At 37.4% G+C, this 144,179-nt stretch overlaps 2 protein-coding genes and 1 long non-coding RNA gene across 3 annotated transcripts; all 3 read right to left on the bottom strand.

The window, feature by feature from the left end:
- Positions 1–25,336: 25,336 nt before the first annotated feature.
- On the bottom strand, positions 25,337–118,980 carry LOC149559425 (F-box family protein). The gene is made up of 2 exons (XM_089833321.1): positions 117,533–118,980; positions 25,337–26,184 (listed from the first exon to the last, which is right to left on the bottom strand). Exons 1-2 carry the CDS (start codon positions 118,694–118,696, stop codon positions 25,729–25,731), a joined length of 1,620 nt encoding a protein of 539 aa, XP_089689447.1. The 5' UTR covers positions 118,697–118,980; the 3' UTR covers positions 25,337–25,728.
- Positions 28,671–31,490, bottom strand: LOC149559427 (uncharacterized). The gene is made up of 2 exons (XM_089833322.1): positions 31,417–31,490; positions 28,671–29,443 (listed from the first exon to the last, which is right to left on the bottom strand). The coding sequence occupies exon 2, from the start codon at positions 29,418–29,420 to the stop codon at positions 28,899–28,901; it is 522 nt and encodes a 173-aa protein (XP_089689448.1). The 5' UTR covers positions 29,421–29,443; positions 31,417–31,490; the 3' UTR covers positions 28,671–28,898.
- LOC149559426 (uncharacterized) lies at positions 43,923–45,359 on the bottom strand. Its single transcript, XR_016365149.1, has 2 exons — positions 44,560–45,359; positions 43,923–44,433 (listed from the first exon to the last, which is right to left on the bottom strand). It is a non-coding gene; the product is annotated as an uncharacterized LOC149559426 (long non-coding RNA).
- Positions 118,981–144,179: the final 25,199 nt, after the last annotated feature.

Here is a 144,179-nt window from a genome sequence, read left to right as displayed (position 1 = left end):
AAAAATATGAGGATGACACGTTGTAGGTCATAGGTGTTAAGCGAGAAAGCAAGATGATCAAGAAACCTAAGATCAACAAGGTATAGCCATGGGTAGAAAGATAAAGAAAACATGCCTTGAAGTCTATGACATCCTCAAGAGACTATTAGGGAGAGAACACTCAGCCAAGAAATCATCATAGACAACACACAAAGTAAAATAAGTCAATAAGTCTTAGCCAATTTTTGTTTATGTCTGTGTGTGTGGAAGCCAAATGATTGTCTCTTTAGGGCTTGAGTATGCCAATAAGAATTATCATGAAATCCTAGACTGTATTTAAAGTATTAGATAAGTTTTGAGAAACACTTTGTCAACAAAAAAAATTCAAAAACTATTTGAGAATTTCCAAAGAAACACCAACGTAAAAAGGAGACCCATGATAAGTCAAGTAGTTTGTGCCCCCTACACCTAAAAGCGAGGGTCAGTTCCAAGATAGGAAAGGTAAAACCAATATGAGATGAATGGATCATGGGCACAAAGTGAAATACTAATAGACATAAGTGTGAGGGTCTCAAGTAGTGCCCATTTCCAAGTTTTCTCCACTTTGAAAGTTTTACTAGATATCAAGAAAGATCACATTGTTTTGTCCCAATGTCTTGCAAGGTGTAGAATATGATGGAGTAGAAACCAAGTGGATAATATGGATAAGAAAGAAAGAATGAAGCAAGTGAAAGTGATCCTCAAGGAATGACTTCTCAAGAGTACCCAAGCTAGGGAAAGAGATGAAATAGCCACATGAAGCATGTTTTCGATAAGCCAAGAAAGAGAAGAGAGGAGATAGCATGTAGGTTAAGAAGTTAAAGCCAATAAGTGAGATAGCATATAGGATAAGAAGCCAAAGCTAATAAGAAAGATAGTGTATAGAATGAGCAGTGAGAGCCATTAAGAGAGATAGCATATGGGATAAGTAGTAGAAGCCAATCATTGAGATAGCATGAAAGCACGTAATTTGAAAGAGTAGACAGGTCAAGAGGCCTATAAGATCCATTTTTTTCTTTGTGTGATCAAGACCAAGAGGTCAACTAGGTAGGATATCAATAAGATGGAGAAATAAAAATGAAGCTAGATGTGAAGGCTATGAATGAATGAGAAAGAGAAATAAGGGATTTGATGGATAAGATAGCCAATATTCAAGGATAGATCAACATTGTCAAGATCAAAGATGAAAGATGTAATAGAAGGATCATGGAAGAATTATGCATGACACATGTTTACCAGGTTTTCATCATGGTACTTCCCCAAGGTGCCACAAGAAGTGGTTTTCAGCATAGGATGAGTTTATTTCTCTTTACTTTTTCTACCAAGAAGCCTATTTACTAGATTTTCACCATGGCACATTTCTTTTTTTCTTTTTTTTCTTGATTTTTTCTTTTTTGAATTTATTGAATTTTTAGATACAATGAATAGTGTTTCTATTGGAAGGATAAGTCATAATAGGCCAAGACCATAGAAAGGTATGCACAAATATTGTGATAGGGTGATGGAAGGGAGATGACAGTAGGAAGAGTATATGGAGCATGAGAGTTCAAGCCTTGGAAAGGTAGGAGTATGGACATCACATAAGGGTGGGTTTGAAAGGATTGCATAAGGGTAGATGAAAAAGTGGGAAAAATTAACATTGATGCACACCTTGGAGGTTTTTGGAATCATGGAGGAATCATGGAGGAAATAGTTTGAGATTTCAATTTATGAGGTAGTAGAGAAATTTTGGAGGAAGATGGAGTGGAAAGATTTGAAATCTTTTGAGGAAGATGTTTAGAAGAAGATGGAGTGGAAGCCTTTAGAAGCTTGAATGTCAACTTAGATTTATGTTCAATATTCAAGTCTTTCAAGAGAGACTTGGGAATCCATTTAGATTTAGATTTTCCTTTGGATACTTTAGAACACATTTCTTCAATAATGGGTTTAGGAACCCATATTTACTTTGATTTAGCTCTTTGGGTAGTGGACCTTTGTGGTCTCTTGAATAAATGTTCTTTCTATGTATTCACATGTCAATTAGATAGGACATAGTCATGTTCATTTATAAATGGATTCTTGTGTTTGTTCTTAAGTTGATTGTCCAAATTGCTTCCAAAAGACTTAGGATTTGTGGATGAATAAGGCCAATATGAATTGTTTATATGGGTAGATGGATGGAAATTCTTCAAGGATTAGTGTCTTTGTTGATCTTGAGGCATAATGGAAAAGGTAGGAGTGGAAAATGTAGGAGATGAAGGAACATAAGGCCCTGATATGGAAGGAAGGTTTGAAGTTTTTAGCTTTGATGGATAAGCACCAAGGATATATTTAGGAGATGCAAAGGGATAATGAATATGGATATCAGCATATTTAGAGTTAGAAACATGGTCAAGGTCATCAATAGACTCTTGACTAGCTTTAATAGGAGCATTTGAAGTTTGAGCATAATTTTGAAGTGAGCACGGAGAAGTAGAATAAGAGGGGATGCTTTGATCCTGACAAGTAGCTTTGGATAGAATAGGTGTAGTCTTTTTCTCATGATTTTCAATAATCTCATGATTTTCAATAAGCTCAATGGAGATAGTGGAAGTGGTGTCTTCATCATACTTATCAAGTGAATAAGACATAGGATATGGGAGATAAAAGGGTGCTTGATCTTGATCTTTATTTATAGCTTCAATTTTTTGAGAGTCCTCTTGACGTGGAGCCACTTATAAGGACAACAAAGTATGTGAAGTTTGCATAGTAGGCTCTTGAAGAGGGAATGGAGGATAGTTTGGAGTAGGCATAGTAAGAATAGCATCACATGAAGGTTTATGATCTTTAGTCTTAGTGGTATGAAAAAGGTTTGTATCCAAGTGAAGATTAGCTTGAGTTTCTTTTAGAGGAAACCCTTTAGGATAGACATAGTCAATGCAGAAATTAGTTTCTTTATTTGATGGAGATATGGTGTTAAGCTTTGAAGTTTTAAGAGGTTCATGAGTGTTGGAACAAGTAGTGGTGTCAAGGAGACCATCACTAGACATAAGTTCATAAACATGATCTTGCTCAAGAGAAGTATCCTCATCACATGAGTCATTATAGGTATCAATAATGTCATCATCAATAAGATCTTGGATTTTATGTTTCATCTCAATGCAATCTAAATTACTATGCTCATTAAATCGATGAAAAGCACAATAGATATCCAAGAATGGGTTTCCATATGAGCTTTACTTAGGCAATATGATAAGCTTAGTGCCAAGAAGTGTTTGCAAAATCATAAGAATCTTTCAAGGGAGTAAAAGTTTTCTCAAAAGTATTTCAAGGTTCACCAAGTGCATAGCATGCATTCATGTCTTCATCAAAGATAGGTTTATCATGAAAATTTAGCATAGCATTCAAGGAGGTTTTACTTGCTATCTCTCTGAAGAAGTCTTTGGATTGAGAAGATGGAGACAGGTGATGTCTTGGAGTAGAATATGTAGACCTTGAAGAAGAGTATGACCTTAAAGAAGAGGACCCACATACATGTAATGATCTTAAGGAAGATTCATGTGAGGATACATTTCTTTCCTCTAACCTTTTCTCAAGTTTAGACTTTGTTTCTATCATGTGCCTAGTGAGACGAAAGTGAGAAATATCATTTATCTCTTCTAGTTCTTTTTATTGAGAATATGTCTTGAACTCCTTAATGAAAAAGAGAAACTCGTGATCATCTATACTTGGTTGAGGTTTGGAAGAAAAAGATTTGAAGCCCATGGTGGTAGATAGAAACTCAAGCATGGAGGAGACTAAAGAAAGCTAATAAGGTAACACAAGATAACTTGATGTCCAAACTAGAGAGGTAAAGTGTTCACTTGTCAAAGATTCATAGCAATGAATGAGTGACCTATTAAGAAAAGTGTCCAAACATCTTACAACACTAGTGACTCAAGTCAAGAGCTAGGTAAGAAGCCCAAATAGTGAAGTAGATAAAACAATAGAGATGACAAGTGAACAACTTTCCTAATCAAAGAGTGTAGTCAATCGATCAAGGTAACCTTTTAGAAAATGAGGGTCCTAGCAAGCGGACATAGACCAAGAAGGTGGAAAAGACCAAGAGTATTAAGACCAAGTGTCATTTTAAGAAAGTTCAAGCACTAGAGACATAACAAAGCAAAGTCAAATGATGAAACCCACCTAGAAAGAAACACAAGTTTTATGATTTTGTTGGATTTTTTGAATAAAAATACACAATGAAAGCATGCAAAAAGAAAAAATTCCTAAGGCTCAATTTGATGGATATGTCCCCTTTTGTTCCAAGTGGGGAAGGTTTTAAACATTAAAGTACATCAAACACATCAACAACCTATTTAGGTTTCTACAAGGCTGCACAAGCTCAACTAAGGGATGTCCTTGATATATGCAAGGTATGTGAGGCTCAAATCCATAAATGAAAGAGAATACTACCAAATAGCTAGGAGGAAATGATAACCCAATCTCCACCTTCCCAAAGGTATAAAGTTCTTTGGGGCTTAGCCCATTTTGATAATTTCTACTTCCAAGAGGCATATCTTTATATTCAAGCCATGCTTTTTATACTCTTTTGGAACATAGGATTTGAGGTCGTCCCCTAGAGTGATCACTTCTCTAAGAATTCTCCCTAAAAATAAAAATAAAGATCCTTTATTTACATTCCCCTCAAACTCCTTAAAAGGGATGCAAGAAGGAAACATAAATAAGAAAACCTTGGGGATTAAAAGACAAAGAGGTTCATTTTAAAGACCAAATCCAAGTGTGAATGGTTCATTTTAAGTCCTTTTTTGCAATGTTGGGAAGACACCAAACAAGTTGACCAAAAGAAAGAAATGATTTTAAAGTGAAAAAGAAGACAATGATCACATTTTAAAATTCAAATCAGAAGGTTTGGAATGGGTGCACCTTGATTTCAAGCTTTAAATTTTTTTCCATTTTTCACTCCTTTACCCTCCAAGTTGCCTTCACAAGCTTTAATCAAGTGCTTAAAATAATGAAGAAATAGGAAAATTCAAATAAAACACACTGAACTATTTTATTCCAAATAAAATGAAAACTCATTTAATGCATTGAACTTTGTGCAAATAAAGAGCAAGATAATCACCAAAATGCCTTTTTTTTTTTGTTTTTTTTTCTTTTGACTTAGTCAACAAGGTTGGATTTTTATGCTATGATTTCAGCCTTAAAAATGACAATTTAAATAAGAGACCTATAGTAAAAATGAGTGAGCTTTCCAAAAATGCAAGAATTTTAGCAATGTCTCAAAATTTGTGCCCTAGGGACTCATTTTACTAAAATAAACTAGTTTTGATAAATCGAGTTATTAAGCCCTAATATGACCTTCAAATTCAAAACACAGAACCAACCCCTAATATTATTTAAAGACTTTTTTGAAAATGTAAACTTTTCAGAAAAATTCACCAATTTACGACTAGAAATTATTTTTTATGAAAAACAAAGAAAAAAATCATAACTAACGCACATCAACTCAAAATGATCTGAAAATAGATTAAGACATCTCAAATGCATCCCCAATCAACAAAATGAATTTTAGATCTGAACTCAAAGCAGTTGGAAAGATATGAAGAAATATTTCAAAGACTAGGGTTTTGGCCTTCAAACCAATATGCACAAGGGTTAGCCTTAAAAGCAAAGTGAGAACCCTACAAAACCACTTGATTAGATCCAATAAGTTGCTATAAAAATACTAGAAATAAGAATGCAACTAAAATGCATGAAGGAAAATGAGGAAAGAAACTTGATTCTAGCCCCATGGTGGGCACCAAAAATGTGTGTACAAAATGTGTCACACTTCTATAAACCATTATTCTCAAGAATACCCATGAAAGAAAGCATCTCAAGAGGTGGCTTATAGCTCTCTATCTATGATGTGCAAAGGCTACAAGTTGTTATCTCTCAAATGAACCAAGCTATACAACCCTTGCAAGGTGCACCATAGAACGAGAGATTCAAATATGGGAGCAAGAATACTAGCATCCAAGAATCACAATGAAATAAAATGCAAGATGATGGATGCAAGAACTAAACTAAATGAGATGTAAGCTAACAAGAGAGTTACAATAACCATCTAGTTAAACTATTGAGTTACTCTAAAGCATAAAGGAAAAGTAAGCTATGAAGAAATCCATGAAGCTATATTGCAAGTGAGCCAAAATAAAACTATGAGGAAACTAGTATGAGTATGAGAATGCAAATGCTCCAAGTCTTCAAAGCTCCAAAAGCACCTAAAAATCATCTAGCATAACATTAGCATGAAAGTATAAGATTGAGAGAATGAGGAGAGAGCCCTTCTTTTTAAAGAAAAATAGACGGTGGGGATTAAAAGACAAAAGAGGCATAATCAAGGGAGGAGAATGTATCTTGAGTGAACCATGTGCACAAGAATCTCCACCAATCACAATCAATACTTAATTTTTGAGAGAGTTCGAAATGTGTAGAGGAGAATTAAAGTTATTTTAAAAATAGAAGATTCCTCTCACATATAAAGTTGTGCATTCATGTGTAGAAAAAAATGTTTTTTCCTCTTATTTTTAAAAATAGGAATAGTGTTTTATGTGTACACACTTAGGGTAAGTGGGAAGTGGGACTTTTTATTTAATTAAAAGGGAGAAGGTTTTTTTAATTAAATAAGAGACTTAGGGTATAGTGATCAAACAATAGGTTATAATCGAATAAATAGATTTTTGAGGATTTGATCAAGAATAAGTGATAGATAAATTATGCAAAATTGCTAGAAAGGGGGCTCATAGTCTAGGTGACTATTTTTGGATGATTACACCACTCGGTAAAATAGTAACCAAAAAAGTATACCCCTCTTAATTATGGATATATTTTTCTTTGATTAATAATAACAATTAGCATAAAACTATAAAATGGTTATCAAATATGGATAATTATAAGTAGTGGAAAGTGGTGATGAATGAAGAGACGCTAATATTGAAGAAAAATGAAACATGTGGCTTGGTATTATCAATTCTAATATACCAAAGCCCATTAGTTGTGCATGAATGTTTAAGAAGAAAATTTTGTTGAAAAGCACAATAGAAATGGTTGGAAAAAGATAGTCTTAGGTAAAGGGGAGAGACTTCAATGATATTTTTTTCATGATTAATAAGTAAATATTCACCATTTTTTTGTTATATATACCAACAATTTTATTTAAAGATATAATGAATAGATGTGAAGATAGCATTCTTGCATCGTGACTGATAGAAAGGATGTACTTAACATAACTAAAGCACAATGTTGAAAGTAAGGAATCTTTGGTTTGTAGATTAAAATGTTATTATGCAGCATCAAACAATGCCATGAAATGTAATATTAAAAAATGGATTCATTTGTACTAGAATCTAATTTTATGAGACCACAATCAAATTATGATGCTTTAAAAACCTTGACAATTATCATGTTGTGTGTGATTGATATGTTATTTTGAGTAAAAGTATGTTGTAATTTGAAGTTTTAGCTTTCATTGCAATTTGAAATGAAAGATTGCTAAGAGGTTTTTTTTTTTTTTTTTTGGATAGTCAACAAGGGGGATGGAATTCAGTGTGTAGGTGAATATGTGAACTTGACTGCAACGTGGATTTTTCTGTGATGATGTGGAGGAGATAATCTCCTCCAAACAATTTGCTCTCTTTTTCCCATGCTCTATTTACTTTCCTATTTTTTCCTTTAGTTATCTGGAGGTTGTGTGTTTTTTATTATGTCCTCCAAGCCTTTACTCTTCCCTCCTAGTTGCTCCTACAACCCATCCTTGGCTCCCAATGGAGCCAGAATTGGATGCTCTGTCTTTATTACCCCAAACCTTGTTGAAATGGCACAATCAAACCCAAAGAAATCCTTTTCTAAGATGGTGAGCCAGAATTGGATGTTCTGCCTTTATTACCCCAAACCTTGTTGAAATGGCACAATCAAACCCAAAGAAATCCTTTTCTAAGATGGTCACTCCGACCAGTAATGGTGTGCCCTCTTCTGTGAGATTTCTTCTAGTTCCTAGAGACGAACGACCTAGTGAAGAAGGTAAGAGCCCTACCACTACTTTGAATGATTTCTTCATTTCCCCAAATGATGAACTGTTGAATGAAATTGCTTTGGAAAAATCTAGGTTATGTGATACTGCTATTTTCTTTTTGTTTGTTGATGTCGAGAGATGCTCACCTAGGAAATTCTTAGACGATTGATTTCATAATCTCTAGAATTTGAAGTTAGGGCTTAAGATTTCATTTTGTAGGCAAATCCAAAAAGGTCTTTATATTATTTTCTTTAATAACCATGAATCTCATCTCGATGCCCTTAAACAAAAGTATTGGACAGTTGGAAAAACCTCCTTTCGTGCTTTAGCTTGGTCTCAAGAGGCAGTTAATGAGGAAATTCTTGTGTTATCTTGCCCTAGATGGGTCATTCTCAAGGATGTCCCTCCCTTCCTTTGGTGCTTTCTACCTCAGTTATTAGAACCATTTGGGAAAATAATCCAAATAAATGAAACCACCAGATTGGTTCCCCACCTCAATGTTAGGGTGCTCATAGCTATTAAACCTAGAATCGATATCCCTGAGTCTCTAAACCTTAACATCAACAGGGACATCTTTACTTGCCCTGTGGAAATACTTGGTGGGTAAAATGCCTATTTTCTCTGCAAAAAAGGACATCTTTGAAAGAATTGCCCAATTATTAACCGAGGGAAACAAAAGGTTAACTCTACAGGAACCTTTGAAAACCCTAACACTGGTAAAGATTCAATGTCAAACCCAAATAATTTTAACTTAGTTGAGAAAGACGCGAACCAAAAAAAATTCTCACCTCAAGCTCGACCCTTGGCTCTAAACCTAATAGAATGAATCAAATGGTTGATGACAACACACTTGAGGTCTCTGAACCCTCTAATCTAATTTTTTCTTCCACCAAAACCCCTATAGAACCAAGCTTTGGTGGCTTCCATGTAGTGCCTCTCATGTTTGCAGTTTGTACCTAATTTATTTTGATCCGAGAGATACATTTACTCATTTTTTTTACATTTGTGATGACCTAAGGGTTGGATGTTATACTTTGGTTTTAGTATCATAGAAGTTAGACTACTATGTTGTTCAGATTATCATATTTGCATGATGATGCCATTTTGAGATGACAGTATGTTTTATGATGATATTTGGTTATTCGATATTTAAACATATCTTTCATCATGTTTATGGATTGGATTTAATGCTATGGTTATTTACTCCATTCTTGCTTTATTATTTTTTATGCAAATGTGAGTGTTGTAAATTAATTATTTTAGTATATTCGAATAAATGGCTAAATTAGGTATTTAATGCATGTATTGCTTTGGCTATGTTATCATATGCAATCACACTTGATCATTTGTTTTAGTGTGTAGGAAATTATATCTCTAGAAGTGGTACATGAAGGTAGTGATTCAATTGTTCATAGTTTACCAATGTCGTCCATGTATGGTCAACGTATCTTATTTAAGTGTTTTAATTAAACCTTCTGACAATTTGATAAATCTAGACTCATTTGCATTATGTGATTAGACCTATGAACATGTCTGTGCATTTAGAGGTTTGCATTGTCACAAAAGTACTGAGGTTTCTATGATTTTGGGTTTTCGGTCTTTATTTTAATTAATTTTAATTTTTGGCAGCTTTTCCATAGATGAATTATAATTACTTGGAATAGCCTACTTTCATTTGGGTTAATTCAAGGTTTAACTTGGTTACCTAGTTATTTACCCTAGTCAATTATTCACTCAAAAAGTGAATAAGTATCCAAAGAGGAAATTAATTCATCACTTCTGACTTTTGAAAATTACAAATTTGAGAGCTTTTTTCCAAAATCTTCTTCTGGAGGATTGTGTTTATGTTTGTTATGAGAGCTACAAGTGTGGGATCTTCACGAGATCAATCTCGTTGGATCCAGCTCGAGGAGACCTTGTTTTTCCATGACTTTTGACAGCTTCTGCAAATTATTTATTTTATTTTGTTGATTCTTGTTTCTGCCCTTTTGGTTGTCAGGTAGGGCTCTCCCACTTTTGTGTTTCAACCCCATTTTTGTTTTTGTTTTTTGTAGTTGTTTATTAGGAGGTTGAGAACTAGTGTTCCCCTTTGTTTTTGATTGTTGGTTCTACCCAGTTGGTCGAGTATGAACTTTTTCCCAGTTTTTGAGACGAAAGTTTGGGGTTTCATATCGTTATGCTAGTTGTTTTTACATAGGATGTTTGAACCTAAATTTTATTGGATTTTCATAGCTTTTGTGCCCAAAGACCAAATGGGTTTTAATTTTGAATTTTTTGAGTTTTGAGATTTTTACCTCGATTTGTGTGTCACCTAGTTTTCTCAGGCTTTCTTGCCATGATGTTGGTCATGGATGTGAATCATTTGTAGGATGTCAGTCAGACCATTGTTGCACTTTTATGTTGCATAGGGATGTGTGTCACATCTGTCCTCCTAAGTCTATTTTCGATTGAGTTTTATTTGCATTGTGTTCTCATCCAGTCCCTATGTTATGATCTTTGTGATGGTGGTGTGCCACACACAAGTACAGCATACATTTGTTGGGTGACTTGTGAGGCTCAATCTTTCGTGGGCTAGCTAGAAGTTATGATCATGTGGGGTTGGGTTGGGATATGCATGCCTACAAGCACTCATCGTTGGATGAGCATGGGTAGGGTAGGGTAGCATATGGAGGGGGCTTCTATCTCACAACCTAGTGACTATTTCCCATTGGTTGGCAAAGGGAGTTTTAAGTAAATGATAACTAAATAAAATACTAGGTGGTAATCAAATTTAAGATAATAAAATATTTAGTACGAGAGCCTTCTATTGGGTAGTTGAGCCACATGATCCGAGCTTGGGCTTTTTGATGCCAAGTGACTCTCCATGATGTTAGCCTCTACATAGTAGCCCATTGAGTGTGTGACCAAGACCTGTACTTCATGCATTGTCTCTAATCTTGGTTTGTCATCATATTGTCTGGTGTAAGTGTTAGCCATGGACATTTTCTTTATGTGTATTTATGATTGGATCATTATCTCCATCAGCACAGCGAGACTGGACCTACGGGTTTCACATGGTTGGGAGGCATAGTTACCCATACCACTACTGGAGACCGGTGTATAGAGATGGTCTACTTTCCCAATGCAACCATTGCTGGATGTTTTCACTTGGTACTTCGAGTTCTAGAGTATGCTTTCTTGTGATTTATGCTTTCATTGGAATTCTTGTATATCATGTTTAGATGATGTTATTTTATGTGACGCATTCCTATACTATGATGTTTAGCATATGTTTAGATGATGTGTTTTCATTAGTCGGAATATCTATTGCTTTACTTGTTAGCATGTTAGATTTCCTTATTCTTATGACCTTATTACGTTTTAGTAGTGATGCCCTCATAAGATACCTCTAATCATCTAGTTGACAATTTGGGATGTTATGCATGGAGGATGGCTAGTACCTTTGAGGTCTCATGATGCTATTATGGTTGGGAGGAACCGCACACAATTTTTGTTATGTACATTTTCTTTGTGATGTTGCTTTCAGTACATTTCCTTTATTACTATGTTTCAAATGGTTAGATGTAGTTTTTGTCTTGCAGTTATTGTGTTCAAGTGTCTAAGCCTTGATTTGTGGATCTGGTACTCCCTAGTGTGGAGGTTCTGACATTCTATTTACCCCTTTGTTTTTCCTTGGAGCACTTCTTGCTTTTCTTGGATGACTATGTTCTAGCATTAGGTGATACTTATAAAGTATCGCACACCCAAAGAAGTATCATGTGTATTGGAAAGTATTGCACACCCTTTGAGAAACTGTAGTATGACACTAGAAGAGTGTCGAATGACTTTAGGAGAAGTATCATCCAAACTTTGAAATTATTTTATGCCCATTATAGAAATGATGTATGATACTGGAAAGTATCACACAGTGCTACATAAAGGTGTCGCCTGGATTTTTGGGAAAACCTGTTTGGGCAGACAATGGACACTTTTTGGTTTGTCCAAAAGTTTTTGAGAGGTGTGTTTTAGACCAAAACATTCCACCATTGATCACTGCATTACCCTAAGGTTCCTAATCAAAAAAGCATGGGATAAACTGGGGGAAGGAACTTTCTGCTACTTTGTTGACTTTAAGAAAGCTTTCGACACTATCCCTAAGGATAAGTTATGGAATAGGATGGAAGAATTGGTGGTCCAAACATAGTATAGAGCTATTATTTATAAACTTTATGAACAAGTTAAAGAGAAAATCAAAACCAAAGTGGGCATGTCAAAATGTTTTGGCAGCAACATAAGGTTCAAATAGGGGTGCCCATTAGCTCCTACCTTGTTTGGCCTCTATATTGACAAGTTAGAGGAATGGCTAAACAAAGCCAATGGAGAGGGAATTTAGCTGGCTAAATATGTGATCAAATTGCTTCTTTATGTTGATGACCTTATTCTCATTGCTAAAACAACACAAGGGCTGAGGGAACATTTGAAGAACTTAGAGACCTTTTGCATAGAAGTAGGGATGGAGGTCAACACTTCTAAGACCAAGATCATGGTCCTTTCCTTGAGGAAAAGAAAACAACAATGCACTTTCATATTTAATGACAAAGCACTAGAAATTGTAGAAGAATACAAGTATCTGGGGATAGATTTCAATTACCATCTTAGTTGGGAAACATGCAAATCAAAAAAGATACAAGGGGGTGGAAAGAATCTTATCTTCTTCAAAATAGGTGCTGGACAGCAAAGTTATGGAACTGGAAGACAAAGAAAACCCTCTTTGGGTTGTTGCTGATACCAGTTATTTTATATGGTAGTGAGGTATGGGGAGCAGCATATCAAACCATAAATGGTGACAAATTGAAAGAATTCAGAAACGCTTCATCGTGACTAATCTCAAAATAAAAACAATTGTTCCATATGAGTTATTTTAGTGGAGGCGGGCATGTTCCCGGTGGAGGCCTCGGCAATTGTTGGATTGTTGAGCTATCTAAAAAAGTGAGTAAAATGGATACACATTGTTGGCCTAGTAGGGTGGTTGATAGAGAACTAGCTCGATGGAAGAAGACATGGAAGAATTAAAATGATAAATGGTTCAACAAGTGGAACATTGACTGCCAAGAGTGCCCGGAAAACAATTTGGAAATTAAAAAATCAGTGGCAAAAAAATCAGATCCGCCATGTGGGCAAACCAATTAGGTAGAAAAAAAGCCTATTCCATCAAAGAATTTAATCTCACATGTGAACTTGATGACAAATATTATTTAGGAGTCGAGATCAAAGGAAAGGAAAAAACCTAATTGTTCAACTGAGGTCGGGTTCACATCGTTTGAGATGTGAAACTAGTAGATGGAAGGTCCCTAAGCAAGAGTGGGAGGACAAAGTTTGTGCAATGAGGGTGTGGTAGAAACAGAGTGGCACTATTTGAAGGATTGTATAGCATATGAGGACATTCACAACCAGCACAAAGAAACTTTAAAAGTGAACAACATAAAAGACCTTTTCAAAGGACCAAGACTCCTCGAGGGGACCATTCTACTTATGCAGATTCACAACAAAAGAGACAGTATAGAGAAATCACATCAGACTAACTAGGAGTTTTATGTGGGTCCCTTAGGCTTATGGCATCATGGATGTCATTAAAATTCTTTCATCTGTTCCCTCTATGGTGTTCTTGAATCCCTTAGAGTTGGATTTTGAATTTGAAATGTTTCGGATTTGAAATTGTTTGAATCTTCTGTAGTCTTTCATTTTTGGTTAGTAACGGCATTTGGAGATCCATTGGTTATTAGATGGTTGTTTAATCTTTCATTGCAATCCTTTTGATCCTCATATGTTGATTTTTGTGTGCATTCATACTTGTTATAAGAAAAGAAAAGAATGTGTGTGTCTATGTGTGTGTGTGTGCATGTGTCTGTGTCTGTGTCTATGTCTTTGTGTGTCTGTGTCTATGTGTATCTTGGCTTATATTGAATCCTTGTTCCAAGGATCTCCAAGTGGGGCATTACATTCCAAGTGGCCACTACTAGGAATCGTAGACGCAAAAATGCTCAACAACTCACTTTGGAGCAAATATGTGTTGTTAATCAAAATACTAACCAATTTTTGGTTCTTAATAACCACTCCATCTTCATGATTAATGGCATACCAACTAAACTTCAAACCCTAAGAAACTCTTTGGATATAAATTTGGATGGAAAAGATGATAGTGGTGTTGATGATGTTTCCATAAATGATGATTTTGTAAGAAAGATTCTCAAATCTAAGACTCCCAAAAGCCTTGATCCTAATTTTCTTGTAGTTCTTACCCCTGGTGATACCATCACCAACCCCCCGCCTGTATGCTTAATGAGATAGAGGGAAATCTTGTTATTGAAGTCATTTATGCTAATAGAGGTTCAAAAAACATGAAGTTTGGCCCATTGCTCCTTGGCCTTCTAGGATCCAAAGTGTCTGGATTTAACATCAAAGACAATCCTAAATTTAAGACTGATCAAACTAAGGATGATGATGACCTCATGAAATGTTGCTCCATAACTAAGAAGAAAGGTAGGCATGTCAGTTCCAAGAATAAAAAGAAGTCTAGAGGTCATATTGGTCTGCCTAGCAGCCCTCTTAACCTTATTTCCCCATGAAGTACATTTCATGGAATATTAGAGGCCTTCGGTCACCTGATAGGAAGTTTTTTATTAAAATATTTTTGAATTGTCATAATAATGTTAATTTTTTGATGCTTCAAGAACTTAAAAGCTATGGAATTTTCTCTTGACACTATTTTGATTGTATCTCGAGAGATGCAATCAAATTCTACACTAATCATCCTAAAGGAAAGGGTGGAGTTAATCTACTCATTAACCCTAAATGGTGAGCTATGTTGAGAATAGGGGTATCTCCCCATGTAATAGAATGGCTTGGGCTACCCTAGATATTAGAGGGTCTTCTTTTGGAATCTTCTCCCTATATGCTCCCAATGATTATAAGGAAAGAATTTCCCTCTGGGATTGTTTGACTACCCTCTTGAATATCCCTTGGGTTATAGCTAGAGATTTTTGCATGATTGAAAATCAAGATGATAAGGCTGGGGGTATCCCTTTCGAGTGGAGAATCCTTGAGAAGTTGTATTGGGATAGATTTAAGAAATGGATGCAGCTATTCAACCCCCTTGATCTCATTAAATCTGAAACTTCTTCCCTTTGGTATATGTGGTGTAACTTTCAACAAGGACCTAGCCGAATCTACTCCAGATTAGATATGTTCTATGTTTTCCTTCTCCCCTAAGCATCTGGGGGACTTTGTGGCTGTCCTTCCTATGACTTTATCTGACCATTACCCTATCATAGCTATCATTAACACTAGGGACTCCATCTCCAACAATAATCCTTGCAATAAGAAATGTATTCTCAATTCCTCCCTATTAGAAGATCAAGATGTCCTAATTGCCATAAAAAAATGGTTAGACTCGTTAACATTACTCCTCATGGGGTTCCTCCTGACAGAGGGATGGAACATGTTATTGAGCTTGAGGAGGGAGCCAAACCAGTTATGATTACTCCTAATCGTCATCCTAAGAAACACAAGGATGAGATAGAGAAGGCGATTAAGGATTTGTTGGAGATGGGGCATATCATGCCTAGTAAGAGCCCTTTTGCTTCAGCAGTTGTATTGGTAAAGAGGAAGGATGGGACGATGCACATGTGCATCGATTACAGGTCACTGAATAAGAAAAAAATTAAAAACAGGTATCCCATTCCTAGGATTGATGAGCTAATTGATGAGTTGCATGGGGCATGCTTCTTCACCAAAATTGATTTGCGATCCGGATACCATCAGATCAGGATGAGAGCAAAGGACATTGAGAAAACAGCCTTCCGATGTCACTATGGCCACTTTGAGTTCATGGTTATGCCATTTGGTCTAACCAATGCACCTGCTACATTTCAGAGTTGTATGAACCAGGTATTCAGGAAGCAGTTGAGGAGATTTGTCTTGATCTTCTTTGATGACATCTTGGTCTTCAGTAAGACCTGGGAGGAGCACTTACATCATCTGGAGGAGGCGTTATCTATTCTGGAGAGAGAGTCATTGTATGCCAAGGAATCTAAATGTGAGTTTGGCATGACTGAGCTCCTTTACCTTGGGCATATCATTAGTGCAGATGGTGTTCGGGTTGATCTCGAAAAGATTAGAGCTATTATAGAGTGGCCTACTCCCACAAACCTTACACAGCTTAAGGGATTCTTTGGTTTATGTGGTTTTTATAGGAGGTTTGTTAAGGGATTCTCACAGATTGCTACACCCTTGACAAATCTTACCAAGAAAGGAGCCTTCATGTGGACAGGGGCAGCACAGAGGTGTTTTGAGCATTTCAAGCAGGTAATGTCTTCATGTCTAGTTCTAGCTCTACCGAATTTCACGAAGCCTTTTGAGCTTCATTGTGATGCATCAGGTAATGGGATTGGAGCATTATTGATGCAGGAGAAGCGTCCCATTGCATTCGAGAGTAAGAAGCTCTAGGGAGTTGAGAAAAGTTATTCTGTCTATGACCAGGAGATGTTGGCCATAATGCATGCATTGGCCAAATTTTGATCATATTTGGTAGGTGGACGTTTTGTGATCAAGACTGATCACAACCGTATTAAATACTTCATGAGCCAACGTGATCTTAATGACTGGCAACAAAAATGGGTGACTAAATTGCAGGCTTATGACTTTGACATAGAGTTTGTCAAAGGTAAGAAAAATGTGGTGGTTGATGCCTTATCTCGGAGACCTCACTTATGTGTTCTGGCAGAGATTTTAGGAGATTGGAGAGATCGGATTATAGCAGAGTATGTGGGAGATGCTTGGGCTTCTGGATTGATTTCAGGTACCATACAGGATGATCGCTATGAGGTGATAGATGGATTGATCAGAGTTCAGGACAGGGTTTATTTGATTCCGTCATCACATTTGAGAGAGGCGATACTGAAGGCATTTCATGATGCACCCACAGTTGGACATCCAGGGGTCTTCAAGACCTACAGGCAGATTCGAGAGCGGTTTTCATGGAAAGGGCTCAAGGATGATGTTCAGAGGTATGTCAGGGAGTGTGTGGTTTGTCAACAGAATAAGGGAGAGCACACATTTCCTGCAGGGTTATTACAACCCTTGCCCATTCCTGATAGGAAATGGGAAAGTATTTCGATGGACTTCATCACTGGTTTACCACGAGTGTAGGGAAGGGATTGCATCTATGTGGTGGTGGACTGCTTGACGAAGTTTGCTCACTTCTTTGCTATTCCGTCCACTTACACAGTAGCACAGGTGGCAGATATTTTCTTTAGAAAGATATTCAGGTTACATGGGCTACCCAGATTCATTGTCAACAACTGGGATAGTAAGTTTATGAGTGTTTTTTGGCAAGAGTTGTTTAGGTTGTGCGGTACAAATCTTACACCTAGCACTAGTTATCATCCGCAAATAGATGGGCAAATAGAGATTGTGAATAAATGGGCGGAAGATATTTGAGGAACTATGTAACTACACAACAAAAGGCTTGGATCAGATGGTTGCATATGGGAGAGTATTGTTATAACACCACTTATCATATGTCCATCAAGATGACTCCTTTCATGGCACTCTATGGTTATGAAGCACCTAGCTTCATGGATTTAGTTTTGGGGGACAGTAGAGTGCCCAAAGCCAAAAACTTATTGCAGGATAGTCAGGACATCCTGAAAGTGCTCAAAGAGAATATACAACAGGCCCAGAATCAATAGAAATTGTATGCCAATCAACACTGAATAGAGTGTAGCTTCGAGGTAGGGGATATGGTTTACTTGAGGCTACAACCATATAAACAGTTATCGCTCAAGAAGAGCAGAGCTGAAAAGTTGAAACCTAGATTTTATGGTCCCTACAGGGTGATTCACAAAGTGGGCAAAGTCGCCTATGAGCTTGAGCTTCCAAAGGGCAGTCGAGTGCACAATGTGTTTCATGTGTCTAGGCTTAAGAAAGCCATTGGTCAGAGTAGTGCCTTTTGCAGACTTACCCCCTTTGGATGAGGAGGGGAAGCTTGTGTTAGTACCTGAGGCTATTCTGGACACTAGAGAGAGGAAGCTTAGAAACAGGATAGTGAAGGAGTATTTGGTCAGATGGAAAGATCTGTCGAAGGAAGATTCTACATGGGAGAGTGAGCAGGTTATTCAGCAGGCTGGATTGAGATTTCTTGAGGACAAGCAATTTCAAGGGGGGCGGACTGTAATGTCCCCATTTTAGTAGTTGACCAAGTGTGTGTGCGTTAGCCTTGTTCTACATGGTCTCGAGGGCTAACGAAGGGTTTAATGGGATCCTGGAGTATTTTGGCCTAGTCATTTCCAGTTTGGGCCAAAACGAAGTTGATTTACTCAGTTTCAGGCATACTTACTATTTTTAGTAAGTCGGCAGGACACAGTGCAGGTCAATTTTGGTGATTGGATTCGATACTCCTCGGTGAGAGCTTTCCAATGAGCTATCACTCGCATTATTCGAAGTCCGATTGCTAATACATTTTAATGCCTGAAGTTTTATTAAAGTAACGTCTAATTTAATTGTAAAATATTAAAGTGTTACTTTAACATTTATTTTATGGTGATGTGTACCCAAGGGAGACATAAGGGGTATTTTAATATATGTTTTATATATTACACATCTTTTATCCCACATTGCCCATATGAGTTGAGCAGACCCTTGGGAATTGAATAAAAGGAAGCATTTGTGGCTTCATTGGACAGGTTGAATATGAGAAGAAATTGGTGTGTGAGTTGCAGCTCCGTTCTTGGCATTTGAGGGCGTTTATCCTCTCTTGTAACATTCTAGATGTCATTCCCTTGGGGTTTGGCCTTTGGAATTCTTTGTTATCGGCTTCATTATCAGGCAATTTAGTTGCATTTCCGGCTATAGGCGGATTTGGTATTTTGCTCATATCTTCTTCACTACTTGTCCAACGCTTATGCCACTTTGAGAGAATGATATTACGAAGGTAGTGGACTGATTGAAGGACAAAGTACTGTAGCAGCAAGTTCGAAAGCATGTGTTGGAGTATTATGTCAATAATGCTGAAGTAATTAGTGAGTTGATAAATCTGCCATGTATTTGGTTTTATGGATTCTGAAAATAACATTTATTTGGCTGTAGTTCATTTCCACTTTGCACATTATTGTAGTTTCTTTCTTGTTTATGTTGTATGATACCAATTCCATGCACAAACACAACAAACAAATAAATGTTTGATTTCTGGAGTTATAAGGGGTTTAAAACATTAAACGGAGAAATAAGAGGTTCAATGCAAACTGTTTGACATAATTCCTTTCAGCAATTTGGTTTAGTTTTTGGGACATTCAGGGGTGCCCATTACACCATTCCCACACTAAAAAATGGAATATGAATATTTCCTCATGGTAGAAGATATTCCAAACCTTTGGTCAAAAGAAGGCCAAGGATTATAGGTATGAGGAAAACATTCTCACTGAATGTCTTCACTCTTTAAAATGGAAAATTCAATCACAACCTTCCTCCTCTACCTTGGCTAAGCAAGTTTCTCGGGCTAAAGACACCCTTAGGAAACATCGACATATTAAAATCAGAGGTGCCTTCACCAAAGTCTGAAATAACTGGCTCTAGTATGGAGACAAAGGCTCCAAACTTCTCTTCAACCTTCTCAAACATAAATAGAATAGAGAGAGAGAGAGAGAGAGAGAGAGAGAGAGAGAGAGAGAGAGAGAGAGAGAGAGAGAGAATTGACATAATCATAGTGGAGGACAAGGAGCTTTTGAATATCAATGATATCAAAGGTGCCTTTGAAATGTTTTATAAGACTCTTTTTACTTCACAAGATAATGAGGTTTCAACAAATATTATAAATAAATGTAAAAAACTCATTCCTAACAGGATCTGTGAGAGTGAATCTCTCCTGCTAAAAGTTGGAGTCTTTATACAAGAAATTGTTGATGCCATTAATGCTCTCAAGGAGAATAAAGTCCTAGGCCTTGATGGGCTCCCTGTTAAATTCTATAAAGCTCATATTGAGTGGGTCATTAAAGACCTATATGATTTATACTCAAAATCTTTTGACACTGGCACCCTAGGGGAGTCCATTAATATGGGCATTGTGAAACTTAACCCAAAAGATGGGGATAAAGAAAAATTGGCGGCCAATTACTCTCCTCAACATCACCTATTAAATCTTAGCCAAAGTTTTTTCCTCTCGCCTTGAAAAAATCCTTCCCAAGTTCATTTGTTCTACCCAAACTTGGCTCATTAAGGGAAGATATATCTTGGAAAACCTTGTTACTAGCTAGGAATCTATGGATTGGACCAAGTCCTCTAACCAAGACTCTGCCATGTTCCTTGTTGATTTTGAGAAAACCTACAACAAGGTGTGTTGGTACCTCATCCTTATGATGCTTAAAGTCTTTGGTTTCCCTAGTGAATTTTGTAGGTATGTTTAAGTCTTCCTTAAAGATGCTTCTGCCTTGATTGAGGTTAATGGAACATTTTCTCATCCTATCTCACTTACTAGATCCATCAGACAGGGTTGTCCTCTCGCCCCTGTTCTGTTTGTTATTACTTCAGATGCTTTATTCTACCTCCTTAGAGGTGATACCCTATCTCCTAGAGTTCATGGTATTAAGCTATTAGATGATTCTAAATTGCTCAATATTTAGTTTGTTGATGACACTTCACTCTTCCTAGAGCTCTCTAGACACAACATTGATTGCCTTAATCAAAAATTTGACATCTTTGGTATAGCCTCGAGTGCTCGTATCTCCAACTCCAATTCTAACTTGCTTGGGTGGAAAGAGGCACCCCCAAACTGGCTTCAACGATTTGGTTACTCATGGGGAGGACCTAACAAGATAGATAGATACCTTGGTATGTCATTCTTTGTTTCTCCCTCTCAAGGATATGTGGCTTTAGGTCAAAGAGAAGATTGAAAAAAATCTTAATAAGTGAAACAATAGGGTGCTTTCCCTTGCTAGTAGAGTCCAAGTCTATCAAAAGATCCTCTCCTCCTATAGTATATACTAATCCTCTGCCTAGATGTTTAACAATTACCAGGTCTTTGAAATCTAAAAATCCATCAGGCATTTTCCTTTGGTTTGACGACAAGGGTAAAAGGAAGGCTCACACAGTCAAATGGAGCTAGTGCCACATTAACAAGAAACTTGGAGGTCTGGGTCTTAAGGATATTAGGTTGCAAGGAATGTCCCTTGCTGCCAAATGGATTTTTCATGCTCTGGAAGGACAAGAACCCTGGAAGATTCTTGTCAGAAACAACATCCAAAATGGTGTCCCTAAGTCTGCCAAATCTTGGGAAGCCCTCCCATTCTAAAATCTGGTTGTTGGTCAGTTTTGTGTCTATCCAAGACACTTGGGTCTTTAAGTCCATATGGAAAGCCTGGGAGCATGTGCGCAGATTTATAGATAATTCTAGCATAGATTATAATCACACCCTACATGGGGAAGATTGATATGGTGGAACCTCTACCATAATAATAAACCCCTTGCTTTAACCCAAGGTTGCTCTGCTAGATACTAGTATAATAAGGGCATTAATTGTATTATGGACATCTTGGAGCATAATAATTTTATCAATTGGGAGACTCTTAGTAATGATTATGACCATCCTAAATCTCCCAAGAGAACATACAACATGATTAAAAATGCTTGTGTTTCCCGTAACTTTCCCAAAAACACTAATGTTGACTCTCACGAATTCCTTTTATTCTGTTGGAAAGATGGATCCCTTCTCTCTAAAGTCAAAGCCAAGGATATTTACAAGTTGCTCAACTATGACACCTCGGTGACTGATCACATTAACTCCCTTTGGTATGTTGACACTAGTTCCTCTGATTGGCAGAAAACCTTTGAGAAACTTTGGAAATCTCTCATCCCCCCTAAGATCAAATGTTTCAAGTGGTAACTCATGCTTGATAGACTACCTATTAGGAATAACTTGGTTTCTTATGACCTTTCTTTGTTTGTAGGATGCCTGAGACTATGCGGCACTTCTTTTTTTTTTACTGCATCTTTACCAGAGAAGTCTTTTGGAATATCTCTTACTGAGCATGTTTGTAGTCTTGATATTTTTATTGGTTTCATTCATGAGCTTAAAAAGGATGCTAATCTATTCTGGAAAATTCTTTCCTCTTTCATCCTTTGGTTTATGTAGAAATTTTGAAGTAAGGAAAAGTTTCAAGGTAATGGTAGGTCTCTTACTAGTTGTCTTAGAAAACTCATACATTTTAAGATTGTTGCACAGGTCTATTGTGTTATTAATTTGGAAAAGGAAAAGTCGATGTGGTTCCTCAAAGACGACCATGCTACTATGTTCATTTATGAAATGAACGATGGTTTTGAGTGGGCTAGGATTGCGAAAAATTAGATTATCTTCAATGATGCGCTCAAGAAGTTGATCAAGGATATCAAAGACAATAGAAGTCCCTATTTTAAAAAGCTCAAGATGTTTACTCAAATCTTGGATCGAAAGAAGGTGGTCTAGATGGAGGGTCCTCAAGGCTGGACCACGTGGGTGGAAAATCTTGATGAACTTCTTCAATAGAAGAGCTTTCTTTGGTGGCCTCTTATTTTGTGCATATTGTCTAGAGTCTTGTTATCTACTTTGCTACTTTTTTGGCTCCATATCTTGTTGATGAATGACTATATGCCTTCTGGGATGTAGTGGTTCGAACTCTTGTGCTTGCTAGTTGAGGCTTTGCCTCCCTTTTTCTTTGTATAAACTCTTCTGATCCCTCTATTTTTAATATTAAAAAAAGAGACTACTAAGTTTTCAAGATGTAATTTAGGAATATTATAAAAGGTAATATAAATAGAAAAAAAATTGTCAAACTAAAATAAGAGAGCTCTCTATTTGAATAATTCAACATAATATTAAGTGTTTGTTCATATTTGTTTGGGAGCTACTAAACTATAGGTGTAAGCTCTATATGTATGTTTTTGCTTGGCTACTATTGTTTTGAAACCCCTAGCTAGACAAAATTGAAGGTTAGAAGAGAGCTTTGTCAAATCTCTAATCCCTTATCTATATGGCTTGAGGGAAGTTTCATTCAAGGTCATACGCTTTGCAAGTAAGATTTCTATAAACAGGGCCAAAGCATAAGGCCCCTCCCCTTATATATGAAAGAGAATCGAAGTTTCCAATTAGATAATTTCCCACAACACCTACATAAATGAAAAATATGGCTTGTGTTTGTCATGTCAATTCTGTCTAGGAGCTTAATGTATGCTTTGTTCCATTGGCTCCCCAAGCATTTATGACGAAAGAGCTTAACATGAGTCATGTTTGTCAATCAACTTGTTATGTGTTTTTTATGACATCATCAAACATCTCTTGATAGAGATAATCAAGTGTCCAACTTAGCAAGTGTATTATGACAACTCATGACAAGCGTAAGGAATATGTTATATTCAATGTGTAGACTATCTTACAATTCATAATTGGATTTTGATAGGAAATTTGGACACCACATTGTGTGTGGTTTTAAATATTGGTTTCTTATGACCATTTAATAGTTCCAATCATTGTTGCTTCTAATATTAGTGCTTGAGATGGAGATTTCATAGTTTTTGATAGTACCCATTATATTGTTAGATTTTTCAAGTCTCTTATTGTGAATCATCTTATAAATGCTTTAAATTAGGAGATGTGTATTGTAATCATTAATTCTTGAGTAATCCATTTGAGTTACTTTTGAGAATGAAATTTCTCTCACTAAATGATTTTATCTCACATAAAACATATTGATATCTTATTATTTTTATGTTTATTTATTTATTATATGATTAATTTAATTTATGCTCGTACATTTTCTCATAAGATTAGTGTAAAACAATATTAAACAACATGGTTCCTTATAGATGATTTGCCTAATCTTAAGACATGCTAATCGAAATAAAGAAAGATTGAAGATAGAAACAACTTTAAAAGGAAAAAAACTAATTGAAACTTACCAAAATGAACTCTAAACCATCTAATTACATGCCGAGAACTACTCTAAGCTTCAAATCTAACATACATTTACCTAAATTAACAAATGAACGAATTTAAAACATAGATTGAATTAGATACACAATGTCTGTCAAAATGTCTTATTTGTAAGCTAAAATATTTTCCTGTCACCAGATACCACATATGAAACTAAATTGAAGACAAGTGGAGCCTTGATGTGTCAAGCTTCACCTACAATTATTTGAAGACTAGGATATGGGTAGGCCTATTATTCTCAAAATGCGTCGAATTAGACAAAAAGTAGAGTGGTGTTTTCCAAAGGTGAATATAAAAACCCTACGCAAGAGAACCCAAAGACTTCGCTAGAATCATCAAAGAAACTTAATCCTAAAACAGGTTCGAACCATAAAATGAACCTATTGTACATAATCAATGTCGAGATGGAAGGCAAGTTGGAATGAAGTTTGGTGAGAACGATACGTAAGACTAGCATAGTCGAGCTAGCCCCATTGAAGGACTTTGACAAGAGTATGGGAGGTTGACAGATAAACATAAATTTAGTAGGTGTTCTCAATAATATATTTTGTGTAGACTTGCAGTTCCCACGTCATCACTTATTACGAGTATTAATGAACCCTGTCCAATTATTTTTTAAAAACAAAAGTGCTTATATTTATCATTTTTGCATCCCTTGTAGCAATCGAGAAGGGTATGATGTGGAAACACACTAACATGCCGTACAGTGAAAACTCATGGGATGTAGCAGTTTGAGTGATTGTTCACACACCCAAAATCTTCTTGGTGTTGATTGACAACAGTCACTATCTAAGACTTGATTGAACTCAAGTATCTCCGTCCAACTGCCAACATAGCTCATAGGACATTGCATCGTAGAATGTGATGATGACAATTGAAATTTCTTTGTTAATGCCAGCTCACCAAAGCATTCTCGTAACTATGAGGAAGAATCCAATTGATAGCGTTACAGGTGGACAACATAGTAATAAATAATTGCAATGGTATTCGAAAGATAAAAACCAATCAACTTTTTCACGCCAGTAGTTTACCTGATTTGCAATTGCTCTCTCCTAGTAGAATAAAATAGTCATCTCTTTTCATATGTTACTGCTCTCCGTTATCCCATATGTTCAAGCTGGATGACTGTTGAATTTTGGGAAATAGATTTATTCGTCAACATGTTACAAGGCACAAACCCAAAGAGGTATTTCTCCCAGCATCTTAAATTCATGAATACAGATGCTTTTGATATGAAGGGGTGAAGAGTGATGGTCAACACAGCAAGGAGCCATTATAGCATTATAACTACATCAAGCTGAATTAAAAACTTTGATAATGTAAGAAGAGACTTGTATTCCAAATACCTTTCTGAATGCTTGAATCAAGCGAAATTCCACAACTGAGCAGCCAAGTTGGCCACCAATGTCTGTAGTATGTACAATTTCGTACGTGACTTAAAATTACATTACAAGATAGGAACACAGAATTTTCTGTCGTATAATAGCAATTAGGAAAATTCAGTATCTGCTTGTCCATGCTGAGCTTCAAGGAGTTCTCTTCAGAATTTTGATGAATAATCCAATTAAAACAATCTTTTAATCACAAAATAATTTGATATCTTCTTGTCCATGCTAAGCTTAATTGCTGAACTTCAAGGAGTTCTCTTCAGAATTTTGAATTTTATTTAATGAATGATCCTATAGAATTAACTATCATTTAATTACAAAACAAGATCAAGAAGATGACTGCTTGAACCAATATGCATGAAGTCTATAATAGAGTTACTGTAGAGGAAACTGAAGCCAAATTTTCCATCAGTGTACTGCCAAAGCCTGCCTTCCTTGTTACTGATAGCAGAAACACTGATGCTATGTCCAAATCCAGCAGAATTGGAATTAATACAAAGGACTCGAGTAACTTCCACCTCCTCACAGAGAGTGCAATTGATATCGGTCTCAATGTCATTCATAGGCTTTATATGTGTCCGACAGTTGTATAATTCCTCCTCCTTGGATGAATAACTTAGACTAGTAGACGATGTAGAATCTGCTGTCCACGAAACTGAGTCATGGCCTGCAATATTTTGTAAATATCCCCCAACCCTTTTGCAGACTATTCCACCACACTCATTATATGATACAAGGATAAATTCCAGGCCTCTGGAATCAGAAATGCCCTGACAAAAAAGAGACATTTGGGAATTAGGCTTTAGCATGAAATGTCAACTGGTGAGGAACAAATTTGAAGTCGAGAACTCCTGCAACTAGCCCCTACACTTAACCAGTTTGCTTCCATTGACAGAGAGATATTTGACTCCAAAGGACAAAATATACCAGAAGCCTTAGAATTCGCAAGTTATCTTGCCTGCCAAAATATACTTTGTTGATGGATTTAATTCTAATTTTTGGACATTAAAAGTGATGCACTTGGATTGGGTGTTCATATTTTGTTGAATCACATTTATTTCTGAAAACAATTGACATCTTCTTCAGCTAAACATGTACGTTGAACTACAAAATTGTCATTGAACTCACTCAACTTGTATACAGATTGCATCCACTCGATAAGAAAGAAAATATACAGCTTCAAAACCATGGAAATAAATAGCATTTGATAGTTTTATTAAGATCTATACATGTATTCACTTTTAATCAGGTATCGAATCTCACACCACTGTTAAGAAAACAAAACCATGAATGAAACAAGGACCAAACATGAACCAGGCCTAAAAAACCAAAACCGTGAATTGCTATCGATAGAGATACTGCAATTAACTGAACACCCTACGAAATGAGGCAGTTGAGATATGAATGCTCTAAGCATTGAACTTCATATGTTTGTTGATTGGACTTACAGACTGATAATTTCAACAGTTTAATACGTATCTTTTATACATTTTAATATGTTAGGAACATATTGTGTCAGGATTGTGCCATTTTCAACCAGAATAATCCTCTGTTTCCAGATTTTCATATTTATTCCCTTACTAATATTTATTATTAGCATATTCTTCCCATAGTCTGCAAACTCTTTGAGTACTCTTGAAGTTGCCGAGTACTGGAATTGTTTTAGTGGACGAGTTTTAAAATTTTAACTCTTGCATTTATATAGGCATGTGGAAATAATGGGTAAAAATGCCAACACAGGAAAAATACTGGTTAAAACACTGTTTTCACATGTTTTTGCTATAAAACCATGCATTTCCTCTGTCAAGATGTTAATTTTTAATTTTATACATTTTGTATTTGAATTTTACCAAAAAAAAAGTTTCTTCAAAGAAACTTTTATTTTTAGTACTTTCTAAGCTTTATCTTATGCTTCTGGAACTTGATTGTGTACATTTTTTTTAGTCAAATTCCAGAAGCATCAGATAAATCATTATGGATTGTGAAAACCTGCTAGCACTTATTTTCTAAGTTACCGAGTTTTTGCAATGTTAATGTTAGGTATTTGATGAGTCTTTGCCGACTTGAAAATTTTAAGCTTGCTAAATACTCTCGAGTCTGAGTCTGAAAACTATGATTCTTCCCTTACTAATATTATTATTGATTTATTCTTCACTCTCCTCCACAATTTGCTATTGCATTATCAATACACTTGCCAAATTTAAAATAACAATGTCTTCAAATGTGTCTTAGTGCTGATATTATTCATATTGTTTTACATGGGGTGAATATGTTTTCCTACTAGTTTGGTATATGCTGAGTGGTGTTGGAGCCTACGTCTAGTTTCTTACTTTATGCCCATGTTTAAAACTTAAATCCAATTTATTAGTGTCATCCCAATTGTTTCTCATTTGGAATTATAATTTGCCTAAACCAGGTCAAAAGAAGAAAATTATATCTGTGTTAAGTTGGTGAATACTACAAAATCTAAAAGCTTGTGAAATGTTACTGTTATATATGCTTAGAAATCTGCTAGAACAGTTCAGACAGTGACTATTTTTAAAATAGTTTTAAAGTGTTACTGCTATTTTTAGTATGTTTGGATTTAAGCACATATGAATCTAGCAGTCAACCCAAGCTCCAAGAATTGCATAAACAACCCTGAGAGTCAGCTAAAAAAATCACACCCAAACAGCAAGATACAACTTTCAAACAAAAGTCCTAGAAAAAAATTAAAATGTAGCTTTTAAGGTTCACATGATGGAATGGGGGTCTCAAAATGGTGAAATTGATATTTGTAATTTATGGGAAATAGGGCTCTCCAAAATATTCATTTCTCAAAAAAGGCATTTCAATTGGGTGACTGAATCAAAAGTTGAGACTTAAAGAAGTTGTGCTAATTTATACATTTATAGTTGTGAATTTTAAATGCTCATAAAAGAAGAATAAAAGGTGGTAAGTTCATATTTAAAAGCAGGATGAAATTAAAAGATTCCCAATACTGTGATGTTCTGAGTTTTCCATAAAAATGTAAAAGTTGGCATAATCTTTTGAAATGTGTATTTATATAAAGTAAAATTACCTTCATTTGTAAGGATTGGGCAAGTTTTGAGAGGATAAGCTTGTGAAGAGAACTTAGATCAGAGTTCATTATTTTCTTTTTGAAGAGTGAAAGAGATCTTAAATTTTGTTTCAGCACGTTTTTGTAATGAATTGGCATTGATAGAATGATATGAATAAAAACTTTTGAATATAATCTGTTTTGCTATATTGCACGTTCTTGAGAAAAGGAATAATTCAGATTTTCAGGTCGAGTTAGAACGTTTCTAAGAAAAACAATAAAGCTGTTGTCATGTCCCCCATGATAGGATAAATCAAGTTTTGAAGGAACCCTTAATCCCTTTACAAACAGATTTTATATGGGATCTAGAACCCAAAAACAGCCAGCTGCCGAAAAAAGGCATTAAACAACAGCAGCCCTAGCAACAGCAGAACATCAGCAGGTTTAAAGATGAAAACAAGAGAATACCCCAGCTGTAAAAACAAAAGACTGAAGCCACACAATACTACATAGGCTTTTGAAAGGCTCCATCGACCTCAGGAAGGTTTCGACACGCTCTCTCAACCTGAAAACTGGTTTTACATGGATCCCATAACGAAAAACAGAGTCTTCCATAAGACAGCCAAGGCCCCGAAAGCCAAATGTTAAACTCGCATACAAGGGGTTTTGAAAGGCTTCCCCAACCTTCAACAAGAAGCATATACTCCTAAGAACTTCACCTGTACCAAAACACTCCACCTCAATAGAATCCAGCACAAGAGCAAGCAAACCAAGGAGCAGCCATGTCTTCTTAGCCACACGGAACTCCACCTCTATAGGAGCTCTACCCACATCAATAGCAGGTGCAACTAAGACAGGCGAAACCAGCAAATAAGAGGTGGCCCAGTACAGTGAAAGGGAAGAAGGGAGAAGCACATCAATGCACAACCATTTAAAACAATAGCAACCAAACTTCACCACAACCATTGCAGCCAAAAGCCAGCCACCATCTGCACCAGAGAGAGACAGCAGAGCATAAGGAGCCCAACCATGAGAGAGAAAGAAGATGGGTGCAAGCACATCAAAATCTATCCTCTTAACACACACCATTCCACACCCAACACTACAAAAGCCAAGAACCAAATAACACCTGCAAATTAATAAATTAATGATATATGATTAATTTAAATTGGGCCCAATAATTTTAAATTTAAAGGGCAACTTAACAATATTAATCTAATTAAAACACAATGTGTTTTTGAGTGCTGGTATTAAATATAAAAGTATTTGTAGACTTACAACAAATGAAGACAAAATTTATTAGAAGTATCTTTTAAATACATTAAGAAAAATTTAGGACACAAGGGCCCAATTCATGAAATTATAAGCAAAAATGAATAAGATGTGAGAAAAGAGACATCTTATTGGTAACAAAGACATTGTTCTCACTAGCCTGTGGGAACTGTTGTGGTGCAGATTCATGGGCAAGAACGAAGGGAAAAGCTAGAAGCAAGAAGTTTTTTTTTATACATGAGGAGTATCCCTGCGACCTAGAGCAGCAACCAGCAGCCCATATCTTTGGTACCTGTGCGAGTTAGCCTGAGACTAGTCCTTCCCGGGTGAAATTAATTTAAATTGGGCCCAATAATTTTAAATTTAAAGGGCAACTTAACAATATTAATCTAATTAAAACACAATGTGTTTTTGAGTGCTGGTATTAAAAATAAAAGTATTTTTAGACTTGCCATAAATGAAAACAAAATTTATTAGAAGTATCTTTTAAATACATTAAGAGAAATTTACGACACAAGGGCCCAATTCATGAAATTATAAGCAAAAATCAATAAGATGTGAGAAGAGAGACATCTTAATGGTAAGAAAGACAGTGTTCTCACTAGCCTGTGGGAACTGTGGTGGTGCAGATTCATGGGCAAGAACGAAGGAAAAAGCTAAAAGCGAGAAGTTTTTCTTATACATGAGGGGTATCCCTGCGACCTAGAGCAGCGACCGGCAGCCCATATCTGTCATGTCTTCTATTTTGAGTAAATCAATTTAATTATAAATTACAATATAATTTATTACTAAATTAAATATAATATAATAAGAAAGAGAATATAATAACATTATAAATAAATTAAATAAATAATGATAAATATTAATGCATAAATCTATTATGAATATGACATCATAATATGTATAAGATAACTATTTTATAAATATATTAATATTAATATAAATAATAATTGTAAAAGTAAATATGAAATTAGATAAATTATAACTAAATATAATATATATTATAACTAGATAAGTTTTAGATGTAAACTTAATTAAAACATATCTATTAAATTCTAAGGATGTGACCATTCAAGAATAGACCATGAAAGAGATATACAATGGGTATCAATAATGAATAGAAGGGACTATCAGGGATATATTTTTACTACCTTACCCTTATAAATCATTTTGATACTACCTTACCCTTATAAATCATTTTGATAGCAACGAATGGACGGAGATAACCAGGAGAGAACAAGGGCAAATCTGAGTGATCAAACGTTCAGGAATTGTATCGACAGGCATCTTTACTCATCCCCAAACAAGGCAGCCATCTACAATTACCACGAGAAGGTAGTAGACCCGCTGGGGATCGTTCAGGGAAAGAACAAACTAACGTCCATTCAAGGGAAGATGATCTAACAGGAAACAAGACGATATCCTCAGACCACAGATCAATCATGTAGGAGAAGAATATATAATCACAGGCGTCAAGGATAACCAATGATCGAAAAAGAGGAGAAAGAAGCGCCCAAGGTTGCAAGCACGTCAATAATAGCCTCACATAGACGAACGAATGGAAGGAGAAAAATATACAGGTGACATATGAGGATATTCAGAATAAAAGAGATGGAAAAAGCGGTATTTATCAAACAGAAATAAGTATCGATAGCTTTGGATAATAAGATGGTGGTAGTAAATTATATACCGAGTTTTTACAGACAGCGTTAGTCTCCAGCTCACACAACATTCACGTATGATTCAATAGCAAGGAGACATGACTTCAATAAGGAGGGAGAGACGTATATGGAGACTAAGTCGATATTAAAGCCTTTGGGATAGGGAGTCAACGAAAGAGACTCAATGGGATAAACCTTGACATTGTACACAGAAATAAGCAAATCAAATCAGAATATGGAGTCTACAGCAGTGACAGAAATAAATAAATATATATATATATATATATATATATATCTTCATACTTGGAGAACATATGGACAAAGAAGATCAATGGAAATATATAATTTAAACAAACCTAAATCAGTAATATCTTACCCAGCCAAGTCAGGAATAGAACATCGAACACAGTTACAGTTAGTAGATTCCAAAAGTGATCACGTCAGACATGAACAGTAAGAATCCATAACTCGCAACATTATGTCTGACTCAACATTTCATTACCCGATCATGGAAGGAAAAGATAAATCATCGAATCTAAACCATACTGTAACCTAGTCAGCAATAAAAGATAATACAGCCACCATATTAATAGCCTTGGATCAAAAACTCATTTCAACAACTATCATATCCACTTCAGCTATCTATTCACAAGAACATACCATTTCAAATACATAAGACCTACCTGATAGAAAGAGATTATAACTAGACATATCTAGCTAGTAAAGAATCAAAGGATTATGAAGAATAATAGATGCTCTCCATAATATATATTTTTTCAGTAAAGATTACAGCAAGAATATCCCATCTATTGTATACCCAATAACATTATAGAAGATGATAAACATATATGCTCATAATTGGGGCAACAAACATTCTCTCACCTTTAGAAAATTACGACAAAGAAGGATGGTATAACTCCTGGAATATATCAAGCAAATATCATTTTACTGATCAGTCTTACAGGTCATCTAATGTAAGGAACATTGTTGCATGGAAAATAGCCAGTCAAGTCGTATGGTATAACTCCTGGAATATATCAAGCAAAAATCATTTTACTGATCAGTCTTACAGGTCATCTAATGTAAGGAACATTGTTGCATGGAAAATAGCCAGTCATATTGACCATGTTATTCATCACATAGTACAAATCACAAGGTTAACAAGGATAAGAATGTGAAATTGAGGAAATTTATTTGAGCCCCAAACTGGGGACATTACAATATCTTTGGTACCTGTGCGAGTTAGCCTGAGACTAGTCCTTCCAGGGTGAAATCAGATGTCCCACCTCTTAAACCTGTGAGAGATTCAAACCCAAGACTATGGGTAAAAATCCACAACCTCAAGCAAGAAAGCAAGAAGTTATTAGGGAAAACAAAGAATCTCAATCCTTTATGAGAGGATCTATGGCAGAGATAGCTCGAGTTCTAATGGGAGTGAATAAATAATGTAATGCGGCTAGATCCAATCAGCATTGTGACAAAAGAAGTAACTTAGCTGATTTTAAGATTTCAAACAACCCACCTACTAAGACATTACAGGCCAATTTTTTGCAAAGGAAAGAAGATCCAGAGCAGCAGCAATTACCATTTCTCCCAAAAGATGAAATGGCAATGTATTATGCCCAAGTCAAGCGATTTGTAATGATTTATCTTTTGATGAATTAAAGGCGAAAAGGAGCCTAAAAAGAGGAAGGAGATGGTGATGGAAAAAAGGTAAGAATCAAAACAAAAAATTGTTTAAACGGAGATTAATGAGCATAAGTCCAAGAAGAACAGTCAAAACAAGAGCCAACTTTTGATGAAGTCAAGGCACAAAGCCCTTTACTTGTTATATGTGAAGAATTCAAGAGGGCACATCAATATGCGTTATCCTTTGAATCTCCAGGGGTGAGCAATTGGCTGATTTTCAAAGTAAGAGTGAGGATGGACATGCTTTTGACAGAAAGATTTTGAGTCACAAGGATAGAAGTAGCTGGCAGACGGCAGAACAGACATCGTGCAGCAAAATGAACCTTAACGAGTAGCAGGGACAAAATCTGAGGCACAGATTTGGTCAGTTTACAAATCTTCAATTTTAAAACGGTAGAACCCACAAAATAAATCCAACTTGGCCTTTTGAAAACCCAGACATAATTTTTTGTGGAAAAAATTATAAAACAAATGCAGAATTCTTTTAAGGAGAGATATTATAAAAAATACATTGATGGAACTCTAAAATTTTGGCAAATTTAGTCTCAAAAACCATGCCAGAGGAAGAATCATCATCGAATGAGGAGGTGACCACATAAATAGAAGAGAAAGCTGTTTGTGCAAGCATACTGTGTCTTCTGCCAAAAGACTGACAGATATCTTTATCAACCGAAAGATAATTTAAGAGGTGAGTAAACATATAAATTGGGCTGATGTGAAAGTTAGAATCATGGTCCATTTCCTTGAACTACCACATCCTCTTCTAAAGCTGAGAGTTATTCAAATAAGCCACATCAATGAAAAACATGAACAGAGGCAATAGAAAACTCAACAGAGGTAAATTTTATGGCAAATATAAAAATGATTGCAGACTATAGTAATACAGAGATCACAATAAATCCTTTTATTGTAGTTTGGAAGAACATATACATTATTGTGTTTTATCATGAAGCACAGAAGTATATTGATGAATTTTTATCTATGTCGATTATGGAAGACTCAGAGTTATCCTCATCCTTCAAGGAAGAGCAGTATAATGCAACTTCTCATGCCAGAAAATAGAAGACACCAAAGTCTGTTGGGAATCACCTCAAAAGGTAGCAATGCTTAAGGGTTGTGACTCTTTCAAAGGATGGTAATTATGAAAGGTTGACTCCCTCAAAAGGCATAAATGACGAAGGGTTATGACCCTTCAAGAGTAATTGTGAAAGATTGTGACCATTGCAAAGGGCAGACAATTTGGGGAATAATATATTATTCTCAAAGGGAACAATGAGAAGTGGTGACCCAATTCTTATGAAAGCTATTGAACCCTTTCACCAATAAAGCATAAAGGAGAGTTCATTCCAATCATCACTTATGAATCCATCATCACTCATCCCTCAAGAAATGTAATGTCCCTAAATTTAACAAAGCGACTTAATTAAATTAATTGATATAAGTGATCCCAAATTTTAATAATATCCTACATACCATTTTATTTAGTTATAAAATGAAAGTAATAAATTAGTTATGTTGGCCTACTTATAACCCTTCGAGATACTTCTTGGAGCTCTTTATAAGGACACGGAGTCTATTTGTCTTGTGTATTTGCAATTCCGGTTGGAATTCAGTTTGTATACAGTTTCAAAGGTGCAAGACCCTCCCTATTCAGTAATCGCAGTTCAGTGGCTCACAGCTACCCTATCTTACATTGGAAATATCATCTCAGATATTTTGCCTTGTACTTTAATGCCAAATTTGTGAAGTCTCCCTTTGGAGACAAATTTGTATTGTTGAATTTCATCAGAAATATATCTCAAATCTAGAAGTACAATATCTGATTGGCAGTCATTCGTTCTTGCATCGATAATATTGTTTAATATAGCAAGTTTAACTAAGCACAACTCTGGAATCAGAGGAAGTTTGTTCGTGCAGTAGAGTTGAGCTGCGTGCTCACTTGGATGTAAGGTAACTAGTCTGTACAATGGAGGTAGACTGTGCAGGTGGTGTGTACAGCGGGAGCAGTGTGCAACATGCAAGTGTGTGTGGTACAGTGGAAGTGTGTCATCAAATACGATGGAAGTGTCCATGTCGTTGAGATGTGTCATTTGGTACATTACAGTGGTAGAGCCAAAATCCTACCAGCCTGCGGAATCCTTGAGATGACTACAAAAATGGAAGAAAGCCATAATGAAATTGTTACTAGACCAGGTGGTATAAGTTATAACAAATATCAAAAGAGGAAGAATCTTCTAATATTTCAAGAATATATAGTTCTAACAAGGAAAAGTATACCTATGCATGAGGAGGTTATTAGAATGTAGTGCCTCTCATGTTTGCAGTTTGTACCTTGTTTATTTTGATTCGAAAGATACTTGATACTCTTACTTTTCTTATTATATGTACTTTGGGATGACCTGAGTGTCGGATGTTATACTTTGATTTGAGTATCATAGATGCTATACTGCTATGCTGTTCAGTTTATCATATTGCATGTTGATGTCATTTTGAGATGACAATAGATCTGCGATGATCTCTGGTTATTTGGTATTTTGGACTTATCTCTAACTCTGTTATGTGATGGATTCTATGCAATGGATATTTACTTCATTCTTGTTTCATTATGCTTTATGCGAACATGAGTGGTGTAATGGATTATATCAATATAATTGAATAAATGGTTAAACTAGTTATTTAATGCATTTATTGCTTCAGCTATGTTATTGTATGCAATTGCACTTGATCGTGTGTTTTAGTGTGTAGGATTTATATCCATGGTAATGGCACATGGAGTTAGTGATTTAGCTATCCATATTTTGTTAATGTCATCCATGTATGGTCGACGTATCATTATTTTAATTGTTTAATTAAAACTTTCGGTGATTATTAAATCTGAACTCATTTGCATTATGTGACTAGACCAGAGAGCGTGTCTGTGCATTTTAAAGGTTCACATTATCACGAAAGTTGTTAAAGAAAATTTTGTGATTTTGGGTTTTCAGGCTTCAAATTTTATTGAATTTAATTTCTGACAACTTTGCCTTAGATGAATTCCTATTAATAGGAATAACCTGTTTTCATTTGGGTCGATTCGAAGTCTAGCTAGTCTAACTGGCTATTTTCCCTAATCAATTATTCAATCGAAAAGTGAATAAGTATTGAAAGAGGAATTTAATTCCTCACTTCTCACTTTTGCAAAATACAAAAGTGAGCTTTTTTGAGAATCCTCTTCTGGAGGATCACGTTTCTATTCATTGTGAGAGCTTCGAGTGTGAGATCTTCGCGAGATCAGTCCCATTAGATCCAGCTCGGGGAGACTTTGTTTTGCCGCAGTTTTTGGCAGTTTTCGTAGGATTATTATTTTATCAGATTGATTTCCGTTTCTGCCTCTTTTGCTGTCAGGTAAGGCTCTCCCGTTTTCTTGTTTCAGCTCAGTTTCTAAATCTATTTTTGGTAGTTGTTTGTCTAGAGGTTGAGAACTAGTGTTCCCCTTTGTTTCTGTTTGTTGGTTTTGCACGGTTGGTTGGGTATGAACATTTTCCCACTTTTTGGGATGAGGGTTTGGGGTTTCGTACCATTATGCTAGTGGTTTTAGCATACAGTATCCGAACCCAAATTTTATTGGATTTTCGAGGCTTTTGTGCCCAAAGACTAAATGGGTTTTAATTTCAAAGTTTTCCAATTTTTGGGGTTTTTACCTCGTTTTGTGTGCCGCCCTATTTTCTCAGATTTTCTTGGCATCAATTTGGTTGTGGACCTAGATCATCCATTTGGATGTTAGTGCGACCATTGTTGCACTTTTGTTGTTGCATTGGGATGCATGTCGCATTCGTCCTCTCAAGTCTGTTTTCGGTTGAGTGTATTTCTGCATTGTGTTCTCATCCAGTCCTTGAGTTATGATCTTCGTGATGGTGGTGCGCCACATGCAAGTACGTACACATACATTTGTCGGGTGACTTGCGAGGCTCGATCTTCTGTGGACTTGCCAGAAGTTATGATCATGTGAGGTTGGGTTGGGAATATGCATGCCTATGGGCACTCATCATTGGATGAGCATGGGTAGGGTAGGGTAGCATATGGAGGGGGCTTCTATCTCGCAACCTGGTGACTAGTTTCCGTTGGTTGGCAGAGGGAGTTTTAAGTAAGTGATAACTAAATAAAATATTGGGTGGAAATAAAATTTAAGATAATAAAATGTTTAGTGCGAGAGCCTTCCGTTAGGGAGTTGAGCCGCACAATCCAAGCTTGGGCTTTTCGATGCGAAGCAACTCTCCATGATGTCAACCCCTACATAGTAGACCATTGAGTGTCTGATCATGACCTGTACTTTATGCATTGTCTCTGATCTTGGTTTCAGTCATCATAGTGTTTGGCATGAGTGTTAGCCATGGACGTTTGTTTTATGTGTGTTTGTGGTTGGATCATTATCTCCATCAACACGACGGGAGTGGACCTACGTGTTTCACGTGGTTGGAAGGCACAGCTACCCATACCACTAATAGGGAACGATGTACAAAGACGATCTACTTTCTCAATGCAACCATTGCTAGATGTTTTCACTTGGTACTTCGGGTTCCAAAGTATGCTTTCTTGTGATTTATGCTTTCATTGAAATGCTTTTATATCACGTTTAGATGATGTTAGTTGATTGACGAATTCCCTTATTATGATGTTTAGCATATGATGTACGATGTTATCTGCTTGATTGGAGTATCTAATGCTTTTGTTTTAGCATGTTAGATTTCTTGTTCTTATGGTGTCATTACACTTTAGTAGTGATGTCCTTATAAGACAACTCCAACTATCTAGTTGGCAGTTTGGGATGTTATGCGCAGGGGATGGCTAGGACCTTCAAGGTCTCATGATGCTATTATGGTTGCGTGGAACCGCACACTTAGTTTGGTTGTTCAGTTCATTGCGATGTTACCTTTTGTACTTTCCTTTCACTACTATGTTTAAATGTTTAGATTCAGTTTCCAGCTTTCCGTCTTTCGGTTATTTGATCAAGTGTCTTTCCTCGATATGTGGATCCGGTACTCCCCAGTGTGGAGGAACTTTATTTCTTAGCTTTTACCTTTTTGTCTTCTGGCATGTTGTTTTGGATTCTCACGCAAAATTGTACTTTCTCGTGCGAGAATGCAAAAGCTCGTGTGGTGTATTGGGTTTTCTCATGTGACCTTTGTCACTTTCTCGCACGAAAGCCTACACCAGTGTTGAGGTACTTTGGTTGCTGGGCCAAGTATGTCCTTGCACCCCTTGATGCATTTCCTCGTGCGAAAGGTAGATCATCGTGGGTCGTGCTGCACTTCCTTGGGCGAGATTCTGTCAGTCTGTTGTCCTCACACGGAAAACAGGGGGTATCCCCGCTAGTTTTCGGGAAACACATTGAAATGTCCCTTTTCTGACTTTACATGATATTCAAGCCTCTAATCAGATCTTTAAGATCAAACAACCAATCTTTCAAAGATCCACCAATTTCTCAATAAACCCCAAATCGGGTATGCCGGAAATAGTGCCAAAAACTTCACAACATCACATATTATTAGTAAATCTGAAAGTGGACATTTTTATAGAAATTTCAGCAACATAACAACGTACAAAATGACATTTTCAGATCTATATAACATTTACACAACAGCTCCCAAACAGAGGATAAAAACAATGCTCATCGGGCTCCCGAAAACAACATAGAATAGCCCGGAAACACCACAAAAACACTAATAATCTATCACAGAAGTATAATCATGACCAAATACATATATTCAGCTCTATTTTAACATTTAAAGTCTGAAATACAGCAGCAACCCAAACTGATATGAAATACTCAACCGGAAACACCAAACTCTTACAAAAAACACACCCGAAAAACCACAAATCTGCACTGTTCAGCACAATGGCAAACTCTGCATGAGCATACACATGGAATGGCTTCAAACTCCCGTCTTTAGCCTTCCTGGAAACCTGCAAACTCCCGTTCTTGGGTCTCCTTCTCCACAGGTTTGGCAGCCTCTAAAGAATAACAAAGAAATGAGCAAAAATCAAGTTCTGGAATCAGCCCAAAATGCCTCCAAACTCCTTAAAAGAGGGCATAACCTTAGCTCACGTCCAAGAGGGGTTAATAAAACATATTTTAATAATAATTTTCATTTATTAGTCCATTAGCTTCCAAAGATTATCCCCTTTTTCCGAAACTTCACCTTTTTGAGCCTACCTACCTTAGAAAAGATTATTATTTTTAATTATTTGAAAAGGGGACATGACAAGTCCTCCCCTTCCAAATATTGCTTGTCCTCAAGCAATGGTTGAACAATAAACCAATCAATCCACCTGGATCCCAAATGTAGTCATGAACTATACTATTGTCAATTAACACAGGCTCCTGCAATATCCTCTACAATATAACCAAGAGGAATCTATAATCAAACTGACAATTACTGCTCAACCAAACTCCAAAGTCACAACTTCCACAGTCAGAAACCCACGAGACACAAACTCTTAGAACATCAAAACCCAAGTAAAGTGGGCTACCAACACAGTAAATACCATCAATGCATTCCACTGGCCTATACGGAATGTACAATCCAACTCTGCAACAATGGTGAATGCTCCCGAATGAAACTGTACCAAGTATGGAGAATCCACACACTATACAACACCTGCAGTCAACACAACTCTGTAGATCACCGACCACTGTCTCATAACCATAACTACCATGCACCCCTGATGGTGAAAAGCCATCACAAGATAAACAGCAAGAATTGGAACCCAAACCAAATTTTCCTGCCATCAACTCCTCAACACAAGGATCAAATGCTAACTGATGTACATACCTTGCAATATAATGTTGATAAAAAAAACCAACCTCAGTCAACAGCTCACCATGAACAAGTGATACAACCCACTATGACTGATCACCAACTAAGTCAGGAGATGTCATAGCCAAAGGAGTAGAATCAATAACAACACCCGCTGAAGCATCACTCTGAAACTCCTGCTCTAAGTCATGTATTATCAAGCTGTCAACTGTAGAACCTATCGCCATGTCGTGCCCATCACAACTCTCATCCTGAGGCGTTAAACTATCCCATAACTGATGATAAGCACTAGGAACCAAAGTACATCTCTGTATCATCATCTCATCAACATGGTCATCAAAGGTAAATTGATGAGCATACCTCACAATGTAATGCTAATAGAATGCGCCAATCTCAGTCAGTGGCTCAGACTGCAATCCAGATGTAACTAACTGCAATCGATCACTAACCAAGTTGGAACTAACTACTACCTCTAAAGACATCGCCAAGGGAGTAGTATTACTAGCAGGAACCATGCCAACTATCGGCTCACCAACATCACACATGGTCTTTGATACAACATCTCTAGTCTTCATGCCATTAGTGCTAGAGGTCACCACCATGTCAGGCATACCACAACAATCTACTGCAGCACCCAACTCAACTGAACCTGACTCTAGTGGGGATGAACCCGATATGCCAATGTTAGTATCAAGGATGGATGCATCCCCATCTCCACTATCTTTGACAATCTCGACCATGGACATCCTCGGATTATCAGACACCACAGCTTGTGACTATACAGAATCTAGTAAAGACTGTAGTTGCTCTAACTCCATGGTCACCTTAGCCAAATGAAACTGTGACTCCTTGAAAGCCAATTGTGTGCTCTTAAGAATCTCAAAAGTCACCTCAAGCTGCTCAGTAAGCTCACTCACCTCATCTTCCTTGGCCAACAATGCATCATATGTTGTACTGCCCCACTCCATAAGATAATCTCTGTCGTACCAACTGCATATAATCTTGTCTCAGAATCTGGATAGCTTCCCATAAAGAGTGGAACTCTGTCAAGGAAAGATAACAGCCTCCCTGCTAATCACTAGTAGGAGAACCCCATCCATAAACTGCTAACAATTGACGAGCAGCATCGAAATGTTGCCAAGCGATAGCAATGTCTCGTTCACTAACTCTCAATTGATTAGACACATGATGGCACTGGCTTGATTGTCTCCTACAAACCTTCTCTGATGCATTGTCTAAAGGAGTATCCTCAAAGTTACTAGTCTCTATATTATTACCATCCATACCTTGTGAATCAACTCTAAAGCTCATATCAACAAACGGAGTATCAAAAATTGTAGCACTGCTGTCCAACTCCTTTGTACCCAAGGAAACTAAGTCTTCAAAACTAACCACTGCATCCTCCTAGATGTCATCAATGCCAATATGATCTTGGGACTCATCTGTACATACTGCCAAATATGAAAGATCATCAACACATTCCAGCAAGTATGGTCGACTGGATATATGAACAAAGCCCAACACCGGTGTATAAAAACTAATACCAACATCGGACAAGCTGCTAGCACAAGAAAAGACAACACCATGCAATCTGCTAATCAAATCCATGATAGCACCCAAACAAACACTGCTACCAAAATGTGTTAAAGATCTCCAATCAACTGAATCCCAAATGCCAATATAACAATCTCGAGTCCATATCTGTAAACTAGAATCAGTTGGTAACTCAAGAAAAATCCTCACTTGAGTAATATGACCAATACCAACTAACTCCACATACCTGTCATGATGAGATAATGAAGTCACAATACTGTCTTTGTTCACTTTCAACTAGTTGGACAAATCGTGTGAAGTACTACCAGCCTCAACCTCATGTGACGAAGCATCTAACTGTGCCTGGTACTCTTTCTCAGCAAATTCATGAATGCTCAATGTCTGCTCATCTCTACCAGGTATCTCACCATCATGCACAACAACATCCTCATAATAATCATCTGAACCCACTACGTTGTAGTCACTACCTGTTGTAACTATACCATCCTGAATACCTGTGATATCACCCTTTCACGACCTGTATACAATTGTCTCAATTTGAGTATCAAGTTGACCATTACTATCAATCTGCGTAATATCCTTTCTCACTACCTCCTGTGGCGGAGTAGAATCTGAGACCTCTGCTTGGCTATAAGCTAGTTTCTCAAACTCCTCATGCAAGTTCTTGGTAATTGTGTCACCTGCCCTGTGAGAAAATCTGCCAAATAGAAATTTGATCAACTTATCCACCTTAGCTGGGTCGGACAACATGTCATTCATCTTATGGTGGTGCTCAACCAACTGTTCAAACATGTCATGGCTTATTTTTCTAAGTTTATCTCGAATGTCTAAATAACCATCCTTTCTATTGTTCTGACTCTGGATATCAATTGTCCAAGATCGTGTCCTCTGAGACTCTGTACTATACCTGTCCATTCTGGATAAAGTAGATGTAACCCCAATAGGTTATAACTTCTTCAAACACCAAGAAGTAACATGCAAATGATTAGAAGTAGCATGCAACCATAGATTTTGACATGCAGCTGATTAGAAGCAACATGCAACCACCAAATTCACCAAGAACTAACATGCAAATGATTAGAAGTAGCATGCAACCATAAATTTTGACATGCAGCTGATTAGAAGCAACATGCAACCATAAATTATGAAATGCAAGATCTGGGTAGTTGTCAAAACTGACATGCAAGATCTGGGTAGTTGTCAAAACTGACATGCAAACTTCTACAAACCCTCAGGCTGGCAAGATCATGGCTCTGATACCACTGAAATGTCCCTTTTCTGATTTTACATGATCTTTAAGATCAAACAACCAATCTTTCAAAGATCCACCAATTTCTCAATAAACCCCAAATCGGGTATTGCCGGAAATAGTGCCAAAAACTTCACAGCTTCACATATTATTAGTAAATCTGAAAGTGGACATTTTTATAGACATTTCAGCAACATAACAGCCTACAAAATGACATTTTCAAATCTGTATAACATTTACACAACAACTCCCAAACGGAGGATAAAAACAATGCTCATCGGGCTCCCGAAAACAACATAGAATAGCCCGAAAACACCACAAAAACACTAATAATCTATCACAGAAGTATAATCATGACCAAATACATATATTCAGCTCTATTTTAACATCTAAAGTCTGAAATACAGCAGCAACCCAAACTGATATGAAATACTCAACCGGAAACACCAAACTCTTACAAAAAACACACCCGAAAAACCACAAATCTGCACTGTTCAACACAAAGGCAAACTCTGCATGAGCATGCACATGGAATGGCTTCAAACTCCCGTCCTTAGCCTTCCTGGAAACCTGCAAACTCCCGTTCTTGGGTCTCCTCCACAAGTTTGGCAGCCTTTGAAGAATAACAAAGAAATGAGCAAAAATCAAGTTCTGCAATCAGCCCAAAATGCCTCCAAACTCCTTAAAAGAGGACATAACCCTAACTCACGTCCAAGAAGGGTTAATAAAACATATTTTAATAATAATTTTCATTTATTAGTCCATTAGCTTCCAAAGATTATCCCCTTTTTCCGAAACTTCACCTTTTTGGGCCTGCTTGCCTTAGAAAAGATTATTATTTTTAATTATTTGAAAAGGGGACATGACACACATTTTGGTGTTTTATGTACCCTTTGGGTTTGCTACTAAGTTGTCGATTCGGATTCGGGGACGGGTTCGGGTTCGGGGTTCGGTTCGTGGGTTCGGGCAATTTTTTTTTCCCCATTTGGGTTCGTGGGTGGGTTCGTTAGTGTGTATATATATATATATATGCAAAAAAAATATAAACTCATATAGTTGTAAAAGTAAAACTAAGTCATTCCATAGTATGAATATATCAATGTTACTTGATTATTGATCAATGCCAAATGTCAAAGATAAACATTAAATACTCACTCATTAATCTATGCTAATGTTGTAAATAAAATCATACATTGAATTACTAAAATGCAAAATGGAATTTCAAAACATAGACTACTTGATCAGATTGATAAATAATAAATTATGACTTAATAAAGTTTGAAACTGTGAAACATAGTGATAAATCATAAATGACTCAATGAGTCAATGACAAATGTTTAAACATAGTTTATCAAAGATGCAAATGCCCTTCAAGGGTCAAATGGGTCATCAAAATATGAGGGATCAATGGCTTCATCCTAATCTATATCATTGACATTTTCCACATCATTGGAACCCAAACCGGTTCCACTAGCCCCAGATGCAGCCACATCCTCCTCCTCCTCCTCCTCAACATCTAGCAAGGCAATTCTAGATATATCTTGGACAGTCATATCCAAGTTAGAAGTCTCAGGTAGTACATCCCACAACTTCTCTGGTCCCTTCTTATATCCTGGATCCTTGCGTGATAAGAGGCGTCAGTTGTTGTGAATAAATACCAAGTCCTCTGCTTTCTTTGAACCCAACCGGTTACGCTTCACTGAGTGGATAAAGGAGTATGTACTCCAATTCCGCTCAGCAGCAGAAGAGCTTGCAACCTAGAGAGACAACCAACAAATTTTAAAAAATTAGCTAAGTAATTTTACAATACAATAGGAATTTAAGAGTGCTAATTCGACAAGCTAAGTAGCCATAAGAAAAGGAAAAAAAACTTAAATACATACTTGTGACAAGATCTTAATGGCAAGAGGTTGGAGGTACATGTAACTTTACCCATGTAAGTACCACCATCCAATGGCATCCAATTTACTTTGGTCATTGATTGCATCAGGCTCTGCATTTTTGCTTGAGACAAAATCAACAAACTCTCTCCTAACATTTGATGCCACATCAGGATCACTAAAGAGCCTGTTAAGTGCCCTCTTATACCCAGCAGCAACTTCAGGATCTCTATATGGTGCCACTCTACCAGGAATCGCAAGTATCTCACTGCTATAATATCTAGGAGAAAGTGCATATGCCAAGAGGTGCAAAGGTGTAGTCATCTTGTTCCAACGATGTAGAACAATTTTCTCCACCTTAGTGTACAAGGTATCAGGATCCTGCTCTCTCCTCTGAATGACCTGGGATGTCAAATGATGTACATGTAAGTTATCTTGATGTAGTGTTAATAACTTAATTAAAATCAAAAATCAAAATCTCTCAATAAACAAGGATAAAGTATTGTATAAAAATTTAAACTTACTGATTTTATTCTTTCTAGCATAGAGTCCATGGCATCATATATGTTTCCCAAACAAGGCTCATCCGTGTCGACATACCGAAGCATAGACATGATGGGCTCGGTGAGTTCTAATGCATATTCCACCCTATTCCAAAAATTATCACTCAAGATCAAATCCTTTACAGTTTTGGCCTTTTCTGTATCAGCTTGCTTCCATCCACCCCATTTGTTGCTAATAACCATTTGACCCAATGCCTCTTTCACCCTCACAAGTCGTCTAAGGATGATTGTGTGTGAAGCAAACCTTGTTTCAGCAACCTATTACCATGTTAATTCAAATTGTAAGTTAATATGATAACACAAAAATTTAAGAATATGTATTAAATTTTGTAAAGTATGACACAAAAATTAATATGATAAATGAAGCTAAATAAAGTTGAAAATTTACCTTCAATAATTCCAAGCGGGAGAAAGTTCTGAAAATTGCTTGTGACATATGGTGGTTTGTCACAAACATTTGGATCTGCTCACCCTCCTCATACACATTTTTCATCCATTCAATTTGGCTGCCCATTGTTTTCATCACCAAGTTCAAGGTGTGGACAGTGCATGGTGTCCAAAAGATATGCTCATATCGTGCTTCTACCAAAGCACCTACAGCCTTACAAACTTTAGCATTGTCCGTTATTACTTGGACAACATTGTCAACTCCCACGGACTCTATGGATTCAATGGGAAGTTGGGCAATAAAATTTGCATCCTTTACTTGCCCTTCACAATCAACCGCTTTCAAAAACATTGCCCCCTTGGGGCAAACAGCAATCACATTTATTAATGGACGGTTTTTGCAATCTTTCCATCCATCAGAGACAATGCTCACCCCCATTTGGATCCAAGAATCTCTTATTGGTTTGAGGAGGTTTTCTACATTCTTTCTCTCCTTATGCAATATGGTGGTTCTCAACTTTTCATATCCAGGGGATTGGTAACCATGAGGTGCATCATTTATTGCTTTCACCATCTCTCTCCAATAAGGGGATCTCACTAGATTGAATGAAACACCATTTGTAATGAGGCAACGCCCAACCTTTATGTCAGCAATTTCTCTCTTGTCATTTTCAAATGCCGTATCTAATGGGCCTCTCTTGCGGGATGCGGGTGTTTCTATTTCATCTTCATCCATAGATGGGGTAGGTAGGAAGGGATGTGGTTTACTAATTGTTTGAGAGGGTGGTGTTGGTGGTATTTGCTTTGACTTATCTTTTTTTACCTTTGACACTAACCTATCAGCCTCTTCTTGTTCTTTTAACATGCCTGCTATTTGAGGAGCTGACAACCCTTTTTTACCTCCCTCTAGGGGCCCCTCACACATGGAAATCCCTTGACCTGGTGGACCTATCAAATGATGTTTAACCCGGAAATAGGAGCTTCTATATTGGTTTTGGCAAAAATTGCATTTCCATATATACCCTCCCCCACCAGCACATTGCTCAATTCTTGTTGTATACTTCCACAAAGGAGAGCCTTTATCAATTTTAAATCTTTGGGATCCCACCCCACCCACTGAACCTTGACTACTCATTCTTGGATTCTTGCAATCTATAAAAACAAATTTAAAAAAATATTTCAAAACTTATACAAAACTTGATAAAAATTTAGAACAATAAATATAAAAAATTTAAAAAACTAAAAACAAACTATGAAAGAAGCAAAAGGAAGGATCAAATGCATACCTGGAACACTCAACACTGATTATTTGAAAGATTTGAAACTCCACAAATAATCTCTAAAACCTTCTCTTCAAACTTGCAAAATGGCCACACCAAAATGAGAGAGCAAAATGACAAAGCAAATGAGAGATTAGATGAATGAAATGCATCTAATAGGCCTTACTTTAGGGTTTGGCAAAAAAAATAATGAAAAAAACATTATTTTATTGCTTTTTTGGGCCACTTTTTGGCCCCACCTGCCACGGGTCCGCCCGGATTCGCCCGGGTCTGCGACCAGTCCGGGCAGGGTCCGCATTTTGGCCTGCGGGTCCTCCCGGGTCCGTGCTTGTAGTTCAAAGATTTTTACGTTCTACTGTTGTAGTGGTTTTTCGTTCTTCACTTGGTTGTGTCAATTCGAGTAGTGGCATTTGGAGGTTTGTTGGTTGTCAGGATTGTGGTTAAGTCTTCCATTGCAATCTTTGTGATCCCTGAATGATGTTGTTGTGTGCACTCATACTTGTAAAAAAAAAAAATCTCGGCTTGTATTTCATCCTTGTTCCAAGGATCTCCAAGTGGGGCATTACATAGAATCTTTGATGAATACTCAAGTGAACCTGAGGAGATCAAGGGTATTGAATCCTTTGATAGATACTATGTAAAGAAAAGAAAAGAGAAGTTCAATCTTGAATTAGGAACTCAATCAAAGAAAGATGAAGACAAGTTCACATGTTCACACCAACAAGAGGATATGGACAAGCCAAGAGACAACAATTGTCCCTTCACGTGGAGAACACTTAAACTTTCATGACAACCACGAGGATGAAGAAGTTTATATGAATTTAGTCAAGCCAACAATGGTTGATCAACTTCATAAAGATGCAACCTCTAGCAATGACCCCTCCCAGGAGCAATCTTTACAATTGGTTGAAAATGAAGCTTTTCCTTTGATTGGGCACGAGGCATGCATGATTGCCACCTCTCCTTGTGAGTGGCATCATCATTGGAATAACCAATTGCACACAAGCTTTGAGATTCCAAAACATCATTTTTAAAACTTGATTGATTGGTATGATAGCACGATAGCTTGGGATTTGCAAATTGATGTGTTCGATAATTGGCAACATTTATATCACAGTGCAACAGCAAAAGCTTGATGGAGATTCACTCGTCTTGCCTACATTCAAGTGTGGGAATGTGATCATGATGCAACATGGAGATTTCAACAAATATGGCTCCCAAGGTCCATGCATGGTTAGGGATCCTGTATTTGTAGATTGCCTAAGGACAAGCAATCTTGGGCCAGGAGGATTATAAGGTCCCCAAATTTTAATAAAGAAAATTAAATTTATTTAAGTAATTACGTAATCCAAAAAATTAAATAATAATATATAGGACATCTTTAATTAATTAATTTAGTTATAAAATAAAAGGCGGCCAAAATAATAATTTAATATTTAAGTAGTTCAATTAAAATTAATTGTTATATAGCCCCACAGCTTAACATTAAAATCTTTCGGTCCCTTTTTATTAATTATTAGTTATTTAATAGTGTAAACCCATTTGTAACATGAGGAACTTCCTAGAGACCATTTATAAGGCTGAGTTTGCCATAGTTGTAAGCATGGTGAATTTGTATTTAATTGTATTTGCGAACTCCAGTTGGAAGTTCGCTGTTGTCTATCATTTTGAAAGTGCAAGATCCTACCTACTTTGGCACTCTGCAATTTTAGTGAGAATCATCCCTCACCCTATTTTACTTGCAAATCTCAATTACTGTAATCACATTATATTTTGTGAAATTATATATTTGCTCCTTTGTGCAATTATCTCCATTGAGCAATTTATGAAACATTATGTTTGGATCTGGCGTAAACTGTTAACATTAAATTCCTTATCTCTGAGACTGTCTGTGCCTATGTCTACATTCATGCTCACACTTGTGGGCATTGTCTATGGTGCCACGAGAATGCATCATTTTACAATGAAATGATAACATACTTGGACTATTTAACACCATATAGGGTGCATATAAGTTGTCCAATAGTCATTGGCACACTTGTGTCCCGGTTTGTGCATGTGCTTGTGCCCGCATCCACGTATGTGCCTACATGCGTCTGTGCCCATGTCTATGTTCGTGTCTGCATCCACATTCATGTCCGCATCCATATCACTATCCACGTCTGTGTGCCTTGTTCGTGCCCAAGTTTGCATCTATCTCCAAAGGTGTGCCTTGTTTGCATATAGTGAAAGGAAGGTCATACGATGAAGGGTTTGTGTAAGTTGTACGGGGTTGGTTTTGTGTTGTTTGTGCATAGTAGCATTGATCATTCAGGGAAGTTTCATAGGCCATATGGGGAAAGACAAGAGAGGTGCCATACGGAGATAAGCCAAAGGGTGTCATACAAAGGTTCTAGGAAGAAAAGGGCTTGTACAAGACATTGGAGTGGTATCAAAGTTGGTGAGCTTGTTAGCCTATCATTAAATTCAGATTGAATCATGGTATCCAATGGTGGAAGGGAGCATGCATTTGTGGATATGACAATCTTGTTGAGTGAGCTGAAAAGAAGACAGCAAAAGCTTTGATAGACCCTAGCAAGAGGACAAAAGTAGATTTGTGTGACACTTGAGCACTTGGAAAATGGAAGAATGAAGGGCGACATGTCATGCACACATAAGACCAATACAAGATCTATGATGTTGATTTTCCCTCCAAAGACCGAGCTACAAGAAATGCATTTGCTCACTTTGGTTGAGTCACTGAACCAAATCAAGCAAGATTGGGTTGATAGTGGATATCAAATGGACATAACTCTCCAAGAGTACATAGGCCTTCGAATGAATATCCATTTTGTGAGGGTAATAGGGTTTACGACAATAATCTGAAGTGGGAGATGGCAATGGGCTACACCACACCTTAAATTCTAAGAGGTTAAAGACATGTTCACAAATCCCCTGCAGTCACATAAGGGTCTGCTAAGTCCTGGTACTGTATCTACAAGTGAACACCTAAGCCTATATGACAACCAAAAGGCTGAAGAAGGTGCTTTCATGGAGCTTGTCATTAGATAGATAGTTGTGAATTGCTTGAGGGAAAGCAATCTTTGAGCCGAGAGGACTATAATGTCCCTAAATTTAATAATGTGACTTAATTTAATTAATTAATTAAAGTGATCCCAACTATTAATATCTTACGAACCATTTTATTAATTAATTTAGTTATAAAATAAAAGTAATAGATTAGCTATGTCATCCTATTGGCAACCCTTCGAGATACTTTGAGGAACAATTTATAAGGTTTTCAACTTTGTATTTGCAGTTCCGATTGGAATTCAATTTGTATGCAGTTTTGGAGGTACAAGACCCCTCCCTAAATTGTAATCACAATTTCAGTGGTTCACAACCATCTTAATTTGCTGTTGGAAATATCATCTCAGATATTTCACGTGTACTTTAATGCCAAATTTGTGAAGTCTCCCTTGGAGACAAATTTGTATTGTTGAGCTTCATCAGAAATATATCTCAGATCTAGAAGAACAATATCTGATTGGCAGCCATACATTCTTGCATCAACAATATTGTTTCGTATAGCAAGCTTATCTATGCGTGATTCTAGAATTAGAGGAAGATTTGTTTGTGCAGTCATTGTGCACTCGGAGAGTTAAGCTGCATTCTCACTTGGTTGTATAGTGACTAGTTCGTATAGTGGAGGTAGAGTGTGCAGGTGGCATGCAGAGTATGTGCAACATGCGGAGTGCATGCGGGTGGCGTGTGATGTGCAAATGCATGTGGTACAATGGAATTGTGCATAGTAGGGTGGAAGTGTGCACAATACGGTTGAAGTGTGTACAGTATGGTGGATGTGTGTTGTCAAGTATGATGAAAGTGTCTATATCATTGAGGAATGTCATTTGGTACATAACAAGAAATCAAACAAACAATCAATCAGCAAGATCATACAAACAATCATCGAATCCACATCAATTATCTCTTCACCTTGGGATCAAGAACACAAACAATTCAGTCTTCAAGCATCTCTCTATCAAATCATCATTTATTCAATCATTATCCACTAATGTATCAAACTAGAAATCGTTACATCATTACTTAGCAAACATCTAATCAACAAATGCTTAATCATCACTCACCAATACTGCTACATCCCAAATTTTTGACCTAATTTTAAACTTGCTCATAACTGTTGGATTTAATGGATTTTTCTTTCATGATCATGTGAAGTAAGTAGTTATTTATATCCGTTGTATTAACTGTTAATGAAGATGGTCATTAACTATTAACTGTTATATGATGTTAGCAGTTGCTTGATTTTGGAATTATGATTAATAATTTAAAGTCTTTTAAATGTTTATATAAAAATTATTATAGAATTTTTATTATGGTGGAAGTGTTTTCATGGGTGATTGCAGGAGAAGATGAAGGGGGGGGGAAGCATTGTTAAACGAGATCATCAGAATGGGATGCTTGCTTAGTTCAGTCATCAGGATTGACACGTATGACCTTAAACTTCTTTGGTAAGGAGTAAGGACCCAACCACTTGAACATAGGATACATTTGTGGGACCCGCATGAGCTATTAAATAAATAATCTAAGAAAACATAAAATAATCTAATTAAAATATAAAACGTACCAAGGTGAATTGTCTTGCCAAAACTGTAAATTGTCTGGATGATCAAGGTAGACCTACAAGCATTATAGGGATTAAACATGAAATTAAATCAAAGCAAGTATCTGCCATGCAACTTAAGAAATATGGAAGAAAAGGTTGTGAGATCTTTGTAGTGAGAGTTGAAGACATGAGAGATTCTAAAAACACCACATATGGAGATGACTACATTTTTGAAGATGGGGAAATTAGAGAAAAGTTAAAGGAATCTTTCGAAGAAAAATATCCCTATCTAAAGAATTATCAAGATGTATTCCCTAAAGAACTCCCCAGTCTACCACCTTCCTGAGTCTTTGATTTTACCATAAATTTGATACCAAGAGTAGAACCCTTTTCTCGAGCACCATATCAAATGACTATCACAGAAGTAATGGAGTTGCAAATACAACTATAGGATATGTTAAACAAAAAACTGATCCGGCCCAGTGTTTCACCATGGGGAGCCCCACTGTTGTTTGTTAGGAAGAAGGACAGGACCATGAGATTATGCATAGATTACAAAATGCTTAATAAGGTTACCATCAAGAACTGGTATCCACTTCCACAAATAGATGATCCTTTTGATCAAATAAAAGGCGCAACAGTGTTTTCAATAATTGATTTGAGGTCAGGATATCACCAGCTTCGTATTAAAGACAAAGATATTCACAAAACTGCATTTAAAACTAGGTATGGGCATTATGAATTTACAATGTTACCCTTCGGGTTAACCAATGCTCTAGCAGCTTTTATGAACTTAATGAATAGCATATTCCAAGATTGCCTGGACAAGTTTGTGCTGGTCTTTATAGATGATATTCTAATCTATTCAAAGAACGAGGAAGAACATCAAGAACATCTGGAAAAAGTTTTACAAAGGTTAAGAGAACATAAATTATATGGAAAATTGTCTAAGTGCACTTTCTATCAAAAGGAAATTTAGTATTTAGGGCACATTATATCAGCTCAGAGAATAGTTGTAGATTTGTCAAAAATCAAAGCAATTGAGGAATGGCCTATACCTATAAATTTGACAGAAGTTAGAAGTTTTATGGGATTGGCAGGGTTTTATAGGAAGTTTGTCAAGAATTTCTCTAAAATAGCTTACCCAATTACATCACTTCAGAGAAGGGAAGAAATTTGTTTAGATAGAAAATACCTGAAGGAAAAGCTAACCACAACACCCATACTAAAAGCACCCGACCCACAAAAGGAATTCGTAGTTATAACAGATGCATCAGGAGGAGTAGGAGGTGTGCTAATGCAAGATGAACAGGTAATTGCATATGAATCTAGGAAATTGAAAAATTATGAGTAGAATTACGCCCCTCATGATCTGGAATTAATAGCTATTGTTCATGCTCTTCAAATGTGGAGACATTATTTGATTGGAAAACCTTTTGAACTACGATCTAACCATCACAGCCTAAAATATATCTTCACTCAACCAAATCTAAATGCTAAACAAAGAAGATGGCTGGAACTTTTAGCAGACTATGAATTCGCCATAAGTTATATTAAGAGCAAGGAAAACAAAGCGACAGATGCCTTAAGTAGGAGAAGTCGCATTTCTACAATGGCTACTATAAACTTCAGATTAAAGAACCAGATTTTACAACATCCAGAGCATGATGAGTTTTATGCAGAGATCAACCTAGCTCTCATCAAGGACCCACAAGATTCCAAGTATTTAGAATTTAGTCTAGAAGAGGATGGATTGTTAAGATATCATAATAGGATTTATGTACCCAACAAAACTGAACTCCGAAGAATGATTCTGGAAGAATCTCATTCAGCTCTATATTCAAGACACCCTAGGGTAACTAAAATGTTGTCAGATATCAAACCTCTATATTTTTGGAGAGGAATGAAAAGAGAGATAACAGAATTTGTGACAGGATGTTTAGAATGCCAAAGAGTAACAAAACATCGATACCCAGCCAACCTTTTGCACCCTAATGAAGTACCAGAATGGAAATGGCAGATAATTTCCATGGATTTTGTACAAGGATTATCTATGACATAAAATCAACACAATATCATTCTAGCAGTAGTTGATAGACTGACAAAAGTTGCTCATTTCATATCAGGAAATATAACTGATGGAGCACCAAAAATTGCTCAGAAATTCATAAAAGAAATTTTCAAATTGCATGGAATTCCAGAGAAAATTATTTCGCACAGGGATGCTAGGATAACTTCTAGATTTTGGCAAACATTATTTTCAGCACTCAGTACTAAACTAAACATCAATTCAGCTTAGCATCCTGAGACAGATGGTCAAACAGAAAGAGTAAACCAGATATTAGAAGATCTTTTGAGAATTTACTGTATGGATTGACAATATCAATGGAAAACATATTTACCTTTGGTGGAATTTTCTTATAACAATTCCTATCAATCCGCCATTAAAATGGCCCCCTTTGAGGCTCTATATGGTCGCAAATGTAGAACTCCCGTGAGTTGGAATCGCATGGAAGATAGAATTATTGTTGGACCTGAGATGCTTAAGGAAATGAAAGAACAGATAATCCAAATTCGTCAAAGATTGAAAGAAGCTAATGACGGAAAGAAAACTTATGTAGACGCAAAAAGAACACCCAAAGAATTCTCAGTGGGAAAAAAAGTACTATTAAGGGTAAAACCTCAGAAGAGTACTATCAAGTTTGGTAAGAATGCCAAATTAGCCCTAAGGTATGTGGGACCCTTTGAAATATTGGAAGTTGTGAACCCAGCAGCTTACAGAATTGCTTTACCACCAGCCCTTGCCAAGATGCATAACATCTTCCATGTGTCATACCTTAAGAAATAAATTACTCATCATGAACATATAATTGATTGGAATCTATTACAAGTGCGAGAACCAAAGGTGGTAGAAATAGAACCACTCAGAATACTGGAGGTGCATAAGCTACGCTTACAAAATCGGGAGGCGACTCAATGCAAGGTCCAATGGGATCAGTATGTAGAGGATAATGCCACTTGGGAAGATTATCACAAAAATTTTCAAAAATACCCTCATCTTTTCTTTTCTTAAATTAATTTGATAAATATAGTTTAAAGTTTTGTTATGATATTCATCGGGGACGATGAAAAATTTGAGGGTATGTTACATCCCAAATTTTTGACCTAATTTTAAACTTGCTCATAACTGTTGGATTTAACGGATTTTTCTTTCATGATCATGTGAAGCAGGTAGTTATTTATATCGGTTGTATTAATAGTTAATGAAGATAGTCGTTAACCATTAACTATTATATGATGTTAGCAGCTGCTTGATTTTGAAATTATGATTAATAATTTAAAGTCTTTTAAATGTTATATGAAAATTATTATAGAATTGTTATTATAGCAGAAGTGTTTTCATGGGTGATTGCAGGAGAAGATGAAGTGGGGAAGCATTACTAAATGGGATCATCAGAATGGGATGCCCGTTTAGTTTAGTCATCAGGATTGACAAGTATGACCTTAAACTTCTTTGGTAAGGACCCAACAATTGGAACACAAAATACATTTGTGGGACCCGCATGAGCTATTAAATAAATAATCTAAAAAAACATAAAATAATCTAATTAAAATATAAAACATACGTCAAAGGATTTTAAATGATCTTTCATCATATTATTATAATATATATGTATATACGTACATATAAATATAAAAATGAAATGGCACCATTATATTATAATAACTTAATAAAATGATGTCACCCCATTGATATATTTACATGAATGTATGTAAATATATATTATAATAATAAATCAAATTATAATTTTTCCAACTCTTTCTTCCATCCTTTTATTTCTCTTCTTTGATTGTAATCGATTTAACACTTGGCAAAATTAATTGACAAATAATCTTTTAAGTTTGCAGAAACCAAGAAGTCTTGACCATTCTTATTATTTGAAGCTGTGTGTAGTAGACGGATATTATATATTCACACCCGAACTTACATCTTCCCAGCATTTTCCTACCGCCTTCATCATTCCTGATTCCATATTTCTTCTTGTGACATTTCCCTGAAATATCATTTTTAAAGCTCTATTCAAGTAGCTCATTTTATACACCCTACTGTACAAGTATTCTGGCTGAGAATAAAAGATCATATGCACTGAGGTGATGTCTTTAAGCAACTAGAGGGTGCCGTCGGTAGAAATTGTGCATCGGCCGACGGGTCCCTTCAATAAAAGTCTTGTTATGTAGCCGACGGGTAAACAGTTTGTAGCGGGCATAATGTATCTGGCCGACGGACTCCTTCGAGAAAGTTCTTCGGAAGGTATTTATAACCCCTTCGGGAAGCATTGTAATCATCATATCTTATCAGTCAAGCATAATGTAATGTTCTGGCATATGCGAATAATAATAAGAGTTCTGCTGGTTGCTGTTCATGTTCGTATTCTTTGTTTGTGTGCATTTGTTAATTAATCTATGCGGTAAACATTTGGTGCCGTTTCCCGATGGACCTGGTATGCAGGCAGGCGGATATGAATTAAATGTCGAATCAGTTAAACAAAGATAAGAATAAGCTGAAGGAAAAAGATGACATACGCGTTGCGCAGGAAAATTTAATTCTGGCTCAGCAGACAGAGCGTCAAAGGAGATTTCAAGAAATTGCCAACGGAAACAAGAGCGCGGAAGGATTGTTGAAGGAGACTCGACAATGGCTTGAGTTGGTGGAAGAAGCGAGAGAGGAGTTTCTGAACCTGCATACGCCACGGGAAGAGAATTCTGACGGAAGGAGATCGACTCGCACGACTCGGAATGCCGAGGGAGCACGAGCGTGGAGTGACCTCTTCGTCCGAGATATACTTCCGGAACGAACAGCTTCGATTGACAAACCCTCTTCTTCACCAAACAGTGCAGAAGTCGAAAACAGCGCAGGTATTGAAAACAGCGCAGAAGCCAAAAACAGCGCGGCTGTTGAAAACAGCATGGAAGCTGAAAATAACAGGGGTGTAGAAAACAGCGCGGGTGTGCGGAACAGCGCGGGTGTGCAGAACAGCGCGGGTGTCCACAACAGCACGGGTGTTGAAAACAGCGCGAGTGTGCAGAACAGCGCGGGTGTTCAAAACAGCGCGGGAGCTCAAAACAGCGCGGGTACACAACAAAACCCCCAACATATAGTGATAATGGCAGGTCCGAAGGAAAAATTGTCTAAATTTGATGGTGATGAAGCAGCTGATCCCATTCGACATTGTAAAACATGTGAAACGATCTGGAGAGCAAATGGCATAACAAATACAAACGAATGGATCCGACAATTTCCTGCTACCCTACGGGGTGTTGTGATTGATTGGTTTACTGATGCTGATCCACAGAAATTAAATAGTTGGGATAACATTAAGGAGGAGTTCATCGCAGAATTTCAACTTTTGCGTGATGATAATGAAATTGTAGCCGAGATATTCAATACCAAGCAAAAGAAGAATGAAACAGTACGGGTCTTTGCTAGGAGATTGAAAGACTTAATTAGTAAAATGGAGAATAAACCGGCAGATGGGCTCCAGAAAAGATGGTTCATTGAAGGCCTTTACCCGAAACTGTGGAAAAAGATGAAGATCGTGCCACCATCGACATACATTGAAGCGTACAATCGGGCAATGAACCTCGAAAGTGACCAGAAGACAAAGAAGAAAAAGAAGACCAGCTTATCAGATTCAAATGATGATGACCCTTCAGGAGAAGATAGCAGCGACGATGACGAGGGCAGCAACAAGAAGGTCCACACCCTCCAGAAGGACATGATGCGAATGATGAAGGAATTCAAAAACATGAATAAGGAGGCTAAGGGTAATGATCTATGGTGCATGGAGTGTAAGAAAGAAGGCCATACGAAGGGATCCTGCCCGAAAGATCAATTTTGTGGAATCTGCCAGATCCTCGGACACCTGGTAAAGGAATGCCCTTTCAATTTAAAAACAAGGACACCGCAGCAAGTGTTCCTATCACAGGAGGCATCCCCATCAAGAGGGAATGGGAACACCAGTACGGAAGGTGCCACATCAGGCGGATATAGAAACAACCGACGCGGTCCAAACAACAACAGCAATAACAACAATGGTGGCAACAACAACAATGGAGGAAGGAGTCAAATTCAGTACGATGCGAATGGTCGGCCAATTGTTCAATGCCGCGCATGCAATCTGTGGGGTCACTTAGCCCGAGAGTGCACAACGACGAACACACCGAAGTTGCTATGCCGATGGTGTGGACCTGGAGATCATGATGATACTAAGTGCCCTAAGTCCGGAGTAAACTAGATTACCGTAGGGACAGACGAAGAAGAAGTTCTGGCAATCACTCAGAAGCAAGTGAAGCTATACCCTGACCCAGCGGAAGAAAAAAAGAGACTGGAGGAAGCAAGGGAAGAGATCCAGAAAGCAACACAGGCAGAAATGGTACACCTGAAGGACCCCCAAGTACCTCAGTCCGGAACTGTGCAGAACAGAACATTGTACAGCAAATATTGCAAGCTGAGATACCCGTCAGGATAAATGATCTGTTGGTCACAATGCCTCAACTCCGGACAGCCCTCACAAATATAGTCCCAAGTGCTAAGCAACCCGTAGAGCAAGACAACGAGAAACAGGGGGATACAAGTGCAGAAGATCCGATGTTGTTAGCTCTTTCCTCTGGACGCTATTCGGCGGTTGTTGAAATGGGCATTCTCGGGACTGCGCTAACGGACACGATCGTCGACGGAGGATCCGGTGTCAATGTGCTACCAAAGGATAATTGGAAAAAGTTGGGACGGCCGACATTATGGCCACCTACCTTCCAGCTGCTAACGGCCGATCAACATGGAATCAAGCCATTGGGAATACTCACAGCGCAACCAGTAACAATCGGAACACAACCATTCCTGTTGGACTTCGTTGTGATTCCTCTCAGGCGGAAGGGGTACGATGCTATTTTGGGTCGGGGGTGGCTGATACAAGCAAAAGAAAAGCACAATTGGAAGAAAAATACTTTATCACTCGAAAGCAAAGGCCGGAAGTATGTCATCGATCTGCACACTCAGATGGTCGGGGAAGAAGCCCTATCGTCAGATTCTGAGGGAGAAGAGGATGAAAAGGGACAAACTATGGAACCAGATTAGGAGGGAGTTTTACAACTAGAAGGAGATGACGATTTGGATTCAGTACATGGTCTTTACCATTAGCAAATAGAGGATTATGAATTGTTTCCAACCTGCAACGTACTGACAATAGAAGAACACAATACCGATGCCTTTCCAAAGGAATTCACTGAAATAAAGGAAGGGGATGCGTCACTCGATGTGACCCTGGCACATCAGTTCACTAAAGGAGAACCCATCAAATACAATGAAGTCGCGTTGCAGACCATGAATTTGGGAGATGAAGCAGAACCACGGAACATACTAGTAGGAGACAATTGGGACCCAGTACTGAAGACAGCAGCATTCAAGATATTTTTAGAGTATAAGGATGTCTTTGCATGGACATACAAGGACCTGAAGGGCGTACCACCTGAATTGTGTGTGCATCGCATTCCATTGATTGAAGGAGCAATACCCGTACGAAAGAGGCCCTACAGAATGAACAAAAATTATGCGGCTCGGGTTACGGAAGAAATCAATCGGATGCTAGAAGCCGGAATTATTTTCAAGGTGCAGACCAGTGAATGGGTATCCCCGATCGTAATCTCCCTGAAGAAGGACTCCATTCAGATCCGAATGTGTTGATTTTCGATGCCTAAATGCAGTCACCATCAAGGATCCGTTCCCGATCCCATTCACAGACAGCATCCTGGAGGAGGTAGCGGGACATGAGATCTACTCATTTATGGATGGTTTTTTCGGCTACAATCAGATCTCAATCGCAGAGGAGGATAAATTGAAGACAACATTTGTCGTAGAAGATGGGGTCTATGCCTATAATCGGATGTCGTTCGGTCTGTGCAATGCGCCTACGACATTTCAGCGGATCATACTACACATTTTTGACAAGCTGTCCGTCGAAAACTTCAAGGCATTCTTGGATGATTAGTCAGTGTTCAGTGCGGAGGACAAACATCTAGCAGCCTTAGGCGAGTGTATGGAAAGGTGTCGCCGTGCACGTTTGGCCCTGAACCCGAAGAAGTGCAAATTTATGGTCCCACACGGAAGGTTGCTCGGACACATAGTCCGTAAGGAGGGACTGAAGACAGATCCGGACAAAGTACGGGCCATATTAGAGATGCAGCCGTCCACCAATGTAACAGAGGTAAAATCTTTCCTTGGGCATATAGGGTATTACAGGCGTTTCATCAAAAATTTTGCCAAGATAGCATATCCGTTGGATAGGTTAACTTCGAAGACAAAATCGTTCCGATGGGACAAGGAACAGGATGCAGCATTTGAAGGACTCAAGGTACGACTGGCTACAGCACCTATTTTGGCATACCTGGATTGGAAGAAAGAGTTTCATGTGCATGTGGATGCATCGAACTATGCAATCAGAGCAACTCTAGCGTAGACAGGAAGCCATGGGTTGGATCCTCCGATCTATTTCGCCAGCCGGTTGCTATCAAAAGCTGAACAAAATTATAGTACCACCGAACGGGAGGCATTGGGGATGGTCTATGCTGTGCAGAAATTCCAACATTACTTGTTAGCCACTCCATTTGTATTCTACGTTGATCATCAGGCCCTATTGTATATGATCAACAAACCAGTCATTCAAGGAAGAATCAGGCGATGGTTACTTCTATTGCAGGAGTTTACTTTCAAGATTATTGTACGGCCAGGAAAGAAAAATGAAAGCGCGGATCATTTATCATGTATTAGAATAGAACCAGCAGACGGTGTAAATGATGACTTTCCTGACGCACAGCTGTTTCAGATTGCTGCACTACCAGAATGGTATACAAGCATCGGCAAATACTTGTCAACAGGACAATTTCCAAATACAATGCCACCGAATGAAAAACGGAAGTTGGTGATACGGAGTGGAACATTGCAGCTGATTAATGGATTGTTGTATAAAATGGGACCCGATCAGATCTTGAGGCGTTGTATCCTGAAGGAAGAAATTCCACGGGTACTGAAGGAAGCGCACAAAGGACCGGCAGGAGGACACATGGGGCCGGACACAACTGCACGAAAAATACTTCTAGCAGGATTATGGTGGCCAACAGTATACAATGATGCCAGGGAATGGGTTGTTACCTGTGATACATGTCAGCGAGCTGGAAAACCTTTGAAAAGAGATTTCATGCCTCTGAATCCTTCTCATGCTCGGGAGTTCTTTGAACGGTGGGTTTGGACTTCATAGGACCGCTGAAGATAAGCAGAATCAGAAGGTGTCGTTACATTGTTGTTGCAACGGAATATTTGACTAAATGGGTGGAGGCGCGTGCACTACCGAACAATTCAGCGGTAAGTACAGCAAAGTTTATTTATGAACAAATAATTACTAGATACGGCATTCCGTTACAATTAACAAGTGATAGAAGCGGACATTTTGTAAATCATGTGATCCGACTGCTTACCACGGAGTTCAAAATTTATCATTCGCTATCAAGTCCGTACTACCCAAAGGAAAACGGGCAGGCCGAAGCTACCAACAAAATCCTGGTATCAATTATATACAAATCCTGCGCAGTCGAAGGGGAGGATTGGGAGGAGAAATTACCTTCTGCTCTGTGGGCTTACCGCACGGCGTACAAAGTTACAACAGGACACACACTGTTTCAACTGATGTTTGGACAGGAGGCCGTAGTACCAGCGGAATTTATGATACCAAGCTTGCGGATAGCACTAGAAAACAAGTTGGGCGACATGGAAAGCTTAAGGGAGCGGCTGTATAAACTGAACAAGTTAGAGGAGAAGCGATTATTAGCACAGTGGGCAACTGAAGTAACGCAGAATAGGCGGAAGGCATGGCACGATAAGCACCTAAAGCTAAACAAGTTTCAACTCGGATAGTGGGTATTAAAGTACGACGGCCGGAATGAGATCAAACCGGGTAAGTTTAAGGTTAAGTGGGTCGGGCCGTATCAGATTCGAGAAGTAGGGGACAATGGAGCAATCAAATTATGGACTTTGGATGGACACGAAGTGCCTCAGGCGGTGAATGGGTCGAAGTTGAAGATATATCACGAGCGGAAGACTTCTACGTCAGAAAATTGCCTTCGGGAGACCCCTCCATCACTGTAGACCGACGGTGACGACGGTCGAAAGGAAAACTGACTGCTATTTTTTTGTTTTAAAAAAAAAAAGTTTCGTACGGTTTAGCACCGTACGGTTTTCACAAGTCAAGTATGGGAGGAAGCCATACGAATTTCGCAATGAAGAAACGGCGTACGACGTACGGATTTCACACATCCACCGTACGGATCTCTCTAAAGATGGAAAATGGTGTACGATTTTTTAAAAATAGAGTTCCGTATGATTTTTAGGGGAGAGTACCGTACGGTATTCAGTATATGCAGGAAGGAGCACCCCCGTACGGATTTCACAGTAAAGAAGGAATACCGTACGATTTGAATATCTGAAGGTGGGTGTACGATTTTCAGTTCACATCTGAAGAATGTTGTACGATTTTGTAGTACGGCTTTTCCAGACAAGGTACGGGTTTCAAATTTGAAGTACGGTTTTAAGGCAATGTACGGTTTCCACCTTCAAAGTTGCTCTGTGCCTCAGAAGATTAACGTACGGTTTCTAGAGCCAAAATTTGTTAATTTTCATTGTACGGATTTTCCAAGACGATGGGATATTGCAGTACAGTTTTTTTAAGCAGATTGGAATCCAGATTGTGTCAAGTTGGAAGCCGTACGGATTTCATCACAGAAGGGTCAAGTTACCAGATGCACCTTGCAGGGCACTGTACGGCTTGTTAAAACATCAACAGAAGGCTTCCAGCATTTCAAGCGTACGGTTTCCTTCTGAAGAGTAGGGTACGGATTATTGAATGCAAGGTCTTCTAGGTTAAGGTACGGAGTTCACCAGTAAGCAAGGCGGTATACCATGATGGATTGAAAATACCACCGTATGAATTTAGGGAAGCACATTGTGGTACGGTATTGTGATCTTCTGATGGTACGATTTTTTTTGTGAAATTTGATTTTCCTTCCAACTTTTCCAGCGTACGGATTTCTCATTCCAAAGGTTGCAATTCACCGTACGTATTTGAAAGAATTCTTCACTGTATGGATTGGGGAGACCGTTAGGGAAAGACAAAGATATAATTAATGGAGTCTGCAGGTAAACGGCAATGGAAAAAACAATTAGCACAGTCTAAAGTTGTAGGAAGGAGCATGGCAGGTACAGGTAACCGGAATGAAGGCTTGAGCAGCAGCAAGGAGAAGCGTAAGACTACAACACCTGCAGCAGCTGAAGTCACACCACAGACTATCCAATTTAAAAAATTTAAATGGAACGGATTGCCGAAAATGGTGGCATGAAACCCCTGATGACCATCCAATTAAAGCAAGCATCAGAAGAGCGCAGGTTGAATGGGCCATTCAGATGCCGATTTTTTGCATTCGAGATTATGAAGGGTATCTGCGTACCATGATTGAGACATATGGCAGAGCTTCTCGCAGGAGCACATTTCAGTAGCTGGGACGGAACTTAGTGGTATCATTCAAAGCAGCAGATTTCACACGGGTTTTTGGCATTCCAGGGCAGCAGGGCAAAAAGATTCAGCCGAAGAAAATTCCAAAGGATGGAAAGCTATTTCTAATCAAATTAGTATGTGGAGATTTGACTGAAGCAAAATAGGCGGCATTAGCCGAGACATCGAAGGGAAGGGGTTTAAAGAAAACCAACATTCCAAAAGGGCCATGGTGGTGTCTGATGGACTTGGTCAAAAGCAGGCTCACAGGATCCTCTAGAGCATCGGATATCACATTTTCGCAAGTGTCCATGATGAACGGCATAATGACTGGGAAAGTGTATGATTGGGCATCTGTGCTGGCTGAACGGATGCATGAATTCATGACTCTCCAATACAAGACCTTCTATATGCCCCATTACGCCATTGGCCTATTCCTTGACGCCATAGCACGGATGATTCCAGCGGAGGAGTTAGAGGCAAAGCCTAGACCACTGGCTCCAGGAGAACCTCCTATCATGCAATGGAAACACTTGGACATAATCTCTGGGCAAAAGGGTTCAGCAGGTCAAAAGAGGCCCCGGATGGACATGGCAAATGATACTGACAGCAGCCAACAGGAGACATCTTCTGAGCAGGACAGTATGGAGGAAGAAGGGGAGGGCGAGGATGACGAAGAGGTTCAGATTGTTACAGCTACCCCCTTGCTATTTCCACGTACTACAGTTCCTATGACTTCCAAGTTGACACCCAGAGGTCTGCACATGGCTCACATTCCAGGATTTGGACAAACTCGACGTCCGATATTGATGACTGGAGGATCCCACCGGGCAGTCACACTAGCCGCACCATGGCAACACGGGGTACGGCCTTCTCTTGTCCGACCAGGGGCAGGATTTGCGGTCGGCTTTGCCCACCTGACCGCACACGTCAACCGAGAGACTTCTTCAGCTCCTGAAGCACTTCTGGTAGCAGCACCCGGTAGCACCTGCCATAAGTCAGCCAGCAGCAGTAATTACCGTAGCACAGTCAGCAAAAGCTCAGGCACTTCCAGTAGAGAATGTATCAAACGGAGGAGTACAGGAGTGTACGGACCCAACGCAGCCCGAACAACCAGAGGTCATGGATAGAGCTAGTGTTTTTCTGAGGCAGCAGTTTCGACTTGTACCTGACAGGCGTGGCCCGTCCATTCAGTCCCCCAACTATTCCAGAGTAGCACCTGTATCAGAGCCTCAGTCTCAGGAGGAGGGAATGCCACATGCCGTGATTGAGCCGACAGCAAAGGAAGCGGCACCGGATGTGGGCATGGCTCCCGCTGATGAGGAGGACAATAGTGATGCCGAATGGTCATTCGAGGACTTCGCTAAGGAGGATTACGGGTCGGATGAGGACAGGTGCAGGGACTACCTCATGACTATGAAGTCTGCATTGAAGAAGGGGCATGATGTGGCGATTCAGGCTCTCACTCAGCGAAGGGAGTGGCATTTGATCCGAGCGTATATTCGTGGGATTTGTCCTAAGCAATTTCAAACTTGTTTTGTGGATAGAGGTTGACCGGCAATTGAGACACCAGAGATGTTGGCAGATTGGGCCATTGAGCCAGAGTTGGGACCGAGTGACACTCCGATGATGAAGTTGGCACATGAGATCGTGGGACTATACAAAGAGGTTTACTATGCACGGCAGCGCGCGGAGGCGGATAGGGCAGCAGACAATGTTGCAGCTCAGAGATCTCTAGCGGTTGAAAAGGAGGCAAGAGAAAAGTTAGCCACTGATTTGGCCGACAAGCAGGCAGCATGGGCAGCATAGCGGGCAACACTATTGAACGATATGGCAGCAGTAGTACAGGAGAAGGACGCAGCTATCCGGGATAAAGATGGGGCAGAGCATGAGTTACAGTTGGCCAAGAGGCAGGCTATGGACGCTGCGCTTCTACTGAAGGAGGCCGTAGAGGTTAATTCACAGATTCAGACAGATTTGCGCATCTGGACTGACCAGATGTATGAGTTGCGTCGTCAACAACACTCTTCTGGGACACCTCCTTCTCTCCAATATTTCTTTTTCTTGATTGTGGGTTGTCTCCTAATTTTGCTAGTCGTCAGGAGACGACTTTTCTTTTTGGGGGGGATGATGTCGTCGGTAGAAATTGTGCATCAGCCGACGGGTCCCTTCGGTAAAAGTCTTGTTATGTAGCCGACGGGTAAACAGTTTGTAGCGGGCATAATGTATTTGGCCGACGGACTCCTTCGGGAAAGTTCTTCAAAAGGTATTTATAACCCCTTCGAGAAGCATTGTAATCATCATATCTTATCATTCAAGCATAATTTAATGTTCTGGCATATGCGAATAATAATAAGAGTTCTGTTGGTTGCTGTTCATGTTCGTATTCTTTGTTTGTGTGCGTTTGTTAATTAATCTATGCGGTAAACAGAGGGAAACTAATTTCAAACCAATTTGCAAGTTTTCAGACAACTCCGAATTCTTATCAGGTCATGAGTTATCATTTCAGATTTATTCCAATATTTTAATTCAATTACTATAGCAGTCGGCTAGGCTCAAAAATTTCCTTCTTACCCATGATCACGTTATAAGCTTGCTAAATAATCCATGTCATTTATAATGATTTTCTTCTTAACTCTCATAGTTTCTAGAATCATAATAAAGAGAGTCAAATAGTATCTCTTAAAGAAGAGTTTCTAAGTGCAATAAAACCTGGATGAATGATATTGATCTCAAGAATATGTTTTACTTTGTTACAGTTCATGATAAGTTATACAAATCAATGAATCTTTTTAGAAATTGTGCCAAGAGTAGAATGCTCATAACCTTCCAAAACACCTTGGATTCACCGGTAGTGTAGCCATGAATTGGTGAAGAGGTGGGAAGAGTAGATTGCTCATAATCTTCCAAAAACACTTGGGATTCAACGGTTGTGTAGCCATGAATGGTGAAGAGGTGGAATGAATCTGCAAGAAAGCAAAAAAAAAATCAAACATGATTAAAATTAAATAAAACATGCCTAATAGCTCATGCTCATCCTTGTAATGAAACCTGTTGTCATGTCGAGAGGTGGTGATTGGGTCAATGAATCCATTTGAAATCCTTGGCCAAGGTAGTTTAAAGGCATGTTTGCCATCTAATGATCACTTGATGTCAGTGGCGCCAATTATGCAAACATGCCTGTTTCATAACTATGCGGACATTCTAAACACCAGGATGCTCAAGTAGCTAGACTAAGAACATCCTAAGCCCGATCCTGAGATAGGGAGGGCCTTCCTAATTCAATAGAATGTGTGGGGATAAGTATGGTCCAAGGTTGGGAGGTTAAGCCTATGTCAATGCTTCTCCTCTCACCAAGACTAGGCTTGCACAACCAGCTAAAGATCCTCCAGATGATACTTGTATGTTTCTTTCCTTCTTTTTTATATGCATTACTTGTATGTAGAAAGGATAGATAATCGACAATTCAATTGTTTTCAGTTGATCGTTAATTTAGTAATACAGTTGATCATAAATGCAGTTATGTTTAGTTAATCGTTAATCTAGTCACTTCAGATGATCATGGATATAGTTATTTTCAGTTAACCGTTATACTAGTTATTTTCAGATGATCATTGATAAGGTTATGGTTATTTCAGTTAATTGTTAAAACAATTAATGTCATATGAAAAGGATTTCAGTTATTTATCAATAAATGTTGGAAATTCTTTATTTAAACTGTCTTTGATTTCGATAAGAAAAACCGCTTGTTACAAATACATCAAATGAATAATCAAGGAATTGGATCAAATCAGTATTCAATACAGGCCATCTACATTTCAGAATATAACCATCTTAGTATAGAAAGTATTGTGGTATGCTTGGTGAAGATGTCAAAACTTATAATATCTTATGAATTCAGTCTAGTTAATGATGTGAAATGCTAACCAAATTAGATTCTTTGTTTGTTTATTAAATTTACTTATTCATCTACAAACAATCATGTAGAGCTTAGTAAGAAAATCCAAGTAGTGAGGGCGAATATGGATTCCCCTTCTAAGTAGAGCCACCTTTAGTTACCAAATTTGTGCCCTAGAGGTTGGATCCGGATTCAGATCCTATTAGAGCTTAGTAAGGAAATCCAAGTAGTGAGGGCAAATATGGATTCCCCTTCTAAGTAGACCCACCCTTAGTTACCAGATTTGTGCCCTAGAGGTTGGATCCAAATTCGGATCCGATCAAGAGCCGAATTCGTGCCTATATTCATGCAAATCTAGGCAGATCCTTGTTTTACACAATGGATTCGTCTAGATTCGTGGGCCTTCATGCCTGGATTAATGCAGATCCGAGCGGGATCCTCGTTTTACAAAGAGGATTTGTCCGAATTCGTGGCCCATGAATCCGAACGAATCCACTGTGTAAAACAAGGATCCTGCCCGGCTCTGCATGAATCCAAGCATGAATCCTCAAGGATCCAACACGAATCCTCAAGGATCAATGGTTTTAAGTGGGTCTAAGTTATTTAATTTGACTTTTTTAAATATGGTTTTGCTTTCTAATCCTAAAATGACCCTTTTATTCCATATTATATATACTAAAAACTAAAAGAAATATATATAGTTCTAAAACTATTTATATATATATATATATATATATATATATATATGTATATATATATATATATATATATATATATATATGTATGTATATATATATATATATATATATATATATATGTATATATATATATATATATACACACTCATGAATCCTCTACGAATCCTAATTGGCAAAAAAAAATCGTGAATCAACAGATCCAATTCACGTGCCCGAATTGGATTCGTATCCCGAATCGGTAAGGACCCATCCCATGTTCAAGGGACGTGCTCCTGCTAGTTGTGGGCTGAGGGGTGTTGTAATGCCCTCGCACTTAACTGAGGCAAATGTTCCAAGGCGCCCTATTGTGCTTTCCTATCGAATATATACAATGGTTGGTTGTAGAAGTGAACTAAAGGATGGAACCAATTGTATATGAGTTAATAAAGAAACACGAGTAGGGAAAGCAAAGGATAGATGGGCATGTTCTTGCCACTTGTGGGCCAAGAGGTGTTGTGTCATGCCCTTGGGCTTAGTTGTAGGAAATGTTCCAAGACACCCTATCATGCTCTCATCTTCAACCCCTACTACAATTTGTTATTGTAAATAAAACTATAAATTAGATCTATTAAAGTTTTTCCCAGAAATAAATGATAAACAACAATAAAAAAGAACAAAAACAAAGAACATGAGACACAAGACATTTATCCTAGGAAAGGTAAGATCCTACAACACAACGGTAATTTGTAAGCCTCTTTCATGGGAGGTCTTGGGTTCAAATCTACTTGCTCTTAATACATGATAAAAATTAATTACAAAAAAATTAATAACAACAATTAATCTAGGCTTCGGCCCATTATCGATAAAAAAAAAAAGACATTTATCCTAGGAAAACCCTTCCACATAAAGGGAAAAACCTAGCCAGGCTAGCAAAATATCTCTTTTATTGATAATAAATATACAATTACAATGATTTCCACTTGATGTATATGAACACACAAAGTAGTCATATATATATATATATATATATAGAATTGAGAGACTCTTCACATCACAACTGAAGGTCTCTTCAACTTCCAAAAACAAGTCTTTTCATATTTCCAAACGCATGCCTCTTCGCAATATGCATGACACGTCTCTTCTTATAATGTTACCTCAAATAGATATCTTAAATATATACTCCAACTGTATAAGTATTATCTCATATTCAACATGTAGCAAAATCAAAGAAAAAGATCTCTATCGCAGCTACAATCTTCTGTTGGCAATTTGGCTAAGTAGGGTAAGTTGGAATAATGTTAGAGTTGTCAATTATGGAAAAATATACTTTGTATAAAGAAGACATTATGTATAGGTGAAGATTCTACAGTTAGACATGGAAAATTGTCCAAGTATGAGATAGTTTATCTAGCAGAACAGAGACAGTTTTGGTATGTGCAGTTGACAAAGGCATTATTAGCACGTGCAGTTGAGTGAGGATAGTGCAGAGTGTTAGGATGACGTATGCCAGAGCGCGAATCAGTATGGAATAAGTTATGAATTAAATACCAATAAAGGCAGTGTACAAGCAGAACAGGGTATAAAAGAGAAGTGTGAATTATGGGTTAAGGAATTATTTTGTTTACAAAATAATTACTTGACTAATTAAGGATGACATCCTAGATGTTAATCCTAAGAGCACAGTTGATTGAGAATCTCAAAAGGATCAAGAAAGTTAAGGATAGTCAATTCAGATTCTAATCACTAATAACTCACATTTTTTTCCCATCTAATTAAAAGATTTCCTTTCATGTCAGCAGCTGAGTTACTTAGTGGTAACAAGTGTACCATGGAAAAGATAATTGAAATGCATAACAAGTATCCTATTGACAAGATTGTTGACAACACAAGCCTTATTATGAAAACCTTTCAAAATGAAATGATCGGAGGATATAGACTACCAACCACTATGGTGGAGAAGTATAGCAATGATATTTGTTTCATGATTGATACTGATTACACATACATTGAGGCAGTTGAGCCTAGAATGTTGTATGTTGAGCCACTTGGCTATGAAGTAACAAAAGAATAAATTGAGGTATATGCAAATATAATCCTCAAATCTGATAAAGATGAAGAATTTGACAGGTTTGGAACATATGATGAACTGATGCAATCAGTCAGCCAGGCACAAATTGAGAAGTCAGCCAAGAAAAAGGTTGAAAGTACAATGACGAAAATCATGCAGCAATCACGGATGACAGAGGAGGAGGTGAACACAGTAAAGCAAACCATCACAGGTGTGAGGCAGTTAAGTCAGCAAGGAATAATGTATGTACCGCCCTTGGCATCGGCAGGACCATCTAAGGGAGTCACAATAGTAACACCATCCACAACAGTGCCTATAGCACCATATGTAGCAGTGTCACAGGGATAGACACCTATTACACCTACTATTCCATTAGCAAAGCAATCAGAAGAAGTGGAAGTAGTTGAGGTAAAGAGGACGTCAATAAGATTGGCTGAGGTAAAGAAAGAGTCGCCTAACTCTCCAAGAAAGAAAAGAATGAAAGCCATGGCAACTGGACCAAGAAAGAGGCATACAGAAATTATGTCAAGTATACCGAAAAAGAAGATGTGAGGTCAGACAAAGCATGAAAAGTCAGCAGTGATGCAACCAGAAGTTGCAACCACAGGAAGAAAGGCATGGAAGCCTAAGATTGAGAAGCTTAACAATGTAATCATTGATGAAGGTAATTTTGTACAATTAAACAAGTTTTATCATCTCTACACCGGAATTGAGAGACTGGAGCTTGAAAATGTTGTTATTAGACACAAGATACTGTCTAATAAGAAGTTTGAAGATGTTAAGGATGAGATACGCAAGGATTTTCATGAAAGATTACTGAATAGAAGAAAAAGAATAGCTGATGAAGACAACAGCATAAGAGAAAATCAAATCAGAAAGCTATGCCAAATTGACAATGATGAACACCTAGCCAGCCTTACATAGAGTCTTGACCTTACCTTAGGAACAAGACAAGAGCCATACTGATAATGGAAGGTAATTATCAGGAAGTCAATGAAGAGACAGAAAAGGCTATTGTGCAAATGATGGCAGATCTGAATAAGGCAGCAGCAGTAGCACCTCAGATTACTATTGGATCAGACACAATGCAAATTGACAGCACAAAGGTCATGGTTGACAGTGAAGATCCATTTAAGGATTATGGCCCCATGTTGGCAATTTGACCAGCTACACCAGCTCTAAGGAAGATGAGGAAGAAAAGAAGAAAAAGGAAGACGAAGAGAAAAGGCTACAAGAGAACAAAAGACAAAAAGAAGAGGAAAATAGAAAGAGAGGAGAAGAAAAGAAGAGAAAGATAGAGAAAGAAGAAAAGAAAAAGGAGGAAGAAGAAGAGAAACGAAAGAAAGAAAGAAGAAGAAAAGGAAAGAAGTGGAAGAAAAGTTAGGAAAAAAGAGGAAGAGAAGAAGAAGAAAGAAGATGAGGAGAAGACGAAGAAAGAAGAAGAAGAAAAGAAAAAGAAGAAAAAAGAAGAGAAGAAGAAGAAAGAAAAAGAGGAAAAGAAAAAGGGAGAAGAAGAAGAGTAGAAGAGGGGAAGAAGAAAAATGAGAAAGAAGAGAAGAAGGTCAGTGTACCTAGCTCGTCTAGAGCACCACTGACTCTTGCAGCCTTGACAGGATCAGATGATGATGATCAGACTGAGCTGATCCATCTTTGAGCAAAATAATTGATAAGAACAAAAAGGTAAAGAGCCTACAAAAATCCCTAATGGACGTGACAGACAAGTTGCTGGGCACCCTAGCTATTCAGTTAACTAATTTATTTGATGTAGCAACAGTTCAAGATCAAAAAAGGCATGATGCTCAAATGTTTGACACTTTATGTCAAAATATCAGGAATGATTTAGGAGATCTTGATGCATGTATCAAGGAGCTGAGAAGGTGTGAACAAGAAGGAAAGGCATTATATGTCAAATGTGCAATGTCATTCAAATTTACCAAGGACAGAGAGCAAGCTGAAAAGGAAGCATGATGAGCTGCAAGTGCTCGCAGATCAGCTTAAACAATCAGGTATGAAGATTGAAGACATTGAGGCACAAATTGGAAAGATTTATGATGAGATAAGTCTTATAGAAATGAATAGAGAAAGGACTACAAAGAGGTTCTCACTTCTGAGAGAACACTTATCCTTGAAGATTAGCACACTTTAGCAGCAGTTGGAAGAATGGTTGAAAGCAAAGACATCTTTTGATAAGTTTGTTTATTCAAATTTTAATGAAGTGGAAATAGCATCCTATGGGTTGTGTGCTCTACTCAATATCTCAGAGGGAGTCAAGGACACAAGGGAGAAGAACTTAAAGAATCTAAAGGCAAGTTTTGATGACTACATTTCACACCTATCTACCTAAATGCAGAGGTAAAGATCTACAATTTTGATTGTATACAGATTTTGACACCTTTGTCATTGATGTCAAAGGGGAAGTAATATAGGAAAATTGTATAATGTAAGGGGGAGTAATAGAACAAAATAAGAGTATGATGTATATAGAAAAGGGGAGTTGTATTTATGCTAAGTATTATAATAGGAGATATAAGGAAATATGGTTATAAATGTAATGATCCACAAATTTTGAAGTTTTGTAAATTTTGTAAAGGCCAAGTTTTGTAAAAGTTTTTGAACAACATTTTGGGACTTGGCCAATTTTCCCATATGTTGCCATCAATGCCAAAGGGGGAGATTGTTGACAATTTGGCTAAGTAGGGTCAGTTGAAATAATGTTAAGAGTTGTCATTTCTAGCAACATATACTATGTATAAAAAGGATATTATGTACAGGTGAAGATTCTACAGTTAGACATGAAAAATTGTCTATGATAGTTTATTTGGCAGAACAGAGACAATTTTGGTATGCGCACTTAATAGAGGCATTATTGGCATGTGTGCAATTCGGTATGGACAGTGTAGAGTGTCTGGATGACGTATGCCAGAGCGTGAGTCAGTACGGACAGTACGGAATAAGTTATGAATTAATTACTAGTAAAGACAGTGTACAGGCAAAACAGAGTATAACAAAAGTGTGGATTATGGGTTAAGGGATTATTTTGTTTACGAAATAATTTCTTGACTAATTAGGACGGACGACATCCTAGATGTTAAACCTAAGAGAGCAAGAGTTAGTATTGCATTTTGTCAAGCGTGTGAATGCTTAAAGGCCGATTGGACAATGTGTTATGAATTACAAAGGCATAAAGATAGATTACAATATGCGAAGTAAATTGTGTTTCTTATGAAGACTATGCAAACTTAGTGTGATGCGAATTCTGATGTATGATCAAAGGATTGTGAATTTTGTGATGAGCAGCAGTGACATATCAGATATTGAAGATATCAGCAACAAGCAAGAGATTTTTGTATCTATCTCTTTGTATCAAGGAACTATATTGTATATTGCATGTTTGGGCAGTGGGCTCATCTTGCATGCCTTTTGTAATTGTACATTACAACTCCTGACAAGGTTGAGGCTTTTAACAAGGACCGAGACACTATATGTATGTAATAGACTCCTAACAGGGTCAATATCCTTAAACGAATACTTTTGTTTAGTGGATTATTTTGTGGGTACCATCCCCACCGGAGTTTTCCCTTGGCCAAGGTTTCCCTAGTAACAAAATATGGTGTTATGAGTTCTCTTTGTTTATGGTTATTTTTATTGTTCAGCATAGTTTGTTTACTTTCATGTGCAAGCTATAAGGCAATTAATAACATCCAGTTTTGGACAAGTTTGTAGAATGCTAATTCACCCCCCCCCCCCCTCAGTATTCCCTATTTGTATCATCTTCAACACTCCCTCTTAGCAAGAGAGGGATTTTTAATATGGCAGACACACATAGCTGCAACCAAAGATGTAAATAATAAACTCTCATCATATTGATTCTTATTAAAACATGTTATCTTGGCATAACATAATTACTTCATAAGCACATGTGTTAAAGTCATAGAGTCACCCACACGACTTCCACCATGCCTATTTGTAGAGGGTGGTCCACCATACCTACTCGCAGAAAGTGGAACGCAAGCTTTCACCTCATACTTCTCTCAAAGAAGAATGCATTTCCACCATGCCTACTCATAGAAGGTGGAAAGAGAGCTTTCACCTCAAACTTCCCCCAAAGAAGAATGCATTTCCACCATGCCTACTCGTAGAGGGTGGTCCACCATACCTACTCACTGAGGGTGGAATGAGGGATTTCAACGCAGACCTTTCCAAGAGAAGAATACATTTCCAAAATGTATAAGAGTGGCTAAGATTCTCTCTCAACAGAGACTCCCTCTCAAAAAAGACAACTTTGATCGCCATAATAAGATAGCTAATTCCAATTTAACACTGCCACATAAGCTTGCAAAGAGTTAACCATCTCCTCTTTCACATAACCTCCCTCTAAAGTTTAAAAGTTCCCACCTGTATATGATCCTCCTCTTTTATGAAGATGTGCAACATCAATTCAGTTCCAAGACTATAAGCAATGTCCCCATCTACGTATAATCTCTTCATCATCCCAATGCATCTTGTCTTGCAATCATGAGGGATTAATAAGACTCATAAAATCAACTTATTACAGAGAGATATATAGCAAAGTAACAAGAATCGAAATCGGATCGAAATCGGCAAGGCCGAATCAAATCGTGAATCGGCCATGAATCGGAATCGAATCGGCCATGAATCGGAAAATTTGAAAAACCCTTGAAATTTAGTGAGTAACTTATTTCATAAACCCTTTATCGCTGATTCGATTCACCGATTCACAAAAAATCGTTTGGCTTGAATCGAATCGCCGAATCACGTGAATCGCATGAATCGCCGTGATTTTTGGAACTATGATATATAGAGATCAATGCTCAAACAATCACTATTTCAAACAATTTTTCAAGATATAATCATAGAATACTTATCTCTTTGCAGTCCAATTTTCCTCAGTCGTCCAGTCACAATGAAAGAATTTATTGGCCAGTTGGTCCAAACAATGCATCTTTATACATATACTTATGCATTGGTTGTTGGTGCATTCTCCTAGTAGATTAATTGCCAATAAACATGGCTCTCTTCTCACACACAATATTTTCTTGCAGCTAAATTAGAGAACTGAAATTGATCCCAAACTGCCTGTCGGTACCTCCAATGCAAAACTAGTTAACAGAGCATTGAAGAATAGTCATGTGAACTGATTCTAAATACTTTTGGGCAACTATTTGGTGCCAAATTGATCTGATGTATCTTTTAACTTGTACGCACATCTGATCCATGCGTCACTAACAATCATTAATTAAAATAGATACAACTTCACAGAGTAATATCATTATCAGATAATTTGTCATTTTTTTAAGCGTGCACTTAACCGATCCTCTCTTTCTTTTAACACATCGATGATGACATGCATGCTTTCCGCCAAGAAACAAAGAACATGGAACAATTTTTTAGTGTTACAAGGCAAGATGAGCAACTCATCAAACATAGAACTTCCAATCAACACATAAAAGAGGTGTCATGAGTGCAGAACATTACCCCACATGACATGAAAAGAATGATGAGTAGGAGAGAATTACTAGCATGAATGCCATGTCAATATGCTGAGAAGGCACAGACATAGGATGACCACCAAAACGGTGGAAAGATGCTTGACAGAGTGAACGATGAGAGTTTGAACACCTTAGTCAAATCTAACTGCAGCAATGCGCTAATGATTTGTGTATTATTGTTATTACGAGTGATGCTCGTTGCATCCTATAATGTCCCCATTTTTGCCACCACCAGCATTTGGGAGACTAGCCTATTATTATGATCCTTGTAGGCTAATAATTGTGGATAGAGGATCTTCTGTGGCAGAGGCTTGGCTATGGGAAGGTCTTGTCTTCTTCACAATTCAATATGTTCCAGTTTGGTCTCTGTTTGACTCAAATTAGACTTCATTTGGGTTTAGTTTCACGCACTTGCTCTTTATGGCAAGTCGGGTGATGATTGAGAGGGACCCCTTGTTAATGTTTGTGGCCTTTACGACAAAGATCAACAATAAATAATTAAATATGCGAAAGTAAGCCAAGAGTGGCTACATATTTAATGGAAATATAATAATAATATGATATATATTATTTTATTATATGATAATTTAATTGAGTGGGAAAGCTTAATTGGTCCCATTTGAAGTGTCATGTCTTTTGGAAGAAACACCTCTTCATCTCATATATATATATATATATATATATATATATATATATATATATATATAAAATGTGTTGGGTGGTGAATGATGAACACACCAAAACATAATGTGCAAGTAATTATTCACCACTATTGCACTATATCTCTTCTTTGCCCTAAAATTTGAAAAACAAACATGGTATCAAAGCCAAGTTCCTTCCTGGGAAGCTTAACCACTCGAAGGTAGATCTATTCAGATTCATGGGCAGAATCGAATAGTTTGTCACATTGGGAGGATTAGAAGAGATTCATTACGGCTCGGTTGGGGGATGTCTTGTCTGGAAAACCTCACACAAAGAATTTCAATTGAGGCTAAAGTAGCCGATTCCCACAGTAACAGCTATATTATTATTTTTGAGAAGAAATCGCCATGAAAATGTGTTAAGAAAAACTATTGTTCAACCTATTGAAACAACTTCTGATATCGACACTTGTAATGAATTTCTTGTAACATACAATTTTTCCAAGTCTTAATTAACAACTAACATATCCAAGAATTATAGATATTACTTTATTTCATAGGGAAAACAATTAAATCAGTTTTGTTCATATGAATGAGATTAATGGTTAAAATCAGTTAAACAAAATTTCTTAACTATGGAATTAGAACACCATTAATGAATTTACTATAAAAATTTAAAACCACATACTATGGAATTCGAGACTGAAATCAATCTAGGGATGCTTTTGCAACCACCCAGGTTAGTCTACAAATATCACTATAACAATATCAAATCACGACTATCATCTAATACTACTATATCAAAATCAAATGACGATTACCATTAAATACTGCTATATCAATTAGGGCATCACATACCACTGCATCAATTAGGGCATCATTTACCATTGGATCATTTAGGGCATCAGGTACCACTGTATCACTTAGGGCATCAATCACCATTGGATCATTTAGGACATCAAATACCACTGTATCACTTAGGGCTTCAGATACCACTGTACCATTTAGGGCTTCAGATACCACTGTATCATTTAGGGCTTTAGATATTACTATATCATTCTTTTCCTTTAGATTTGTTAAACTGTGGCATTAACATAAGATTAGAAGATATGCTCATAATCATTATTCTTATATATTGAAAAATTGAAATAACAATCCTATAGATATATTCCATATTCAATTAGAAGATCAACCAATTTAATTGGTTGCCAATTATATTGACAATAAGAATTTTCTTTCATTTAAAGAATAACTGTAACAATAATACAAGTCAATTAATCTTACCTTCTACTTGAACATACATCGTAAAAATACCTATTTCCGACATACGTTTGAATGCATAGCTTATTTTTATCTGATGCACATCCAACCTCTTGTGGAGAGGGGAAACATTGTTAGGGGCTTAACCACCCAACCTTGGACCATAACTTATCCCCACACAATCTCTAACGAGAAAGGCCCTCCCTACTCGAAATAGACAGGGAACATCTTGTCTTCTACTGAGCATCCTGGTTTCTAATCACACCACTCGACTTGGTAGCAAAAGAATAAGATAAACATGATCAAGCATGAGCTATTAAGTAAGATTATTAATTTTGATCATGTCTGATTTCTCTTTTGTTTTCTTGTAGATTTATTCCACCTCTTCACCATTTCATGGTTACCAGCGTGTGAGTCCCAGGTGTATTCAAAGTTTATGAGCACCCTAGCCTTTTTCACGTCTTCACCATTTGATTCTCAGGTGTTTTGGATAAGTTGTGAGCATTCTGCTCTTAATATCCTTTATCATAAGTCGTGACAAATAAAACTTGTTCTTGAGATCAACAATATTCAAACAGATTCTTATTACTTTTGGAATCTCTTCTCAAGAGATACTATTTAACTTCTTAAGAGTTATTACTAAACTTCTTTTATGATAATTCTGATATAATGAAATTAAGAAAAAGTTATTCACAAAAGATGGCAATTATTCAGCATATTAGATAATGTGTTCAAGGATAATGAAAAGGAATTCCTATGCCTAGCCGACTGCTACAAGAAATGCATTTTAAACTTGGAAAGGTGTTTCATGACCTAATAAGAAGTCGATACTGTTGAAGAACTTGCAGATGGATCAGTTTTCCATCAGTTGATTGGGACGTCATTTTTATTGCATAAAGTCTTTGTTTTCAGCCTGTATTCTTTCACGGCAAGGAATGGAAATTGAGCCACTTGAAATGTCAGTCGATTTGCAAGTAACCAGCAGACGTAACAATGGTAATTTGCAAACGTAACAATGGTCAATTGCAGGGTTGAATGATTATTGGGACAAGGATAATCTGGAAATGTAGCAAGGCAGAAAGAAGTTCAAGCATCAAGGAAAAGATGGTCCGTCTCTCCCTCACGGATTCCATTTATGGAGAGCGATCGGGACTCCTTGGCTTCCGTCAGTTTCAAAAGATTATAGCTGATTCAAATTCCAAATGTTTTAGTTCGATTAAAACAAAGAAGAGGAAAAGAAAAAATTAAATGGTTGGAAGATAAAGTTGGAAAGATTATAATTTCAATTGTTATTATGATATCTACTTATATACGTTCATGTAAGTATATCAATGGGGTGACATCATCAAATTACGTTATTATAATTTATTGGTGCCATTTCATTTTTATATTTATATGTACGTACATAAATATTTATTATAATAATAAGGTGAAAGATCATATTAAATCCTTTGAGGTACGTTTTATAATTCAATTAAATTATTTTACGTTTTAAATTATTTATTTAATAGCTCATGCGGTTTCATCTATTATATCCTGATGTTCAAGTCACTAGGTCCTCAACCCATTTGTTCAGTGATGGTGATGCTCCTGTGCCTAATTCTTTTCTGACAATGCTTCCACCTCTTCAACGTGCTTCCTACAAGGAAATTCTCCACAGTTAAATCATATTATCATAACAAGTTATTTAATCATAAATAATCATAATGGCTAACCACCTATTCAATTCCATGAATTCGTGATAAATAATTACACCAACTATCTTACCATTTCGCAGGATTATAACAAATTTAACTGTCAATTGACTTCATGTTAACCTCAACGGCTATATTGTAAATTAGGTCAAAAATTGAGATGTAACATTTCCATAATCATTTCAGCATGACAGTGGATGTATAATGTATTGCAGAAGCCTTAGGGGATATTGCCTTGCTATGATCATGGTCAATAAATGTGATATAAGAATCTACATCTATCTTCCGTAAGATTATTAGTACAAATAATGGTTGAAGACGTTGAAAGAAAGATTGGATTGGATTTTTCTAACAATGCAGACCATAGTGAGTGGTTGTTTCCTGAGCAAAACATGGGACTTGTCAAGGCCAATCATGGATTGGTGGGAAGAATTACATTAACACACTAAAACATAATATGTAAGTAATTATTCACCACTATTGCACTATATCTCTTCTCTGCCCTAAAATCTAAAAAATGAACACCCGACTAATATACGAAAGGACAGTTCAATATATGCTACGTTTCCACGAGGAACTACCGACGGGAAAAGACATAGGGAGAATGGTTATATGAAGGAAGGTCGGCCGATGGTGAGACCAATCGGCTCGTAGATCAAGCAAGGAAGGGAGCAACACTAATCTTCAATCCGGATTAGGATGATTAAGGAACGCAGCAGAGAATTTCAATGCAATGCCTGGTGAATGCAGCAGAGAATTTTGACGCACAACAGCAGAAGGATGTAGTTGCAGCTCCAAACAATAGCATTTTTATTTTTTTATTTTCTGAAACAAAATTATTATTTGACAGAAAAGTGTTGTTCGATAAGAGCATTGGAAATTAAGAAATTGAGGAGAAACATTGATCAAAAAGTGGTGACCTGAATGCTGGTGAAGATTGGAAAGTTCATTGCAGGCCTTCAATAGTATGCGCAAATGAATAAACAAAAGTGTGCAAAGGTGCACAGAGGAAGCCGCCAAATGTCAAAGAGAATCATTTCCAAGTGCATTCTAAACATAGCTGAATATTTTTTTGTTTAAGTTTGAATGTCAATAGGGATATTACATTATATTCATTTCTGAGTATGAGTTAAAGAATTAAAACTGGTTAAACCATTAATTCTAAGATAAATCTGGACTAAGTGACATAAACAGAAAATTCTCATGGTTTGATAATGACTCGTAACCCCTTGAGAAGCTATTTGTAAACTTTGGCTAGATAATTGGAGGGGACCTTACAGTGTACACATTGAGAGGGAGTCCTACCAAGTTGTTAAACCTAAGCTTCAAAGGGAGTGGATAGGAAACTTGTAAACTCTTCACTAAGGCAGTAAATCACATTAAGTGTCATGGACCCCAGTTACTTCAATTTGGTTTGACTTAATTACAGTCATGGATAAATTGAGAACTTGCATATGTGGATTGAGCTTACCTTAGAAATGCTCGAACTTAAAAGGGAGTTTATTTATGGGCCTACTTTCACCTAGTTTTGCATTATAAACTCCTTCTTTGGGGATTAATATGTATAAACATTTCTTTTATATATATTTTTATGGGCTATGTATTTAGCCAAGACTCTATTTAACCTAGGCTACATTATTGGTTGTGTTTGTTATGATCATTGGCTATGTTATCGCAAAGACTAACCTCTTTTATATTGTTGAGTCTATAATTGAGATATTTGGATATTTTGCATGATCATTTCTTTGATATGTGAATATAGCACAAACTATATTGTTTGTATGCATATGTGGCTAAATTCATCTATGTGATTATATTTCTTGTGGATAGTGGCAATCCACGGTTTGAGTCTTCTCGACTAAAGGATTTAGTACTTGGTGGACTTAATGTCCGGATACTAGTACTCGGAGCACTTAGTGAATATCATGTATTTGATATTCAGATACCAATGCAAGTGACATCATGGATTTGATGTCGGATTTAGTACTTGGTGGACTTAATGTCCAAATACCAATACAAGTGACATCATGGATTTGATGTCAATTGAGTCCTTGTGACTCGTGGATCTTGGATCCACAGGTTGAGTACATGGTGACATCATGGAGTTGATGTTGGGAAGCCATTACTCGGAGCATTTAGTGAATATCATGGACTTGATATTCGGCCAATGCTTTTGATATCATGGATTTGATGCCGATTGAGTCAGTTAGACTCAAGGTTGGAGTATGTGACATCAGGGATTTGATGTTTGGATGAGTCAGTTAGACTCAAGAGACTAATACTTAAGAGCATATGATGATAACTTTGAGGTCTTTGAGATCTATATGAGTTTTACATCAAGAGATGATGTATGGGATACATAATAGATTTGAGATCTACTGAAGTTATGTTTTTGGTACCTCTACCAATTGTGAAGATAAAGAAGTTGAGGTCTTTTATAGACTTGAGATTTATTGGTTGATCTTCTTCTCAAGTCCAAGAGGGAGTGTTAATGCTTGTGGCCTTTATGACAAAGATCAACAATAAATAATTAAATGTGCGAAAGTAAGCCAAGAGTGGCTACATATTTAATGGAAATATTATAATAATAATATGATATATATTATTTTATTGTATGATAATTTAATTAATTGGGAAAGCTTAACTGGCCCTATTTGAAGTGTTATAGTCTTTTGGAAGATGCACCTCTTGATCTCATATATATATATATATATATATATATAATATGTGTTGGGTGGCGAATGATGAACACACCAAAACATAATGTGCAAGTAATTATTCACCACTATTGCACTATATCTCTTCTCTGCCCTAAAATCTGAAAAACAAACACCCCTTCTAGTCAAGGAAAGTGCATTTGGTCACATGGGGAAATATAGGTGTGACTCCTGTTTATGACAACATATTTAAAGGATAAGTATTTTGGGAGTTATTATTATTTTAGTGGCTAAATAATTACTAAATTATTAAAGAGACTTCATTATTACAAAAGTGTTTTATATTATTTCATGTTATAATTTGGTGTTGTGAAGTTGAAGCCTCTTAAGTGAAAAGTGTCTTCATGCAGCTATGTGTCAGAAAGTTATTTATCTAAAAGATTTAGATAGAAGCTTATAATTAAAAGGTGTCTTGATGAAGCAACTTTAATGAAAGGTGTACAAATGAAGCCAAGTTGCATTGTAAAAAGAGGACTCCGTGAAGCAAATAGATCATTCTTGGTTATTGCTTTTGATATTTCTTGGTGAGGGTTTGAGTTTATGATTTTCTTGAGGACTGATTCCACTTGAACTGTGCATCAGTTGTAGCTGTTGTAAAGCAATTGAATCTGAGTTCTAAAGCTGAATTGACATTCCAATTCATTATTGTATAGTGAAGTGAATTATTTCTTCAATCTGATTTTGGGTGTTTGATACTGTTGTAAATCACTGCAATATCTGGAGCAGTGTCTTATATATAAGTCATCTTCTGAGGGTTCAAAAGTAGGTGGATAGGCAGCTAGCACAGGCTGTAATATCTTCCTGAGGTTAATGCAAGGATAAAAGACCTGTTTTGGCATCACAGCAGCAGCATTACATAGGCTGAGATCAGAATTTGAAGGCAGCATTTCAAGTTTTGGGACACGATGGGAATGTAATCATCTTTATTCCAGCAATACGGACTGTAGCATCTCATATTCCTTGCATTGGCAGCAGCATGGAGGTCTGAAGATTCAAACATATTGCATATCATATCAGGTTCTTTAATTATTTCAGTTATTGCATGTGCCCATGTATTGTAAATATTTTGCAATTGAAATTCAGCTTGCAAGCAATACTAGTTGTTCATAGTTTAGAATTGTTTACCGTATAGGTTAATTAAGAAATGCACACAAATAATGAACACGCATACGAACAGCAGAACTCCTTTTATTATATTCGCATATGCAGACATTACATTATCCTTCAATGATAAGATGAATACAATGCTTTCCAAAGGGGTTCTAAATACTTTCCAAGGAACCTTCCCGAAGGAGTCCGTTGGCCATATACAACATCAAAAACCTTTCCGAAGGGACCTGTCGGCTGATACAAGAACTTTTCCGAAGGGACCCGTCGGCTGATACACAATTTCCTTTCTGAAGGAACTCGTCGGTTGATACACAATTTCCTTTCCGAAGGGACCCGCGGCTGATACACAATTTCTACCGACGACATCATCCCCCCCAAAAAGAAAAGTCGTCTCCTAACGACTATTACAAAATCTCTGAAACAAATCACCAACCAAAATACATTGCCTGACTAACTGGTCTTCAACACTGTCACCTTAGCCAATCTGACATCTTACCTTGATAGCCACCTACGCCGCTTTCTGCCTTCCAATTCCGAGTACATTGAACCAAGTGTCGCTGTACTGCCTTCAACTGGATGATCAGCTCCTCCCGAGCTCTCTACGCATCCACCAAGACAGCCTCACGACCAACACCTCTCAGTGCCTCTGGTACACAGACACTCCATGCCTGCAGTAGCTCCAAGTCTTCTCAACTGGTCAGACTCCCACGACTGATATCCGCAACAACTGGGGTTCCAGGGGGCAACGCCCCCAGCGGGGTCCTCACCGCCAAGACCAAATTAGCACTCTGAAACCCACACAAAACTGCATGAAACACACCATTTTTGTCATTTTCTGCCGATTCTACACTCTTTCTAGCAATCGCTGATGCTTCCCCTTCCCTATGGCATCATCTGATACTCATTCTGAGCATTCTTGATTAGTCGACGCTTTTTTTTTTTTTTTTTTATTTTAGAAAACCTCCTATCACCCTTCTGTGCTACCAATGTACAGCTACACCATACATCCTGCCACTGTATCGACTCCTTCCTTATGCAATATCCTGTAACGTCCTCCAAAGTCTGAATGCAATAGCAAGTAGAAGCCGTACGCCAAAACCCCACTCTTCAGAATCTGTAATCTTGCAATCCAAATCCGTACACATGATATGCTTGAAAAATCCGTACAATTACCTCGCATTCCAAATTGTAATTTCCGTAAGCTATCTTTACTTCCAAATTCCGTATGCCGTACGGCCAAAATCCGCAGTGTCAATGGCTTTCCTCAAAAATCCGTACAGAGATATCGTACGGTAATTTTCATAAAGTCTGTATGGTGCATGGTTAAAACAGCTAAAAATCCGTACACTTCCAATCCCTCCAAAAATTTCGTACTGAGACTCCTAGTCTATAAGATTTTTTTTAAATCCGTACACTCCAAGTCTTCATAAAATCTGTACGATGAGTAGTGAAATCCTCTCAGTGAAAAAAAATCCGTACATTCCCAGACTATTTTAAAAAAATGTATGGTGGTCTCAAATTGATGTTACAATGTGCAGCTCCTGAAAACCGTACACTGTCTTCAAATATTGAAACCCATACACCAAAAAAAATCGTACACTTACTGGAAATCCATACAGGAGAAAGCCGTACAACAATCTGCAAAACTGTACTCTTCCTCCAAACTCCGTGTAATGAGCAAGTTAAATCTGTACGGTGCTTCAGAGTTTAATTTCAAACTGTACAGCAACTCCCAACTTAAAAATCGTACAACTCAAAAACCAAATGAAAACCGTACGATGAGCAAACAAAATCCGTACGGTACCTTCTTTTTTTTTTAAAATAAATTTTTTGAACAACTATGTACAATATTTACATTTGTACAGTACTTACAGTCTTCTTCTCTCAGTTGTTCGTCCATGGAAGTGTGTTACTTCTTTCATGGCAGACATTCAACTTCGACCTATTCACTGTGTCGGCAACTTCCTTTCCGTCTAGCATCCATTGTTTTACTGCTCCATTATCACCCACTTCCCGAATTTGATATGGTCCGACCCACTTAACTCTGAACTTGCCTGGGTTGATCTCATTCCGTCCATCATACCTCAACGCCAACTGTCCTGGTTGAAACCTGCTACTCCTGTTCTGTGTCATCTCCATATCGCCCAATTTGTTCCCGAAGCTCCGTACCATGGACTCCGTCAACTACCCCTTCTGGCTGTGAATAACACGTCCACTCCGTACTGCTACAACTTTTATTAAACCCTTCCGCTTTGTTTCTTGTGCGGACCATATGATGTGTCTTCCTTGTTGTTGGCACCTTTCTACTATATCTATGGTTCGACGTAATACTTTCTTCTTGCGCAGTCGTACAGTGGAATCTTTCCTCCTTTCGAGTTCGTACTGTATGTTCTTTCCTTCAGCTTCAGTCATACCTGTGTTTCCTTCTTCGGCTTCTCTGTGTTGCTTCGAACATTCATGTCCTCCTTCGGCTTCTCCATGTTCCTTCGGACATTCATTTCCTCCGTCGGCTTCTCTGTGTTCCTTCGGACATTCATTTCCTCCGTCGGCTTCTCTGTATTCCTTCAGACTTTCATATCCTCCTTCGGCTTCTCTGTGTCCTTTCGGACATTCATTTCCTTCTTCTTTCTTAAATTCGTCGATCCTTAGCATATTACAACTTGGAAAGAGCTCGTAATCCTCTATCTGTCAGTGGTAAAGACCATTTACTGAATCCAGATCGTCATCTCCTTCCAATCGTAAGACTCCCTCCTGATCTGGTTCAATACTCTGCCTCCTCTCATCCTCTTCTCCTTCGGAATCCGATGATAGAGCTTCTCCAACCATCTGCGTGTGTAGATCGATGACATACTTCCGGCCTTTTCTTTCAAGTGATAAAGTATTTTTCTTCCAATCGTGTTTTGCCTTGGCTTGTATCAACCACCCCCGGCCCAGAATGGCATCATATCCTCTCCGCTTCAATGGGATCACGACAAAGTCCAACAGGAACAGTTGTGTTCCAATCGTCACTGGTTGCGCTGTGAGTACTCCCAATGGCTTGATTCCATGTTGACCAGTTGTTAACAACTGAAAGGTAGGTGGCCACAACGTTGGCTGTCCCAACTTTTTCCAGGTATCCTCTGGCAGCACATTGACACCAGACCCTCCGTCCACGATCGTGTCCATTAGCACAGTCCCAAGAATGCCCATTTCAACAACCACCGGATAGCGTCCGGATGAAAGAGCTAATAGCATCGGATCTTCTGCACTTGAGCCACTTTCCTTCTCCTTTTTGTCCGCTACACTTGCTCCATTTTCCTGCTTCCTTCCATGTTCTCCTGGTAGTTGAGCAGTGGGAACGATGTTTGTGAGTGCCGATCGGAGCTGAGGCATAGTGAGCAATAGATCACTTATCCTGACGGGTATCACAGCTTGCAATATTTGTCGTACAATGTTCTGTTCTACACAGTTCCGTACAGAGGTACTCGGCGTGTCCTTCAGGTGTGCCATTTCTACCTGCGTTGCTCTCTGGATCTCTGCCCGTGCTTCCTCCAGTCTCTTCTTTTCTTCCGCCGAGTCGAGGTAGAGCTTCGCCTGTTTCCAAGTGATTGCCAAAACTTCTTCCTCATCCATCCCGACGGTAATCAAGTTTCCTCTAGACTTCGGGCACTTAGTATCGTCATGATCGCCAGGTCCACACCATCGGCATAGCAACTTCGATGTGTTCGCCGTTGTGCACTCTCGGGCAAAGTGACCCCACAGATTGCATGCGCAGCATTGAACAATTGGCCGACCATTCGCATCGTACTGAATTCGACTCCTTCCGCCATTATTGTTGTTGCCGCTATTGTTGTTATTGCTGTTGTTGTTTTGACTGCGCCGATTGTTTCTGTATTCGCCCGATGTGGCACCTTCCGTACTGGTGTTCTCATTCCCTCCTGACGAGGATGCCTCCTGTGTCAAGAACACTTGCTGCGGTGTTCTTGTTTTCAAATTGAAAGGGCATTCCTTTACCGAGTGTCCCATAATCTAACAAATCTCACAAAATTGATCTTTCGGGAAGGATCCCTTCGTATGGCCTTCTTTCTTGCACTCTGTGCGCCATAGGTCATTGCCCTTAGTCTCCTTGTTCATGTTCTTGAACTCCTTCATCATCCGAATCATGTCCTTCTGGAGGGTACGGACCTTCTTGTTGCTTCCCTCGTCCTCGCTACTATCTTCTCCTGAAGATGCATCATCATCTGAATCGGACGAGCTGTTCTTCTTCTTCTTCTGGTCACTTTCGAGGTTCATTGCCCGATTGTACACTTCAATGTATGTCGATGGTGGCACGATCTTCATCTTTTTCCGCAGCTTCGGGTGACGGTCTTCAATGAACCATCTTTTCTGGAGCCCATCTGCCAGCTTATTCTCCATTTTACTAATTAAGTCCTTCAACCTCCTGGCGAAGACCCGTACTGTTTCATTCTTCTTTTGTTTGGTATTGAATATGTCCGCTACAATTTCATTATCGTCGCGCAGAAGTTGAAATTCTGCGATGAACTCCTTCTTAATGTTATCCCAACTGTTTAACTTTTGTGGATCAGTATCAGTAAACCAATCAATCGCAACACCCCGTAGGGTAGCGAGGAATTGTCGAATCCATTCATTTGTATCTGTTATGCCATTTGCCCTCCAGATCGTTTCACATGTTTTACAATGTCGAATGGGATCAGCTGCTTCATCACCATCACATTTAGGCAACTTTTCTTTCGGACCTGCCATTATCACTGTATGTTGAGGGTTTTGTTGTGTACCTGCGTTGTTTTGCACTCCCGCGCTGTTTTGAGCACCGCGCTATTCTGAGCTCCCACGTTGTTTTGAACACTCGCTGTTCTGCACACCCGCGCTGTTCTGGACACCTGCGTTGTTCTGCACACCCGCGCTGTTCTGGACACCCGCGCTGTTTTCAACTTCCGCGTTGTTTGGTGAAGAAGAGGGTTCGTCAACCGAAGTTGTTCGTTCCGGAAGTATATCTCGGACGAAGAGGTCACTCCACGCTCGTGCTCCTTCGGCACTTCAAGCCGTGCGAGTCGATCTCCTTCTGTCAGGATTCTCTTCCCGTGGCATATGCAGGTTCAAAAACTCCTCCCTTGCTTCTTCCACCAAATCGAGCCGTTGTCGAGTCTCTTCCAACAATGTTTCAGTGCTTTTGTGTTCGTCGATAACTTGCTGAAATCTCCGTCTGCGTTCAGCCTGTTGTGCCAAAATTAAATTTTCCTGTGCTGCGCGTAATTCATCCTTTTCCTTCAATTTATTCTTATTCTTGTTCAACTGATTCGGCATTTAATCTTCATTTGCCTGTCACCGTACCAGGTCCATCGGGCACCGACGCCAAATGTTTTACCGTATAAGTTAATTAAGAAATGCACACAAATAATGAACACGCATATGAACAGCAGAACTCCTTTTATTATATTCGCATATGCAGACATTACATTATCCTTCAATGATAAGATGAATACAATGCTTCCCGAAGGGGTTATAAATACTTTCCCAGGAACCTTCCCGAAGTAGTCCATCGGCCATATACAACATCAAAAACCTTTTCAAAGGAACCTGTCGGCTAATACAAGAACTTTTTCGAAGGGACCCGTCGACTGATACACAATTTCCTTTCCGAAAGAACCCGTCAGCTGATACACAATTTTCTTTTTGAAGGGACCCGTCGACTGATACACAATTTTCTTTCCGAAGGAACCCGTCGACTGATACACAATTTCCTTCAGCTGATACACAATTTCCTTTCCAAAGGGACCCATCGGCTGATACACAATTTCTACCGACGACAAGAATTGAATTAAGAGGTTGCAAGGTTGCGCATGAACTATTTGATGAAATGCCAAGCTCTAGTTGTGTCTTTCAGTCATCACTAGTATGCATGCCAAGTGTTTGTGGAAATGTTTCTTGGTTGTAGGTGTAGATTTGCATGTAAAATTCTGATATATACATTTAAAATGACTGCAAGAAGTTGTCATTATCTCTTGTCCTTCGCTTAGTCATCATTGAGTTATTTTACAAAGCATTTGAACATTATTTTAAACCATTATCATGCAAGCAAATACAATCTGAAAATAAAGGACAGCAAGATAGAGAATGCATGCAAAGTGTTTGATAAAATGTCAAACATCCAAAAGTGAGGTAATTTGATGTTTGTTGGAGTAAGAACTGGTTGGGTTCATTGCACATCCCGAACAAGGGGAACATTCATGATGGAAGCCGCAATGATCTGCGCCACACCAATATTGCAACAGTTTCATCAGGCCTTTATAGACAATTGCCTCGCAAAGCTCAATGATAGATGCAAACGACAATAATAAGAGTGCTTTAGAAACTGTTTCTAAGATACTCCTGTGGTTATATCCTTTCATGTGACTCTTCATCATCTTGTGCGTTAAGCTACTTCATTGGCCAAGGGAGGTGCCCAGAATGAAGCAATCCTTAGCAATGATGCAGCAAACAGAGTGAATTTGCTTGCAAAGAACTAACAAGACACGATTTCCATGTGATTCCATCGTATTGAAGCAAACGGATTGCTGGGAGAAACCACGGCATCTCTGCATGACTAAGAACTCTCAAATCTGAATGTAGTCGGAATATAGTAACTATTATGTTTAGCACTTGTTAAGCTAATTGGGCTGGGTAGTTAGGAGGTGAGGGAATGCATCTGTTGGTTTCCAACCAACCGACCCTTCTATAAGTACTTAGATGATTGTCAATGTACGGGAGTGGGTTTTCTGGTATTAATAAAGAAATCATTTCCTTGCCTATTGGATTGTGATATTACTAGTACATTCTATGTTTTATGCAGGTGTATATCAATTGTGTTATTTTGTATCTGTGAATTTGAGTAAAAACTCACGTAGTTGAGACAGAGACTAAGATCCATGGCAAAAACTCATGCAGTTGAGACAGAGATTAAGATCCAGCCACGCTGAACAGATCAAATGCCCATTCTGGGAGGATGTAATCTTGGATTGAATGATTGCTTCACAAATTAAGCAACAATTGATGCCACAGAATGACTCGGCATGAGCCCTGAGGATATCAAGCAATAATAAATCAAAGCATCATATAAATTTACTGGTATCATAGGCCTCCGAGATTGAATTCTTGACAAAATGGAAGCATGAACTATCCATAAACCGTTGTCTATAGATGATACAAAAATGTAAGCTCTCTACCTGTTAAAATCCTTAGCTCACGCAAGATATAAAAAAGTTTTCAAAGAATATTTTTCTCCTAATGATTTCCCAGCAATGTTGCTTTCTAATAATTCATGCAAGAATCGCAGGAAGGAGCATTACAAATCTCAGTGCATGCAAACAAGAAAGACATTGACATTGTAAGTGTGCGCTCAACACATAAAATAATAGGAAGCGCTAGAAGCTCTGAAGGTGATACAAGAACAAAGGCCCCCATACTCGATTTCTCGCAGAAAGCTAAGGGTGCTCTAGTTACACAAATCGACGATCCATTGAAGCCAAGATCAGAGATGAACTTTAAAGGACAGACTTATTGCAGTTATCAAAACTAGGTTGTGATACCATGTTAAAGTTTTGCTCATAAATAAATGATAAACAACAATAAAGAAGAGCAAAAACAAGAACATGGGATGCAAGACGTTTATCCTAAGAAAACTCTTCCACTTGAAGGGAAAAGCCCAACCACACCAGCAAAATATGTCTTATTGATACTAAATATACAAATACAATGCTTTCCACTTAATGTATATAAACACACCAAGTAATCGGACATATATATAGAATTGAGAGACTCCTCACATCACAACCGAAGGTCTCTTAAATTTCCAAAAACAAGTCTTTTCATATTTCCAAATGCATGCCTCTTCGCATGATGCATGACACGTCTCTTCATATAATATTATCTCAAATAAATATCTACTTCAACTATAAATACAATATATAGGTATTATCTCATTTTCAACATGTAGCAAAATCATATAGCAAAAACCGAGATAAATATCTCTTTCGAAGCTACAATCGTCAACAAGATCTACATATGATGTTATTTAGTTTAAGTGTTTATTAAGTTTAAATAGCTATCATAAGTTGAGCCCTATGATTAATTGAAGGTAGTAATTGGCAATCTCAAATAGCAGCGTGGACAATAAGAATTCACCATTGTGCAAAATGCAAGTTCACTATTTATGTCATGAATGTAATTTCTAGGTTCTTGTCACTGAATTAAATCGTGTGTTGCATATTGTTTTGAGCATAGTATGTTAAGGAATAAACTTAGAGGTTGGGTGTGAATCACTTGACATTCCAGAGCTATTTATTTTGCAAAATTCATAGGGCAGAATTGGACATCAATATCTGGCATTCACCAATGCAACATTCTTAGAACCAAATTGACTTGAATATTGTAAGCACTTCATTGCATTCTCTAGTTTGGTGTTCGAAATTTAGAATATCATATTAGCGATTACAATGAAGCCTGTCAAATGTTTGACAAAATGCTAGACTTTAGATTAGCTAAGAAAATGGTGTTTGCCTAAGCTATGACAAGACAAGGTTTTTACAGTGGTATCAAAGTGGTTTCCTGCGAGCCTACAGGAATTGGGCTCAAAGCTATGGTGTTCAGTCAGTGTTTTATTCAGAGTTTGTCAATATTCAATTTGGTGATTGGTATTCAATGTTCATGGATGGTAACAGGAGGCTTATTCTACGTAGACATTATACTCGCAAAGATCGCACTTCTCCATCTAGAGATGGCAATCTTGAGATTCAATTTGGTTCTATTAGCAACAAGGGTGCTAATAGTCCAAGTGGTTCTATTGGTACGAGATACAGAGATGTTGGCACAGGTTCTGAGATTGACAAAGAGGCCAGAGAGACACTGCGAGACTTTGCAGCAGGACAACACCAAGTGGCAGGTGTGTTGAAGAAGCTTCTTGACACTCTACGGCGAATAGCACTCCCTCGAGGACAAAGTAGGGAGAGGGCACAAAATGTATCTATTGGTTTTCATAGATCTCGAGTTGATGACAAATCCTGAAATGGTGATAGATACAAATATGGAGACTGGGTTTGAGTTGAGGATCAGGGCAAGTTAGCTGACAGAGATGATAGACAAACTTGCACATATGATAGGCCACAGAGGCCCACATTTCTGAGACCCAAGGTGGATGCAGTCAATGTTGAAACTAAGACCGCTCCTTTTGCGGATGACGTGATGACAAACTTTGCAAAGTGGGATGCTTTACCACAGGCAATAAAGTAGCATTTGAATTTTGATAGGTTCTCGACTCAGAAGCGGGGTCATTCTAGAGCGAGGTTAGCACCTGAGAGACAGAGGCCTCGATAGATTGATTTGCGAGAAGTGGCCAGTAAGATGACCCTAGAGCACTATGATGGTAGTGGTAGAGTTACAACTCAGGCTTCGGTCCATAAGCTCGACACTTATTTGGCTTTGCATCCTATGTTTGAGGACGCTATCACATTTGGAGTGTTACATCTGACAGGGTTGCACATGACTAGTGGTACCATGGATTAGATTCTTTGCAACATGATCAGATCACTTCCTATCAAGAGTTTGTCGATCAACTAATCAAGAGATTTGATAGGACGGATCCTAAGATGTTGTTTCGTGAATTGCCTCAGCTGAGGTAATCTGGTGGATTAGAGGGTTACATCAGTGAGTTCCAAATGCTCTTAGTTACGGTTTATGATATTTTGAAGCAAAGACGAGTGATGTTATTCATGGAGGGATTAGTTGAGCACTCTATGGATGGGTGAAGTTATTGGACCCATCTGTTGATGATGAGTCCCCGTTACTTGTTGAGGATAAGGGAAAATTCATAAGATTGATGATACTTCCAGAGAGGACCTAAGGAGGAGAGAACTTGTTATTGGTGCCAGGGGCCTTTCTCTAAAGGTCATACTTTTGCATTGAGGTCGAAGGCAGCAAACCATGGCACGTGGGTTTACATTGATGAGATTGAGGCAAAGTCATCATAGCAGCATGTGGATGAGGATAAGGACCACCATAGTGGCAATAGCGTATATACTATGATGAGTGTTTACAATCATGTATTTGATTCACATGGTTAGGATTTGCATCAAGTACAAAGTTGGTATGTGACTAAGTTGGATTGTTGGCAGGATGGTTAGATGGATTCAGTGAAGGAGAGTATGTTGAGATCTCCTAAGTCCTATGGAATTGTCTTCTAGTGTTTTCCTGACTTCTACATCATCAGCACAGATATTGGGTGCTATGTTGTAGGTTATGTTGTTGGGTCTGATGATGTTATTGGTATATAGTTGGATCAGTGATGACAGGGATGTCACATGCTTCTTATGGGATCCTAATGGAGGTTTCAATGTGTTGTCAAATTGCTCAAGGACAAGCAATCTCGGGGAGTACTGTAACGTCCCCATTTTTGGCAAGCTCCTACCATTGATTGAGTCAGTTCATCATGGCAAACCTCAAAAGCTAAAGGCGAGATTTGAGGGTCTCAGTTGTGGACTTACTATTTTTCATAAGTCCAATTCGAGCTATAACCATATTTGGCAGTGCAATTGGTGGCGCTCACAGTTGGTCATCACTTGCATTGGATGGGGCTAATTATTGCGTGAGCTCATATTTATTAATTAATTATTAAAGTTTACATTATTACATGGCACTTTATTACATTGATGTTATAAAGTGATGTGTTGGTGAAGCTTCTTAAGTAGAGTTACGCTTGGGAAACTAAGTGTCGTTTGGGGATTATAAATATGAGCTCATTGTGAAGGAAAAAGCATTCAATTGTTTATTTGCTTTTACTGCTTGTCAAGAGTTTTCTGAGGATTGAGTACTATGCCCTTGCTGAAGTATAAGGGTTTGAAGTTGATTGTGCTTTCCACAGTTGTGGTATTGTGGTTACTCTGACAATTATTCTTGTTATCTTCCATGTCAATATATTCTATTGCTTTGGAAGAAGACTTTGGTGTTGAGGGTTTGTGAATAAGTTGGGAATTCTGGAAGCAATTCTAATTGGTGTTTAGATTAGTTGTTGAAGTATAAACAGTTGAAGGATACTTCTCTTCTATTTTTCATTGTATCTGAGAAGTCAATCTAGGTTGAAGAAATCGCTAGTATCTAGAGGAATCGTTGAAGCCGATGTAGTTAATTCAATACCTGTGTTTGAGTCCGGGAGACGCTTGTGCAAAATTAAGGGATGTCGTTCATTACCAAGGCAATGTTTGTCATTGTATGTGACCTTTAGTCACTCCAATTCAACCTATGCTCATTTGCCATAGGCTTGTGAGCAATATTCAGGCCCTGTGTTGCATAATTGAGGCTTTGCAATCTTCTTTCTAGGGCCTGCATTCACCTTTAATGCCCTGCATTTCCATTCGAAGGACCTACGAACACATTTGCAGGCTGCGGTTAAGCATTCGAAGGCTACGTTGAGAGTTTAAGGGTTTGTTATTGTCTATTGAGTCGTGCGATCAACTGAAGGTGGTAATTGGCAATCCCAAATAGCAATGTGGACAATAAGAATTCACCATTGTGCAGAACATAGGTTCATTATTTATGTCATGAATGTAATTTCCAGGTTCTTGTCACTGAATAAATCATTGTTGCTCTATATTGTTTTGAGCATAGCATGTTAAGGAATAAACTTAGAGGTTTGTTGTGAATCACTTGACATTCCAGAGTTATTTATTTTGCAAAATTCTTTGAACCAAATTGATTTGAATATTGTAAGCACTTAATTGTGTTAGTAAACAGATTTGTATTTCAAAAAGAGATAAAAAAGAATAACTCAAGATGCCTAGCACGAAGAACAAAGAATACTAACAGTTGGACATATTATCATTGTATTGATAATTGCCCTCTAAATTGAGAGGTACAGCTCCCTCTTGATAGATATACAATGAATTAAATAATGGATTATGCCTTTGACCAGAAGACACGAAGGCTATGCTAACATTCACCCTGTTGGTTCCCAAAACCGCAAATTGAAAATCCAAGAGCCTGCCATTTCTTTGATAGGATTCCGCAATCAATTCTGGCCAACAAACAAGAATCACCTTAATTCTCCTGCACTTCAAGCCCTACTACACCCAGTGAGTAAACCTTCTCCTCGAACCTGATCACTTGGTTCAGAGATTAATTTATAGCGAATTTAAGTTTTGGAGAGTTCTTCAACTAGTAAGGTCCTTGAACTCGATTAAAATGAAACTAAATGTTGAGTGTTTAAATTGTATAAATTGTAAAATATTTGTAAATAATGAATTTGATGCTTGCAAGAAGTAATAGATTTTGACTTCAATAATAAAAAGACCAGTGCCTCTGCTCATCCGAATAATAGAGTCAATTTCAGTGAAGATTTTCACGTACAATTTTATAAAATTCTATGCACTTATACTGTCAACAATTAAATAATCAATCAATCTTAAATTAGTCCAAATTGAATTTAAACTCCTCTGGTAGGGAGACAAACTAGACACAAATATGGAAACAATTTGATATTTCACTATATCTATGATGATCGTATTCAAAATGCTAAATGACTATGTTCACCTATCTGATATTTAAATTGTATACAGAATTTGAAAAATGATTATAAAGGACAAATCATCTGCAGTTTAATCCTCCATGCTTTTAATAATAAGCAAAGGACTTTTTATTTTATTATTAAAATAAAATAATTGAAATCATATTACGAAGTCATATGCCAATAGTGGCATGATCTGATGGTTAAGTTGTTGAGTTGTTATCCTTGCCATCAAGGTTCAAATCTAATGGGGATGAGGTCCCCTGTTTGTGGCCTTACTGGTTCATAGCTCGAAGTCAAAGCATTTACCCCTCTTTAATATACATATTACGAAGTCATATTAAGACTCACTTTCCTTCTGTACAAATAAATATATTACATTTGTTCATTTTCATGTCTTTTTTGAATATGTCTTGTTTTTCCTTTTACAATGTTTCATCTCCTTTTATATTATTAAATATAAAAGAATGTGACTTTTCAAAATGAGAAGAGTATGGCACTTCAATAATAACACTCTTTCTTATAATAAGCACATCCTTTCAATAATATAACTTGAAGCAAATTTAATTAATTTTAAGATCAAAGTCTCCCGTCAATAACCATGCTATGCTTGGGCTTGGACTCTATCATTATTTCTTCTATCATATAACCACCGCAAAATAACCTTAGTTTAATTTAAATCACCAATTTTGTAATTGTCGGTCTATATTCCTTGCAAAAATACTTTGAAAATATGTGTATCATCCCGATAACATTGCTTTTATATTCATTCGATGGAACTTTCTCCTGCACATTATCATGATTAGTGGCGTCTAGGTTGATCCGCGGGGAAGGCATCTCGATTGTCCGTCTGCTATTTTGGAGCCAGGACCTTCAAACCACATCATTTATCGGCAATATTAAACTACAGTCGTTCCACAGTCCACGAATGACTACATGGTGCCCTGGATCAACCTTTTGTATATCTATTTTCAGGATAGCCACTGAGCTCCAACCTGGACCTTCCAAAGGTGTGCGTATGCACTAGTAGGCAAGCTTTAGCATACAAACAATCTCAGACTGGTTCGTTTTGGAATTCCGTGTCAGCAACCCTGACTCAACGCTCACGTGCTCTGGTTTATGTATCATGCTTTCTAAACAGATGATCGATCCCATAACAAGTGAAGCTGTTAGCATTTGCGCATCCACAAATTCATCGTGCGATCAATTTAGGGTGTCTGTAGATGATGATTGCTAATTTGGGAGAGTAGGCTGGGCATCGTGTTTAATAATATCATGTCTTCTTACACCTGCGGCTCCTCCCATTTACAAATCAAATCCTCTAAGTAAAGTTAAATATGAGGGCTGCATAATTTTGGATGATCATCTATATATAGAGCAGTGATCCCATGAAAGTGTAAAAAAGAACAAAGAACAGACTTGTGCTTTAATTTTCACTATTTCGTTTTAATTCTGGAACCATCTATTTCCTGTGACAGAGTCATAGCAAAGCCAACATCATATTTTGGATGCCTTTTCAGCAGCAATAATTGTTACTATCTTGTTGCTTTCTTTCAACACATATGCAGATGGTGCCAATCGTGAGTATTGTATATTCACGTAGTAGTGCAACCTCCTCTGGTTCGAGCCAGTGAATCACCATATAGGAGAAGACTTGGCCTCGCATAAATGTTCGATAGTTCTATGTCCAGATTCTCTTCAGCACGGGCGAATCACCTTGAAAACAAAGCACCCAAACAAGTTTGCAGGTCCTCAACTCTCCTGATGCAAAAGATAACCAACAATTCCAAAAACCGCTCTGATATGCAGTAGTATATGAGAATGAAACTCAATGCTATCACGCTAAAAAGAATTGTAACTGCTTTATAAATATCAATCATGCTCTAACGCCCACTACTTTCCTCCACAACAAAAGAAATACAGAACAGAACTGATATTGAAATCTTAATTGATAGACACATCCAAGTTCTGGCATTTTCTCAAGCTTGGGACAGTCGCTGATGATCCATTAAATAACATTCGTTAGATTCTCAAAATCTACTCTGCTCAAAAGTTTTACAACCTCTGACTTCAATGCTATTCACCTTCAGAAAACTGGGAATATTTATTCTTCTAGGGTAACTGAGCTAGACAATATTTAACCTTCCAATGTTTGTTAACATGATGAAGTTCAATTCTACCAGATTCCTAAGATGAGATATTACCCAGCAATTTTTAGAAAAGATGTTCAAATGGAAGCCCATATCTCAATTTGAGCTCCATCACACCCATCGCTATGGAATCAATGAGATTATCAGGTTTACAAACTGGACAAGGAGAAAGACGAATAAATAGCCACACAACTACCTATTCAGTCCTTCACATTATAGAGGAAATGAGAGAAAATGAACATCTTATTCTGCAAGATGTGAATATATGAACCACATGATTACGTACAATACATACTTGATAATAATAGAAGAAGATATTCAGAAACACAAAAAAGACAACCATACTCTCAATCGTAATCAGGAGAAATGAATATGCCAACCACACGATCTGTGATATCAACTTATCCTTCTTTCTAGATATCACAAAGGGACCATAAGATCATTTGTGTACTGCTATTACAGTCAAAAATGCAGAAAACATAAAATAAATCCTCCTATCCCTCTGTTGTCATTTACATTTCAGAAAGAGTTCCCCTCTCTGCAATCACACGACTCTCAGAAAAAAAACCCTTTATTTGCCTTTCATCCGCATATTTAACCTCTGCTTCCGATAAGTTCTTCAATTATAAATATCGTTTTTTGTTAATTCCCTGATCATATTAGTTTTTAATACTTCTTTCGCATTTACATTTGATGTTTTATAAACATTATGTTTGTAAGGATAGGAATGAAGATGCCTATCACATCAAGGATTTGTGTATTTCGAACAAGTGGCACAGAAGTTTTGATTTCCAATCTGGTCTCAGTTTCTACTGTTTCACATTTGATTCCATTCATCGAGCTCTGTCAGAGAATTGCCAAGTGCCATAGAAGAAAATAATTTAATCCATGGGTGTCTCCCCATTCCACACTGGTACTCACTAATTTCCCCGAGCCTGATTATGTTCATGGTGATCTACTTTCCCCATCGGATCAAATGGGAGATAACCACTAACATCATGTGGATGACCTCACCGACTACCATGCTCTGCTAGTCCACATGCTCAATGTCTTCCACTAATGACCAGATAACTTGCATAGGAAAAACTTGGCACGAATTTATGAAAAGTCACCAGTCCTTGAGACCACAGAAGTCGTAGTCCCTCACAGTGACTAGTAGTAGTCCCTTACAGTGACTACTCACATGTGTCTCTAAGCATTGCTGGCAAACTGTATTGACATTCTGTCAAACAGTTTGTGACCAATCCTTACTATGTGCCATTCATCTCCATACTTTGTTGGAAAGTGGGTGTCTCTTTGATGAATCGAAGACCTCCACTTCCGATCCTCAGGTCTATACATGTCTATGTGGAGGAGCCTCATGTGGCTATCGAGCAGGGTTTGCCTCCAAGCTGGTTGTCATTAAACTTATCTAACAGATAATTAAAACTGGTTATACATATAGTGTACATGGACTTCTTCAGTATTATGCTCGACCATTGCATTGCGACAACATCAAGCTTTCACATTTTATGGCCCTCCTGCCACTAAGTTTCATCAACTCACCTCTTTCACGCGCAGCTTGAATCTTCTACAAATATCTATCATCTCAGACTTTGGCTTGGGCCTCTTTGTATTTGCAAATTAGCAGGCCAAGGCACAATTTAAGCATCTAAATTTATGTTTAGATAATCACTTTCAACACAACCAATGATATCTTCACTGCATCTTTATCGGCATAAATCAGTGGGCTCTTCCTCTATTTCTCAATTCTTAGCTTGATAGTGATATGCCAATGATCAGGTTTAAGATATTTTATCATGTGTTGAATGTCTCTATCGCAAGGAGTGGGATCCAGCATTAATCTGGATTATACAATTCATTGTTGGCGTGACGTGCATTGTGTTAGCTAAAAGAAGATGTGCCATGTTAACATTCCGAGCATTGAATTTGAATTCTTTCATAAACCGGTCATGACACTTTCTTTGTTCTATTGGACAATCATAGTAATGAATCTCATTCAATCTTTTGGGATATCATCCACACCAATAGTCATGGAATTGTGTTAGGCCTGATCCCTATGCTTTATAAGACATTGTCGTGGTAAGTTTTGGATATTTAAACCCAAGCTGTCAAACCACCTCCACCTAAGCTCATGGGCTAGTTGAAAAGTTAAATGCAAATTCTGAATTGAGGAGAGAAGGATATACTTTAGAACTTTCAATTTTGGAATCTTTGAAAACTTGAGCAATTTGAGCATTGTGCCATTGAAATTGCAAATTGATTGGGGTCGATGGAGCCTGAGACCATACTACTGAATCATCAAACATTAACTATTTGAGTCAATGAACTTAAACCATCAGACTATACTTAGAGCCTGAACTCCAAACTGTTTGAATCTGCACTTTCCAGAACATGTACTTTCCACATCTTGAATCTTGGCCTTGGTGCTTTTTCAATCTTGATCTAAAACTGCACTTTTGAATCAGTGTACTTGTACTAGCACCACGAAACTTTGAACCTCGGATTCTGAATTTCAAAATGTGATCCTTGAACCTGCATATTAAACTTCGAACTTTGAACTTTGCAGTTCTAAGTTCAAGTTCGACACATCTTTGGAGTGCTACCCTTTCACAAATTATAACTTTACAAAAGCATCATTAGCAACAAAAATCAGCAAGATATGAGGCAATATAGGAATTATTTCCAATGGGGCTGATTTTCATTAGTTTAAAACTTGGATGTTGAAGGCAAGCCAACTAACTGCATTCTCTAGTTTGGTGTATGAAATTTAGAATATCATATTTGCAGTGATAACATTGAAGTTTGTCAAATATTTGATGAAATGCTAAGCTTCTGATTAGCTAAGAAAAATGGTGTTTGTCTAAGCTATAACCAGACAGCGTTTCTACACTACAGTGAGAACAACTTGGTCATACAGCAGAAGACTTGGTCCTGCGGTGATATGGTGTGGTCCTACAGTGCTACAATGAAAGAGAATAGGGCAGCCATATCAAAACAGTACATTCTGGTAGTATTAGAGCTAGTGATCTTGCCAACCTATCAGGAATTGCGATCGAATCATGGCACCCAGTGATGGTTTGGAATATGTATGAAAGGAACTATGAAGTCAACAGAAGCCAAGCTAGACCCTCGTAAGAGGGTACTAGCGGATGGAAGAGACACTCAACTTCTTGATAGAAGCAACAACAAAAGGAGATTCACAACACTTCAACACAAGGTTGTCGATGTCAACATTCCTTCCCAAGATCGAGCAATAAGAAATGCAAACACCCACTTTGGTTGAGTCGATGAAGCAAATCTAGAAGGATTGGATTGTTGGTGGATGGCAGATGGGCATATCTCTCTAAGACTATATAGAACTACTAATGAAGTATTTGTCCTCTAAGGATAAAATACTCCACAACAATAATCTGAAGCGGGAGATTGACAAATGGCTACAAGACACCTTAAATCCAAAGGGGATAATCACATGCTCTCAAATCCACTTCAGCAAAAAGGAGATATGGGCAAGCAAAAGACAACAATTGTCCCTTCAAGACGAGATCACCTAAACCTTCATGACAGTGGCAAAGGTGATGAAGATGATTGCAAAACTTTCATGGAACCAAAACTGATTGATCAACTTGATGGAAATGTCCAGGGTCTATCAAAGACACTCCAAATGAGTAGGCTCTATCGGTGATAGTTCGGCCTCTTTGTGTTGCAAGCTCTACTGATGATCACTTGCAAGCCCAATCTCTATAGTTGGTTGTGCATGAGGCATGCATGATTACGATCTCTCCATGTGAGGAGCTTCCTCATGGAAACAACAAGTTGTACCTGAGCTATGAGATTTCAGAAGAGACTGATGGGCATGGTAGCATGAAAGCTTGGGATCTAAGCATCAATATGTGTGAGGATGGGCTTCAGTGGAATCCTAATGACTCCAAGCAAGGCAATGTTTGTATCAAAGTGGAGCAAGGAAAGCTTGACAGTGATCTACGTGCCTCGCCTACATCCAATTGTGTGTGGTAGCATGGAGATTGTGATGCATACGGCTACCAACATCCACGCTTGGTTTGGGATCCTAAAGTGGTTTTCTTAAGGGTAAGCAATCTCTAGGCGGTGATGATGTATAATGTCCCCAGTTTAATAAAGTAACTTAACTATAATAATTAATTAAGTGGCCCCAAAAATATTTAAAAAGGGACTTCTTCAATCAATTAGATAATTATAAAAAAGGGCCAAAATGTTAATAATAAATATAATAGTTCAATAAGGGTATTTATGTATGGCATCAAAATAAAAATAAATTTTCTCAAGCCCATTCTTGAATTTAGTTTCAGTTGTGTCGACACATTTGTATCTCTTTGAGAAGTTTCACGGAGCCATATATTAGGCCGACTAGATAGTTGTTGTAGGTATGGGATTTGGATTTTTATTTGTATATGGGAATTCCAGTTGGAAGTTCAACTTGTTTGCTATTTTGGAGGCGAAAGGTGCTCCCTACTCAGCATTTGTAGTTTTGGTGGTTAGCAGCCACCCTAGTCCGTTGTTGGAGATATCATTCCAATATTTCACATTGTGCATCAAACTTATGAAGTCTTCATTAAGAAATTTGTACTAGGGCAGCAATATTTCTTATTGTGTTATGAATAATATTAATAATCAAAGCTTTCCAACATATTGTTTGCGGCATCATTATTTATCTTTGCAACTCTCACATAGTAAGAGTGTCAAGAATCTATTATTTATCTAAAATAGGACAGATCTGGCATATATACTTTTGAGATTTGACCAAGATAGAATCCAAAGACAATACCATTCCATTGTATGGAAGTGTTTACAGTATAAGGGAGTGTGGGGCCTATGGAGAGAACAACTTGGTCCTACAATGCTATGGTGTGGTCCTACATAGCCCTATGGTAAGGTCCTACAATGCTACAGTCCTACGGTGCTATGGTCTGACAATGCTATGATGTGGTCCTACGGTGCTATGGTGAGAAAGAACAGGGCAAACATATGGCAGCAGTACATTACAAAAAGTCAGAATGGTGCAGCAAAAGCATGGTGAGCTAGCATCAAACTTGGAAAGTTGTGCTAAGAATCAACTCAACAAAGGAGGAAAGCAGTTGTTAATGATTTTCTACCACTAAAGGAAGGAATGAACATGAACAAGACATCTATTCACCAACTTTTCATCATTTATGTTGTTGTTATCACCATTATCAGCCACCATATTATTTCAGTTACACTCATACAAGTGAATGTGCAGGTTTTTTCAATTATGGGAATGAATGTTGTACAACTTGTGACTGCTAAAAAAAACAATTTTATAGGGATGCTTATTGTGTTAGATAACTGAGAGGGGGGGTGAATTGGTTATAACCAGTTATACTACAGACCTTAGAAACACTTTTCACTAACTTCAACTTATTAGACTTTCAGATCATTAACTCAGTAAACAAATCTAGCATCACAATTCAAATTAGTATAAACTTCGCATCAAACTGTCAACTTTATGTTCCTTAATATACCGAGTATTGGAGTAAACATTCAGCTTATACCGAGTTGCAGCATTAAACAGTTAACATGAAATAAACATGCAACACAATAAGCAATCACACATTTTGATAAACGTGTTTAACCTGGAAACCCTGTAAAGAGAAAAACCACCTGGAAACCGACAACCCAAATATTTTCACTCTTTTGAAGTGAGCTCTGTTAGGAGCCACCCTTGTTAAATGTTACATACACATTGTTAATGTGAAATTGTTAGAAGATTTACACCAAAGATCATCTAGACCTTATCACTCCTTGATATTTCTAAAGAGTGGCCTGCTCTAAAGGACTTATGAACATTACTATTGAATGTTACCATATAGGATTTCAAAAGACTATTAGGTCCACTTGGTTAAGAAGTTTTTCTACTACAATGGCAAAAAAGTAACAGTGAAATAATTTGTTATGTTTTAGCACTACACCTTGCTTGTTCAGATCTCTGCTTCGCTGAATCTTTGTTACTAATCTTTTATTGGCTGATTTACACACTTCACACACCCACTTAGCACTTCCTTTGCTTGATCTTCACAATTGCAGCTCTGCTCGGTTTTCACCTTTACCTTCATAAACTTGATCAACAACATCAGCAACATTAAACATCACGTTTCATCCATTAAATAGAAATTTTTTGTCGTTCCTCTAGAATCTTCTAGGTTTTCCCGCTTAATCACAATCATAGATCTCCATCAAGTTCTGATTCATTGAATCTGAACGCTTGGGAAATAGACTTCCACCTTGAACTTTGTGCTACATTTCAAATTGATAAATCTTCTCCATTAGATCTTCTTTGAATTTCTCAAGTCATTGATCTTACAACTAACTTCATCCTTATCCTTGAAACTTCACGAACATTCTTAATTTTCATCAAATGTCAGCCTCAAATTAAATCTTTTCTAAACTTGTTCTTGTTGTTCATGCTCAGTGAACATTGCATCTTGCTCGGTCAATACTAGACTCGATTAACACTTTATCCCTTCATTTCTTTATCAGGTGTTCGGTGACAACAGTAGTAGCTCGGTTAATATTGTACTCTTTCATTCACCATGTTTGGTCGGTGTAACTTGACTAGCTCGATGCAACTTGCAACTTCCATGTCTTTTCGCTTTACAATCAACATAACTTAGACTGTTACCATATAGGATTTCAAAAGACTGTTAGGTCCACTTGGTTAAGAGGATTTTCTACTACAATGGTAAGAAAGTAACAGTGAAATGATCTATTATGTTTTAGGACTACACCTTGCTTGTTCAACTCTCTGCTTCACTCAATCTGTGTCCTCTGATCTCTTATTGGCTGATTTACACACTTCACACATCCACTTAGCACTTCCTCAGCTTGATCTTCACAAATGCAGCTCTGCTTGGATTTCAGCTTTACCTTCATCAACTTGATCAACAACAACAACATTAGCAACATTAAACATCACATTTCATCCCTTAAATAGAAATTTTTTGTTGTTCCTCTAGAATCTTCCAAGTTTTGCCACTTAATCACAATCATAGATCTCCATCAAGTTTAGATTCATTTAAATTGAACACTCGGGAAATAGACTTCCATCTTGAACTTTGTGCTCCATTTCAAATTGATAAATCTTCTCCATTAGATCTTCTTTGAATTTCTCAAGTTGTTGATCTTATAAGTAACTTCGTCCTTATCCTTGAAACTTCACGAACATTCTTAATTTTCATCAAATGTTAGCCTCAGATTAAATCTTTTCTAAACTTGTTCTTGTTGTTCATGCTCAGTGAACATTACATCTTGCTCGGTCAATACTAGACTTGGTTAACACTTTATTCCTTCATTTCTTTATCACGTGTTCGGTGACAACAGACGTATCTCGGTTAATATTATATTCCTTCATTCACCGTGTTTGGTCGGTGTAACTTGACTTGCTTGGTGTAACTTGACTAGCTCAGTGCAACTTGCAACTTCCATGTCTTTTCACTTTACAATCAACATAACTTGAATATACACGATTGCATGACTTAATCAAATCAACGTAATACTGTCAGAGTCTAACTCATTCAAGTGTCCATTGAATACCATACACTTATAAGACTCACATCATCATCCTTTCTTCAAATCCTCTTCATCAATCAAATGATATTGCATTCTATTGAATTAGCACAATGTCTAACCAAATAAGGCTTAACATCAATGACAATAAAACAACTGATATGACTCTTTCACATACATTAGCAGCATTATCAATTGGGGCTAACATATTGCCCTTCACAACGATAACTTGCAAGCCTCTCATGTGGGAGGTCTTGGGTTCAAATCTACCTTCACTTAACATTTAATAATACTTAATTTGAACAAATAATAATATTTAATTTAGGTTTTGGCCGTTTACCGATAAAAAAAAAATAGATTGCCCTTCAGTGTTACGGGAAGACTCGTCTTCCCCATAGGAGACACGTCCCAAAGATGGAGGTGTGTCTCGAAAACTTTTTGCATCTTCGGAGACCTCAAAAAAGGTTGGAGACTTCACGATAAAGTCTCCTCGAGTCTTTGAGTCTGCAAATCCAAAAAGTGAAGTCTCCCAAGAGTCTCCTAATAAAAAAATTAATGTAAAATAATATGAAATTATTTTATGTATTTTGGCCCTCATTTTTTTGATTTGTTACAATGATAATTTAAAGGATTTTATCATTAAATCATTTTCATATTTTCTTTAATAACTTATAAAACCTTAGAAACACTATTAATATCTTTATTTATTTTTCAGAATCCAACACGACTAGCAATGATTAAAAATATTTAAAACTTTATTTAGATAATTTTATGGAATCCAACATGGAGAGTGATGATTTTTTGGAAAGGATGATAGGAGAAGATCTTGAGATGGATGATCACAACCTTGTGGAGCAGATGATAGTATCATCATCATACTTGATACTAGATAGATTTCTGATTTTTGTTTACAGTATTAAGTTTTTAAACTTTTGTTTTCATATCAGCGATTTAGCATCAAACTATTTCTTTTTTAAACTAAAATTTGAATAAGTAATGATAATCTCAGCGATCATTAATCTGATATGATGATGATCGTATGTGATACTCAGAAATCAGATATGACTATAAGACACATTAATGCGATTATGTGAGTTTTGAACTATTTGACTCTATATTAATGTGACATTACTATTAGTATTTACTTTTGTCTTTTAGTTTTACAACTTTACTATTTTGTATTTAGTATTAGATTCTTTAAACTATTAGAAAAAATTCCGTCTCCAAGTACCCCCCGTCTCCTATTTTTGAAAAATAGCCGTACTGGTACTGGTACCAGTACTGGAGACCTCCAAGTCTCTGTCTCCCAATAACCTTGTTGCCCTTACATTGTATAACTCACTCACAGTATTATTTTTTTGCAAGTATGTTTTAGTATTGCAACTACCATATCATGGTCATATTGCTGGTCTTGCTAAACTCAAATCATGAACTGCTATCTCCAAACATGAACAACTGCAAAATTTTATACTGGTTTTATCACTAGCTGATGATGTTAGAAGGTTTTCGTTGAAGGAACAAACATTTCAGCAATCATAGGTTTCATTTGGGTGAGACTCTAGGTGATTTGTGACTCTTGTAACTTGTTTCCAACCCATACAGTCTGAGTTGGCCTATACTTTGAGAGAAGCAGCATGCCATCTTAGGGAAGGGTCTATTACAATTCAAAGTTTGGTATTCCAGATTCTTCTTTACATAGGAGGAGCCAATACTTTGAGTGTAATGTCCCTTTTTTAGCATTCATAGCATGATGTTGTCGTTAGCCTATTTCCCCACGGTCCCGTAGGCTAACCAGGACATTAAAGGGGCTTAGAGGCTATTTGGCCTAGTTAGTTTCAGTTGCAGGTGTTTTTGAGGGGTTTTGAGGCAACTTTGGGCATACTTACTATTTATAGTAAGTCATCTTGGATATGGTCGGACATCCAGTGGCAGCGGTATGTCGATGTTAATTGTTTAAAATCGGCAAGAAGACTTGTTTATCATTGATAAGATTTGTTATGCATTGATAAAGCTATTTTATAAAGTTAAATTTAAATATTTAACTTTATTAATGCATAGACTATAGTTTGTGAAAAATATTTAAATTAAAAGAGTCCCCTTTATTTTATAACATATTGGAGACATAAGTTACATAAAGGGAGTGATGTTTTATGCCACATTGAGAAAACGAAGGATTGAGCTCTTGTGAGAACATTATAAAAGAAAGGGAAGAGCTTCTTTTTAGTATGCTTGGGAAAATCAAAGAAATTGGAAAATTTTCTGGAGATCATGTCTCAATAGTTTGAAGGACGAAATCCCTTCAAGTTGAAAATCTTGACGCCATTGAAAGATATGGTCTTGAGATTCAATAGGGTAGCAGTCTGAAAAAAGCAAATACGAAAAAGCAGCACGAAAAAGCGGAACCAAAAAAGTAGGCCGAAAAAGCATTCCGAAAAAGCGAAACCGAAAAAGTAGGCTGAAAAAGCAGTCCGAAAAAGCAGTTCGAAAAAGCAAATCGGAAAAGCAAAACAGAAGGGGCAACATTGAAAAAAATTATTACAGCCATCTACAACGAGGTTCCTTTATTAGTATTGTTTTTTTAGGGTTATAAGTTTCAGCTGTAAGTGTGCATTATACCAGCATTATCATTTTGTAATCCATGCAAATGCCAAAGTCTTGGCCATATTTCATGAGCATTGTATTTTTTCATTGCAATTAAGAAGATAATAGTTGTTGGTGTCATTTAAGCAATTTAATATCATTATTTATCAGCTAGTTAGTTTGCATACCAACTGTTTGTAAAAATGTCAGTTGGCTGTAGGTGTTCATTTCTCATGCTTAGATCATATATATGCACTGAATATTGTCAAAATTAGTAGCACACTCATGTTAAGTCATTGTGTAGTCCATTGTAGTCTTCTAGCACAAGATTTTCATTGATGCAAATTGAAGAAAAAGTCATTTGAAGCTAGCTGAAATACTATATCAGTCATACGTCCCTTGCATGTGAATTGTTTGATGAAATTCCTTGAGCTTTCATCAGCATTTTTGAGGGCAGATTTGAAGTGGGTTATTACAGTGGTATCAGAGCTTGCTTGCAAAGTGTTTGGCGAAATGTCAAACAACTGAAGTATAAAGATTTTTGGTGTTTGAAGAAGTTATAACCTATTGGGGTTATTACAGTGGTATCAGAGCTATAAGTTCTGCCATCCTGTGGAGGTCTTATTGGAATAGCCAGATAGAGAGAAAAAAATGTTTGACAACATGTATATCAGTCTAAATCAGGGAAAGGAAAGATTCTTACAGATATTAGACACCTTGGCACAGGGACAGCGATTAGCAGAGCAGAGAGCACAGGAACAAAGTCAAAGATTGGAGCTTATGATGCAAATGATGGCTCGTCAAATGGAGTTGAATGCTAATGTGGGTGGAGGAAATAATCAGAATGGTAATAATCAGGATGGGACACGTAATGGAGGTGAACAAGTTGGGAACAATTTCGGTCGTGCACCCCAGCAAGCTAGGACAGTGAGTTTGAGACCCATGATTCCCACATTTCCTCCTAGAGCCCCAGAGCAGCCCGTACCAAAGCCCCAGATCACTGATATACAGGACCAGTTGAGGAGAGATTGGGAAGCCGGAGGTCCAAATTTTACTGCTGCAATTACCTTTAGGGAGTATATAGATGTGCGGATGAAGCATATGCCACGTGGACATGACAGGAACTAGAGCTATGAGCTACGGAAGAAAGTAGGGAAACTTCAGTTACCATATTATGATGGCTCGGGGAAGTCTACAACAAGAGCTTGGGTTCAAAATCTTGACACATACTTTCAAATGAACCCTATGCCTGAGGAAGAAGCTATTAAGTATGCAGCAATTCACCTGGATGGGTTAGCACACAAGTGGTGGCATCATGTTATGGTCACTATGGGTCATGCACACATTACCTCATATGTGGAGTTTAAGGCGAGACTGATTGAACGTTTTGATAGGCCTAAGGATCGTACCTTCCTTATGACAGGCAGAAACTTGTATGAGGAGTTTAACAGACATGCTGATTCGATACAGGGAGACATTAGCATATCTTCAGGTAATGGTTTATCTGCATCATCTTCACAGGTTGAAGGGGTTACAGACGTTGTGCAGGTTGAGCCAGAAGGTGATATCACAGGCACACCAGATTGTGCGATTGACACAGATAGTGATTCCAGTACAGTTGGGCTGGATGAAGTTACAGCAGTTGAGGATACTATCAAGTTTGAGGATAGTACAGTTGATCAGAAAGTGAGCATTCAGGACTTTGCAGAAAGTGAGTATCAGGCACAGTTGGATGCTTCTTCACATGAGATAGAGGCTAGTAGCTCTTTACTTGGTTTGGCATACCAGCTGAAGACAAGGGACAAGAATATTGTCACGACTTTATCTCATCATGATAGGATACATGGATTGATTGAGAATCACATTTGGATGATTCAACTGCAGGAGAGACAGAAAGGAGTCACAACAGGTTCTTCTTGTGACGACTTACAACAGATCATCGAAGGCATGGAGGCAATGAAGTTGGCTCTCCAAGATTCTGAGAGACATGTGGAGGAGCGTTGTCTCGAGGTGAGTTCAGTTCGGGAGTTAGCGCATATAGCAGGGACTCAATTTCCTTTTACAGTCGAGTCACATATTGATGATGATATGAGTACGTCTAGCATTCACACTCCGGATTCAGAGATTGTAGACAGGTGCGTGAAGTCAGTTGGTATTGTTCACATTACTCAGGTGAGAAGTTTACTTGAATTGCTAGTCGATTTCCGTTCATGGATTAGATGTTGGGATCCTTATCTTAGTACTTGGGATCATTTTGACCGGAGATATTTAACATTCTTTGGTAGTAGTATCTGTTGCACCATCATGGACTTGATTAGTAGCTTGCTAGGTGTAGTTCTCATCCATGCCAGCAGCTTGTTTGATGCTAGAATTAGTTTTTACACACTTTTGTTGGGCATTGTTCATGTATCCAGTCGACCATTCTTGTTGGAATGGGTTGATGACCTCTCAGATATGACAAAGTTTATAGAAGAGTCCCAGGATTTGATTATTATAGATGACACTCAGGGGGATGTTGTGGACAGTTTTGAGAACTTAGTCTCCTCAACAGTTTCTTTTGATACAGAGGTTTATGTTGATGCCTTAGTCACTCCATTTGATGAGACAAGTTCAGCAATTGGACTGCAAAATTTGGATGGCAGTATTATAGATGATAGCCATTCTGAGGTTACTCCTTTGGAAAGTGTACTAGGGATAGAGTATAGGAGTTCGACTAATCGGCACAATCATGTGTCTAGTCAGCTGAGAGTTGGCAAGCGAGACATTGTTATTGCGTGCGAACATTTTGATGCTGCTCGCCAGTTGTTAGCAGTTTATGGATGGGGTTCTCCTGCTAGTGATAAGCAGGGAGGCAGTTATCTTTCCTTGACAGAGATCCACTCTTTATGGGAGGCTATCCAGATTCTGAGACAAAATTATATGCAGTTGGTAGCCGATAGAGATTATCTTATGCAATGGGGGAGTACAGCATATGACGCATTATTGGTCAAGGAAGATGAGGTGAGTAAGCTTACTCAGCAGCTTGAAGTGACTTCTGAATTTCTTGAGAGTACACAGTTGGCTTTCGAGGAGTCACAGTTTCATTTAGCTGAGGTGACCGTGGAGTTGGAACGACTTCAGTCTTTACCAGATTCTGTACAGTCACTGACCGTGGTGTCTAGTGATCCGAGGATGTCCATGGTCGAGGTTGATAGAGGCAGTGGAGATGAGGATATATCTATCCATGACACTAGTATTGGCATATTTGGTCCATTTCCACTGGAGGTAGGTTCAGCTGAGTTGGGCGCTGCAGCTGAGCATTGTGGTATGTTTGACTTGGAGGGCACAAAGACTAGTGATGTTGTTGTTGATTCTGCACTCTTGGCTATATCATCCTCTGACTTAGCTGATGATCAGTCACAGTTGGTTGTATCACATCTGCAGGATAAGTCTTTGATTGGGATTGGTTCTTTTTACCGACATTATACTGTAGGATATGTTCATCGGTTTGCTTTTGATCCATGTGTTGAGGAGTTGATGGCAGACAGGTTTGGTCTGGGCTCACGTTTTTACTATCTACCATGTAATGACTATTCACCATCAACAGTGCATGGGTGTTATGGTTATGAGATAGTGACCGGTGATCTGCAGAGTTGTGTTAATTGCAGTAGGTGTGCAGTGTGTGGATTCTTTATATTTGGTGCAGTTTCATGCAAGAGTATTCATCGTTGTTGCAGAATTGTATTGTACATTCCACATAGGCTAGTGGGATGTGTTGATGGTATTTACTATGTTGGTAGTTTGGGTTATCTACTCTACTTGGGTTCTGATATTTTGAGAGCTTGTTTCTCATGGGTTCCTGACTTTGGAGTTTGGGTGAGTTGTATTTGCCAATTTGATTATGGATTCCTCTTGGTTAATTTTCAGAGGTTGTTGCAAGAGCCTATCTTGACTGACAGCAGTATAGTTCATGACTACATTTGGGATCCAGGTGGATTGATTGGGTTGTTGTTCGACCATTGCTTGGGAACAAGCAATTTTGGGAAGGGCGGACTGTAATGTCCCCTTTTTAGCATTCATAGCATGATGTTGTCGTTAGCCTATTTCCCCATGGTCCCGTAGGCTAACCAGAACATTAAAGGGGCTTAGAGGCTATTTGGCCTAATTAGTTTCAGTTGCAGGTCTTTTTGAGGGGTTTTGAGGCAACTTTGGGCATAATTACTATTTATAGTAAGTCATCTTGGATATGGTCGGACATCCAATGGCAGCGGTATGTCGATGTTAATTGTTTAAAATCGGCAAGAAGACTTGTTTATCATTGATAAAATTTGTTATGCATTGATAAAGCTATTTTATAAAGTTAAATTTAAATATTTAACTTTATTAATGCATAGACTATAGTTTGTGGGAAATATTTAAATTAAAAGAGTCCCCTTTATTTTATAACACATTGGAGACATAAGTTACATAAAAGGAGTGATGTTTTATCCCACATTGAGAAAACGAAGGATTGAGCTCTTGTGAGAACATTATAAAAGAAAGGGAAGAGCTTCTTTTTAGTATGCTTGGGAAAATCAAAGAAATTGGAAAATTTTCTAGAGATCATGTCTCAATAGTTTGAAGGACGAAATCCCTTCAAGTTGAAAACTTGACGCCATTGAAATATATGGTCTTGAGATTCAATAGGGTAGCAGTCTGAAAAAAGCAGATACGAAAAAGCAGCCCGGAAAAGCGGAACCAAAAAAGTAGGCCGAAAAAGCAGTCCGAAAAAGTAATTCGAAAAAGCAAATCGGAAAAGCAAAACAAAAGGGGCAGCATTGAAGAAAATTATTACAGCCATCTACAACGAGGTTCCTTTATTAGTATTGTTTTTTTAGGGTGTTATAAGTTTCAGTTGTAAGTGTGCATTATACTAGCATTATCATTTTGTAATCCATGCAAATGCCAAAGTCTTGGCCATATTTCATGAGCATTGTATTTTTTCATTGCAATTAAGAAGATAATAGTTGCTGGTGTCATTTAAACAATTTAATATCATTATTTATCAGCTAGTTAGTTTGCATACCAACTGTTTGTAAAAATGTCAGTTGGCTGTAGGTGTTCATTTCTCATGCTTAGATCATATATATGCACTGAATATTGTCAAAATTAGTAGCACACTCATGTTAGGTCATTGTGTAGTCCATTGTAGTCTTCTAGCACAAGATTTTCATTGATGCAAATTGAAGAAAAAGTCATTTGAAGCTAGCTAAAATACTATATCAGTCATACGTCCCTTGCATGTGAATTGTTTGATGAAATTCCTTGAGCTTTCATCAGCATTTTTGAGGGCAGATTTGAGGTGGGTTATTACAGTGGTATCAGAGCTTGCTTGCAAAGTGTTTGACGAAATGTCAAACAACTAAAGTATAAAGAATTTTGGTGTTTGAAGAAGTTATAACCTATTGGGGTTAGTACATTGAGAGAAGCAGCATGCCATCTTAGGGAAGGGTCTATTACAACTCAAAGTTTGGTATTCCAGATTTCTTTTACATAGGAGGAGCCAAGCAGCACAACATAAACATGGTGGTGAGTGCATATGGAAACCCTTGTTTGAGTGGGAGTTAGTAGACATTTTCAGGCATCATCTTCCAGATTTCTTTACATAGGAGGAGCCAAGCAGCGCAACATAAACATGGTGGTGAGTGCATATGGAAACCCTTGTTTGAGTGGGAGTTAGTAGACATTTTCAGGCATCATCAAATTGAAGTGGATTGTTTTGAGAGTCAAATGCATTACTTCTATATTGGGATGGGAAGGAGACTCTCCAATCTCACATCATAAAAATTTCAGAGGAATTTTCTCATAGACAATTCCACTTTGATTCATGAAAATGGCATGGTGACAGTCAAATATCAGAGTTTGCATTGACCCTTAATGTTCTTTGACAATACATGTCTAATCTCATAGGTATAAGATCTAAGATCTAGACTCTTAAGGGAATTACAGCATGATACATAATCTGGGTTTGCAATTAAATGTGGCCAAAACTATTTTTTTGTGAGCTGGGTTTGGGTTTTTTTTGGTGTCCGTCCGTACAAAAACATATGTTTTTTTTTTAATATATGTATGTACATATATATGCAGCAGGAAGTATTTTACATATATTGAAATAAATTTATTTAAAACAACAATATATTATAAATTTTAGATAAAGTACGGTAATTTAACAAACATTATACTATAAAAAATTAATTTTTTTTTTTTAAATAGTTTATAAATATACAAATAATTACTATATTAAATATTAATATATCTAAGCTTGCGAATGAGTTTGGGGAGTTTGACATCCATCATGGGCTTATAATATGTTCTTATTTACTTAATTATAGTATAATATATTATTTAATATCCTTAGCTTATAATATGCGATGGCATCAAGCTTGCAAATACTCGTCTTCGGAAGACATTTTTCGGGATGATTTTCAACAGATTTACGACGTCTCTTGCAATCTATACCATTGTTCTAGCTCAGCGTGAGGAGAATCTCATTTACGGTAAAAACAGAGTTGTGCTTATTCATTTCTGCTCGAAGTCATGCCTATTCCTCCAGATATGCAAAAGTCGTCGTGAATTCGCAGAATATATTTCAGAGTCATTGCAAACTCGCCCAAATTCCTCCTGGATTAATCTGTCAGAATGTTGGGCGAATTTCATTGACTGTGGCAGAATTCTGAACAAATTTGACAAGGACCGGAATGACCACCGAAATCAAACTCGACTTCCAGAGCTTGAAGAACGAATGTCCTTTTTTCTTTAATTAAGAAAAATGTTAATATTATTTAGGTTGGGCCCAATAGTCTCTAATTTCAAGGTCAACTTAATAATATTATCACATTTTTAAACACTAGAATTAAAAATAAAAGTAGTTTAAAATAATCAAAATACAATGATAATAGAAAATAAAATAAAATAAGAATTCCAAGTGGAGGGAAATTTAAGACCCAGGGGCTTAATTCAAAAAGGTATTTCAAGGAAGTGCCATCTTCAGTTAGGCATCATTCAAGTCATTATTTGCATCCAGTTTCTAGATTTGAGCAGCTTGTTCAATCTAGGGCAGCTAAGGACAAAAATCCTTGGCTTATTTGGGGTTATGAGAGGATTGGGTTCCCCATTATGGACCAAGGACAAAACCCTTGCTTCCAATCTTGGGTGATTCCATTTGGAAATCACAGCTATGCTGATTTGTGGAGGATTTTGAGATATTTTGGAGTTTGCTACAATTTCGCAACAGTGATTTGATACAGATTTTAGCATTTTGAGGATTGCAGATTATTGTTACAGTGCTGATATAGTGTAGTATCAATAATAAGCAATTTTTGTCTCCACTTAATATAATTGATAAAAGCAATTCTCATTTGGGGGACAGATCAAATTTATATTGTAGGGTTTTGGGACTGCATTTGATTGATTTGTTGATGTAACTACTCATTCTCCAGCTGTTCTACCATTTGCAAGGATAGCTGTAAGCCTGTACCATCTCAAGGTCATACCATTTGGAGCCTTTTACCCTTCTAGAGGTGGCAATTTATGTAAAGAACCAGACCAAGTCATTTACAACCTTGGCAAGGGCATATGCCATGCTTTGTGCAGGCCGTACAATCTAGGACTGTCATAACAGTCCTACGCCGCCTGAAAACATCAAATCAGCATCTCCTATCAGCCATTGAGTGATACTGTAAGAGTTTCAGATCTCATCATTCACTCTCAGCTGTCCACACACGTCGTATGGTGTTTCCAGCTTCATCTATACTTAATGATTACATGTTTTTCAGATAGTTGTACTCATATTTACTAATTTCCAGAAATCATTCTTGGAGAGAATCAATATTAGAGGTTTCTACCAAATTTTGTGAGGATCTGTATGTATATGATCCCCTGAGGCTTATTTCCAGTCAAAGACTGTAATCAGATTTGTAGCAGCAGTCAATAGTGATGCCATCTTCTTCGATCTAATTAGACCTGATGTTCTACTTGCATTGTGGGGTTGCAGCTCGATCTGGAGTTCCATAAGTGATCTGAATCAGTTTCTTTAAAACAGTAATTTAGTCTTTTCCGCTATTTTACTGCAAATCCACCTCCCAGCCCTGCACACCCGGACCGGGTACGCCCCAGTACAGGTACACCTAGGGTACACCCGTGCTTCTTCCTCCAAACCTTAATCTGTTTGAACAGTACGATGTGATACAGATATTGTTAACTATATATAGAGAGAGAGATATATGTTATTATCTAATTCTAATAAGTGAAAGTATGTATGTATGTATGGCTGTCATTGCAGGGTTTAATCCAGGTTCATATCGTTTAAAGAGATATTTAACTTGTAAGGATATTTATATATATTGATTTAAAGATTACAAATGTTATTATCTAACCCTAATTATTGAAAGTATCCATGTATGTATCTACGGCTGTCGCTGCAGAGTCTAAATCCAGGGTCATATTGTTTAAAGGAGATATTTAATTTGGTAACCCTAACTCTGACTTGGTATTGTGGGATTTTTTTCAAATCCTTACTAGCATACTAGTCGATTATTAATATAAAATCTGGTATTCTTTGAGGTACCCACCTCGATCTTATAATATTATGAGAGTTTTTTTCAACTCCTTACTTGAATACATACTGCGACAGTCGATTGTTAATATGAAATTTAGCATTCTTTGAGGTACGCACCTAGATCTTATAAAGCCTGAACTGTACGAGAGACTCATTGACCCAACCTCTCAAAATCTTAGAAATTTGTAGCCCCTTAAAGAACATTGAGAACAAGTTGGAGAACCAAACAGTGGTAAAACTCGATAAATTTTATGTGAAGACTTTAGTATCTCGGCTGAAGCTAAGAAGCACAGATGGAAAACTTGCCGAGTTTTTCCTGTAATAACTCACAACTCAGCCTGTAATAACTCGCAACTCAGCTCGGCAAGTTTCGCGAAAACACTCACCTGTGCAGCAAAACCATAGGTCAAACACCCAAAAAAAATTATACCAGTTTTGCATTTGCAGCATCGTTAAGTCGTTTTTGCAACTCAGGGGCAGGAGGATTTATACAAATATAACATTTAAGTACAAGGTGTTATACTTTGGGTTAATATTTATATAAATATATTCAGGATGTTTGAGATAGGTTTCAGATTCATAGTAGTTAAAATGCAGTTTCTACATTTGCGGGGTCTTCAAAAAAATTCAAGCTTACTCAAATTTTATGCTTTCAGCATGTTATCTCCTACAACCTGTCCTTGCTATTTGAGGTCAAATTGAAGCTGAAACAATGATTTTCTAATTATTCTAACTCATTTTCTTATAAATCACTTGGTTTCAATCCTATATTTGTGAGTCCTAGGAGATTTAGCTCAACTACTTGCTCGCACCCAAGGCAAGCATTACTTTCCAGCATGCCAAAATTGCTCAAACTCATGCTCGGACTATTTTGCTATGATGTATCTACTTCTAGCTTTAAAGAAACTATTTACTATGATGTATTTACTTCTTCTTTTACTAGTTTGCTTCCCACCATCAGCATTCTACATGAGAAATTCCACATGAGATTCCGAGTTTCTACCCACTTTGCATTTATATATATCTAAAGTCTACTTGTTTCTTTTGTGTTCTCATTAATTAACTCACTGGATGCATGTTCTCATTAAAATTAATTAAATCTAAGCTGTTTTTATGGTAAAAAAAAAAACTGACTGAATTTTTACCTGTTTTTGGGGGCGCTTGGCAAGTTTTTGCCGAATACGAGTTTTACAACTATGCTAAGAAGTATCCATGTTTTCAAACAAAGCAGATGTCCGAAATGACTGAATGAATAGGACGAGACCAATTCACCCCAAATTTGATAATAACAAGATGTACGCCGACTACAGCACAATGCACCTCAAATACAGTTATTCTTATCCAGAAAAAATTGAGATATCAAATACATACTCCTACTCCGGCCATCTCTGTGCACGTATATAAATAAGTTTCCTTTACTTTAAGCAGGTATGGAGATCTTGGATATCAAAATGACAGGGGTGGACCGAAGTATCCATTAACTTATCAATTTATTCGACATACCACATTCAGAAATGCTCCAGCTATTTAAGAAGATTCTTGTGGCTGAAAAAAGAATCAGAAGAATCATTGCATACCTTCCAAAGGCCTTGCAAGGGACGAGCAGGAGTGGGATGGCAATTTACAACCTTAACAAAATGTTCTGCTTCCCATTTTCTCCTCCCCTGGCTCGCCTTCTCCTTCTCCTTCCTTCTCTGCTTTCTCAGAGACCTATCCCCGCCTAGACTGACTTTGGTCGCCAAGTACTGATAAATTTCAGCCTGCGAATGGCTTCCACGGGATTCAAAATCGTCCAACAGTTGCCTGCTTTTCTTCTTCGACGAATTCCAACAACTGCTACTTCTTTCTGACTGACAGTTCCTAGACCAATTATGGTCCCCAGATTCTTCCACAACAATATGACAGTTGCCAGCAAAGTTTACCTTAACCAGCACCAAATCGTCTGGCACCTCATCCTCCGCCTCCCAATTCTCAAAAGGATTCCTGCTTCTTCTCATTGCCACACCGCCGCCCACTTTTGGATCCAACCCGCCATCCAAAACAGTCAATGACGCAGGCCCACCATTGATCCCGTCGCCGATACCAGAGAACAGTGAACCATTGCCAAAACGAGAAAACAATCCAGAGTCAACTTCAGTCCCACATCTGCTACTCATTGTAGAATCTAGTAACCAATCAGGGTCAATAAAACACAAACCCTTTCCATGGGACGAAACTCCAATCCACAGAAAGGGCACCTTGCGGACCAAATAGCTGCCGGCCCTAACTGGAACTATTCTATTACCGACTACACAATGATTGCCCCAATCAAAAGTAACAAGGGGTCCATGCCCCCCATGACCGACCCCTCGCCAAAAGCCCACCAAATTCTCCCACTTTTCCAAAACCGGGTACAATGCCATGTATGTAATTCTCCCATTTCCCCATTTCTTGACATCCGTTTTAGCCCCCCACCGCCTCTCACACAGAGCCAGCCAAACCTTACGGTCATCTGAGCAGAGGCCACGAAACCGCCTGTTGAGACAACGGCAGACCGCGATATCAGCCGGCGAAAGAAAGGACAAAATGCATATGACGACGTCTTCTGCTATGTCTGAAAACGCCATGAGATGATTTTCAACAATGTTTTCCTGCGGACTCTTCTTGTCCGAATCTGTAGATTCCTGAGATTGCAGGTTCGATCCACAGCAGCTCTGATCGCCATTTTCTGAACTTTGTTGCGTAGTGATTTCTGCTAACATAATTTTTCACATTTTCTGAATACTATACCAGCTTTGATTGACAAGGAAAAACTACTGCTGACTGACGAAGACGGTGCCTGGCTTTCTTCCGGGAGAGCAGAATTTCTAGCTTCTTGAATTTTCATTTCATTCAGTCTATTCTTTGTTGGTTAAAATTCCTCTTCATTTGGCATTAGTCAAGAATATTCCTCCTCCTCCACATGTTGATTCTCATCTCTCTGGCAGTTGATGTGGAATTTCTGATTTGGTGGATTTTTTATTTTTATCTTATTTTTAAAAATTCGGCGATGAAAATATTATTTGAGTTATAAGTATACAAGTTCTACGAGTTTCTGTTTTTTGTCTCGAATGTCCACGGTGGACTCAGCTTATATGCAACGTCAAAATGGCAATTCTACTGGTATCGTAGGTCATGGCTCTTGAGATTTTAGGCCTGCGCTCTCAAGCCCTCCATGGTCATACAGACTTCAATCAACGCTGTCAGATAACAAGGTCTCCATCTTCTATATTCTCGAATGGCAAACTTCAAATAAAGGAGTAGGCAGTAGGCAATAGGCAGTAGGGGATAAAAGGAGCGGATAAAACAGGCACATTACGTAGGCACGATCACATTACTTAGCTAGCGCAAGTATCAAAGGTTTATTTTCTCAAGGTAGGGCCGACAACAGCGACAATCGGTGCAGGGGCAAATTTGGTTTGGTCGGCAGTCTTGGCAACCAGTGGGCCCAGTCATCCAGTGCTAAAGGCTTTGTTATTTTTAGTGGGTCCATATTTGCGAGCTTCCAGAGGTAGATCCCAGGTATGCCTTTTCTCTTATTCTTACCTCTTACATTTCAGTGTACACCTGTTTGGGCTTCCTTTATTATTGCTCCTGGCTTTGATAAATTTACAACGGTAAAACAACATAAAGAATCTATATCAAGGCACCAGTGTGTCCTCATGGAAGGAACAAATGAGGAAATCACAGAAACACCTGCAGAGAAGATACTTGTACAAGTATCATTGATTGATCAACCAAAGATAATAGAGACGCAGCTAGAACTAGGTGGGTCCACCTTGCAGAACACAGGATCTGCCAGTAACAGGGTGGCAGAGAATCTGATAGTCAGGGCACCTATAACAGCAGAACAACAAACTAATATGGGAGAAGCTACGAAACACAATGACATCTCTGATAACAATGGCTTGGTCCTTACATATGGGGATAGTTTAATGCACAGTAGCATCATCAAGTGGAATCAAGGGAGCTTCCTCATTCTTCCAGGACCCTCAGCCGGAGACGCGAGTTCATTCAATCTTGAAGGGACAAATGGTAATTTACCCACAAACACTTTGAGCTTCTCACAAGCTAGTGGACCACCCACAGGAGGAAACTACACCTATGTGAATGCCAAGCAATATAAAAGAATAATTAGGCGAAGAAAGATACGAAAGTTTAAAAATGCAAAAAGAGGGAAGTTAGCAGCTTTACTTCCGAAACCGATTCCACATACCTCAGACAGCTCAAGGGAGGCAGAAATAAATCTGAGGCTGACTGAAATCTCTAAAACAATTAAGCGGTTTGATAATATCAGAGATATTAACGGTAAAGAGAAGACAAATAATTCTCAAGTGATAGACACAGTGAAAGAGGGGCTGCCAAATAATTACAGCCCCACAAGGACACCTATGACGTGGTATCCAGACATCTTTGTAAACGATTTGGTAGCTATGAAGGAGAGGGTGTGGGCACTTGAAGAGAGGAGACAGATAGAAAGTATCACAATGAAAAGAGTTACTGAGGATAACTGGAAATTGACAGCGGAGGTCAAGTCACTTAGAGAACAAATTCAAAAATTGCAATTTAATATGGAAAAAGGAGAGTATGAATTAATATTGTTAAAGAAAGAAGTAGGAGAAAAGAGGACAGCAGCAAGTACTACGGGAGAAGGAGAGGCTACGGAAAGAGATAAAACTCCACAAATGAAAAATATACAAGATGTCATGGCCAATATGGAAATAAAAGAGAATCAACTCAGAGAACAAATTGAAGAAGTTAGATCATGGGCTAACATAGTAAAGGGACTAGCAAACACTCCTATTGACAACATAGAAAAGCAAGTTCAGAGAGGAAAAAGAAAGAAATGAGAAAGCAGCAAATATTATCATCAAAGGACTACGAGACTATGGAGAACAGGAGAAAACAACGGATTTAGTTAAAGACTTCTTTAAAGACCAGTTAGACTGGCATGGAACAACCATACAAGCACAAAGAATCGAAAAATGGATTAGAGGAGGCAAAGGCAGACATGTTAAAGTGACAATGAGGAATACAGGGGATAAAAACAGCATTTTGAGCAAGAGGAAGTTTCTTAGAGGCACACACATATATCTTGATGATGACCTCACCGTAACTCAGCAAGAAGAAAGGAGGAAGGAATGGAAAAAAGTGAAAACGGCAAGTGGGCGTGGCTACAAAATGGCAAAGCCCAAATTAGTGACAAAATCACATGCAATAAATAGGAACTCGGGCCCACCCAAGAACATTTAACTATAGTTAGTTGGAACTGTAGAGGTTATCCTTGGAGAAGAGGACCTGGGTTAGGGTCGATAGCTAAAGATAATGACATCATTATGCTTACCGAGACACATGAGCATGATGGATGTAGGGTTCCAGATTTTGAAGGGTATAAGAAGATATCACTGTGGAATGAGAAGATAGATAATGGTAAGGGGCATGGAGGCATCACCGTTCTAATAAAAGAAACTTGGAGCAGATTTGTAAACTTAGAGAAAGAAGATGTAAACAAGCAATATATTTGGATTAAAATAACAGAGAATCAGATTACTACGAGGGTGGTTGTCTGTTACTTCGCCCCAAAAGGCTCAAAAATGTATAAAAAGCATAGATTGGATCGAGAAGACCCATTCGCTGCACTCAAAAAAGACATAGCAGCCTTTAGCTCTCTAGGGGAAATAATGATATTAGGGATTTCAATGCTAGAACAACAAACAACCAAACTCTCAATCTTAAGGAGAGCTATAGTGAAAGCAGAAACCCAGTTTGGCTTGAAGAAGAAGGGACACAAAAATGGGAAAGATCTTCGCAGGATAGCATGGGAAAGATTAATCATTTTGGTGTTGAATTACTAAGTTTATGCTGCCTATATAACATGGTCATATGTAATGGTTTGGAAAAGTGGCCTAAATCAGGTGGAATCACATGCAAAAGATACAATGGACAAAGTGTTGTTGACTATGTAATATGCTCGCAAGAATATGTCTCAAAGATAATTAACTTTGAGATAGAGGACTGCCCCATGGAGCTAAAATCTGATCATAACCCCATTTTGATAAGGGTGGCCACTCACTTTAAAGATCAACATATTGTCCCAAAACCTTTACAAAAGAGGAAGAGGATTCCGATTGGCAAAGTCTTAATGACACAAGAAAACCATGCTACTTTCCAAAACTCTTTTTTGGGGCTGTCTAGAGTTTCGGGAAACCATCCCAAGTCTGATAAACAACATTTCATGGACAAGGATAATCTTGTTCTTACTATCATTAAAGCACTGGAGGAGTGTAAAAGATCTAGGGCCATAAGAGAAGCCAAGAACACTTTTCCGGCTAATTCATGGTTTGATGAAGAATGCAAAACAGCAAAAAGAAATTGGAAAAAGAACATAAATAAAAAAAGTAGAAAGGAGTATGATCAGCTGATTAAAAAGAAGAAAGGAGAGTATGTAAATAAGAGAAGAATTGAGTTGATTAATCTTGGTAAAAACAACCCCAGAAAGTTTTGAAAAGAACTTCAGCAAAGAAAAATTCAGATAGAGAACAACATAATAGGAACCAAATGGCTGAAATATGCCAAAACTCTCTACGAGTGTGATCTAGGAGAACGTAAAACCATGGAAACAGAGACTACAGGGGAGTTATTCAGCGAAAAGGATATTATCCAAGGCATAAGGAGGTTAGCTACCGGTAAAGCGCAAGATATAGATGGGCTTCAAGCTAAATACTTAAAATGGGGTGTTGAAACCCTCACACCACGCATTACTAAAATTTTCAACAGTGTCAATAGAGAAGGTTTCCCTGTAAAATGGACAAGTGTGGTGATCCCACTCCACAAAAGTGGAGATATAAATAATCCTTCTAATTATCGAACCATCATGATCAATCCACTTTTTGGCAAGTTATTTGGCAACTTGGTAGAGCAAAAAATCAGCAACTGGGTTGAAACAGAAGGCAAACGTGCAATAGGGCAAGCAGGCTTTAGACCGAAGCACTCTACTATAGATCATGGCATCACTCTTAGATACTTGATTGAGAAAGTTTGGGACACTCCGGGGAACGAGGCTTTTTGTTGTTTCGTGGACTTTAAAAAAGCATTTGACACAATGCCACGTAATAAATTATGGGATAGAATGGAAGAATTGGAAGTTCCTAAAGAACTTAGGTCAGCAGTTTACAGATTATATGAGCAGTTCAAAGCTAAAATCAGAACGACAAAAGGGCTATCAGAAAATTTTGACAGCAACATCGGGGTTAAGCAAGGGTGTCCATCATCTCCAACATTATTCGGGCTCTATATTGACAAGTTAGAAGAGTGGATAAACAAGACCAATGGTGAGGGGGTGCAACTAGCCCACTTTGTGATAAGATTGCTCTTATATGCAGATGATCTCATAATTCTTGCTAGAACAGCTAAAGGTTTGAAAGAGCACTTGAAAGCACTAGAAATTTTTTGTCATGAAGTAGGAATGCAAGTTAACACTAGTAAAACCAAAATTATGATCTTCTCGTTGAAGAAGAATAGGGGCATACAAGACGAGTTTCTATTGGAAAATAGCCCACTTGAGATTGTGGAAGAGTACAAATACTTGGGCATCGATTTTCATAACAAACTCAATTGGGATACTTGCAGATCAAAAAAGATCCAAGGGGGCTGAAAGGCGTTATACTCTTTACAAAACAAGTGCAGGAACGCAGAATTATGGGATTGGACGACCATGAAAAGTCTTTTTGGTTTGCTGGTCACTCCGGTTATTTTATACGGATGTGAAGTGTGGGGAGGTAGTATGTCCGAACAGAAATGGCAGCAAGTAGAAAGAATTCAAAAACACTTCATCACATGCAATCTTAAAGTCAAGACCACAGTTCCGTATGAGATCCTTTTGGCAGAGGTGGGTTCCTATCCATTAGAAGCCGTTGCTTTGGTCCGAATGATAAGCTACTTAAAGAAAACCCAAGGTCTGGAAACACATCGTTGGCCCAAGTTGATCATAGAGGAAAAACTTGTGAGGCGGAAAAGCACATGGATGAAGCAAAATGACAAATGGATGCGAAAATGGGATATCAACATCCAAACTTGCCCGGATAACATTACAGAAATAAAAAAGTTTGTCAATGAAAAATTTCACAATATTCTGTGGACAAGACGCATAGGGCGGAAAAAATTCTATTACATTAAAGAATTTAATCCCACTTATAGTCATGATGAAAAGGCCTATATAAGAGCACCTATTAACTGGAAAGCAAAAATGTTGTTAGCACAACTTAGAACTAGTTCACATCAGCTGCGATGTGAAACTGGTCGGTGGCAAGTTCCAAAGGAAGAGTGGGCAGACAGAACATGTTTATTTTGTAATATGAGAATAGTTGAGACAGAGCAGCACTTTGTCAAGGACTGCTTGGCTTACAATGACATCAGATCTAGTTATACAAAAATATTGCAGAACAAGGACTTCAACTATTTATTCGAGGAAGATCAAGTGAAGAGAGCAGCGGATTTGATTACCAAACTTCAGAGAAGGAGAGACAAGTTATCCAAAACTTTACAACTAACTAGTTTCGCTCCTGACTCGGGAGGGTGATTGCATGGGTCCCATAGACTACTTTAGTCTCGTGGACGTCATTAAAATCTATCATATCATATCATATCAATGGGTGAGATTACATATTGCACTGGTATTTGAAGGAGATGTAAGGGTAGATGGGTAGGTAAAAAAGTGTAAGTCTATAGAAGACGGTTGACTACATTTTTGTTTTTGAAAAAAAAGTGTAAGTCTATACAAGATGGTTGATATTTTTTTAAAACATTTAATATATAAAATGAAATATAAAAGAAGAAAATAAAAATTGAAAAAGTTAAATTGGTATAGTTAAATAGTAAAAGATTGGGTCAACTACCTTAGGGTTTGTATGGATGCATGTATAGTTTGTGTAGATCACTCATGAACTCAAGATATGAATTTGACTAATGCAATAGTGGTGTCTCTCATCTCAAGTCTAGACATGCAATTGAGTCTTCATCTTCTTCATTTTTTAGGATTTATTCTTCTTCACCCACATAAGAGAACTCAAGGTCCTTGAAATCTTTCTAAAATAAGGTCAAGGAACACAAATAGCCATATTCCTGAATCCAAATTTCATAATTTTGGAGGTGGTTAGAATGAGGTTATAATTTTGTCGAAAATAATATTTGAAGGCAAAAAATAAATTATTTTTTCAAATAATAATAATAAATGAATTTCAAAAGTGTAGATATGAACCCACTTGACATCACAAGAGGAGTTGGTCATGAGGGTGAAAATTGTGATAGGCTTCAAACAAGATTGTTGTACATTTTCACCTAAGTACTTAATCCTTGTAGAATCATGAAAGGTAATTTTGATATTCATGCTGGTCTCAGGGATTACTTTAGCAGTGAATCTTCACCTTTTGGCAATCCCGTCTGATGGGTCAATCGTCATTTGGCGAATATTTATCATATTTGGGTCCAATGCCCGGGGTGGTCACCCATTAGTTATCACATGATTAGTCAAAAATATCGGTGCAATCGCCAATGCGATATACAGTTTGGATACATTTATTTTAAACATATCACCAGCCTTTGCATGCTATTTCTTATTGGCCGACGTTATTTCGCCATTACTACAACCATATAAATTTTTCCTTGGGTTGGGTGTCGTGAACCATTTTACCAACGTGTGTCGATCACCCACCCCATTTAGCCAATTGTTTCCTACTATGGGCTTGCATAGGAAGGTGCATTTCGCCTGCATTTGACATTCCCGCTTGTTAATCTCGCCTAATTCACCAACCTAGATTGGACTATAATAAATTATTATTCTACACAATTCACTATTTTCTGGTCTGGAGACTGGCATTTCTTATTTCTATCAAACTTTCAGAGTGCTAAGTGCATTGGCTATTGACTTGCGGACCCTGGTTTTTGTAAAAGGTAAGTGATTTTTAAATTATTTTGTAAGTGATACTAGTTATTTTTTTAGTTTCATTGTCCAGTGTCCGCTGGTGACTGGACATCTCACATGCTAAGATAGCTTATAGGTATTAGGTTTGTGAATTATATTGGGTAGTACCGTAGACTGTAGTACTGTAGTAGTAGTACCCTTTTTTTGAGAATGAATCATATTATTGTTATTATATGTAGTCTAAGTAGTTAAGTCTTTTGTTCAACAACTAAGTTGATTTTTTTTGCAGCCTTTATCGGTTTGCCATGTCAAACAAGAGGGGTATGATCCTTGAAATTCAAGAGAGGCCACCATTGGTTACTAAAAAAAGAGATTCATCACAAGTTGGACCCTCAAACAGTATTGAAGTTCAAGTTGGTGAACTTGATATCTCAGTCGAAGACGAACTTGAACAAGATTTGGAGGAACTTCCCCTGAGTAGGGAGTCGCAAACTGAGATTATAGAGTTGGAGTTGGTCCCAGACTAGTTGGTTGAGAAAACCAAAATTGATTCCATAAATTAGGTTCATGCACAAAATGGGAAAAGAAAACTGGAATCGAAGAAAGATCGATCTCCCTGGGATCTGTCCAAAAGTAATTTTCAATTAGAATGGGTGGAAAAGTTTCGGTTCATTGAACCAGTGCCCAATCCAAATGATGGTGAACCTCCTGCAGAATGCAAATGTAAGATTTGCATAGAGATAACAAAGAAGGAGAAGAGGTTGCAACTTAAAATTGATACCATAGAAAAGCATGTCGGTAAAGTTTACAAGAAGGAAATTATAGATGGAGTCGAAAAATTTGTGCTAACTTGGAAAACAAAGGAGAAATGTCTGCATATGAGGAATGCTGAAATAAACAAGTTACACCAGCAAATACAGGATAAGCGTTCTATAGTAAAAGGTTCCATTGAAGATTTCAGTGGGAAAGCAATGGAAGTGCAAAATATGGGAAAAGTAGTTCAATTAGGTGTCATCTTTCATATATTAAGTAGAGGACGCCCTATGACGGACTACCCTTCAATGACTACATTATTGAATTTTTTGAAAACTTGAAACTATCCTAACAATCAGTGGTCAATAAACAATAGGTGGGAATGGGCTAAATGTCTTGCACAAGTTGAAATAGAAGATATGAACGAATCTATAAAAAACTCAAATTTCATTGCATTGTCTCTAGATGAAGTTACAACAATTGATAATACTTCCTGGGTGTGCATGCATGTTTATACTGTAAATAATCTTTGTCATCAAACATTTCTACCATTTATTGCTAAATTGAATCGTAGTGTGACAGCTGAAAACTTATATGAATTATTAAAGACTACTCTAATTGAATCTAGAGGTTTGGATAGCATGGAGATTGCCAAAAAGTTGGTGTGTGTTGGAACAGATGGTGCTTCGATTATGCAAGGTCATAAAGGTGGTCTTTGCAAAAAGATCAAGAATAATTTGGCACCCTACGCTATTTCCATTCATTGCATGGCCCATCGAATGAATCTAGCTTTTGGAATTGTCGGCAATTTTGGTTAAGTAAAGTGGAATCTCTGATCAAAGATATTTACCAATACTTCTGTCGAAGTCCAAAACGAGTTCGAGAATTTCAACACTTTGATGCAAGACTTACTGATGGGAGGAAGCTTCTTAAAGACAATGATACCAGATGGATCTCTTTGGATGGACCAACGCATCGAGTAATGTCTGAATACCCGTTATTGCTTCGACTAATCCACTATGTGCGAGACAGATTCCCTTGACTATATTCAAGCCTAACTAATGTTAAGGTACTCTTAACTTTAGCAGCTATTATCCCTATGCTACAGGACATGAGAAATATTATAAAAAAGGTTCAACAAAGAGCTATGTACATTGCAAAATATAATAAGCTGCGTAAAATGACATGTAGTAGCTTAGGTACTCTGTACCGATTATTACCATTAGATGAAACAAAGTTTGCAAAGTGGTTAGAAATCTCAGATTTGAACAATCCTAGGAACTTTTTACATATTGGTGCAAACGATGAGGTATATGCCAAGGTACGTGGAGTTGACATACCAATGCAGTACTATGCCCGCATCAACCCCAATGAAGCAGGAAGCAAAGTTGAATCAGAACCAGAGAAAGTACTTTTACGTGTTACAAGTGAAGCCTTCAAGAAGATCAAAGACTCTGTGCTTGACTCTGTCAAGCGAGTTTGCTACAATCTGTCATTAGAAATCAGATTCAAATTCCCTCCAGAGGAACTGTTGGAAGCAATGTCAATTATTTTTCTATAATATTGGTCTCTAAACAATCAAACTGATTTTTGAAGAAGGATGACGACTCTAATTCAACATTTTTGCACACCTAAAGTAATCTATGGAGTCACCATAAATGAAATTTTAGATGAAACTCGCCTGAGAGATCAATTATACTCTTTTGCAAACATAATGAGGGAACAATATGCTGTTATGGAGAACCCAAATGAAGAAGGAGCGGTAACAAAGCTTTGGAAAAACTTTGGTGAGAGCAATCAGTTGAGAGAGGCAATAATAGAATATTTCAAACTTACCAATTTATGTTTGACAATGATATTGGGTTCAGTGGAGGATGAGAGAGTTTTCAGTACTTTGGGCTTCCTTAAGTCAAAGGTTAGAAACAAATTAGACAAAAAATTGGATAATTGTTTAAGGCTCTATAATTTTAGGTATGAGGTAGAAAGTTTCCCTTATGATAGGGTTGTCATCATTTGGAGAAAGCAATGTCAAAGAAGAGGGATTGCCAACATTTCAAACACAAGTCGCAGTGGTAGTGGCAGTGGCAGTGGCAGTGGTAGTGACAGTGGTTCATATCGTGATATTGAAGTCAAAGCAATGAAGATGATGTTGAATTTGGCATGCATAGTGAGTCTGACGCTGACAGTGAATCTGAAGAAAACACAACAAATAATGAAATGTTATATGCAATAAATGAGGAAGATTCTGATGATAGTGATGCTGAGCCGGTCCAGGCAGAATGGCAACTATAGCAGCTTCTCAACCTTCTGCGCGAGTCAAGTAGTAGGCTAGTAGCTCTGATCTAAGACTCTACCTACTAATTAATTATGTAACATGTTTGTAGAAGTTAATTTATAGCCTTCATTCACTGTCCCTTTATAGATGATTTAAAAAAAAATAAAAAATTTAACATGTTGATGTTACAAACTTAGTACTTACATGTGGAGATTTTCATTGATTGTATTTTTTAAACATGTTGAGATTTTCATTGATTCTAGTTTCTTTAAGAAATTGTAACATAATGCATTTAACAGAATAAGCTCCATTTAAAAAAAATTGTAGTATACTTTATAATTACAAATCAGTCTGTAACATAGTACATTTAACGATTGTCAATTACAAACAATTACAACCCTTTGCAAATGACTCAATGTCAAATTGCAATGACCGTGAATTCACTTTTGTAGATACAAGGGAGCAAAAATAGTTGTAGGTCAGTTTGTAATTATATATATGATCAAATATGCTGGCTCTTGATTCCTGATATGCCATAGTATGCTAGTGCCTAGCTACCCAACTATCTTGATATGTTGGCTCTTGATTCCTGTAACAATTAACATTAAACAAAGTTGAAATTAAATCTTAAATTTGAAATTAAAGAGCAACAAGTAACAAAATGATTATAGTTCTATCACTTACTAAGTTGTTACAGTGTTACTACTTAGTGCTATCAGCTATGACTGCCACTGATAGCAACAGTAACAGTTTGAGAAGATGACCCAGCTTCATTGAATTTCTTTAGGGCGCTCCATTTTGCATCATTTGGAAGCCCCATTTTTTTTGAGGTTAGAGCTAATTAGTTGTAGTCTCGTCAAAAAAAAAACTTCTAAGAGATAGAATCATATGATAGGAGGAATCTATCTATAACATCACTTATTGTTGACAGTGGTTTGATGCAACTTGCAATTCCCTCCGGAGTGAATTCCTCAAGCAATTTTCCTAAATCAGAATTCATCCTGCCCTGCAACTTTTGCATGTAGTTTTTGTTTCCAATGAATGTGCCTTATGAGTTAGCTGGATTTGGTAATCCAACATTCAGCAAGTTCACTATGGTGTTATTCATCTTCATCAACTCTTTGGAAGCAGAATTGAGCGATTCACCAATTCGCGTTACTTCTTCACAATGTCGAGAGACATTAATGGCCATTACACAGGCATCCAAGCGGTTGTTTATTCCATGGTTTGCCAAATCCCTGTCACTGGATCTCTTTAGTTTATTGAGAACTTGGTCAAAAAGATCTTTCAAGGAACTGGTGAAGATTTGTCTTTTAGCCTGAAAATCAATTGTTACATTTTCAAAGAGAACTCTGAGATTGTTATTTAAATCAAGCCATTTAACCAAACCATCACTGATCGTCATTATTTTGTCCCAAATTTCTTATTTGATAAGCTTAACTGTGTTTATTATAATATCATTCACATGATGGTCTTTGGAAGAGGTCGTTCTATTTTCTGCCGTTACATTCTCCACCTTTTTCTTCATTTTAGACATCTATTTTTCACTCTTTTTCTGCATTTCCTCTAGTTGCCTTTGCCAGTTAGTTGCTCTCTTCCTCTCATCCTCCAATTTATTCTTCAAATCTTGGATTTTATTTGTAGTAGTTACCTCTTTTTTCTTCTTTTCCTTGAGTTCCCTTTTCAAATCATGGATTGTCTTTGAAGTGGACTCCTCCTTTTTCTTCGCACTGTCCAATTCCTTCTTCAAATCATGGAGACTTTGAGTAGACTCCTCTTTCTTCGTGTTCTCCAATTCCTTTCTCAAATCGAGGTTTTTCTTTGCAACTAACTCTTCTTTTTTCTTTGCATTCTCCAATTATCTCCTCAATTTGTGGATTGTGTTAGTGCTTGCAGTAACACTAGACTCCATTTTCTTTGCATTCTCCAATTCCTCCTTCAAATCACTGATAGTTTTTGTAGTTGACAACTCTTTTTGTTTCATATTCTCCAATTGCTTATTCAAATTGTGGGTTGTGTCTGCACTAGACTCCTCTTTTTTCTTCTCATTCCCCAATTCCTTTTGCAAATTAAAAATCATACTTGCCCTGGACTCCATTTTTTTCTTTTCCTTCTCCCATTCATCTTTCAAAATTTTATTTTCCTTGGCAGCAGATTCCAGCTCAGTTTTCAATTGATTGATGACCTGTGCACTACTCTCTACAGACTTGAACAACTATGCAGTAGACGTTTGTTCATTCTTAAGTCTTTTTTGGCACTCATCCAATTCTTTAGTCAAATGTTGCACTTGTTCATTCATCTTTTCTTGCTGGACAATTGCCTCTATAGGAGAAGATTTCTTTATCCTATTTTGCAATTCTTTGAACCTATTGTCTGTTGCTTTCTCCTTCACTTTCACATTATCAAGGTCTGCCTGTAACTTTTCTATTTGCTTTGTAAGCCTTTTGTTTTCCCTCTCCACTTTCAGAAGTGTATAGTAGACCATTTTTTTGTTCTCTTTTGATATATTGATTTTGTCAATATTTTTCACTTTTGACAAATCCATTTGAAGACTGGTAACTTGTATATCGTTACGATTTATTACATTTTGTGGTGGATTATTATCTCTACCCAGGGGCATAATAGCCATGAAGTTCATCATTTCATTGTTTGGATCATATGTTGGAAATATTCTGTAAGTAGATCCCTGACATTCAACAACTGCATCACTTTTCAAAGTCTTCATAATTTGCCTATTTCTTTTGCTTGTCTATTCAAACTTTGATGCAAACTCGTTCAAACTAAAATATGATTTTTTTGACACAATTGAGTGTTTGAAAGGTGAATTATCAACTGTATCATTGAATGCTAATGCTCCTCCATCTCCAGCTAAACTTACTCCACCTACAATTGTATTTTGAGGATTAACAACATACTGAAGATAGCCCATTCCAAATCCTAGCATTTTAGGACTATTTTCAGGGTTTTGTACAAAAGCCACTGGTGCATACATTGCTGAAGTAATCGCTAACATTTCTTGTGGTGTAATTGTCATAAGTTTTTGCTTTTTTGCACAAGGTTCATCCATGCTAGTGCCAGTGTCAGTGCCAGTGCCAATGGGATCAACTACAACTAGATTTAAAGACTTAACAAATAATGTGTTGGGATGACCTTCAGAAGTAGAAGTATAATATTTTTTGCCCTTTTTAGATGAATCATCTTCAATCTCGAAGCTTCCAATGATTGGTTTACTTCCTCTTTTGGGTGGGTCTAGTACTAGAACTGGATTCCAAATCCCATCACCACTTGCACCAATGGGCCCTATACCTGCATAACCCATTTTTTGTATCATAGTTGCTCCTTTACCATACATTTGTTTAGTAGAATCACACATTTGAAGTTTAATAATACCTCTGCCCCTGGTTGACCCAAAATCCTCGATACCTTGAATGTCAGCATCAGACTGGAGGTCCTTCTATCTTTGAATATCAGTATCACTGTCACTGCAACTGCCAAGTTGATATAGTATAGTTGGATGCTCTTTATCCCAATAAGTGCTGAAAAGGTCATCCTCATCAATTTCCTTAAAATCTGTTGATGTCTTTGGTTCACCCAAATTTTGCCTCATTTTCCAAAACCCAGTTATCTTGGTTTGACACCACATTTTAGATATGCATGCCTCTTTAATTGCTTTCGACATAGACTTCTTAGAAGGTTTAGATGGTTTCTCGTAGAAATTTAAGTATGTTAGAGGCCTTGATTTGTGTGACTCTGATATGTGCAATGTTGTAATTTGGGATGACAGTTGTTGCATTGAAATATTATTCTTTGCTTCATGTTTCTCCATCTCTTTCTTAACCTCATCTCACGAATCCTTGCTTTTTAACTTTTCTATCAATGACATCTCCTGGTGTTGATATTTTCTCGCAGAGTTCCCATTGGCAACAAGCCTTATCTTTATTATGTTCAATGGATCATAATTCCAGTGACTAACAAAATGAAAGTAAAAAAAAGTTACCAATTCATTTGCCACTTTGAAAGCCTTTCTCTCAAATGTGAGGCCTCCAATTGCAAAAGACAAGGAAGGAAATATCGTTTTCTTTTGTTGTCCACTAAAAAGTTCATCTGCGCTCTCCATCTACCTTACATATTCCAGTGCAAAAACCCTTTATGTAACATGCATTGGAAGTTTGCAAGGTTCAACCGCTGAACCGTAAAACCTTAAGACAATGTACTCTTCCATGAAGAACCAGTCAGCCAATTGAATCTGACTTCCCAGTTGAATGCAATCTTTACAAGACACAGGCAATCTAGGCATTGTAGTGCCTATGATTTTTTGGTAAATAGGTGCCAAAAAGAAGTCTACAAAATGGTTGTAGTTTTTATTGTTAGCAATCATCCTCATCTTATGTGTCCACTCATATACTGGACTTGGTGTCTCTGATTTCTTCTGGGTTTTCTCATCAAACTTATAGACCTCAATATCAAGCTTGTTGTTCTCTGTCTCAAATATTGGGCAATGCTTTGCTAAAATAAGATAGCACAAGTAACTTGTAAACCTAAATGTCTTCGTCTTACCTATAGTTGTACTTTGTTTAATCATTAGTAATTGTTGTTGCATAGATTCAACAATGTATCGAACAAAATCATATCTTACTACTACATTGTCAACTAATTGACCTCGACAATGGATATTATAAATCATTTCAAGAACACTAGCCCCCACTTCCTTGTTACTGTCCAATCTCAGGAAAAATGATAACAAAGAAATAGTATTCCGAACCCATGGCACAAAAATATCATACTAATAAGGAGGCTTATGGTCTTTGTCTAGTGTAACACTAGTAGTTGACTCTGAGGGTATTAAACCCTTAATATATGAATCTTGAAAACTTCTTTCCAGCTTGTCATAAGCCTGAGCTAGTTTATCCAAGTCAATGCACTCCTTAGAGCTTTTTGTTCTAAACCCTAACCCTAGGTCTAACAGAGTGAAAAATTCACTCTCAATTATTGATAAAATTTCCTCCTGAGTGTTTTGGTTTACAATTTCCTTTCTATTTTCATCATAATTTTGAGCACATAGCATTACAATTTCAGGGCAAGGGAATACTTCAGGTACAATGAGGTTTGCTAATCCAGTAACCAAAGCAGCTAGTTTATTTGTATATGCACCAATACTACTATTATATTTGTAATAAATTCTCCCCTTCTGGGGATCTTTCCACTTACTAAACAATGAATGTCTAATTGCCATGATTCCAAAATCTCCATGGATAATAGGATTAAAAAATATCATGACATTCATCGGTGAAACCTAGGGTTTGTAGCACTTGTCTGAGTTCTATAATGGTGTTCTTTTCCTTTATGGGTGCACTCGTTTGGGAGGTTTTTGACTTTGTTTTTCCCATGCCTGGCTACTACTGGTTATTAGACTTCAGGCCCTATTCAAAATAATTGTAAAGTGTAAACGTAAGATAACTAAAATCAAGATTTCTATTGCTGCAAATTGCAATGAATTTTTTTTGATAAAAATTAAATACCTAGAATTGAGATTGGATAATTGGTGTTGTCATCTGATACCCAAGTTTCACACTTTCAGTCTTTAGAAATCAGAACACAAAATGGAATTCTGCTAGTCTTTGAAAATTTAAAATTTGAAAACCCTATGACTATTGTATTAGACTCTTGTCTTACAGTTCCAGAACTCTCAACTTCATACTCTAAAAAGGTAATACTTGAAGTTTAATAGTTAAAATGAAAGTAATAAGTAATTAATAGTTTTAATTTTTATGTACAATGTACATCTAACCGTAATAAATTGTCAAGACTCAATTTAAATAATGTAGTGATATACATAAGTTACACGTGTCACGATTCTGGATGAATCTTGGCAGATGGGAAAGCATTCCCCAAATCGGCTCAAAATTCATCTCGAGCTGTCGATCTATAGACTATCAAATGGTTATTAAATTTGTTATTATTGTTATATTATATTATTTAATATTATTTATATATTAAATAATATAATATAATAATAATAATGACCATCTCAATCTGATAAATCAACGGCCCAAGATGAATTTCGGGCCGATTTGGGAAATCTTTTCCCATCTGCCCAGATTCATCTGTCACGATTCTAGATGAATCTGGGTAGATGGGAAAAGATTCGCGTCACGATTCTGGATGAATCTGGGCAGATGGAAAAAGATTCTCCAAATCAGCCCAAAATTCATCCCAGGTCATCGATGACTCGATGGTCATTATTATTATTATTATTATTATATATAAATATTATATGGTTATGATTATATCATATGGTTGTGATTATATTATAGTATAAATAATTATATCATATGTTCTATTATTTTTAATTAAATTATTAAATTATTATTGTTGTTAAATATATTTTTTTTTTTTAATGTAAGTGCATTGGTTTATATTTTATATTTTAATAATGTATTTTTTATAAATTATAATATGTTTTTTGGCATTCAATTTAAAATAATATTACTTATATTATGTAATCATTTAAGATATATTATTATAATAAAAATAATATTATTTGTATTTATAATTATTTATTATATAATAGAACATATAATATAATTATAGCCATATGATATAATCATAACCATATAATAAAATATAAATATAACCATGTAATATAATATAATAATAATAATAAATTTAATAAAATATATAATGACCATCTCAATCTGATAGATCGATGGCCTAGGATGAATTTTAGGTCGATTTAGGGAATCTTTTCCCATCTGCGCAGATTCATCCAAAATTGTGACATGTGTCACGATTTCGAATGAATCTGCGCAGATGGGAAAAGATTCCCGAAATTGGCCCGAAATTCATCCTGGGCCATCGATCTATCAGATTGAGATGGTCATTATTATTATGAAATAAAAATTTGACACATAAATTATCAAAATTATATTTAACTTTGTTAAGGTTATAATCTATTAATGTTTAGTTTTCCTTGAAGCTCCATTTGTTAACTTTTAACCAATTAGATTAAAGGAAAATAGTTAATTATTAACAGTTCACTATTTTTAACTAAGTCACAGACTAACAATAACATTTCAATAGTGCATAATTTGAGAAACAAGATGCCAAAAACAAACTTACAAAGTCGTAAACTAAGAACAACAACAATTTGAAAAGCCAAAAACTATTGTTTTCATTGATAATATTTTAGATTGTACAATGTACATAATATTGATTCATAGCTTAGATATTCAAAGTAGTTGATTAAATCACTAATCAGCCTGATTTTACTATTTCATAATTTACAAAAAAGGCAGGGCCCAATCCAAAGAAAAATACAGATATCTTGAAAACATTTTTTTGGCAAACTTTTGCCCTAATCAAAACATTGTTTTCCCTAAAGGGCCAAAGGAATAGGGAACATTGAACAGGGAACCAGGGAGGCTGGAAGCATGAGCAGGGTGAGGGGCTGAGGGATTAAAGCCTTTAATTAGAAAGGTATTCAATTCCGTCCACGAGGAATCTATTGGAGAAGATGATGTCACTGAACTCATCCTGCCATGTGAAGTCCATCTCGCTGACGTCATTGTCCAACAACAACCATTTTTGCAAAAAATCCCTTTCAAGCCGTGCCCACTTCTGATGGCGAGTCAGTTGATGTTTGTTCATGCTGAGCAAGAAAGGATGCTTATGTATAATGCACCCTATGCCTTCCTCCCAACACTTGTTTGCTACATCTGCAAAAGGGATGCCAATACCTAGCCCTGGTACCTGCTCGACCAATACAATAATTTTGACATCATCTTCTAAAAATGTTTCTTTAAAAACGTTACACAGAAGCATCAACATTTCTATTTGCCTGCCTCCAAGGTTGAGAAGAGACGCGAGGAAGCAGGAGGTAATATCCATGGACACACAATACCTCTTATCATTTCTCAAGAATTCATGGCCGAGTACCATGCATATAGCATGGTGGATAAAAGGACTTCGACCATCTACCTTGCAAACTATGGCAAGGACATCATCAGGAATTTTTTTTCAGAAAGGGCTTTTGCAGAGCCATATTAGTGCATTTCAGGCGAATTGGCGTATCCATGACTACGATTCAAGAAACTAAAAACTCTCCAAAGCGCAACTACAAACCAAATTTAGATTGAAGAAATTAGAATATGAGAAATGATATCGAAAGAGGAATTGAAGAGCCTATTTAATGGCAGACTACAGTTGCATCTAATTCTTTGGCGTTCGCAATCTTCCATATCTTATTTTTTCGTATTCTTATTAATTTTCAAGTGTGTGAAACATCAAAATGTGCTAACATTAATGTTAAACAATCAATAGTGTCTGACATGATTAATGATTTCCATGAAAAAAATTTCACATGTCTCCATTCCGAAAAATTACGTGCGACTCCAAGTCTTTTCAAGCGAGTGGCCCTAAGATGCATCTACTATTGTTGATCTGTAACTAATCAACGATCAATAAAACTATTGTATTTACTATTAATGTAACAAAAGTGACAATAGTCAACTTGGTAATTGTGATACTAACGTAAAGATGTTACGACATTATTAATAACACACCTAAGATAGTACACAAGTTGAAACTTGAAAGTGACTACTCAACAGTCAGTATAGTCACTCACCAATACATGTGCAAATTTCACTTTTAGATTAAACAATTTTTCAGTTTACCACTGAAGATTAGCCAAGACCATTATTATTCATTTTCCTACAAAACAAGTAATTCGCCTCTGACATTATTAATTCATTTTTGGCAAGGGAAAAAATAGCCATCATTTATATATTTGTCAGTGAAAAAAAATATTAATTTGCCACATTTAAAATAATTTTTGCTAGGGCAAGAAAAAAATTGCCAACATATAATATTTTATTTCCCTATATGGAACAAAAAAATCGCCCTCAATATTAAAATTTTCCTACCCCCAAGATGTTGGATTCACCAACATTTTATGCTTTTTTTTTGGGAGGGGTTTCTTAAAGTTATCCCTGGTTGGTCTATTTTATTTAATTCTCTCTTGTTGTCTCTCCTCCTCACTATTTAAATGGTATGTTCACCTTTCTAGTTGCTTCTAATTCTACCAATTGGGATCGGATAATTTATTTTCTTTCCATTTTTTGGATATGGGTGCTTTAAGATAAGGTAATGGAGTGGGAATATTATTGTTCACAGTATTCTTTATGTTTACATGGGGATGCATTATGCTTATGTTAGAAGTAGGAAATATTTGGTAGGTATAGGATTGATTACTAAGAGAGGAGGGGTGAATCAATAATCATCAACCCAATAAAACTTATCAAATTGATTAACCTTTAACCTCTTAATCTTCCTACCAGCACTATAGGTAAAATAAACTTTAATGTAACATGCAACGCATGAAATACATCCACACAAGTATAACACCAGATATATCTCATGGAAACATGATTACAGTTAAAATCATGGTGTGAGAATGATGCTCACAAATAGTTGTACTCTTTTTAAATACATTGTTAGGAGCTTTCTGGATTAAGGGTTACAACAATATAGTTAGGTGGTATTCAACTAAGGGATTTCCCTAGAGACTTGTTAAGATCTTATACTCTTTTAGGAGTAATCTTGTTAGAGGATTTTGAACACTCTTTTGAGAATATCACTTGATTAAAGGATTTTACAAAGATCTGTTAAGATCACCCAATTAAGGGATTTATTTGCTACAATGGTTAGAGAGTAATAGATAAGAAATGATATGTAACTCACACTACCTTTGCTAAATCAAATCCAATAAAGCTATGCATCACATATGTTTCCATGAATGGTGATAGTATTCCTATGGGGGAGTATGTTGACATGTTGGAGTGATGATTGAGTGCTTATGTCCAATATATTTAGAGCTTATTCTTACATTTGGACTACATATTTGGTGATGCTTCCTTGTGGGAGTAGTCACTTTTGGGCAAAGTTTTTTAGAACTCTTTTTAGTGATGAATTGTGTTATAGTCTCTTTTGGCACTTAGCAACTTTTTCATATTGTTTTGGAGATGATTGAACTTTGAGAATTGTTATAATGACACCTTTGTGATTGATGTCAATGGGGGTCAGTAATACATAAAAAAACCTGATACATGAATGGGGAGAGTAACATTGTTGTATGTGGTGCAGGGCACCTATAGGTGACATAATGAGGTTGTTGATCAAATTGAAGGAGGCTTATGATGGAACAACATGGGGTGATTATCCACATCATTAATATGATGGTTTGTTCTTAGTGTAATAAGGTTGATCATTTTGTGAGGTCAAGGAACTTAAGGTGCCTATATAAGCCTAAATTCACTTTGTCGTAAGGATCTTGCTTTTTGGTTGTTTTAGCTAGTAAATGAGTCTAGGTTTGTTTAATGAGTCATTAAATCATATTAGGGTCCTAAGTGTTGCAAATATCCAGGTGGTTAAGTTCTAGGAAGCAATAGTTGAAAATTTGCATTTTGCAAGAAAAGTTGCTGACAACATTTTGTTAATTTTGACAATTTTTGCAAAAATGTCACAACTGGTCTTGTGACTACTCCAACCACCCAAGTATTGGTTGGAAAGGATGTATTTGGATTCTAATACTCTCAAGGAGGTCTGACATGTAAAGTGGTGTACATTCAACAAATTTCACATAAGAAATATACAGATTTTCTAAGCATTTCTTTGTTGTACAGAACTGTATAGATTGGGAGACCAAATCTAGTCACATGAATTTGTAGGTTTCTAAGTCTAGATTACATTGCACTTGATTTCATTTTGACAAGTTCAGTTTGAAGCAAGTTACATCAGTTTTACTGCAAGTAGGTTTACAAACCCTTAAATTGAGGGTTTACAATTGGTTTTTCATGGCCTTTTGGAATTTTTAAGGTTAGGGCATGTACTTTAAGATTCCAAAGTGGTTGATTTTTCTCAAGTGATTCAAGGGTCCTATGAATGTGCCCTAGGTTGAATATGGCAATGTATTTAGTCAAGAAAGTGTTGATTTCATGGGAAGGACTTGGAATGAGGCCATATAACTTAGTGAGTGGTCATTTCTTGGTGAAGTAAGTGAGGTAAGATCTTTTGCCAAAAAAACCATACCTAGGTACCCATCTTTGTTCATTTCCAGGTGTTCCATGCTTGATTTGGTCAATTAGGCTCGTGAGACTTGTGTAGGTTCAAGGGTACTAGAGTAGGTTGGGAAGTTGGTGTTTAGGGGATTGATAGGAATTTCAAATGGGTATCTGAAATTTTAGTTTGTTTGCAAAGTCTATGGAGAAAGTCCAAGTTACTGCCCTAAAACCAGTAAGAAGGCTACCAAGAATTGGGCCTATTAAGAGCAAGTTTGTATAGCAGGAGTTGGGGAAGCCAAATAATTGTAGAATTCCAATCCTTGAGTGTCCTTTGGAATGTTCCAAGTGATAGTTTGGTCCAAGGAATAGGCTTGAGGTCATTTCTTAGTTCTAGCTCATTTTCCATTATTGATCCCTAGAGTCACTAAAGGGAAAAGTTGCTTTGAAGGTTGGAAGATTGGATAGAAGTTGAAAACCTTTTGATAGGTTCTTGAAAGAAGTCTTTAAGGGCTCTAGAAGAAGTTGATAAGGTAGAGTTACCTTAAGGTGCAAAGGAGAAGATATTCCTTTAAGGATAACCAACATTGAGTTGGCAAAGATTGTGAAAGAACAAATGGCTAAGAGTAGGGCAATTAGAGAGGAAAACAAGGCAATGAAGAGAGAACTTGATAAGTTAAAAGGGAAAGTACAAAGAGGAGAGCATGAGGATTCTAAAGAAGAAGAGGAAGAAGAGGGAGATAACTTGCCTAATACACCTAAAGATTAGAGGATGGTGGTAGTAGCCTCCAAAGGGTAGGAAGAAAAGACAAAAAAGACTTGCCCATATTTGATGGGAAGTTGAAACCATAAGCATGCATGGAATGGTTGGAAGCTCTTAAGAACCATTTTGAAGCTGAGGAGATACCTAAAAATTAGAGAGTGAAAGTGGAAAAAGCCAAATTGAAAGGTCTAGCCCTAAGTTGGTGGAACTTTCTTCAAAATGAAAGGGTAGAGGAAGAGAAGAAACCCATTGCCACATCGAAGAGAATGATGGAAAAGATCATAAAGTAGTTTGTACCTGAGGACTATGAAGTGATGCTCCACAAGAGGTTGCATAATCTCAAGCAAAAGGACATGGATGTAAGTACACATACTCAAAAATTTCATACCTTGACTCTTAGGTCTAAATTGTATGAGAATGAAAAACAAAAACTTGCAAGGTACATTAATGGGCTCAAATATAACATTCAAGATGAGTTAACTTTGGTGTCAGTGGAATCAGTCCATAAGTGTTACCAACTTGTCCTCAAGATTGAGGAAAAGCAAAAGACGAAAGGTGAACAAAATAATAAAGGAGGAAGAGAAAAATCTTTTAGAGGAAGAGGTAGATTATTTGGAAGAGGAAAGTATCCTAGACAACAAGGAGAAGCTATTAGTAGTCAAGGAGTAGAAAGTGACAATAGCAATAGAGGTTCCTTTAGGGGAAGAAAACCTAGTCCTAGAGGCAAATTTAGAGGAAGAGGAACAAGTGTATTCACTCGAAGGTGTTTCTCTTGCAATCAAGTTGGACATTAGTCCTTTAGGTGTCCAGAAAAGATAAGTGTAGCCAACCAAGGTGAAAGTAGAATTCAGTTACTTCAAGATGAAGATTTCCAAAGTGCCACTTCGTTCCATATTGTTGCATCTTCTTCAAAACATGCAGGCCTAGAGATAGGAGAAAGCTTGGTGTTCAATAGGTCACTCTCGGTACCACTCAACTAAGGACCTTTCTCAAAGAAAGACTATCTTCAAAATAACCTGCAAGGTGAAAGGAAAGGTATGTAAAGTCATTGTTGATTTAGGATCTACTGAAAATCTAGCTTCTACTGTAATGGTGAATAAACTAGGTTTACAAAGAATCCCACATCCTAATCCCTATACAATTCCTTGGCTAAGTAAGGAGCAACAGACCTTAGTAAATGAGCAATGTTATGTTGAGTTTTAGATTTCGGAGTATAGGGACAAATTACTATGTAAAATTGTGGATATGGATTCTTTTCATCTCCTCCTTGGCAAGCCTTGGCAGTATGAAACAAATGCCTAACATGAAGGGAGGACTAATGTGTATAACTTGACCAAAGATGGGCAAACTTACATCATGACACCATTGGTAGGAGAACTAAGGATAAAAGTGTACCTAGTACTATCATGTTAGTAGGTGAAAAGGAATACTTGAAGGGACTAAAGGAAGACAAGATGCCATGTTTTGTTGTTGTAGTGAAACCCAAGGAGAATATACCTAGGAAAGAGAAGAAAACACAAGAGAACTTGAGGAAAGTAGGCCCAAAAGAAGTTGCAGACCTGTTGGATCAGTATAGAGGGATAGTTGTTGATGAGACCATAGATACCTTGCCACCTAAAAGAGAGATAAGTCATTGTATAGACCTTATTCCTTGCTCCACACTACCCAACAAGGTTGCTTACAAACTAACTCCAAAGAAGAATGTTGAAGTAGAAAGGCAAATACAAGGATTGCTAGAGAAAGGTTTTATAAGGAAGAGTATAAGCCCTTTTGTTGTTCTAGCAGTACTAACTCCTAAGAAGGAAGGTACATGGAGACTATGTATGGATTCCAAAGCCATCAATAGTATAACTATTAGATAAAGGTTTCCAATTCCTAGAATGGAGGATCTCATGGATTGCTTGGGAAAAGCAAGATATTACTCCAAGATTGACTTGAAGAGTGGTTACCACCAAATCAAAATTAGAGAGGGGGATGACTGGAAAACTACCTTCAAGACCAATGGAGGATTGTTTGAATGGGTTGTGATGCCTTTTGGACCTTCCAATGCCCCAAGAACCTTTATGAGATTGATGAATGAAGTCCTTAAACCTTTATAAATGTTTTTTATTATTGTGTATCTAGATGACATCTTGATTTTTAGCAAGAATAAGCATGAGCATCTAACACATCTTGATATGGTCCTAAAGAGGCTTCATGAGGGGCAATTAAAGATCAACTTGGACAAATGTGTGTTTTTAAAGGAAGAGCTTGTGTTTCTTGGGTTTGTCATCTCCAAAGGCAACCTAAAGATGGATCCTTCTAAGGTTGAAGCCATATTGAATTGGCCTACTCCAAATTCTATTGGTGAGGTAAAGAGCTTTCATGGCCTTGCTAGCTTTTATAGAAAATTTGTAAGGAATTTTGGTGGGATAAGCGCACCTATGGTTGATACTATCAAGGGGGGAAGAAAATGTCAATTTGTGTGGACTAAAGATGTTGATCAGTCATTTGAATACTTGAAAACAAGGGTAGCTCAATAACCTATCTTGGTTTTACCTAATTTTAACAAGGATTTTACTATTGAGTGTGATATAAGTAAGGGAGCAATTGGTGGTGTCTTGAGTCAAGAAGGCAGGCCTGTGGCCTTTTTGAGTGAAAAGCTTAATGAGGCAAAACAAAAGTACTCTACTTATGATCTAGAAATATATGCTATGGTTTAGCCCCTTAGAAAGTGGAGACACTACTTATTACCTAAAGAATTTATTGTTTATACTAACAATCAAGCCTTGAGTTTTCTGAATAGATAGGAAAAGTTGAACCATAGACATGTCAAATGGATGGAGTACTTGCAATTATATACCTTCTCTATCAAGCACAAGAAAGGGATGGATAACAATGGAGCTGATGCCTTGAGTAGGAGGAATCTATCCATTCAAGAAATCCAAATGGAGAGTGTTGGTGTGTCTACCTTTAAGGATATGTATCCTCCTGATGAAGATTTCCATGAGGATTTTCAAGTTTGTTTGGAATTAGGGGATATATATCATACTAGTTTTGTAGACTATATTATTCAAGAGGACCTTTTGTTCAAAGGAAGTCAACTATGTATACCTCAGTTTTATATGAGGGAAAATATAATCAATGAAAAGAATTGTCGAAGTCTAGCTAGTCATTTTGGCCTTGACAAAACCTTGGAGTTGGTAAGAAGATTTTACTTTTGGCCTAGCATGTATTAGATGTTAGGAAGTTTGTTGAAACTTGTTTGATCTGTCCAAGGGCTAAGGGGACAAGTTCTAATCAAGGCTTGTATACTCCATTGCATATACCTTCAAAGCCTTGGGATTTAGTCAACATGGACTTTTGTTTGGGTCTTCCAAGGACCAAATCTAGCATTGATAGTATATATGTGGTTGTGGATAGATTTTCCAAAATGGCACACTTCTTGCTTTGTAAGTCAACT

This window comes from Cupressus sempervirens, chromosome 5 (assembly GCF_028749045.1).
Source record: "Cupressus sempervirens isolate cs-2001-9-10 chromosome 5, ASM2874904v1, whole genome shotgun sequence".
Taxonomy (NCBI): Eukaryota; Viridiplantae; Streptophyta; class Pinopsida; order Cupressales; family Cupressaceae; genus Cupressus; species Cupressus sempervirens.
Note: the sequence above shows the minus strand (reverse complement) of the source record. Positions and strands in the feature narration are given on the sequence as shown.

Coding starts and splice junctions, on each gene's coding strand:
- LOC149559427 (XM_089833322.1), bottom strand. CDS start 29,420: ATGGTTGTGGTGAAGTTTGGTTGCTATTGTTTTAAATGGTTGTGCATT.
- LOC149559425 (XM_089833321.1), bottom strand. CDS start 118,696: ATGTTAGCAGAAATCACTACGCAACAAAGTTCAGAAAATGGCGATCAG. Junction 26,185..117,532: donor CCTTGCAAGGCCTTTGGAAG/GTATGCAATGAT, acceptor CTTTTTTGTCAG/GGCATTTCTGATTCCAGAGG.